Source organism: Watersipora subatra, chromosome 3 (genome assembly GCF_963576615.1).
Source record: "Watersipora subatra chromosome 3, tzWatSuba1.1, whole genome shotgun sequence".
Taxonomy (NCBI): domain Eukaryota; kingdom Metazoa; phylum Bryozoa; class Gymnolaemata; order Cheilostomatida; family Watersiporidae; genus Watersipora; species Watersipora subatra.
The window spans coordinates 74,917,494-75,039,389 of record NC_088710.1 but is presented as its reverse complement, the minus strand read 5'-3'; the positions used below and the strand labels follow the sequence as shown (position 1 = coordinate 75,039,389).

The window sequence follows — 121,896 nt, the reverse complement described above, 5'->3', positions numbered from 1 at the left end:
AATTAACCCAGAACATGTGTTTGTATTGGTCGGGCATTAGCACGATCGCGGGCATTGTTGATTATCTAGAATCTTAGTTTATTATTAGCGCTCTCTGGGTTTAACAGCACCGATTGTCACAGAAAAACGCAGCCTCAATGGCAGCGAAAGGGATCGACCACCTAAGGCTAAATGAGAATTATGACGCCACATTTTGTGTACCTGAACCAAGTGTTTTTTTTGCAGGACGTACTTTTGACACCCCATTTTTCATAGTTCTATTATTCTTTGTGTATTGAATATAGGCTCATTCGAAAGCCAAGACTGATGTATTGAAATATATAATAAAAAAATTATGTAATTTATGTGCTTTAAAGGTTGACTTGCAACAAAGTTCACATTACAGTTATTTGGTATCAAATGATTCACCATGTCTTCCTCTGTTGTGTTGTAGGTGCCAAATATGTGGTAATGTGATTACAAGCTCTTAAAAGCTCAAAAACGAAAAGCTGCCTTAGATTGGAATCCGTTTATTTTTCTGACGTAGCCATGACAATTTGGTTATTGTCTGGTCACGTGATGTTCTCATGTGAATTGAAGGGCCAATAAAAAGCTCAAATAAACTTATCGTAGCACTAGTTTATGACAAACACTTCGGGTTTTACCGAAGATACCGTATCAAATATAGATGCTCGCTAATTTACAGTTTTGTTTCGACTTGAACTAATCGTCAAGTCGTAATCTGATCACGTGACCCAATAGTTCGCAAATAATTTTTGCAGCACTTTTCAATTATCACAGGTGACCAACAGGCTCGTCATGATTATCAGACATTGATATGTACTCCTTCGAGGTAAGGTTAACAAATTAAATGAATTTTTACGGTAAGTTATAAGATATCACTGCTAAAAGTGACAGCATTACAATGACGATAAAATAGACGCGTAAGAACAATAGACATGGTTTTATTGAATGTGTGAAGTATATTTGTGAATATATTTCGACAAATTAGGTTGCATGAAAGTGTAAACAGAAACCATCTACCACAGCTACGTCATATTTGAGCCGTTTTGGAAAGAGAATTCAAACTACGGCGGTCTCGTGTGGCTGCGATTAACTGTTCGTTTTTTAGCTTTTAAGAACTTGTAATCACATTTTCACACATTTTGCACCTACAACACAACCGAGTAAGACATGGTGAATCTTTTCATATCAAATAACTGTAATGTGAATTTTGTTGCAAGTCAACCGTAAATTTTAAGTTGTCTGTACACTAGCAGATAATCAGACAGATTTTGCTAAAGTCTTAATTAGGCTATAAATTTTAAAAATTTATTTTCGGCCTATTGAAATGTGTTGTAAACTTGTCAAAACTTGAGATTGAATTTGTCACATTTTCAATCGATTGATCTGTCAACCAATTGAAGCAGATCAGTGCAGTTCCATGCTTTCTCCAGAACAAGTAATAATAATAGGAATAAGAACAAGCCCGCGTATGCTAATAACCAATAAGAATGGTGAACATAGTTCTGTAGGTAATATATAAGTTTGTGGATGCTCTTATTTGTGAGGTGAATATAGTCATTAGCAAGCATTGGCTAAAAGCTAATAACAAATTATCAACTAGTGTACATGCATCTGAACACTAAGCTTATGACCTCAAGCCATCAGAGAATACTAGTGCAGGTATTATGGCAGCCATAGTGATCCAGCAGTTAGCAGGTTATGTAGTCGAATTAAATAATTTGGCATGAATAGCAAAAGTATGCGGGCATTGTTTGTCAGCTATTCAGCAATTTACTCTTCATCTTCCCTCTCCTCCTTTTGGTTTCTCATAAACCATTCATGCTATTGTATTATGATCCTATGCTATTGTATTATGATCCTATTTCGTGGTTCCAGTTATTTACTCAATGCCATTACGTTTATATAGGCATTCAAGCTGCTATTGAGCTTCCACTAATAACTTTGTGGGACTTTCACCCGCACTAGCATTTAGGTCAGGGAGTAGCAGTAGGCACAAATCTTGTTGGACAAAATGGCTATGAGAAAAGTTTGGATCAAGAACACGGCCGTCATACTGGCTGTGTTTCTTTTTATATTTGGTGAGTGAGCACTCTGTGTAGTTTAGCTTCCAATAAGCGTTTCTGTTGATTGGGCTTACTAGGTATGCTTACTGGGTGTGCTCACTAGGTATGTTTACTGGGTGTACTTACTAGTGTTGTCTGCTCAGCGTGCCTGCTAGGTGTGTCTGCTTGGGGGTCTGCTAGATGTGTCTGCTGGGGTGCCTGCTAGGTGTGTCTGCTAGGTGCGTTTGTATTATATTAATACAAATAATCTCATGTCATGTGTATGATTGCATGAGTAGGGTGCTTCATGGTGTTTCCTACATAAATAAAACTGAAACATTTCTATTGCCTTCAATCATGTTATTACAAGTTGCATTTTCAGTGAAGAAATCACCTTCCTTCCTTGACAATCATCCATGTGTTCTATTAGGGTTAACAGATTGCTTTTGACGTAAGCTTGAGTTTTGCATTTGTAGTCAAACATGTCTTGTGTACGCTTTTAGTCATTGCCCAACTGTGTCTGACAGCCTTGGTCAATGTATGGATGGGAATATATGTGCAACTCAACTCGTCCATTGAGTTAGTATGCATAGCTCTGGTAAGTTGCCGTAATGGAGTTTTGCTCAAGGGATGCATGAATTGACAGCCTACATGCATGTAACAGCATATAACCAACATAACTGCAAATGTTTTAGACTCTCCTTGGCTGAATCACTCATTTATAAAGTAATCCATAAGATAGTTGGAGAATTGGACTTTGCTTGCTTCGACAGTTGCTTGCTGAAATTGTATAAAGCTCAAATGTATGTATGATGAAATTGTCTTACATTTCATCATCATGTGTGTTGCAGTTCATAACCCCTGCAATATGGGTTACCTTCGCCGCTGCAATGAGCCGGCACAGAGGAGTCGTAAGTATATTTACCACTAGTTTTCAGCTTTTTCAAGGTGCGGAAAAAGAGATAGGCTGGTGTTGGTCCAATGACTAACTTATCAAATGATGCAGCATAAGGTTACAAGATACCCGCTGTGGTGATTCAACAGGCGTGTTTAGTGAGTATAACCGACAACAAAGGTCAGAGGTCATGAAAAAATATCTTTAAACCCCACCCATGTCATATTAAATTTACACTTTGTTTGAATATAATTTAACTTATAATTTTAATATAATTTCAATATCAGCACAACTGGGATATATTGTAAGTGCCTTCCTACTAAATATTTAAGACCTTTTTGCGCTTTGCCTTTTGTTATGCTATCGCCAATTGCTATGGCAGGAAGAATTCGGGTGGTAGCCCAGAAATGGTAGACAGAAATGGTTTAAATATAGCATAAAGTAAAAGCATTTTTGAGTCAGCATTCAGCATTCAGCAGTCAGTACAATCAGCATTCATTCTGTCTTTAACTCTCATTTTTTCCTGTAAGCCAAAGCAACAAGTCAACACAAAGAATCTTTTTAACACTTCTTGACCTACTTCAATTGTTAGTTTGTATTTCAATAACAAACAATTTGTAAAACAGTCAATTTATGATTTCTATTTTAGTATGTAGCCATGACAGCCTTGGTGTCACTTTCATTCCTATCTTCCATGGCCTTCATAGTCTACGAAGGATATGTGTTTGGTAGAACTGGCTATTACACCAATCGTTACGAATGGTATGCAGGTCAAACTTACATAATCAGCATGGTGAAAGGGTTGAAGGCAGATCTAACCCTATACAACGCTATCTAATTTTTGTGCAAAAGGCTTAAATTCTTTGGTCAAGAGTAAAAAGCATTTGTAAAGAAAACATGGGATAATTTGGAGTAGAGCATTGCGATGCCTGTAGTTAGTAGCCAGTAACTAGCTACTGTTTATGTCGCTACAAATACTAGAGACTGTACAACGATTAGCCACTGTATGTGTTTTGGTTATATGCAGGTTGAGTGGCTTGATGATCGGCAAACTTGTCTGCTGGGCTATCTCTCTTATCATCATCATTGTGCTGCTTGGTGTTGCCATTGCTGCAACATGCTCTGTAAGTACTACTAGTGACATTTACTCTGTAAGTACTGTTAGTGATATTTACTCTGTAAGTATTACCAATGACATCTACTCTGTAGGTACTACTAGTGACCTTTACTATGCAAGTACTACTAATGACATTTACCCTGTAAATATATATACATTGCATATATATATAAGTACTAGCTGTGCCTTCCGGCGTTGCCTGGGTATTAAAAATCAGCTTATAAACAATGAGAAGTGATGAGATTTGCTTACCACTTGCTGGCAGGCAACTCTCCAGCAAGTAGCAGGCCATTGCCAAGTGGCCTGGCACATTGTCAATGGAAAATTCCACTAACCTAGTTAGTAAGCTTCTAATGATGGTACGCCATGACATTGCGTCAGCATTATTGTCCAGCTGCAGTTATTCTAATAATAGCTATAGCCGGAATGCAGACAGACATACGACACATGGACATACTTTGAGAAATATATATATAGATGTATATATATATATACATGTATAGATTTATATATATACAATGAAACATGGATAACTCGCCCTCGGATTAGCGAACACATGGTTAACTCGAGTGGATTTGCTTGGTCCGTTCCCACGTAATGATAAATGGCTCTATATAACTCGAACTCAACACTGTTAATTCGAACTGTTTTTTGCCCAACGGCTACCGAAACGGTTGCTATCGCTTTAGAAAATCACTTTATTCCAAACCATAGAGGTAAACCTCAACTTTTCGTAATTCATAAGCGTCGTTACTACCTCAATCGGCAAAATATTTTTGTCAACGACTGTTCTAAAGGTTTGGTGAAATTTGATTTATACTGCTATACGATGAATAGCACGGGCTAGCCGAGTCACGGGCGCAAGGATTTTCGCCACGCACATACAAAACAAAAACAGCATGTTGTTTTTGTTTTGTATTTGCGTGGCGAAAATCCTTGAGTGCGTGACCCGGCTAGCCCGTGATGAATAGTTTTCCGACGTGGATTCCGTGTTGAATCAATGTCGGAATGTTGAATGTTTAAAACGTCTTAAAAATTGTTGTAATTAAACGTATACGTTGTCTTAGCTAAAAAAACTATTCATCGTTTGACCTAAACACAGAATACGTGTGTACATTCAATAAGTATCCATTCAAAAAACGTTAGTGATATACAATGTACCGTAAAACCTCGTAAAACTTTTAATTGAACTGCCTCGGAGTGTTGCTCTTAACGAATGCCAGGTAAAGTAAGTTAATCTTTGCATAAACTTCAAGAAAAATCGTCAAAATTGATCGTGGGTAAAACGCTCAAAAGAAAAAGATGTCTTTTCTTTTGAGCATTTCAGCAACGATCAAGTTTTGCCAATGTCAATCTAAAAAACGTCCTGGCAATAACATCCCCTCAAAAAACGTTTAAAACTTATAAAAACGTTTTAAACTTTACATTAGAAGCATGTAATTTGAAACAAGCCATTTGTGCTTTTGATTTATATTATAGTTTGTATATGTTCATGTATCTACTAATAAATAAGTAAATACATGGACTTGTGACAGTGCTCTGATAACTTGAACACTTTGATAATTCGAACACTTTTGCTCGGTCCCTTGAAGTTTGAGTTATCCGAGTTTCACTGTATATAAATTGCTTCCTCACCCCGGTTAACCCTTATGGGTGGTACTTTCTGCTCTAACTCAGGTCTCCTACCAGAGACGTGGGAGTTTGAGCACTCGCCTCAAGATCTTAGCTGTTCCCAATAGCGCACTTTTCTGCAACTCACCTGAGTTCATTGCTGTCGGTATCTGGGCAAGCCACATTTTATGTGCCGGTGTTATTGCGCCCAGTGCCCCAATGACTACTGGAATTACAGTTGTTCTTACATCTCAGCATTTTTCAATCTATTCTCCAAGAGGGAAATATTTCTCTACTTTTTCTTTGCTGGCTATATTGTAGTCATTGGGTACTGCTATAATTATTAGAGTAGCTCTCTTGTTCTCCTTGTCCACCACAACTATATCTGGTTGGTTTGCTAGGACATGCTTGTCAGTCCGGATGTAGAAGTCCCAGAGGATCTTGGCGCATTCATTTTCATTGACCTTACCAGGAGCTTCCCACCAGTGTTGTGGTTTATTAAGGCCATATTCATCACATAGACTTCTATACACAACACCTGCGACATGATTATGCCGCTCAGTGTATTCGTTTCCTGCTAGCTGCTTGCATCCACTGATGATGTGTTGGATGGTCTCAGGCGCATCTTTGCACAATCTGCATCTAGGATCGTCACTAGTGTGATAGATTTTTGTTTGGAGTTGCCTTGTTGGGAGCACTTGCTCCTGGGCTGCCATGAGTAGCGACTCTGTATTGGCCGTTAGGTTTTCTTTGTTTTGCTACATATATGTCTGGTGAAGATCGCCAACCTCAGATACTTGTCGGTGGTAAGCACCATGAAGGGGTTTCATGTGCCAGTCAATTTCCTCATCATCAGGGCGAAGTTCCATTGTCAGAGCAGCCGACTGAAATTCAGCTAGCTACTTATCTGAAGTGGCCATGGAGGCTGCATAGGCTTTGATGCTATATACACTATATATATATAGTGTCAAAAAACAAACACTGAAATTTATAGAGATACATGTACGTACATGTATATACATATATATTTGTTTTTTTCATTTGAAACAATTTATATATAAATGTATATGTATATACATGTATGTAGATGTATGTACATGTATCTGTATAAATTTCAGTGTTTGTTTTTTGACCTTTTGCTAAACCCTGTGTCCAGTTATAGCAATTAAAATCCAGCAATGATAAATCCGTATCAAAGAGGATTTGCTATCGGAACCTCCCCTATCGGAACCTCTGTTCACAAGGCAAATGGCTAATCCATTAGGCTGCATAGGTTTCATTGGGCAGATAATCATTATCTGGGTTAAAATATACATACTGTGTTTCGCGTAACGTCACTAAAGCTTGCTCTTACGACTTTTGTTAGTAATTTTAGCAAAACTTATAAATACTAGCTTACAAAACTTATACTAGCTTACTCAAATTAGCCAATAGCAACTAAATTACCTTCCACTGTTTATAAGCTGTTTTTTAATACTTGTGCAATGCTGAGCATTTGGCTAGTACACATATTAAAACCTAAGTTTTTGTTTGTTAGTTGGATGTCAAGTTATAGCAATAAAGTTATAAAAGCAAAAAACCGCTTCGCTCTGAAACTTTAGCTATGCCCTGGTTTCGCAGACAGGCATGCTAACCACTACGCCCACGCAACCACTACTATGGAATAGTTGTGCACATACATACTACGCCCACGCAACCACTACTATGGAATAGTTGTGCACATACATACTACATCTGCCAATCTTTAATGGTGATTGGTTAAAATAGCACACTTCAGTTAGCACACTTGAACTACTAAAAGAAAAATACGCGCCCAGACTTTTCCAAAATGCTATAAATACAGGTATACTAGCGGAATTTCCAGCGTTGCACGAGTATTAAAAATCAGCTTATAAACAATGAGAGGTAATGTAGTTGCCTGCCACTTGCTATTAGCCTGGCACATTGCCAATGGTTAATTTGAGTAAGCTTACTAATAAGAGCTAACTACTTGCTCTCATGATTGAGCACACATAAAATTACGCTACCGCTCTCCATAACGTTGCGCCGTAATGGAGAGCGGTAGCGTATTTGCACTCATATAACGACATACAATCTAACTTGGATAACTCGCCCTCAGATAGCTCAAACATATCTTGAACTTGGAACTTGGTAACTTGAAAAGATTTGTTTGGTCCATTCCCAAGCAATGATAAATTGCTTTAGATAACTCGAACTTAACATCATTATTTCAAACAGTTTTTTGCCCAACGGCTACCGAGACGGTTGTTATCACTTTAGAATAACACTTTATTCCAAGCCATAGAGGTAAACATCAACTTTTAGTTTTTAGGCGACGTAATTACCATTATCAACAAAATATTTTCGTTAATGACTTTTCTAAAGGTTTGCAAAAACATCAAATTTTACCAAACATCCACTTTGCGATGACCTTTTGAAAGCAAGGAAAAGTGAGGTAACCTTCGAATAAACTTAGAGTGAAATTGGCAAAATTGATCTTTATATTGGTTATAATGCTCAGGAAAAGAAGATGTTTTTTTTTCTTAGCGTTTTAACTGCGATCAGGTTTTGCCAATTTTAACCGGAGAACGTCCTGGCAGCCACATCACCTAAAACAACAAACAAATCTAAAGTGATAAAAACATATCTATAATTTCTGATGAAATTTTTTAAAATTTTACATGAGGCTATTTAACTTGCAAAAAGCAATCTATGCTTTTGATTTAAATATAGTTTGTATATGTACATGTATCTAATGATAAATACATGCACTTGTGACAGTGCTCTGATAACTTGAACACTCTGATAACTCAAAGACTTTCGCTCGGTCTCGTTCAGTTTGAGTTATCCAAGTTCTCGAGCGACTCAATTGGTAAGGGATTAGTTGAACTGGGGAACGGAGGGCCCGAGATCAAATCTTCTGCGCTACGGATTCTTCATTTTAAGATTTTAATAGCTATAGCCGGACATACAGAAGGACATACACACAAACTTTAAGATATGTATAGATGTAGCACAGACTTATTAAACTCATAACACACATAGAAATAATAAACACATGCATTTAAAAGTTAGAGTGGTTAATGTTGTATCTGTTGATTAAAAATAAAATTTCTGTGCAAAAACCTTGTAATTACCTACGCAACGCGGGACACTCAACTAGTATATAAATATATACATATACACATGTATATATACACATATATGTACTACTGAATGCCCGGCGTTGCTCGGGTAATAAATAAGCCTTTGAACAGAAAATTTTTTTGTATTTAGCATATACACAACATTTATCATTCTAACTTTTAAACTTCATATCATGAGAAAAGTGTTTTATGCAGTTCAAATGAATTACGAGAAAAAATAAAACAACTGTAAAGGTTTTCAAACAACTGTTGCTGTTAAATTTAATAACATGAAAGAAGTATTTCGTTGAAATAAATTAGAAGGAAAAATAAAAATTTAAAGGTATTTAAAGGTAAATGGGAAATCATTAGAGAGTAATGGCTAAATATAGTCTGTTTTGCTACGATTACAATGAAAATTATTTTTTATGCAATCATAAGATTTTAGATTGTTTCAGTGTTGGCGTCATTAGGAGAAAATATTTTACATAGTATAGAAACCCATAGTAATTATCTAATGCAACGGCCTCCTGGTAAAATTCATCAAGATCACCATTACAAAATAGTGAAAAAACGGTATGTTAACCTAAGTAACTATAGTTACCTACAATAAATTTAGTGCATTTTGTGGTTATGATTTGCAGGAAAATGTAACATTACAAAGTATTGCGTGCAGAACGTACTGTGGAGAGTTTTTACCTTCAAGACAAGCGTTTAACATAAACGCTGAATCTAATTTAATGAATATAGCTTACTAAACACATACTTGAAGGAAGTTTTAGTCTGTATTTTAGTAAACTTCAAACTTTCAACTAAAATTTTATCACATTTTTTTATTTTACCATAATGGAAAACGCTGAACTGAGATGACAAGCAACGTATATCTCTTAATAACGTATATCATCAGTACAGCTTCATTATGACACATACTTGGAGGGCACATACTTGAAGGACACATACTTGAAGGACACATACTTGAAGGACACATACTTGAAGGACACATACTTAAAGGACACATACTTGAAGGACACATACTTGAAGGCTTTTTTGTGTACAAAAATATACATGTATTTGAAACGTGTTTACAGATGGATGGCAAGGGACCCAAGAAAGAATTTGAATACTATCAGAATCAGGGCTTCGCTAGGCCTGCCTACACCCTGCCACCAGAATATGCTCCTACTTCCTATCAAACAAGAGATTATCCGAGGATTGCCTCATCACGTTATTTCGGAAATAGGTCATCACCGCGTTCTCACTATCCAAAGTATTATTAAAAGGACATAAGACACTTTGCCTACAACATTTGCTGTCTCTGATCAGCTGCCTTCAAAATGCTCTTAAAAATGTGTTTTAGCACGCCGAATGCTATGCTATGGCCTTGCTAGCTTGCCTGCTTTCTGATAATATATATTTTTTCTTAGGAGTTTTTCAATGCCATGCTAGCACTTGCTCCCTACTGTTTTAAATTAGGTGTCCTGTTATATGAGATGCTGACATCACTTAATATAACCCCAGAAGTTTTAGCTAAAAGTAATAGGGCAGTGTAAGCCTCACTTCCTTATTACAACACAACAATTGGCACCGCAGAACACGCTGTTCTTGTCTTACTATTTACAGAGAGACTTGTTAGTGTCGACACCTGCCATGTAACTAGGTAGTGTCAGCAAGTTCTATCACCAGTACTACTGATACCTGCAATGTAACTAGGTTGTGTCAGCAAGTTCTATCACCAATAACACTGACACCTGCCATGTAACTAGGTTGTGTCAGCAAGTTCTATCACCAGTACCGCTGACACCTGCCATGTAACTAGGTTGTGTCAGCAAGTTCTATCAATAGTACCACTGACACCTGCCATGTAACTAGGTTGTGTCAGCAAGTTCTATCACCAGTACTACTGACACCTGCAATGTAACTAGGTTGTGTCAACAAGTTCTGTCACCAGTACTACTGACACCTGTAATGTAACTAAGTTGTGTCAGCAAGTTCTATCACCAGTACTACTGACACCTGCAACCGAGACGAACACTGAAACACACAGTTGTCCATGTTGTATATGTTCAGCTTGTGATGAATCTACCAGTTATTGACTCAGAACCGTTTTTTAATTTACCGAAAATAAAAATTTTGAATTTAGAAAAGCCGGATTTTTCAAGTAACTGCTACATATTACTTTTAAATATTGACCAAACTGAATATTAACACCCGTTACATTCTTATGACTGACCTCTGAGGATGTGTTATTACAAAACTTCCCTTCATGTTTATATTATGGTCTAATTTTTATGCTTTACAATGGCACCTCAGAAAAAATATAACTTTGAAGAGTTTTATAATAATAGTAAATTTTTCTAGCGATACAAAACTTCTATGGCAAAGTTATGCATACTACGGCAAAGCTGTATAAATACTACTGCAGATCTGTATATATACTATTACAGAGCTGTATATATGCTACTACAGAGCTGTATATATACTACTACAAAGCTGTATATATACTACTACAGAGCTGATTTTAGCAAGGATTATCCCTGGCAGCGCTACCCTCAATGCTGCCATCACCCTATTATTATCATCTTTGTCGTGATAATCATTTCTACCACCACCGTAAGTAGTACATGTAATGTGCTCTATAAAGTCACATGCTTATTCATTCTCTTCCCAGTATGTATGTAAATAACTAGGGCTACACGTGTGGTCTATACGCCGTGATGTACATTATCAATACCACTTACAACATCAGAAAACATGAATAAATCTCTATAAAAGCCAAAGAATGAAATGTATATGAAACACAGCTGTTTGCCAGACTGTTTAGTTTAGGTGTTGTCCCAGGTAAGCATATTACCATATAATATATTAATATATTAGTATTCAATAAAAACAGAAGTCAAGAGTTAATGATCAGTCGGATTACAGAGATTACGCCTACAAGAGGATTCGGCTACACGAGGTTTCGCCTACACTTCCTGGAGGTTACGTCTACACTTCCTGGAGGTTACGTCTACACTTCCCGGAGATTACGTCTACAGTTATGGATGTTATATCATTTAAGTAATAAGATGCATGTAAGTCCAGCTTTATTGGCATCAGACAAGTGACTCAAAAATAATATCAAGATGGCGACTCCCTGGCGGAAACCTAGCCTGGGAAACCAATAATAGATACATAAACAAGACTAACTAATATAACATCTCTCTTTCGTGAACATAAATTAAACCCAAAATGTTACCAATAAAAGCACAGGTGCTCAGGTTCACAAACAGCTACAAGTAATGTTGATTGTGAGTAGTCGCATAGTATATGTAGTAATGAGTATTATGAGAGCAAGCAAGAGAAGATAATAACGCATTACAATTGAAAAGGAAATGCTGTACCATGAGTGATAAAGCGATCTATAAAAAAACTATGAAACAATCTAGGAAAATGCCATGAAATTCTGGCAAATAAAACACAATCCATGTTTTTTTTTTTTTATGTCACTCATCTCTATACCTAACAGGAAGCCTTATTGTTCTGCCTAATCTGGTGCATCGCACTGGAGTCCGCACACTGGTAGTGGTCTGTTGCGGTGTGGGAGAGGTAGCATCACCAGGACTAGGCCCTCCAGCAACTGGAAGGGGAACAGGATTTTGTGAAATGTTTTGAGTTGGTATCACTTTTGGGCTAGTCTCTGTGGTCTGATTACCTACCTGACTAGGTTCTAATGAATTTGGCTGAACTAAAGTAACAGAGCTAGGCATTGAATTATCAGGCTTTAACTGTTCTCTATTACGTCTTATGACCATACCTGTTGCTGGATTCTTTATGGAGTATGACCTGTTGCTGTCATGGTGTCCTATCACCACTGCCTTCTCCCAGCTACCCTTTAAAGACTTAAATCTTACCTGCTGCCCTTCTGTTAGTATCTCACGTTCCGGCACTGTTTTCACATCATGATAGTTTTTCATTGCACATTGTCTCTGCACTAACTTTGCTCTAACCTGATTTCTATCATAGGCCCTAGGAAATAGGCAGTGCTTTTGTGCTGGAATGCCATCAAACAATGACCTACCCTGCAACAATTGTGCAGATGATGGCAGGTCTCCTGCTAGAGGGGTATTGCGCCAAAGCTGTAGGGAATTCCAAAAACATTTTCCATCTTCCTTTGCTTTAATCATCAACTGTTTAACAGTCTGAACTGACCGTTCGACCTGTCGGTTTGATCTAGGATATCCAGGTGAGGAAGTTACATGATCTATCGCATATCGCTTGACAAATTGTTGGAATTCACATGAACTGTACTGCGGTCCATTATCTGATCGGATGATGTTTGGCCTTCCATAATCTGCAAACTGTTTTTTGAATTCTTCTATTAGCACTTTACTTGACAACTCACCCAATTTTGTGACATTTACCCATTTGGAGTAGTAATCCACATTCAGCAAGTAGTGGCCACCATCAAACTGGAAAAGATCACTGCCTATGATTTGCCAAGGGTAATCTGGAATTTCACTGGGTATGAGAGGTGCACTAACCTGGGACTTCTCATGAGCTTTGCATATGCTACATGAAATGATCTTGTCTTCTATTCTTTGGTTCATGCCAGGCCAAAACACAGCTACTCTTGCACGCTGCTGCGTTTTTGTAATACCCAAATGACTAGCATGCAGCTGATCAAGTACCTCCTGTTGCTTTTCATAAGGGACCACAAGCCGGCTACCATAAAACAGCAAATCATTGCACTCACTGATTTCACTCTGAAATTTCCAGTAAGGTTTAGCCAATGCATGACACAATCGCTTCTGGTTTGGCCAGCCTGTCTTGGTATAGTGCATTACTATTTTCAATGTATCATCACTAGCAGTAGCTTCTTTGTAAGCATCAACAGCAGTTGCATCACGAACTCTGAGCGCACAGATTTGAGGCATAGGATCATCTAAATTCAAGTCTACTTCATGCGTTTTTGCCTTGCAAGACCTTGAGAGGTAATCTGATACAAACATTTGCTTGCCTGGTACATGTACTACTTGGTATTGGTAGTGCTGAATTTGCATGCGCATTCGTTGAAGTCTGGGTGTTAAGTCACTGAGGGGTTTCTTGCTAATTTTAACTAAAGGCTGATGATCAGGTTCAACAATCACTTCTCACTCATATACATACTGATGGAAACGTGTAAGCCCGAACTGAATGGCTAGCATTTCTTTTTTCACTTGAGCATACAAACATTGTGTCGAAGTTAGCGATTGTGCTGCAAATTCTATTGGCTGTCCCTTTTGCATGAGTACTGCACCTAAACTATGCGAGCTTGCATCTACATCCACAGTTACATCAACTTTAGGATCATAGAGTGCCAATACTGGTGCGTTTGTGACCAAACTTTTCACCTTTTGAAATGCTTGCTCCTGAGCAGACTCCCAACAAAAATCCACCCCATCTTTAACCAATTGTCGTAAGGGATTTGTGCACTGTGACAAATTTGGACAAAACTTAGCCAGGTACGTCACCAAACCAAGAAATGAACGAATTTTTGACTTATTGCTGGGCGTCTTAGCGTTCTGTATTGCTCGAACTTTGTCTGGAGATGGCCGGATGCCATCTTTGGACAAAATATTACCCAAGAATTTCACACTTTGAGCCCTAAACTGACATTTCTTTGCATTTAATTTCAAACCAGCTGCTCGGAATCGAGTGAGAACTTCTTTAAGTCTCTCATCATGCTCTTTTTCTGTAGTGCTATGTATCAATACATCATCAATGTATACTTCCACCCCTGGTATATCCCCTACTATGTCCACCATAGCCCTATGAAAGAACTCCGGTGCGGATGTGAGACCAAATGGCAAACATAGGTACCTAAAGCGACCAAAAGGTGTCATGAATGTTGTTAGTTTGGAGGAATGTTCATCAATTGGTATTTGGTGAAATCCTGATTGTGCGTCCAAAGTAGTATAAATTATGGAGCCAGATAACCTTGCGTATATGTCACTGATAGTTGGTAAAACATATCTGTCTCTGATAGTCACTGCATTGAGCTGTTGTGGGTCAAGACATATGCGGAGTGATCCATCAGGTTTTAGGACTGGCACTATTTGATTGACCCATTCACTTGGTTCTTTACATTCAGCAATGATTCCCAATGACACCAATCGCTCTAACTCAGATTTCAGTTTGGCTTTGAGTGCATGCGGTACCGACCTTGGTGGGCAAGAATATGGCTCTGCATTTGGTTTGAGTATAATACTATGTGTAATGTTCAACTTACTAAAGCTTTCAAAGACATCTGGGAACTGACCGGCTATCCTACACTTACCTTTACTACCTACAGTATCAGAATTTACTGAACCTACCACAGAGACACTGAGAAGGCCCAGTTGTTTTATGGACGGCAATCCAATCAAAGTATGTGCTGTTCGTTCCCCTTTCAGTATGTGAAAGCTAAGAGAATGCTTTTGTCCCTTGTATGATACCTCCATCTCACTCACACCTACAACAGGCAGAACATGTCCCGAGTAGGCAGTCAACCTCGTGCGACTAGGATTAATCACAGAATTTGGGGCAACCCGTTGAAGTTCATTAGATGTGATAACATTTGCCTGAGCACCAGTGTCTATTTTTGCTTTTAACACCTGACCATTCACAACAAGATCTTCCAACCATTCATTAGTGATACTAAAAGCATGAGTAATAATAGCAGAATCAAACCTATCAACATAAATGGTTTTAGTGTCATTGCTAACAGCATCGGCATGTAAGTTTGGTGTATGAATGAAGAAGTCCGAGTCTTCCCTTTTAGCTGTACCATTCGCGGTTACCTCGGCAGCCTGAGCTCTGCTCTGCTTACACACACGTTCGAAGTGATTAGCTTTGGAGCATTTGTTGCACTTCTTTCCAAAAGCTGGACATGAACGTGGCGGATGAGAACCTCCACAATATTTGCAGTCCCATATCATGCGTGTTTGTTTCTGATTACTCTTAGCAGTACCGGTTAATTTAACTGCAGCCACTTTTGTTTCGAGTTGCATTTGTTTCACTATTGCCTCCTTAGCGCGCATCTTAGATATAACAGCATCTAGTGTTACGTCTTCATCAAGCTGTAGCTCGAAACTAAGCGAAGTATCAGACATACCAGAGAGTAGTCGGTCCTTGACCATATCATTTTGTGTCAATCCTGCATCAAATCGACACTTAACTGCCAAAGTGTGAACGCTGCGAATGTACTCTTCAGCCGACTAATCAGCACTCTGCTTACGGTTGTAAAACTGCGTCCTGTAATTGAGAACATTTCTGCATGGCTGAAAGTAAGCAGTGAAGGCATCCACTACTGCTTTAAATGTTCTGTCCGCTTCATCTCCCGTAAATTGCAGCTGTGCATATACATCCTCACTTTCCGGACCCATTATATAAAGCAAAGAATCGATCTGCACTGCATTAGACTGTTCTGCTAAGCCACCAATGTTCCTAAACCGCTGAAACCTTTTTAACCACTCAGTCCACTGCGTGGAGGCATTAACAAAATCCAAATGTCCAGGAGTGTCAACTTTTATCCTCAACGGCGGGGGGCGTGCAGCATCGGCCTCCGTCATTCCGATATGATACTAGCCACAATCTTCTTTAATATTTCCGTCGAAATAAAGTCAATTCACAGTGCAGATAACAAAAACGGCAAATGCGTGGTTCAAAGTCCTGACACCATGTTATATCATTTAAGTAATAAGATGCATGTAAGTCCAGCTTTATTGGCATCAGACAAGTGACTCAAAAATAATATCAAGATGGCGACTCCCTGGCGGAAACCTAGCCTGGGAAACCAATAATAGATACATAAACAAGACTAACTAATATAACAATGGAGATGGTGCATTCCATTGATTGTTGAAGAAAAAATGTAAGAAAAATGGTAAAAAGTAATGCAATAATAGTGTTTTCACTTAACATTGATCGAAAAACATACTATTGATTAAAGTCATCTATCAATCAGAACGAAAATCGTGGAAGTGTAAAATAAAAACAATTTATTATCTCCTTTCCTTTCTTGGCTTTCTTAACGATTACTACCATTGCTACTATTACTACTGGTGGCTGTTCGGAGCCACAAGAACGCTAAGATGTGTGCTTAAAATCTCAAAGTTTTGGTAGATGCTTTGAGTCTAATAAAATCATCACCACCTTAGGGTGGTAGTACCATTCGTTGTACTACGAATTATTATTTATTGATAGTTTGTAATTAATTAATAGTCTGCAACTAACGGTGAACTAGTATTAATAATTCGATATATTGCGCATTGGTCGGTCTGCTTATAGTAATTTAATAGTCAAACGAGTGTGGGTAAATGAATGAGACAAAATAATATGATTATTTGCGAATAAATAACAAAGAAATAAATAGTTGTTTTATAACTAAATTGTTCCATTCTTCTGGTCACTTTTAATGTTTTACGCATTGCTTTGTTTTAGCTTGCTTTGTAAAACATTGTTTTAGCAATGTCTTATGCATTGCTAATATATACATAGTAGTAGTATAATTATATCTTTGGTATATTATACCATATACATAATATATATTACATATGATTATGTAGTGGTTTTATTATTTTGTGTTGCAAGCAAGGTTGATTGATCGAAAGGTTGAATCATGAGTTAAAACTGTTTGTCTTGGGATGGCTAATTGTGATAAGTAACATTACATTAAAAATTTCATCCTCTGAGCAGTAAAATTAGTCTAAAACTAAATTATGAAAAGCCAACACCGTGTAGCAGGCTGTACGCTATCATTTTTCATGTATGTAGCTTTGTATGCAACATCTAAATTACAAGTCCCAGGTAGCGAATGGGACCAATGTCAATATTGGTATATTGATATTGGTCCTGATCAATAAGTCAATATCACCACCCAGAATTTTACTAAAAACATTATGACAAAGTTTAACTCATCTGTCTTTCAAGGTTTCAAAATAATTAATTTCTCATAGTTGAAGAAAACTAACTCTGCTTTTTTGTCTATACAAAAATCTCAGTGCAGCGTTTTGAGTTCACTTTAGTAAAGTAATATCCTTTGTAAGGTAAAGGTCCCAAACCATGCAGCCATACTCAGGACCAGGTCTAACTCGTGAAGTATCAGCTATCTTTCTTGTCTTTTGATCTGCATCTTTCAGAACCATTGTAAGCATGCCGATTAATTGCTCTTCCTCGGATTCAATTTTAAAAATATGTTGATTAAGTTTCAGATCATTCTGCAACTCTACCACAAAATAAGGATTAGAAGTCACACTTTGAAGATGGTGATCATATAAGATGAAAAAGTTATTTGTATCCATCGGCAAAGATGACTTGCCAATAGAGAGATGGTAATACTTTTGTGGATTAAATTTCATGTGCCAAATTTTGGCTCAAGATTCAAGAGCATAAATCTTGTTGCAGCATGGGAGCTTTGTCTTGTGTAGCTGTTGAGGCTTTGTGTTATCATCTAAGTTGTCAGTTCATCTTCGGCCACTTTTTTGGCACTCGCATGGAGTCCCTTAATACCTCGTCTCTTAGCCTACCAAGCATCATTTTATGTAATATGTAGCAGGCACAAAAATAGCTCTAGACTCTCTCAACAAGCGGTTTGGGAGTTGTCTGTTAGAGTTTTGCTGTTGTTGAACACACGACTCCTTTCTTAAAGCTAGTCTAAACAGGTTAAACTAGCTCATACAATGATTAGCAGGGCTTTTGGCTCACAAAAATGAAGCAAAAGTTTAATCATTATATTACTGTTTGAACATTTTAGAATATTATACCTATAACCTAGCTTAAGTTGATTTGTTCTGTATCTTGCAAAATCTTGCATTTGTTCTCTGTGCAAATTTTCTTATCCGCTCAGTGTTGGGTTTCTGATGTATCGAGCTAGAGAAAGTAAATTGCATTATCATACTTTCTAATATTCTCAAAAAACATATTGCTTTTTCATGACCTTCTACTCTACTTTGTAGAACATTGAAAGTCGATTGAGAAAGAATGACAGTCAGAAGATAGGGTGATATGACGATACATACGTTATTGAACAAATACTAGTACAAGTACAGATACTACCATTTTAAGATGTATCACTGACATGATGGTGCTTATATGTGATGGATGAGAAAATGGAGCAAATAAATCTGTAACTGGATGTTTGTATTTTTTTGCAGAATAAATCCTAAACTTATAATCTATCTATTGATTCAATTGATGAAATAAGAAAACTTCAGCAAGTAAAAATACTGCAAGAATGTGTACTTAGCATATGAACTGTTGTGTGTACAAAAGTAGCCCAATTCCTTCAAATTATACAAAAGTGAGTAATTTTGTATAAGTCTAAATGATATTCACTTCGAAATAGTCTTTTAATGTATGCTTATTATATAGCAAAGCTAAAGAGAAGGAGCAGTTATAGTAGCCATGCAAGGAGATTGAGAAATGGGTTTTTACTTCATTTCAAAGATATTTATTACAGCATTACAATGTGGTTGAAGCTATGGCCACTTTAGCATAATTTTATCAAACGTGCTTAATTGTTTTGTGGTCTTTTTGTTAATTTAGAGTTGGCTCCTTTATATGTCATATTTTTTCTTGCTAAAACAATATTGTTTAGTAAATAATTTCTTTTGTATCAAAGTGAAATAACAGGTTATATGCAGAAAAATCAAATTTTTATGAGAGCCTTCTTTTGCTCATTTATGATGGATGACACTATTGTAAATCATATACATGTAACTTGTATTTGTAATTTACTCTGTATATATGCATATGTACCCAAGGGTGATCTCAACCGGCTGTGAGGGAGACTCCATGTAAAAGTGAAACATAATGGTATGCAATAGGAGATGAAAAACAACTCCAAAGTTATGAAATGATATATTGACAAACAACCATTAGTCACTTTTAGTGATGGGCTGCTGATAACATAGAAATACTCAGTTATTGACATGTGTCTGTATGTATAAGAGTAACAACTTCAAAAATACATACGCTTGTTTTTTGCTTAATAATTCAATAAAAATGTGGTTTTAACTTCAATAACACGGTTTGTTGCAAATAAACGACTGTTAAATCACCATGGTTCCCAATAATCAACTCGAATTAAATTGATATATTTGCAAGGATTTGATATATGGATGATTATAGGATTTGATATAAAAAATAATTTACATAATAAAATACATCAACACACGTTCATAACATGCATTCATCGTGCCATTCGTAATTTTCTGCATCACAATTCACAGAATTAAAGTAGGGGCAATATCCTAGATCGTAGGCATAGTCTATCAGCTTGTAGACGTAATCTCCTGTAGGCAAAATCACTTGTAGACGTAATCTCCTGTAGGCAAAATCACTTGTAGGCGTAATCTCCTGTAGGCAAAATCACTTGTAGGCGTAATCTCTGGCACCCGATCAGTCGACAATGATATCAATACCAATGATATGCAGCCCCCAGGTGCTGTATATCATTGGTATAACAAAAAATTTGAGCCTCACGAAGGCGCTTCAGCAACGCTAACCAGACTGCATACACCAAAGTTTTCAACTACACTTACAAGTTTCTTCATATCTTTTTTATTTTTTTGTATCATAACATTAGATACAAGCTGCTTAGTTGAAAAACTTCTACGGAGAAACTTATTACGAACAAGCATCTACAGAAGAGAAAATAATGTTTTAAACTAAAATTTGACATTAAATCCTATTTTAACTGCGATTCTACTAGTTCAGGGTAGAGCTGTTCGATGTCTACCTGCACTATGCATTCAATTTCAGAGTTGTTTTCTTCCGAAAACCGAATAAAACCGAATCTTCATTTGTTACTTCGGTTTATTTACTCATATGGGCATTATGAACCGCATCGAACCGAGATTTGTATATTTATTAATAAATAGTAAACTAACTACAGAGCTTCTGTAGTTCAAGTGAATGGTTATACATCACATAATTTTAGTATTAAATCAGGAGTACCTCAGGGCTCAGTGCTGGGACCCCTATTGTTTATTCTTTACATCGATGACTTGCCACTCTGTGTGAAAGACGCTGACTGTCGACTGTATGCCGATGATACTCTGCTGTGCATGGATTTGACAAACACCAGCCAGCTGGCTTTGCAGACTAACGTTACAGCATTACAGCATTGGGCCACACAGTGGGGCATGACATTTAATCCAGAAAAGTGTATCCACATGCAGGTGGGCAAATCGACACCAGATTTTAAACTTTTTATGAACGGAATTTTTATACCACAGGCGAATGGTCTGAAATATTTGGGGGTTTTTATACAAAGCGACATCAAGTGGCACGAGCATATTTTAAACATTACTAAGAAAAGTAATAAGGCACTCGGACTTATCCGACGCTGCCTTTTTAATGCAAGCATATCAACAAAAATTGTCGCCTATAACACAATTGTTCGACCATTACTCGAATATGCCTGTCAGGTATGGTCACCGCACGCAAAAGGCTTAACTGACAAATTAGAAACAATTCAAAGACGGGGGGTTCGATGGATTTTCAGACTCGGGCCTATGGATAGTGTCACAGAGTGCATGCGTGTAAATAACATCCAAGAACTAAAAGATAGAAGAGAAGATTTGGATTTGAAATTTTTAAAAAGAATTGAGTTTGGTCTATATGAACTAGACCTCAATAACTATATCTCTTTTAACCCATCCCACCAAACCCGTCATGGAGTAGTCCACCCACATTTTAGGATAGACCAATATAAGCACTCTTTTTATAATAGAATGGCACCGAATGTTGTGGGTCAGGGCGTTGATGACTCCCTCAGTTTTTAATACGATCTTAGTGTTGCAACAAATTAGGTTTTTGCGTTCTTATCAATCATTTTATCTCAAATTTTATGTTCATATAATGCCCTCGGGCGTATTGGACAGATTCGAATATATATATATATATATATATATATATATATATATATATATATATATATATATAATAATTAATATTTGCAAAAAATGTTCAAGTAATGGTGTCATTTTCAATTATAACAATATTAATTAACCAATACGATTTGAAAAATGTTATCGCCTTTAAAATTTAATGAATCAACATCAAATTAATTAATTTAAAAACAATTGAATAAATATAAATAAAAAAATTACAATATGCTCAGGACAAATACAATCAATGAAGATTAATACCATAATAAGACATTACAAATATGAGTCTCTTAACTACAAAACATCACATGAGTTAATTTGGCAAGAGTCAAGAGACTCAAGACTATTGCTACAATTTGGATGAAAAAAAACTCTAAACGCATTTGCTGACCGATCGACGCTGACACGAAACTACATGTATGTTTACGAAGCCTCTGCGTGGGCATGTGCAAACACTGAATCGAATCGTGATGTAAAATTTGGTTCATGCGCAGTTGTCTTCTTCTTTTGAATCAATTAACCGAGAGAGAATAACTATCAAAAAACCGAATGCTCTCGAATCGTTATCCAGCACTAGTTCAGGGTATTTTATCAAAGTTAGCGGTAGAAGTTAGAACTCTTTATGAGGCTACAGCTATGCGTGGCATATTTATTATAACATCGTATATTTCTATTGATGCTGGAAATTATCTAAATGCTATGTGAGGTGACTGACATAGCCATTAACGATATACACAGGGACACTAATTGGAGATTACACTTCTATTCCATCTGACAGCTTTAGCTTGCGGTATACGCATTTTGAAGTGATCATAAAATTACCCCCTACCGTTACAATCTTGTCTGCCCTCATTAAAGTCGGAGAATAGTTAGAAATAGTCTATTATCTGAACGACAATTAAACGTACTAACATGGCCACCATCTTTTTGATGCCTATCGAATATTTATTATTAGCGTAAAGTCCCAGAAATTAGTTGAATGCGTACAGCAACCAAACGCTTTTGATCAAACGGGTGCCTTCACGTAAGACTACCTATAATGAGTAGTATAGTAGAATGAGCGTTTAACTGGTTCAGAGCAAACCAAAAAATTGTGTTTCCTTGGTATTGGGTGATTTTATAAGTTGTAAAAACTAGCAAAGGCTAAATGTTTCAAAGCATGTCTGCCAGTTTTTTAAATAATTGCCATCACAAAACAAATATCAAATACAACAGAAATCATTTTTTATAGCAAAACATATATTATTTCGTTGATAAGTTTTCCGACGCATCAACTCATGAACTCAATCGAGTTGAAAAAATCGAATGTTAAAATTATTTAGATAATTTAATATGCAATTTGCATCGTAGTTGCCATAGACGGCGACAAAATTCCAGAAGATATTTATGAGCTTGTTAGACTTTAAAAATGGCTGTGGACAATGCAGTTATGTATGTTCTCAACATCATCTACAAGAGCAATTACCTCGTATTACCTCGTAGGATTCTTCACGCTAAACCACCTAGGGATGTAAGGGGCGTGCCTCAATTAGACCCAAATGGATTTTTTTTTTTGTAAAACAATGTTCCAGTAATTGGTTTCATAATTAGAATCTATGAATTAATGTTACATAGAGGTCTGCAATTTAAGGTCTCGTATTGTCTTTGGTAAAAAGCTATTGTGGAAGAGTGACCTGTTTGTTTGTAGAGTGATTGGAACTCCGTGTCTTTGAGATCTAGTTTGTATAAAGTTTGTTGGTATGGTAATGAGCTTGTCATAAGATTCTGTGAGTGCAGGATGTATATCTTCTTTGCTTAGTACTCTCATAAGTAGCCTCATTCTTTGTTGTTGTCTTCTTTGTTGTAGTGGGATCACTCCTAGCTTGTCCATAGCCTCGCTTATGCCTCTTGTACCTTTCAGGTTTGCAATAAACCTGATATTGCAATAATGCAATATAGGCCTACCTACGACTAATCATTGTTGAAATTGATTTTTATTGTAAGTAATCCTGAGTATTCTGCTATAACTAAGTTTGCGTTTATAAGGTCTTTTATAATGGAACCACTATGTCACAAGAAAAGTCAAGACTGTCTTTTATCTGAAGCTTAGGTGTAAAATGGCCATGAAAGACTAATATAGTTTTAAATCAAATATCAGAGTGCCATAGGCCGTTTGGTTCACAACACCCAATCATATTGATACGCTACTAACATAATTTTATGTTAAACGCCGTACCATACAATTCGATAGTGTAAGTGTTCTTGCATGTTGACCTTTAAATCTAATTGAAAGGCAGCATTATTTAAGCTTGCTTTTAGGCCTACTATGTAATAATTTCAACGATTGATGAATATCTGTTAAACAATGCAGTGCAAAAGCAACACAAAATCATTAGCACTGTGGTGTCAGAAATAAAAAACCAACTGCACATTGGTTATAAATTTATATATTATAAATTATTAACACTTGCTATGGAAAGCCTTTATAATGGCTCGCATATCTCATTCATTTGGCCGAAAAAGCCTTTATAACGGCTTACCTCGGCTCAACTTTACAAAAATGTTGATCACAGAGTTAACAGATTAACCCAAAGTTTTGCGCCATTCAATATAGGATATCGGGTTATCATTTTTCCAAAAACCAGGCCAGTTAGTTTTCTTTTCACTCAGTCTATGAAGCATAAAATTTCTTATAAATTCTCTCATTATAATCTCTTATGAATTTCTCATAAAATTTAAATTTCTGATTTAGGATGGATGAGAAACAAATTGTAAACAGCCACCTAAACATATTTCTACTGCTGAAATTCTTCAACAGCGGGGCTCAAATATTTTTGATAACTGTATTTTCACATGAGAGAATGATGGTCTGCGTTTTGATCAAATTGCAAAAATGAAAGTATTCTTTTTTTAGCATCCGGTTTCACTAAACTAAACAATGTTTTTCAAACTCAAGGATTATTATGCAGAATTGTCAGTTAATTCCAAAAAAACTTTAGATTAAAACTCTTACGACAAAAACCCTAGCGTTTACGGCAAAAATATCAAGTGTGTGTCCTCAAAAGTTTTTGTAACATCGGAATAATTGAAGAATACTGTAGTGAAAGCATTAGTTAGTGAGTAAATTAGTTTCAATGCACTAATAAAATTTAGGAAACACATTCCAACCACGTAAAGGTTAACGGTGTGCAGATGGCAAAAGTTGGCTAAAAGATCCATCTCAATTTCACCCATCACTTATGTTACTGATGAAAAAAATTAATAAACAATATATTGTTTATTAATTTTAATTGTTTATAAATATGGGTTGGACGCAAATCTGCTTAGCCATATAGAGCTGCATACAAAATTTTCTTAAATTTTATCAGAAAGTGTCGCTATTTTTCTAACATTGGCGATTGTTTTTGTGTTTGAAATGATCTAACTGGCAGGATATTTCAAGATTAAAATCGACAACTTTTGGTCACGGTTAAAACACTTATATAAATATCAAATATAAATATCAGCTTCATAATATCGTATTGTGACATGATGATGTATTTTCAAACATTCTAGTAATCAAACATATGTAGTCAAGCATTATTTTGCCAAATGTTGGAAGAATATATAGTTCATGGTTTATCACTGCCCCAAAAGGACAACTGTTTTATTTTGATTGTAGCAGTTTTATACCAATCTTTCTTGTAATCGAGACATTAGCCATCCTATTAACTACAACAGCAGTACAAGGATCTTTCCAAAACACCATGCTAGAACAAACAGAATACGCCCGCTATGAATTACTGTTATTATTTTAATGATTTCATGTTTGTAGGTTTTTGGTTGGAACATTGGATCGCAAAACTGACAATATATTGTCTGACACTGAAGATATCCTCCTAGGAGATGACAGTTGGAGTAATGGAGGCAAACACATCGTCAATGTACGAGTAACATTTCTTCATGCATAGTTAGGCCAACCCTGTTAGTCAGCGTTTTGTATTAATATTAGTTCATACTTCTAATTCAGAAGCTAAGCCCATGTAATCTTTGCTGTTTTTAACATTTTTTAGCTGAACATTACATACTTAATATTACAGAGATAATGCAGCGTGGATCACGGCCCAAGCTGCCCTCTCCGCTGTGCAGCAACCTTCTATTTCAACATCTGATGGCAATAGTACATACAGCAATGATTCACATAGCGCACAACAAATGATCACTGCGTCGCCTCCTTCGCAGACTTGGGTAGCGGCGAGCCCATATCAAGGGTATGATAGGATTTTAGGCTATATTATATTGCTGACCAGTTTTTTGAAAATGGATTCTTCTAAGAGTTTTTGAAAAAGCTAGATTACCTGCAGGTTAATACTCCATGCCGTATCTGTACATACAGCGAAGCATCGGTTCTCGAACATAATCCATATCAGAAGGTTGTTTGCAAACCAAGTTGTTCGATATCCAAAACAATTTTTCCCATTAGAATTAATGTATGTAAATTTTAATCTGTTTCAAGTCGAAAAAACAACTTCGGTAAAGTACTTTTTTAACATTTTACACCATAAATTACTGTGTACTGCATACTGTAAATAAAAATGGGTATATATTGATTGTGTTTAATTTTAATAAAATATTTTCTATTTATGATGAAAAACTAAACAATCGTATCTTCACTCAGAGTGTCCCCTGATTTCTGTTTCTCGTTCACTCAGAGTGTCTCCTGATATCTGTTTCTTGTTCACTCAGAGTGTCCCCTGATATCTGTTTCTCGTTTACGAAAATAAGCAAAAGTTTTTCCGCTGCTTCCAATACCTGCGGCTTTTGTTTGCTAAAAATACTAGATCCTTAAGCGACATCACTTGCTTTAAGCTGGTCTCAGTTTAAAAAAAATTGTATTTATGGTCGATTTCGCCTTGCCAAACTCCTTAGCCAACACAGATACATGCGGACGAGGTTCATATTTAGCTATCAATTCCTTTTTAAATTCAATATTTTTACAAACATATTTATGATAATTGCAATAATAATACAGTTTTATAAATATGCTATTTTATTTGAAAGCAATAAAATATGCTATAATATTTGATATAGATTATAAGTGATCCCTGCAGGTAATAACAGTATGATAGAGATTATGATAGGTGATCCCTGCAGGTAATAACAGTATGATAGAGATTATGTCAGGTGATCCCTGCAGGTAATAATAGTACATGTATGATAGAGATTATAATAGGTGATCCCTGCAGGTAATGGCAGTATGATAGAGATTATAATAGGTGATCCCTGCAGGTAATGGCAGTATGATAGAGATTATAATAGGTGATCCCTGCAGGTAATGACAGTATGATAGAGATTATAATAGGTGATCCCTGCAGGTAATAACAGTATGATAGAGATTATGATAGGTGATCCCTGCAGGTAATGACAGTAGGATAGAGATTATGATAGGTGATCCCTGCAGGTAATAACAGTATTATAGAGACTAGAAATTCCACTGTCATACAGCCCACGACCAAAGTAATAATGGAAAAAAGAAAGGGTGCTGTTGGTTGTTGAAAAAGTAGTTCTCAGCAGGAATTGACAGAGTATAATGTAAATGAGACTTGTTTGAGATGATATAAAATTAATTTGAGGGAGCACGACTCTAAAAAGGCGACGACGTAATGTTATGGGAGGTTGTATGTCCATAGTAGTTGTCAAATAGTTTTGAAATGAAATTCAAAAGGTCAATTATGCAAAACAAAAGGTTGTATAAAAATCAGTCCTAATCTACTATTATCTCAAACTCATGTTTTACAACAATAGAATAAATATTAATTCAAGCTGTAGGCCTAAACTACTGTACATAATTTAAATAACAACAGCAATAATGAAATGTTTATTATATCTCTGAAATGCAATATTAAAAGTAAAATATATTGTAATATACAGTTTGAAAGTTGGTTGTGTTGAATGTAGAACGGTTTTGACAGCGATATGTAACAGAAATAAATATTAATAAAATAAATAATTAACTATCTCAAACTTATGTTTTACAATAATAAAATAAATATTAATTCAAGCTGTAGACCTAACCTACTATACGTAATTTAACTAACAACAGCAATAATGAAATATGTTTATTATATCTCTTATTATATTGAAATGCAATATTAAAAGTAAAATGGCAAGCTGCCGTGTAATATACAATTTGAAAGTTGGTTGTTGGTTAAAATAAATATTAATTCAAGCTGTAGACCTAAACTACTGTAAGTAATTAAACTAACAACAGCAATAATGAAATATGTTTATTATATCTCTGAAATGCAATATTAAAAATAAAATATATTGTAATATACAGTTTGAAAGTTGGTTGTGTTGAATGCAGAACGGTTTTGACAATGATATGTAACAGAAAGCAAGTGTTGGCATTTACGCGTCTGGAAGTTTTATGTAAACTGGAGTGAAATAAAGAAATATTCTTGTCATAAAAGAGCGTTGTAGTAACGCCCTATCTTGTAGATAAGATGTAAAGAAATCTGGCTGATGTTCTAGATAATTTGAAAAACCTTCAGTAATTGGACAAAAACGTAGGCTGATAAACTGTGTACCACATTTTCGTACCTGTAAATCGATCTACGCCTCAAACAGTACACAAACCTTCTTGGCAATTAAACAATGCCATAGACTGGTGAAATGAGCACGTTTTTCTCATGCTGAATTGCGCACTGCTAAATAGTTCTACTATCTGTCGCACGGCTTTATTGGCGTTCCGTAGGTCGGTCGAAACTATTAATAAACCAAGCTTTTCAAGCCTTTTGTGGCGATTTTCGTCCAAATTAATCTGTCTATTTGTGTATAATCCGATCAGATGGGTTAGTTTTAGGAATTTGCTGTAACCTTTCAAAGGCTTGGTGACATATTTAAATAGGTTTATATGCGTTTTGTGTCATTATTATACTTAAACGACTTTACTGAAAAATAGTTAAATTTGTTGATAGGATTTCGTTGCAAGGGTTTGGTGACGGCCGTTAACGGATAATTTTTTGGGAGTTGTGTGCACATGTGCATTTATCATAAATCTCCCAATCAATCGCTTCGTTCTTGTTTGGTCGAGGGATTATGATAGGTGAGCCCTGCAGGTAATAACAGTATTATAGAGATTATGATAGGTGACCCCTGCAGGTAATAACAGTATGATAGAGATTATGATAGGTGATCCCTGGAGGTAATGACAGTATGATAGAGATTATGATAGGTGAGCCCTGCAGTTAATGACAGTATGATAGAGATTATGATAGGTGATCCCTGCAGGTAATGACAGTATGATAGAGATTATGATAGGTGACCTCTGCAGGTAATAACAGTATGATAGAGGTTATGATAGGTGAGCCCTGCAGTATGTCTAGGAAGTGAATGCGTGAAGCTAAAGTGAAAGGATAGGAGGATGATTATCACTGTGGAATCCTGTTTTAAATGTTTTCCATGGTATTCATGTATTGTTGCGAGAAAAAATGAGTTGTAATGTAAAAGAAAACAGGGTCAACTCTTGCTAGCCTTGAAGCAAAACAAATGAATCTGATAAGGCTTGACCGGAGGTGTTTTTCACTTCCACTCTATGACCGTTTTTTTTTCACTTTGAGACTTATTTGTTTGGTCATGCAATGGAACTGTCAATAAGCTATGTTTTTTTCTAATTCCAGCTTTTTGTGATGTCTGAAGGTTATGCAGACTCGCGCAATCAGTCTAGACTACACTGATGCATTCTGCTTGAACTTAGTAGTGTACAAAACCTTTATTGTAAGTTTGTAACTATTTCTGTGTACATGGGAATAGCTACAATGAAGGTTTTGTACACTACAGATTTTGCCATGGCATGTACATGTCACTTCAAAATTGTTGACCATGTGCGCAGTTAGTCCTTGAAAGTGTTAGAATTGCCTATAACATATGTTGACAACATTGAAAGTGTTAGAATTGCCTATAACATATGTCGACAACAGTTTAGAACAGTTGTAATGAGCAGTTTAGTAACATTTTCCTCTAAGTTTCATAAGAGTCTTTAATAATAATAATGAAAACTTCATATTTATCTTAAGTACAAATAGTGGTTTAAAAGTGAAAACCTGGTGGCAAGCTGGCTGGCAGAAGTTCCGAATTGATTGAAATGGCAAACATTTAGCGCAGTCGCTTTGATTGAGCCGGAGTAAGACATTGTTAATGTTTGCTTTGTTGGTATTACAAGTACTCAGGCACATGTAGCTATTACAAGTACTCAGGCACATGTAGCTATTACAAGTACTCAGGCACATGTAGCTATTACAAGTACTCAGGCACATGTAGCTATTACAAGTACTCAGGCACACAATATCTTTACATCAGTACCTGCTAATATAGGATTTGGAACCTCAACAATATTTTTATATGAATTAAAAATGTTTTAGCTCTGTAGTCTGTAAAAGTCTAGCTGTGTAGTCTGTAAAAGTTTTGGTAAGCGGTTGTGACTTTTCTAATCTATTTTTTGTATTTAATAAAATAGTGTCAAAAATACCCAAACACAAGGGTTTCCGTCTGAACTTGGAATGAAATCGCCAGGGGGTACATTTTTGAAGTGACAGCAGTTATGGCATCGCAGGTTGCATAACTTTGCTTAGGGGTTTAAAGGTTGACTTGCAACAAAATTCACATTACAGTTATTTGATATGAAAAGATTCACCATGTCTTACTCTGCTGTGTTGTAGGTGCAAAATATGTGAAAATGTGATTACAAGCTCTTAAAAGCTCAAAAACGAAAAGCCGCCGTAGATTGGAATCATTTTATTTCTCTGACTTTGTCATTACATTTGGTTATGACAATTGTAATGACAATTAGAGACTCATTAGAGACTCGTTTGTCTCCCTAATGAGTAAAAAGTGTAAACATACTCAAAGGGAACAAAGCATGTGTGCAAGTTACTCTTGTTGAACAATGATAGAAATGTGAGAGTAAACGCTGCTTCTAGGATGTAGGACACTTGGAAAACCCTATGCGTACCTCCAAAACCTTTATACCTTGTACCCTCCCTTGAACATCCGTACTCCTGCATGTGTCTACCCTTGAAAGTCTCTAACTCATAAAACTACTACCTTATGAAATTCTTACGCCTACCCTATCTTAAAAACGTCTACCAGATTTCAAAACTTCTCCTTCAAGCCACGGAGCTTTTTTAACAGCATTGTAAAATATGCATAGCTTTCACCCAAATACTTTGCTTCAATAACCTTTCAAGCCTTCTATAAAGAATGCTTGAAAAAAGTGCTCTGAGTTATTGATCTGACTGTAAATAGCTGCACTATTGAATTGCATTATGCTTGTTAAGCCATTGAGACATTTTAGAGTCTATCTGCTATTACTACAATCGCTACAAAATGCATTCAATAAGGAGTTGTTGTTCCTTTAGGTCTGATAACTTCAGATACATTTTACCACTAAAGTTATTTACTCATTCAACCTCAAGTTGGATCAATGTTTACTCGAGTAGGAATAATCTCAAGTAGTTGTGGAAATATGGACTAGCTGAATCTCTAAAGGAGTTTTCTGCAATTGCCATAGCTGGTAAAATTGACAGGGTTTGGCCTTGGTTCGACGAAGGTTTTGGAGGAATTTGATGTCAGTTATAACTGCTGTGTTTACTCATTCGCACCCAATGCGAGTTTTATAACGTTGCTAGGCACCCAACGCAAGTTTTATATTGTTGCTAGGCACCCAACGCGAGTTATCTCTCTTCTGAACTTTACCTACTCTTTGTATCATAATTTTTAAATTATAAAAGCCGATTTTTGATTGGTTAAGAAGAAAAATTTCTGGCTACCCTAGGACACTTATGTATTCGCGGCATCTAACTTTCGCGTTTTCGCGGCAACATCCTCTCGCGAAAATTTCATGAGCGAAACTAAACTATCATAACGAACGAGCGAAAACGCGAAATTAAATGGCTTTCTTCATTGATATTCACAATAAAATCATCATATTAGAAATGCAGGCAAGTTTCGTGTGTGGTTGGCTCATTGGGCAATTTTTGCTAAACTCATTATAGCTAATACACCGACTGAGCAGCATGGCAAAACAAATTAAGATAATAAGTTTTTTTGGAAAAGCCTAGACAAATGAGGAAGATGATGATATTAGTTTAGTCATTGAATTTGTAACTGATGAGGATGACAGTCTAGTAGGGAAAGTCATAAAATTGAATAATAATTATTGTGGTGATGAATTTTATTACCAACCAAAAGCAATAACAACCCGGGGCCATGGCCACCGCGGCACCGCCGTGCTATAAATACTTGAATTCTAATATTGGTACCACATCAGTCACTGCAGCAGGGACCTTGACGTCATTGATAGTCCAGGAGACAAACTGCAGCAAGCGATCAAATTGCATTATTGATCTCGCCTACACATTTCTACCTGCGGTTCACAAATACAAACTACCATACTTTTCGGACTATTAGCCGCTACTTTCTTCTGATGATTTGAGCCATGCGTCTTATGCGGTAGGTAGGCCTACAAGGGTGCGGCTAATCACTGTGGCTTATTCTGTGGCTTTTTCTTTCACCGCTAGGGCGCACTAACGGGAATCTCCAATTAGTGCGCTTCTAGCGGTGAAAGAAAATACGAAACAATGCCTCACGGTACTGTCCCGTTAGGCACTAAGTTAAAAAGCGTCGGATAATACGAAACTGTGCTGTTCTGCACTGTTCCGTTTTAAATGGCAAAGTTGCTGCCACGTTAAAAAGCACAGTCCTTAGTTCTGCGGCCTATAGTAAGGTGCGGCTTATGTATTGTTTTATTATCGTTTTTTGGAAAATAAAGCAGATGCAGCTTATATAGAGGTGCGGTTTATAGTCCGAACAGTACGGTAGTCCCAAATTGAAAAATATTTCGTACCAGTGAACTGGACCTGAGGAATCTAATGATGTTTGTTCCACTGCATTTATTTTCACATCACTATATTTTCGCACTCATCAGAGCTGCGAAATTAAGTTGCAGCGAAATTTTACTCTGTATGCTACTCACGAAACTAAACACTAGCGAAATATAAGTGTCCTAGGGTATTCAGAAAAATCTACAAATATGCCTTATTGATATCTCTGGCAAAAGTTATAACTAAAATCCTAGACCCATATCGAGGTCTACCTAAACCGGAAATGATATTAAAATTTTAGTGTTTGCGTTCAATTTTTTCAACTCTAGAAGTCAATAAGCACATTCAAAAGTTGAATGTGAAAGGCAGTGAAAGGCAGTGAAAGGCGTAAATCAAATTGAAACATTATTTTTAATGTTTTCAAGTTTTCATTAATTTTTAGTTTTGTCAATTTGAGTCGTTATGCTCGAATAAAAATGCACTTTGTAGGCAGTCAGCCGGAGTCAGCCTGAAGTTATCATTCACTTTCGATAGGATCATATTGATTCTTAGAGCTGTCTATGAAGTTTGAAAAGTCAAGAACACAGTTATTGAACATATTTTTATTAGTTGAAACATGTTTATGACAGTTTATTTGAGTTATATTAGCATGTAGATTAGCTATGTTTTGGTTTGAAGGATGATACTCGTGAGGAAAATTTGGAAATTAGAGTTTCGTGATTTTTATGTTCATGACTAACTGTATATGTGTAAATAGTATTCATAACTGTGTATTGTATGTAATAAATAGGTAATTTTAGTCAAACTTTGTATATTTTGCAATTTTTATGGTGCAAGTCTAACTTTGTTTCAGCAAATAACAATTTTTTTGAAATCGAACATTTTCTGAAACTACCATTGAGACAGATCTATATGAAAGTGATATGAGTTTTCTATAGGAATGTAATATCATTTGAAAGAGGAGACTTGGCTGGTTCTTGTGAAACTTGAATGAGTAAATTGTCTCAAGCCTACATTTCTTGTAGTAGTAATTTGATTTATGGCAACTTTCTGAAAAATGAGCGGTATTTGGGGCTAATCGCCTAGAAATTAGTCGGGTGGGGAATGAGCTTTTGTCTGTCCAACATAATGGTTGGTGTCACTAAAATATAGTGCCATTCATAAATGCTAGCGTTAGGGCTAATTATTAAAGTGTTATGTACCAACAAGTGGTAATGGAGGCACTCTAGTTGACATACTTTTATGGCCATCGTACCATATTGGTGTGCTTTATCGTGATAGGTATCAGGTGTTAATTTACGGTGTATTACAGATATGCACCACCAGCAGCTACTCCCTATGGCAGTTACACTGGCTCCTATACTCCACGTAACAGTCTAGCTACTTCCTCACATCCTCCACGTTATCAACAACCCGCTGGTCAGTTTTTGTACTGTTTGTACTGTTAGAGATTTACTTCACACATTCAGTACCATTCACTGTGATGATGAACTTATGCTGTTTTAACCATTTTAGGTGTACGTTTTACCTTGAGCAACCAGAGCAGGTTACAGAACAACCAGCTGAGATACAGACCTCCTCTCACTAGACCGCCCCATGGACAGTCAATAGGACCTTGGAGATTTGTGGGGGCAGCTACACCTCCCCCACCTCCTCCTCCCACAAACAGGTACTTGGATCAACCAGATAAAACTGATAATAGAATTGTACTTTATTCATTTAATTATGTGCAGCATGTTCAATCATTGAATCTCTAGTGAGATTTTCATCTGGCTCTTCTCATCTTGCTTCGGCTTCTTCTGCATGTCAGAGGGCCCTCTGAGTAGTTATTTACTATGCAGTTGTCTTTGCCCTGTGCAACACAACATACAGAAAGTACAGAATGCAAGACAACCTGCTTATTGTAGTGGACATGTTGAATATGAGAGGCAGAGCCAGACAGCGCCACAGTCAACACCACAGTCAACACCACAGACAGCACCACAGTCAACACCACAGACAGCGCCACAGACAGCACCACAGCAACCAGCTAGCGCCACCGCTCTCATGCCATTACAGCAAAATCATGTAACGGCAAACATTCAGGCAAGACCACAACAAGCTCAGGGGGCAGCACAAATGTCTGACTGGCCTCCTAGTATGAAGTAAGTTAAGTTATAGCTTGGTTAGGTAACAGAGCAGGTAACGTCCTTGGCAATAGTGTTGGCTGTGCGTTAGCCCTGTGAAATATAGCTAATAACATAACGTAAAAAATAGTCCAAATAAAAGGTTTTCTTTAAATTGGTTTTATGATTATTGTTGTTAACCTTAAGAGCAGTGCTGCCAGGTCTTCCTTTAAAGTAATTATTGAGGTCGAGATCTGATCGGGCTTTTAGCGCCGAGGCTTCTCAAAGATCTTGCACTCTTTGCTGGTCTTTTTCTCGGAGACTCGCGGCTTCTTGACCTCACAGCTCTTCTGCAGCGGTAGTCTGCGGAGGGCAGTGTGCTATCCTCTCGCTCTGCTCCTTGGCAGTTACGATTGCAATCATTATCGATCAATGCTAGTTCTGTCCTGTCTTCGGGACAAGGAAGGGGCCGTGCTTGACGGACTCTTTTGTAGCGTCGCACATCTTTGGTCTCTTCATCGCTCTCCTCATCTCTTGTTGGCTCGTTATGACCCTTGGGTGTCTGGTTACAAATCTCGTGTACCTTCTCTTTACATACGAATACATCCCTGAGCATACCAAGTAGACTCGGGCAGTTGGAGCCTCCTGCGCTATGCGCCGCTTGTCTCATAAAGGGCATCATATTAAGTATGAGGAAGACAGCAATGACAAGGGCCGCCTGTAGCCAATAGTTACTAGCATTGAAGAGTGTAAAGAAGGGTTTGGCTGGCTGGAAAGGGGGAGCTCGATATGTTGAATCTAGGAATAGTTTATGGTAGTTAGTCATGCTGAAACATCAGTCGATGGAGGGTTGAAGGAGGTGTAGGTGAGTCGTCGAGGATGGTGCACTCTCCTACCCACTTCTTTCTAACGTATTGCCAACCTAGAAGCGGGGGCGTCTGGCTCTGCTCTTTCTTAGTTGATAGACCTGCAACAAGTGTTTGCGCTCATAGATATATGCTTAAATATTTACCGCTACTTGCAAGCCACAAGCGACCAGTCTTCTCAATGTAGGCCAGATCTTCTGGTAGAAAATGTAGGCAAAGACAATAATGAGCACTGTGTAGGTTAATACATTGGGGCTGGTTGACTTGTAGACAAAGTTATTATGCACCAGGTAGCCATCAAAACCCATGTCTACAACAGAAAGACAAGACCAACGTCTACCAGCCGTCTACCAGCCGTCTACCAGCCACCCATGCTTAACCTCTGTGACCCACCCATCATCACCACAAGAGTGACGATGTTGTGGGCGATCACTCGCCATGCTTGTTACTAATGGGCACATGATCTGTTGATTTTTTGATAAGGAAAATGCCACACTTGGTCACGGACAAACTTTAAAGCAGTCATTTTTTGTTTTTGTGGCAAATTGAGAATGTATATGCATTAGCTGTCCTCACTGCAAATACAACCACTAAGAAGTAAAACGCTTGCTTTTTTGAGAGTTTGATATAATTTACACGATATATAGATAAATAGCATTTTTCTCTAGAGACTGGGTGACCAAGTGCTTTGCCGCTGCGCATACTGATGAAGACAAAGATAAGATGGAGCAAAAATTAAAAGAGGTTATTACAGATGCATTCGCTCGCTCTAGAGTGGACACCACCGATTGGGCAACCTACCCTATCCCACAGCTGATGATGTCAAGGTTGGATATACTACTACTAGCGCTTCCCTACCATTCTTACTGTCCACCGTGTGTTCTAGCAAATATGGCTTGCTTCTACTTACCAAATATTCTGCCCGATGATATTTTTTCTCAATTTTCAGAGCTTTAAGTAAGTGCGACGGTTGTTTTCTGATACTTGATTCACTTGGCTGAGCCTGCCAGCTATCTTCTATTGCTAGTGATGATGTCATCAAAACTTGCATTTGGCACAAGATTGACTAAGCTTCATGCTTAGGCTTTCCTTCATTACATGTCATAACTAAATTGAAACGCTATTCCTTCAGCCAAATTGGAGATTCTGCGGCTCCTTTTGGAGTCGGCTAAATTCTTCTGCTAATCAACTAACTGTTAATTTGGTATAATGTTTAATAATGATATAATGTTTAATGGAGGTTTTTGCCTTATTTCACTCTTTGAAAAATAAACCTGCTCTTAAAATGATATCTAGGTAACTATTACTACTCTTCAGGCTGGTTGTGTCAGCATATGTATCACACAACTACCTGTAGCATGACAACTAACATATCACACAACTACCTGTAGCATGACAACTAACATATCACACAACTACCTGTAGCATGACAACTAATATATCACACAACTACCTGTAGCATGACAACTAATATATCACACAACTACCTGTAGCATGACAACTAATATATCATACAACTACCTGTAGCATGACAACTAATATATCACACAACTACCTGTAGCATGACAACTAATATATCACACAACTACCTGTAGCATGACAACTAATATATCATACAACTACCTGTAGCATGACAACTAATATATCACACAACTACCTGTAGCATGACAACTAATATATCACACAACTACCTGTAGCATGACAACTAATATATCATACAACTACCTGTAGCATGACAACTAATATATCATACAACTACCTGTAGCATGACAACTAATATATCATACAACTACCTGTAGCATGACAACTAATATATCACACAACTACCTGTAGCATGACAACTAATATATCACACAACTACCTGTAGCATGACAACTAATATATCACACAACTACCTGTAGCATGACAACTAATATATCACACAACTACCTGTAGCATGACAACTAATATATCATACAACTACCTGTAGCATGACAACTAACATATCACACAACTACCTGTAGCATGACAACTAATATATCATACAACTACCTGTAGCATGACAACTAATATATCACACAACTACCTGTAGCATGACAACTAATATATCATACAACTACCTGTAGCATGACAACTAATATATCATACAACTACCTGTAGCATGACAACTAATATATCACACAACTACCTGTAGCATGACAACTAATATATCATACAACTACCTGTAGCATGACAACTAATATATCACACAACTACCTGTAGCATGACAACTAATATATCACACAACTACCTGTAGCATGACAACTAATATATCATACAACTACCTGTAGCATGACAACTAATATATCACACAACTACCTGTAGCATGACAACTAATATATCACACAACTACCTGTAGCATGACAACTAATATATCACACAACTACCTGTAGCATGACAACTAATATATCATACAACTACCTGTAGCATGACAACTAATATATCATACAACTACCTGTAGCATGACAACTAATATATCACACAACTACCTGTAGCATGACAACTAATATATCACACAACTACCTGTAGCATGACAACTAACATATCACACAACTACCTGTAGCATGACAACTAATATATCATACAACTACCTGTAGCATGACAACTAACATATCACACAACTACCTGTAGCATGACAACTAATATATCATACAACTACCTGTAGCATGACAACTAATATATCACACAACTACCTGTAGCATGACAACTAATATATCACACAACTACCTGTAGCATGACAACTAATATATCACACAACTACCTGTAGCATGACAACTAATATATCATACAACTACCTGTAGCATGACAACTAATATATCATACAACTACCTGTAGCATGACAACTAATATATCACACAACTACCTGTAGCATGACAACTAACATATCACACAACTACCTGTAGCATGACAACTAATATATCACACAACTACCTGTAGCATGACAACTAATATATCATACAACTACCTGTAGCATGACAACTAACATATCACACAACTACCTGTAGCATGACAACTAATATATCATACAACTACCTGTAGCATGACAACTAATATATCACACAACTACCTGTAGCATGACAACTAATATATCATACAACTACCTGTAGCATGACAACTAATATATCATACAACTACCTGTAGCATGACAACTAATATATCATACAACTACCTGTAGCATGACAACTAACATATCATACAACTACCTGTAGCATGACAACTAACATATCACACAACTACCTGTAGCATGACAACTAATATATCACACAACTACCTGTAGCATGACAACTAATATATCACACAACTACCTGTAGCATGACAACTAATATATCACACAACTACCTGTAGCATGACAACTAATATATCATACAACTACCTGTAGCATGACAACTAATATATCACACAACTACCTGTAGCATGACAACTAATATATCACACAACTACCTGTAGCATGACAACTAATATATCACACAACTACCTGTAGCATGACAACTAATATATCATACAACTACCTGTAGCATGACAACTAATATATCACACAACTACCTGTAGCATGACAACTAATATATCACACAACTACCTGTAGCATGACAACTAATATATCATACAACTACCTGTAGCATGACAACTAATATATCACACAACTACCTGTAGCATGACAACTAATATATCATACAACTACCTGTAGCATGACAACTAATATATCACACAACTACCTGTAGCATGACAACTAATATATCATACAACTACCTGTAGCATGACAACTAATATATCATACAACTACCTGTAGCATGACAACTAATATATCATACAACTACCTGTAGCATGACAACTAATATATCACACAACTACCTGTAGCATGACAACTAATATATCACACAACTACCTGTAGCATGACAACTAATATATCATACAACTACCTGTAGCATGACAACTAATATATCACACAACTACCTGTAGCATGACAACTAATATATCATACAACTACCTGTAGCATGACAACTAATATATCACACAACTACCTGTAGCATGACAACTAATATATCACACAACTACCTGTAGCATGACAACTAATATATCATACAACTACCTGTAGCATGACAACTAATATATCATACAACTACCTGTAGCATGACAACTAATATATCACACAACTACCTGTAGCATGACAACTAATATATCACACAACTACCTGTAGCATGACAACTAATATATCATACAACTACCTGTAGCATGACAACTAATATATCATACAACTACCTGTAGCATGACAACTAATATATCACACAACTACCTGTAGCATGACAACTAATATATCACACAACTACCTGTAGCATGACAACTAATATATCACACAACTACCTGTAGCATGACAACTAATATATCACACAACTACCTGTAGCATGACAACTAATATATCACACAACTACCTGTAGCATGACAACTAATATATCATACAACTACCTGTAGCATGACAACTAATATATCATACAACTACCTGTAGCATGACAACTAATATATCACACAACTACCTGTAGCATGACAACTAATATATCATACAACTACCTGTAGCATGACAACTAATATATCATACAACTACCTGTAGCATGACAACTAATATATCACACAACTACCTGTAGCATGACAACTAATATATCATACAACTACCTGTAGCATGACAACTAATATATCACACAACTACCTGTAGCATGACAACTAATATATCATACAACTACCTGTAGCATGACAACTAATATATCATACAACTACCTGTAGCATGACAACTAATATATCATACAACTACCTGTAGCATGACAACTAATATATCACACAACTACCTGTAGCATGACAACTAATATATCATACAACTACCTGTAGCATGACAACTAATATATCACACAACTACCTGTAGCATGACAACTAATATATCATACAACTACCTGTAGCATGACAACTAACATATCACACAACTACCTGTAGCATGACAACTAATATATCATACAACTACCTGTAGCATGACAACTAATATATCACACAACTACCTGTAGCATGACAACTAATATATCACACAACTACCTGTAGCATGACAACTAACATATCACACAACTACCTGTAGCATGACAACTAATATATCATACAACTACCTGTAGCATGACAACTAACATATCACACAACTACCTGTAGCATGACAACTAATATATCATACAACTACCTGTAGCATGACAACTAATATATCACACAACTACCTGTAGCATGACAACTAATATATCACACAACTACCTGTAGCATGACAACTAACATATCACACAACTACCTGTAGCATGACAACTAACATATCACACAACTACCTGTAGCATGACAACTAATATATCACACAACTACCTGTAGCATGACAACTAATATATCATACAACTACCTGTAGCATGACAACTAATATATCATACAACTACCTGTAGCATGACAACTAACATATCATACAACTACCTGTAGCATGACAACTAACATATCACACAACTACCTGTAGCATGACAACTAATATATCACACAACTACCTGTAGCATGACAACTAATATATCATACAACTACCTGTAGCATGACAACTAACATATCACACAACTACCTGTAGCATGACAACTAATATATCACACAACTACCTGTAGCATGACAACTAATATATCATACAACTACCTGTAGCATGACAACTAATATATCATACAACTACCTGTAGCATGACAACTAATATATCATACAACTACCTGTAGCATGACAACTAACATATCATACAACTACCTGTAGCATGACAACTAACATATCACACAACTACCTGTAGCATGACAACTAATATATCACACAACTACCTGTAGCATGACAACTAATATATCATACAACTACCTGTAGCATGACAACTAACATATCACACAACTACCTGTAGCATGACAACTAATATATCACACAACTACCTGTAGCATGACAACTAATATATCATACAACTACCTGTAGCATGACAACTAATATATCATACAACTACCTGTAGCATGACAACTAATATATCATACAACTACCTGTAGCATGACAACTAATATATCATACAACTACCTGTAGCATGACAACTAATATATCACACAACTACCTGTAGCATGACAACTAATATATCATACAACTACCTGTAGCATGACAACTAATATATCATACAACTACCTGTAGCATGACAACTAATATATCATACAACTACCTGTAGCATGACAACTAACATATCATACAACTACCTGTAGCATGACAACTAACATATCACACAACTACCTGTAGCATGACAACTAATATATCACACAACTACCTGTAGCATGACAACTAATATATCATACAACTACCTGTAGCATGACAACTAACATATCACACAACTACCTGTAGCATGACAACTAATATATCACACAACTACCTGTAGCATGACAACTAATATATCATACAACTACCTGTAGCATGACAACTAATATATCACACAACTACCTGTAGCATGACAACTAATATATCATACAACTACCTGTAGCATGACAACTAACATATCACACAACTACCTGTAGCATGACAACTAATATATCATACAACTACCTGTAGCATGACAACTAATATATCACACAACTACCTGTAGCATGACAACTAACATATCACACAACTACCTGTAGCATGACAACTAATATATCATACAACTACCTGTAGCATGACAACTAATATATCACACAACTACCTGTAGCATGACAACTAATATATCATACAACTACCTGTAGCATGACAACTAATATATCACACAACTACCTGTAGCATGACAACTAATATATCACACAACTACCTGTAGCATGACAACTAATATATCATACAACTACCTGTAGCATGACAACTAATATATCACACAACTACCTGTAGCATGACAACTAACATATCACACAACTACCTGTAGCATGACAACTAATATATCATACAACTACCTGTAGCATGACAACTAATATATCATACAACTACCTGTAGCATGACAACTAATATATCATACAACTACCTGTAGCATGACAACTAATATATCACACAACTACCTGTAGCATGACAACTAACATATCATACAACTACCTGTAGCATGACAACTAATATATCACACAACTACCTGTAGCATGACAACTAATATATCATACAACTACCTGTAGCATGACAACTAATATATCACACAACTACCTGTAGCATGACAACTAATATATCATACAACTACCTGTAGCATGACAACTAATATATCATACAACTACCTGTAGCATGACAACTAATATATCATACAACTACCTGTAGCATGACAACTAATATATCACACAACTACCTGTAGCATGACAACTAATATATCATACAACTACCTGTAGCATGACAACTAATATATCACACAACTACCTGTAGCATGACAACTAATATATCATACAACTACCTGTAGCATGACAACTAACATATCACACAACTACCTGTAGCATGACAACTAATATATCACACAACTACCTGTAGCATGACAACTAACATATCATACAACTACCTGTAGCATGACAACTAATATATCATACAACTACCTGTAGCATGACAACTAATATATCATACAACTACCTGTAGCATGACAACTAATATATCATACAACTACCTGTAGCATGACAACTAATATATCACACAACTACCTGTAGCATGACAACTAATATATCACACAACTACCTGTAGCATGACAACTAATATATCATACAACTACCTGTAGCATGACAACTAATATATCATACAACTACCTGTAGCATGACAACTAATATATCATACAACTACCTGTAGCATGACAACTAATATATCACACAACTACCTGTAGCATGACAACTAATATATCATACAACTACCTGTAGCATGACAACTAATATATCATACAACTACCTGTAGCATGACAACTAATATATCACACAACTACCTGTAGCATGACAACTAATATATCACACAACTACCTGTAGCATGACAACTAATATATCATACAACTACCTGTAGCATGACAACTAATATATCATACAACTACCTGTAGCATGACAACTAATATATCACACAACTACCTGTAGCATGACAACTAATATATCATACAACTACCTGTAGCATGACAACTAATATATCATACAACTACCTGTAGCATGACAACTAATATATCATACAACTACCTGTAGCATGACAACTAATATATCACACAACTACCTGTAGCATGACAACTAATATATCATACAACTACCTGTAGCATGACAACTAATATATCATACAACTACCTGTAGCATGACAACTAATATATCACACAACTACCTGTAGCATGACAACTAATATATCATACAACTACCTGTAGCATGACAACTAATATATCATACAACTACCTGTAGCATGACAACTAATATATCATACAACTACCTGTAGCATGACAACTAATATATCACACAACTACCTGTAGCATGACAACTAATATATCATACAACTACCTGTAGCATGACAACTAATATATCATACAACTACCTGTAGCATGACAACTAATATATCATACAACTACCTGTAGCATGACAACTAATATATCATACAACTACCTGTAGCATGACAACTAATATATCATACAACTACCTGTAGCATGACAACTAATATATCATACAACTACCTGTAGCATGACAACTAATATATCATACAACTACCTGTAGCATGACAACTAATATATCATACAACTACCTGTAGCATGACAACTAATATATCACACAACTACCTGTAGCATGACAACTAATATATCACACAACTACCTGTAGCATGACAACTAATATATCATACAACTACCTGTAGCATGACAACTAATATATCACACAACTACCTGTAGCATGACAACTAATATATCACACAACTACCTGTAGCATGACAACTAATATATCACACAACTACCTGTAGCATGACAACTAATATATCATACAACTACCTGTAGCATGACAACTAATATATCACACAACTACCTGTAGCATGACAACTAATATATCACACAACTACCTGTAGCATGACAACTAATATATCACACAACTACCTGTAGCATGACAACTAATATATCACACAACTACCTGTAGCATGACAACTAATATATCACACAACTACCTGTAGCATGACAACTAATATATCACACAACTACCTGTAGCATGACAACTAATATATCACACAACTACCTGTAGCATGACAACTAATATATCATACAACTACCTGTAGCATGACAACTAATATATCATACAACTACCTGTAGCATGACAACTAATATATCATACAACTACCTGTAGCATGACAACTAATATATCACACAACTACCTGTAGCATGACAACTAATATATCATACAACTACCTGTAGCATGACAACTAATATATCACACAACTACCTGTAGCATGACAACTAACATATCATACAACTACCTGTAGCATGACAACTAATATATCACACAACTACCTGTAGCATGACAACTAATATATCACACAACTACCTGTAGCATGACAACTAATATATCACACAACTACCTGTAGCATGACAACTAATATATCACACAACTACCTGTAGCATGACAACTAATATATCATACAACTACCTGTAGCATGACAACTAATATATCATACAACTACCTGTAGCATGACAACTAATATATCACACAACTACCTGTAGCATGACAACTAATATATCACACAACTACCTGTAGCATGACAACTAATATATCACACAACTACCTGTAGCATGACAACTAACATATCATACAACTACCTGTAGCATGACAACTAATATATCATACAACTACCTGTAGCATGACAACTAATATATCATACAACTACCTGTAGCATGACAACTAATATATCACACAACTACCTGTAGCATGACAACTAATATATCATACAACTACCTGTAGCATGACAACTAATGTATCATACAACTACCTGTAGCATGACAACTAATATATCATACAACTACCTGTAGCATGACAACTAATATATCATACAACTACCTGTAGCATGACAACTAACATATCACACAACTACCTGTAGCATGACAACTAATATATCATACAACTACCTGTAGCATGACAACTAATATATCATACAACTACCTGTAGCATGACAACTAATATATCACACAACTACCTGTAGCATGACAACTAACATATCACACAACTACCTGTAGCATGACAACTAATATATCACACAACTACCTGTAGCATGACAACTAATATATCACACAACTACCTGTAGCATGACAACTAATATATCATACAACTACCTGTAGCATGACAACTAATATATCATACAACTACCTGTAGCATGACAACTAATATATCACACAACTACCTGTAGCATGACAACTAATATATCACACAACTACCTGTAGCATGACAACTAATATATCACACAACTACCTGTAGCATGACAACTAATATATCACACAACTACCTGTAGCATGACAACTAATATATCATACAACTACCTGTAGCATGACAACTAATATATCACACAACTACCTGTAGCATGACAACTAATATATCACACAACTACCTGTAGCATGACAACTAATATATCATACAACTACCTGTAGCATGACAACTAATATATCACACAACTACCTGTAGCATGACAACTAATATATCACACAACTACCTGTAGCATGACAACTAATATATCACACAACTACCTGTAGCATGACAACTAATATATCATACAACTACCTGTAGCATGACAACTAATATATCACACAACTACCTGTAGCATGACAACTAATATATCACACAACTACCTGTAGCATGACAACTAATATATCACACAACTACCTGTAGCATGACAACTAATATATCATACAACTACCTGTAGCATGACAACTAACATATCACACAACTACCTGTAGCATGACAACTAATATATCACACAACTACCTGTAGCATGACAACTAATATATCATACAACTACCTGTAGCATGACAACTATCCATTAGTCCGCAGCTAGGGTTAGAAGTTCAAATAAAACATCGCTTTCAACGCGACTTCAACTCGTGGCATTTAGCTTGGTAAACCAACATTCTAACACCTGCGTAAATCGACTGCCTTAAGGTATTTTTGAATAGTTGTGCAGCTACTTATTATCTGGGCATGTCAGCACACCATACGATCTCTCACGGCACGCCTGACGATCTCTCATGGCACACCTGACGATCTCTCATGGCACACCTGACGATTTCTCACGGCGCACCTGACGATCTCTCACAGCACACCTGACGATCTCTCACGGCACACCTGACGATCTCTCACGGCACACTAGACGATCTCTCTCGGCACATCAGACGATCTCTCTCGGCACACCAGACTACCAGGGTGCTAGTCTTTCTCTACTAAGTTCGGCAAGAGAGAAAACAATATTTTTAAGGCTAGCTATGAAATTTTTGTCATTTACATCGAATTTCAATGTTTTAACTGCACCGACTCAACGTTATATAGAATGTTTTACATAATTTGAAGCAAAAACCTATGTAAACTCTTTACGTTTAGCGGAATATATTTTAAAGGCGGTTTACTTTACAGGAGCGTCTACTGTACTCTAAAGGAGTAGTTTCCTTGTTAAACGATTCACAACCATTTAGCATACTTGCACACACCCAGTCAATGATGTTACTGCTTATGCACAAGAAGTAACAGCGAGTCAATAAACAACAGTAACCATGAGGTCAATAAACAACAGTAACCATGAGGTCAATAAGAAAGACAAGGTTTTGTCATCTATATATAAATGTCAAAGTTTGTCATCTGTCATTACCTGTCTGTCCAGCTTTTGCTATTAAAATCTAGGAATGAAAGAATCGCTTTGTGCTGGATTTAAACTCACGAAAATGTCACCCGCAACTTTGTAAAAATGGGCATCTAACCGCAATGGTACCGCTGTTACCATTCCATCGCTTTTACCATTGCATCGCTTTTACCATTCCATCGCTTTTGCCATATACTGTATACCCTCATCCCGATTGCACACACTAAATTACGTACTATTTAATATAGCGTGCCCACTGGTTACGATGCCCCTGTGATGCCCCTCTTAATTCAGGAAACACAATGCGTTCTCATCCTCGTCATACTAGGGCGATTTTGTTTTCCGCCATTTGATTCACTTGTACTTCACAAAGAGCACTTTTCCCATGATATGAAGTTCGAAAGTTAGAACAGTAGCTGTGTTATTTGTTGAATAAAAATTAATTTTCTGTTCAAAGACTTTTTTATTACCCGGATAACGCCGGGCATTCAGTAGTTATAATTATAATTGCCATTTATCTACTCGACTAACTTCCAAAGTTCAATACTTTAGACAGCTTGTTGCTATTACGGCATTTTTGTTGCCTGATACTTTCAAAGAACTTTATAGAAGACAGCCTAATGTTCGTCACAAAAAATAATGGGTGTGTGGGCATGTCTCCCTAATTTATTTGAAGTATCTAGCTAAAAACTTCAAGTCTATCCGTATACAGCTGTTTATTAATGCCAGCATTAATGTCTCATGTCTCCCTAATTTATTTGAAGTATCTAGTTAAAAACTTCAAGTCTATCCGTATACTGCTGTTTATTAATGCCACCATTGATATGTTGAAAATTTGAAAATAAATATGAGCAAACATTAAAAAGTAAGCTGTTATATATTTTTTGAATATTTTGCTATACATTATATGCAGCAATAAAAATCTCATCGTACTAAGCTAGGCAATTCTATAACTGGTTTTGGCATAAATTCATAACCTATGAAGATGCTATTACTGTATGTAGTTACTAAAGTCTTGCTTCACACCTCCTTAAATATAAGAAGTGTTGTAGCATTTCACCTTCTCGTATTAACCCAGGTACCGACCACAAAAATTTCTCGAATCAAAAAGTTGTCAATTAAACCTGGACAACAGCATACATTTTCTGAAAGCTAATAAAGTGAAGAATCCAACTACACCATAATCTAAGTTGTAAATTTTCATTAGATACTCTATCTTTGACCATACATCATGGGGAGACAATTTCGTAAAAATGTTCTTATGTTTTGGAGTTGTAGGCAAAGGTAGTGTCCTTCTGTTGAAGGTGTTTTTTTTAAAATCCAGCAAGATTGAGTGTGAAGAACGTCTGCACAAAATTTCTAAGGATTATCTTCAATATCTTTCATTTTAATGCAGTTCTATTCAAAACCGACAAATTTAAAATAAGGAGAGAAAACAAATTAATCATATTCGAGTGTACAGGCTGCACTAGATGAATGCAAACAGAGAATTACAGTAAATTAATCAACCTGTATTGAGAACATTTTTGTTGTATATTTCATTTTGCCAGCATATTAATAAATAGTGCTATGCAACAAAATCAATGTATATATATACTTTGTTCATTGCTAAAGCTATGTGAAGCTACGATTGCTACAAAGCTAAAACGATCTTCTACAATGTTCCTTATTCTTATAAAACTATTACTTTCACCACTATCAGAGTCTGTGCTGCTACTTTAATTATCTGTGTGATCACAAAAATCTGAATCGGCTTTAATGTCATCAACATAAGTAGTTCTCTGTTTTCTAACTCACAAAAGCCATAACAACACCAAATAGTTCGAACGTCAGAAAGACAAATTGTTCATTTTTATGTTGGAAATTCCCAAACAAAATTTTAAAATTGCTTCGTGATTTTAGGCTTATTTTATAGATAAATCTTTGGACAACATTGTCAATACCATAAAAGTCTTAAAGATCATCGGTTATGTTGTCAACGAATTGTTGCCAATACTACGCAATTGCTGGGAAAGTCGCAAAAATAAAAAGCTAAATAATTTTATTTACATTCTTGATCGTCTGATTCATGAGAGTTTTCTAAGTAATCATCATCAATCTAGTCGGCCTCAAAATTACTGCCATCAGAATATAAACGACCTAAAACATCTTCCCCGTCCATATTCAGAGTGGCAGTTACGTTTTCTTGAAAATAATTTTTATTTGCAAAACAAGTAAAACGGAAAATATCACAACGACTCCAACTGAAATCGTATCTCTGTTTTGTTTCCTTGACTATTATTCAGGAAACTAACAAAGATGAGCTAACCATCTTTAAAGTTATCTCCTCATCTAGTCGCCGCTTTACCCAACATGGCAGAAAATCATAACGCAAGGTCGAAGCTGGTTCCACAAATCTTGAAAAAGCCTGCACAGTATTGATACATCCCACATCAACTTTTTAGCAGGGGCTGTAGAATTACACCAATTAGCTTATGTTTACATCTTGTGGAGCAGGGGCTATAGAGTTACACCAATTGGCTTATGTTTACATCTTGTGGAGCAGGGGCTATAGATTAACACCAATTGGCTTATGTTTACATATTGTGGAGCAGGGGCTATAGAGTTACACCAATTGGCTTATGTTTACATCTTGTGGAGCAGGGGCTATAGATTAACACCAATTGGCTTATGTTTACATCTTGTGGAGCAGGGGCTATAGAATTACACTAATTGGCTTATGTTTACATCTTGTGGAGCAGGGGCTATAGAATTACACTAATTGGTTATGTTTACATCTTGTGGAGCAGCGGCTATAGAATTATACCAATTGGCTTATGCTTACATCTTGCGGAGCAGGGGCTATAGACTTACCCTAATTGGCTTATGTGTACATCTTGTGGAGCAAGGGCTATAGAATTACACCAATTGACCCATGTTTGCATCTTGTGGAGAGTGCCAGCAATAAATTCTCCCTTCGAACAGATTAGTCCGGAAAAATTAGCTATTATTGGAAATAGTCTTTTTAAAATCTGTCAACGCATACACCACTTTCGTGAATAAGAATTCTAAACTGATAATTTTTTAATTATTTAGTTGAAAACAGTGATTTATTTGTAATTATATAGTGTTGCAGCTGTTCCGGTCACTATTTTGCAAAGATCACTAGGCCTTCTGTCCATTTTAACAAATTGCAAAACGTTGACAAAACCTGGTATTTGGTCAAAATTGCACAATCATATTGTGTTACTTCAATCTGTGATGCTATTCACTTTTATTAATGTAATAAAATTTGTGCTGTCAGTTAGTTAACCTTTAACATTTTAAATGGTATTACAGTTAGCTGTATAAATATTTGAATGTAAGATATAGCAAGTTGAACAAATACTCCAAATTATTAAAAATTATTTTTTATATATGTTAGTAATATTACTGCACTTGTTATCACTTTTGTCAAAAGTTTACCTTTAAATAGATTATTATTTCACTAATGTAAACAGCATAGTTGTTGATAATGAAGATGGTTGGAATTGCCTAGTATATAGTCAGCAAGTCCTCACACATAAGCTCAAGATATTGCTTGTGGCACTTGCAGATCGGTCTCGGATATAAACAGCAGGCTAGGAGCTTTAGCCAAGACATCTTCTGGCATGCCAATGTCAAACTATGGGCATAGCCCAAATAGAGGAAGAGGAAGAAGAGGGCGCGGTGGCAGATTCAGTGAATCGCAGGAGACTAGCCCTCGTAATTCCAGGTATTCGCGTGTGACTTTCATTTTCCAGCTAACAATGTTATCTTTAAAGTTTAACATTATACCGTTTTGCCCCACTGCCAAACGTTTTTAAGCGCAAAGTATTGCTTTTTCTAAATATTCAACTTTGAAATTTTTATTGTTATACGCCTCAATTGTATTTGGCAGCATCTTGCTAGATTCATAAAAAGTAAAGACCAACAATAGGCTTGAGTGTTAAAAGTATTGTTAGAATATAAGTTTTATTCACCGTAAAACATGCAGGCCGTTACGAAGACATTCTCATACCATGAAAGAGCTGCAAACAAAAGTTGAATCTTTGAAAATAACGAAGATGCCAATATGCTATTCGCCGAAATCTCTCCCACAACACCTGAAAGAGATACGATGCTTGCTCTCTCTCAGTTCAGCATTATTCGTTATAAGTTATAGTGAAAATGAAACTGGAAACATACAGATAGTAAAATTTTGCTGATGACAAAGTTGAAGTTTAGTTTAGCTAAATACATACCAAAACTTAGCTTCAAGTATGTATTTAGTAAACTAAATTTCTTCAAGTTATATTCAACATTTATGCTATGCGTCTGTCTCGAAGGTAAGAACTTCTACGCTACTTATAGTAACTAGGTTTAACATATGATTTTGGTACTGGTTTTTAATACGTACAGTAGGTGTATAGAGTTTTGATGATATTTACCAGGGGGTGTTTGCATTAGATAATTATTATGGTTTTCTATACCACTCAATGGGGTATTTTTGCCTTACGATGCCAACAGTGGAATGAATTGAAGTCACATGGCAAGGGTCCACTGTCTAGATCTCAGTCAAATGACTGCTAAATAGATGTGCACTAGCTGTACAACTCGGCGTTGTTTGGGTAATAAAAAAGTCTGGACAGAAAATTTATTTGTATTTAACATGTAACAACATTTACCATTCTAACTTTCAAACTATGTATCATGAGAAAAGTGTTTTGTGTAGTTGAAATAAATTAATAGAGAAAATAAAAACAACTGTAAAGGTTTTCAAACTTTGTCAAACAACTTTTAAACTTCATATCATGAGGAAAATGTTTTGTGCAGTTCCAGTGAATTAAAGAAAATAAAACAACTATAAAAAGGTTTAGATGTAAAGGTGAAATAACTAGCAAGTAATAGTTAAATTAAATCGGTTTTGTTACGATTACAATGAAAGATGATTCGGTAATGATACAATTAATACGAACTGAGAAAACAAAATAAAAATCTTGAATATGACAATAGGAGACAATATAATTGTCTGCATGAGAAGAATTGGCCTTGACCCCAGATATAGTAATTGAACCTTACAAAAAATATTTCTTAACAGGGGTGTCGCAACGTGTGAGCGCATTGGTAAAATAATCAGCGTGCGCTATAGCCGGAGCGACACATATCCACACAGAAACTGCTTGCGCTATAGCCGGAGCGACACATATCCACACACAAACTGCTTGCGCTATAGCCGGAGCGACACATATCCACACACAAACTGCTTGCGCTATAGCCGGAGCGACACATATCCACACACAAACTGCTTGCGCTATAGCCGGAGCGACACATATCCACACACAAACTGCTTGCGCTATAGCCGGAGCGGCACATATCTACACACAAACTGCGTGCGCTATAGCCGGAGCGACACATATCCACACACAAACTGCTTGCGCTATAGCCGGAGCGACACATATCCACACACAAACTGCTTGCGCTATAGCCGGAGCGGCACATATCCACACACAAACTGCGTGCGCTATAGCCGGAGTGACACATATCCACACACAAACTGCGTGCGCTCTAGCCGGAGCGACACATATCTACACACAAACTGCTTGCGCTATAGCCGGAGCGGCACATATCTACACACAAACTGCGTGCGCTCTAGCCGGAGCGACACATATCCACACACAATCTTTGAGAAATATACATAGATAAAGCTTAAATTTTACTTGAAGAGGAATCTGCAAAGGAGTTGTCCTATCCATAACACTTAAACCATCTGTATATAATGATTTACAAAACTTACTAGCTACCTCTATTAATTGTATAACATTGATAAGCAGTGTTATACATCCGTGTTTAGTAATGCAGCAAATTTCGGTGCATTTTTGGACAAATTTGATCGATACATTTCTAGATTTATGTTTAGGAAGTTTTACTGTATTACAAGTTTATTTGATAGTTCCTTTGTAAATAAATAAAACTTTATTACAAGTTTATTTGATAGTTCCTTTGTAAATAAATAAAACTTTATTACATGTTTATTTGATAGTTCCTTTGTAAATAAATAAAACTTTATTACAAGTTTATTTGATAGTTCCTTTGTAAATAAATAAAACTTTATTACAAGTTTATTTGATAGTTCCTTTGTGAATAAATAAAACTTTATTACATGTTTATTTGATAGTTCCTTTGTAAATAAATAAAACTTTATTACAAGTTTATTTGATAGTTCCTTTGTAAATAAATAAAACTTTATTACAAGTTTATTTGATAGTTCCTTTGTAAATAAATAAAACTTTATTACATGTTTATTTGATAGTTCCTTTGTAAATAAATAAAACTTTATTACAAGTTTATTTGATAGTTCCTTTGTGAATAAATAAAACTTTATTACATGTTTATTTGATAGTTCCTTTGTAAATAAATAAAACTTTATTACAAGTTTATTTGATAGTTCCTTTGTAAATAAATAAAACTTTATTACATGTTTATTTGATAGTTCCTTTGTAAATAAATAAAACTTTATTACATGTTTATTTGATAGTTCCTTTGTAAATAAATAAAACTTTATTACATGTTTATTTGATAGTTCCTTTGTAAATAAATAAAACTTTATTACAAGTTTATTTGATAGTTCCTTTGTAAATAAATAAAACTTTATTACAAGTTTATTTGATAGTTCCTTTGTAAATAAATAAAACTTTATTACAAGTTTATTTGATAGTTCCTTTGTAAATAAATAAAACTTTATTACAAGTTTATTTGATAGTTCCTTTGTAAATAAATAAAACTTTATTACAAGTTTATTTGATAGTTCCTTTGTAAATAAATAAAACTTTATTACAAGTTTATTTGATAGTTCCTTTGTAAATAAATAAAACTTTTAAAGTAATTTTATACTGAATATTTATTTGTTTGCTGATTTAAGCAATATGAGAGCAGTGTTGCTGTGACTGCTTTATGATATCCTACAAGTAACTTAAAAAATAAAATACTTTCAAATGTTCATTCGTATATCACTATCAAGTTGTGGTAAGCCATTAGTTCCCGACTTGCTGTCAGGATTGGTTTTTTCTCACCCAGGTATAACAAGTCTAGCAGATCGAGATCGCGGTCAAGAGAAAGGTCAAGGGAAAGGCACCATGACAGACATCGGAAGGCCAGTCCACGTCACTCGAAAGCTCGCTCGGACTCTACAAGGTGCTCTCTTTTGCTCTCATCACTCTCCTAAGAACCGATTAATTTCTCTAGTCGATGATTTATTCGCCGAGTCTCACCTTTTCGGTTGCCTTTGATTTTTAGTAGTTCAAGTGTGACCTCGTCATCATCCGAGTCGGATTTCATTCCTCTGCACAGTAAAGTCAGCAAGAAGGTGTGGAAAAAGAACAAGCAGACAAGCAAGAAGCCAGGAAAGGGAACAGATGTGGCTAAACGACTCGGAGTTAAACAGCATAAAAAGTATACCATATAGCATACCATATAGTATACCATATAGTATACCGTATAGTATACCGTATAGTATACCATATAGTATACCGTATAGCATACCATATAGTATACCATATAGTTTACTGTATAGCATACCATATAGTATACCATATAGTATACCATATAGTATACCGTATAGTATACCGTATAGTATACCATATAGCATACCATATAGCATACCATATAGCATACCATATAGTATACCGTATAGCATACCATATAGTATACCATATAGTATACCATATAGCATACCATATAGCATACCATATAGTATACCATATAGCATACCATATAGTATACCATATAGCATACCATGTAGTATACCATATAGTATACTGTATAGCATACCATATAGTATACCATATAGTATACCGTATAGTATACCGTATAGTATACCATATAGTATACCATATAGTATACCGTATAGCATACCATATAGTATACCATATAGTGTACTATATAGTATACCATATAGTGTATTCTAGAGTAAACTGTATAGCGTACACTATAGTATTCCACTTTACGCAGTGTTATGTAGTATTGCTGTATAGTGGATTCTATAGCATGCTTCATGCCCTATCTCATACATATTATTATACGGTATATTGTATTCCATAATATACCATGTAGCTTATGCTGCAGTAGATTGTATAGCATATCCTGGGGTATAGCATATGCTTAAGTATATATTTTAGTCTTATTTATATCGCTGTTTAATACAGGTGGCTTGTCATCGTGTTCAGCTAATTTATTACTCACCGTTTTAAATTGGAGTTGTTTGCACCACAAAATTGTCCCCAAGCAAACATTAGCAGTGATTGACAAATGTAATTTACAGCTTGATGCAAGTCTTTATTCATACATTATTAATACATAATTGGTTGCTTAACTTGTTCATTTTACATGTCTCATTAATTTTGTTTGCCCACACACACTCCCCACACACTCCCCCACTCCTGTTATGTTCCTGCTTGCTCCTCTTTTTACCTGAATACACATATTGAATTGGTAAGATATTGCAAAAGGGTTAAATTTAGACTATGAGGGTGTCTTATGGTACAAACTTTGACTGTTTCTTGCTATTAGATGGACCAAAGCTAAACCAACGGCTCGAGAGCGACTGAACATAGAAAAAAGAATGGCTAGATTTGGCGACCAACTTCAGGCAAGGGCTGAGCCCCTTCAACTCACTATCAACACTTATGCAGTGAGTACTCACCTAGTCCTCCCTGTCTACTCTGTCTACTCTGCAGGCGTGCGTTCTGCACAGCACTTGCTTCTGACAATTCTCAACAATATTTTCCGATTCATCTCTGGGTTTTTTGTCAAATCATTTTGTAATGGTGTCTTAATGTTTGAAAGGTTTCATATTTATATAGCCTTTGAACCATATTAGTAGCCTTTGAACCTCATTAGCATGGAAAAGAAACTGAAGATTTGAGTACGCTATAGTTCGGACGCCATGAATTGGGTCATCAGTCACCTCTGGTTTTGCTTTGCACGCTGCTCATCTAGCAGGCGAGATAAAATCCTGACCGTCATGTTTTGTTATGTAAGGCATGAGCAGCGCTCCCTGAATAGTTGTTTTCTTGGTAAATAGTTTGATTGCCCAGGGTAGAGGGTAGATATTGCATGGCTGTTCGCTATTGCCTGGCTGATTTGTTTGAGCTCATAGCTCTTAGCTTTCGTGGAACAATTAGCGGTAGCTTTAAGCAATTAGCAACAATGGCCCCCTGATTATTATTGTCCAATACCAATATCAATCCTATACCTCTATACATCTCATATATATATATATATTCCTCATCAACTGTATTCCTCTCAACTGTCGCTCTTTCCCTGCTTTCGTGACAAGCCTCGGACTGGTCGTGTTACATAATGCTTAAACCATTTTTAATGCGCTAACTGCTTGAATTGCTCGGCTAATTTTCTGTAGATGCCGGCGCTGTTCTCCAAGTTAATAATTGAATTATCAGATCCATATTCGAGAGACCCTAGTGGCTAAAAAATTGCCTATTGCCATTTTCATAAATAATGCTATTGTTCTTCAATCCGTTTAATAACCTATTCATTTATAGATAACACAATACAGATTCTACCTTACTTACAAACATTGGCGCTACAAAGAACAGTAGATACGAATGGTGTTGTGCGTATGTCAAAAATTGTTTGTAAAGAAAAATGGTAGATACAAAGGTGACAGTGAAAGTGTAAAAAGAGGCAAGTCATTTTATTTGAAACGAAAGTGACAATAATAAAGAAGTTTGATGCTGATGAAAAGATGGTGAGTGTTGCACCCGCGTATAACATGAATTGTTTGACTGTCGGTACAATTTACAAACAGAAAGACCATATCATAGAGCATGTAAAAGGTGCATTGCCGATGCAATCCACGAGCATTAGCAAGAAAAGAGGGAAAGTTTGGAAGACATGGAGAAACTTCTTTGAAGAATTGTTCTTTAAATGCAGTACAAACCAATATAGGTTACGTATACAAGCCTTAAACATACTTATACATTCCTAAACATACGTTCTGTACAAAATAAGGCACTGAGACGACATATGAACAAATCCGCTTAACGTTCATCCGTTTGGAATGTATCTCGTTCGTAAGTTGGGGGGCCATCTGTACACGGTCTCACTTTTGGCCATAATCGCATGCAATCTCACCCATTTTTTAGTTTAATGTGCTATATTTGTTTTTTCAATGCAGTTGATGAGCTAATTAAATATATTTGCAAAATTAAGTTCTGCTGTTGGGAGTATTATGCATGAGTAGGTATACTTTGTAGTCATATTACTTGCATGTAGACAAAATATGTAATCATACTACAGTAGACACTCCTATGACGTTAATATTTAATAATCCGTTAATAGGTAATAATCCATTGCGTCAGGATAGCTTTCGACGAGGCTCAAACTTGTCAAGTTTAACTTGGTAGACCGACACTCCACCATCTGCAACATTTGATCACCTTTAAGTATTTCTGAATAATTGTGCAGCTGCTTATTCTTTGTACATGATGGACCCACCTGATGATCTCTCGTGTGGAACTAGGCTGTAGGGTACTAGTAGAGATTACAGAGATAACTTTATACTGCAGGGTACCAGTATAGATTACAGAGATAACTTTATACTGCGGGGTACTAGTATAGATTACAGAGATAACTTTATACTGCAGGGTACTAGTATAGGTTACAGAGATAACTTTATACAGCAGGGTACCAGTATAGATTACAGAGATAACTTTATACTGCAGGGTACTAGTATAGGTTACAGAGATAACTTTATACTGCAGGATACTAGTATAGGTTACAGAGATAACTTTATACAGCAGGGTACCAGTATAGATTACAGAGATAACTTTATACTGCAGGGTACTAGTATAGATTACAGAGATAACTTTATACTGCAGGGTACTAGTATAGGTTACAGAGATAACTTTATACTGCAGGGTACCAGTATAGATTACAGAGAACTTTATACATCATTTTCTCTTCCCAGTGTGACAGAGAGAAAATGATATTGTTAAGACTAACTACAAGATTCTTGTTACATGTACTTAAATCGAATTCAAGAACTTGCACTAACTTGTTACGTTGCATGGAATCTTTTACATATTACGAAGCAAAAACTACATAAATTCTTTACGTTATGTGGAATTTACGTTATAGGAGGTATATATTATAGGAGTATATAATAATATACCTATATTACATTATATAGGTACAGTCAAACATGGATAACTCAAACTTCACGGGACCGAGCGAAAGTGTTTGAGTTATCAGAGCGTTCAAGTTATCAGAGCACTGTCACAAGTGCATGCATTTAACAGAAGATACATGTACATATACAAACTATGTATAAAGCAAAATCATAGATTGCTTGTTACAAGTTATAGGGCCCCTCATGTAAAGTTTCAAAAGTATTTATCAGGAAGTAAAGATGTTTTTCTATTACTTAAGATTTGTTTGTTGTTTTAGGTGATGTACTGCCATGAGGTTTTCAGATTAAAATTGGCAAAACTTGATCGTCGTCGGAACACTCAGAAAAAAAATGTATCTTTTTCTTCTGAGCGTTTTAACAGGAACCAATTTTGCCAATTTTAATCTTAAAACATCTTGGCAGTCACATCACCTAAAACTACAAACAAATCTTAGCTGACAGAAAAATATCTAAATTTTCGGATAATTTTTAAAACTTCACACGAGTACACATTTACGACCAATCCAAAAACGCATGCTTCACATCTGAGTAGTTGTTTCATTTAAAAAACCTATCGAGTGTAGTCTGTGAAAAGGTGTGTTATCCTTATATATCCACATATAATCACTCTTACAATATGCATTTTGCATGTTGTGTCGATCTTTATTAAATTTTTATCGCTAATACTTTTTAACGTTTTAGTTTGGCCGTAACTTAGCTGACGTGTTAGCGACCCCATTAATCAGGTTTTATACGCTCTCCTAATCGGTTCCATTATATGGTACAGGGGAAATATATGTACACTATATACCTATAGGGAGCGCTTTACTCGCTAGGAAGGCGGAGTAGTCGTAGCTCCGCGATTAATGTAAATTCCTTCGGATTAAAACAAACCAAAGTTTGTTCCTTCGGCATTAAACTGTTTGAGTTAACCGTGTTAAGTTCGAGTTATCTAAAGCAATTTATCATTGCGTAGGAACGGACCAAAGAATCCGTTCGAGTTAACAATGTGTTCAAAATATCCGTGGCCGAGTTATCCATGTTTGACTGTATATAATTATATATTATAGGTATATATTCTACTCTATATATGTAGGTGTACTACATGTGTCCGGACATTCCATGCAGGCATGCTACACGGGTGTACATTGTATTAGTACTAAGAAGGCAGGTGGGCTTGGTATGCCTACATGGTATGCCTAGCTAGTACAGTAAGCATACAGGATGTGCTTACATGGTAAGGCATGTTATTTAGGCATACTATCTTTTAATGTGTGTTGCTAAGGATGAAGACAATGATGATATGATGTGGGATGAAAACCGGAAGATAGTAGGTGCCTGCAAAAATGTTGAGAAAGAGTACCTGAGGCTTACCAGTGTAAGTACATGACACAAGTTCACACTAGTATCAGTAATTAATTGTACCTCTTCTCCGCTAAGCTAACTCGCGGACAGGAGCTAACTCGTGGACGTTATTCAGATGACAGCTTTATTTTATCGTAGATGCAAAGGGCCAGCTTTACAATTCATCAAGTTCTTTTTGCTCTAATATCTTGTGCTATATGTTCAAGTAGTTGTATCAGCTGTATGTAGTATCAGTGCTTTCTAATATCGATAAGCATGTACATGTGCTCGGGATAACAATTTTTCTATAGATTCGGAAATGTTCAATCTATTTTCGTTACCCATTTGTTTCCGTAATTTATGTTTACAGGCATACCATAGCATAACTTAGCATAGCTTAGCAAACATGCTTATTTCGAATACTCTGACATTTGTTCTCATGCAAGTCAATGTTTCTACAAACCACTGCTTGCTGTTTAACATCTTCTTTCTTCGTGTTTAAAATAGAGCGGTAAAGAATTCTATCAATAATTTTTACATTAGTTGAACTAGAAAATATGAAAACCACTTTGAGTGATAAAGATTTTTTTAGCACTCAATTAAAAATTAATTGTATCTCAACTTTGAGATGATAACCATGATAATGATACCATGATGCACCATGATAATTCGTATGTACAATCTAATAATTTAATCATCATTGGCAGTTTTCAAAGCTCTGTTGGCGTCTTTAACCATAATTGCTGTTGTTGTCTCTTGATGGAGGTAGGTAAGTAAAAACTGTCCTGTTTGACAATGATTTACTTGATGGCTATTGATTTGGAAGGACGTTAATGGTGACCTCCCCTAATAGACCTCTGCAGACCGCATGAAATCGTACTAGTCCATGGTCCCCTCAGCGCTCATTCTCTGGCCTGTCTAATCAAGCTTAGCAAGCAGTACTCGCAAGATCCTTGATACCCGTCGTCGTGACCATCCTGTCCTTATCGCCGGCTGGCAGCGTATTGCTATTAATTCACGTTGGTGGACAGGCTGCCTCTAATTGCAATATAGCCTAGAATGGTCTAGAGTGCACTAATGCTACATGAAGGTTACTAAACACATACATGCTACTGATTAGTAAACCCAGATCGATTGACCCTAACAGTTAACACATGAAAGGCTTCAATGAGTATCTGAAGCTTCCAATTCAGTAAGGTCTTTTCTACACGTATATGTTGCAAATTCAGTAACGGATTGAAGGCTGTAACCAGACCATGAACACATTGTGTAGTGTCGTCTTCTGCTTTGTTTCATGCGTTAAGTAACAGAAATGGTTGCTGGCCTTCGTGACGTTAAATTTATCAGTTGTCAGTTCTCCACTTTGGTCTAGACATGAGCTTGGTCTCCGTTCTCCCTTTTTGCTTACGTATATTGTTGGAGTTATTAGGCTTGGGTTTGATTATAGGAAATTCTAGTCATTGCATGCTATACATAATTATAGACGCACAGCTATATTTAGCTCATTGTTGTGATATGCTTGGTCTTGGTCTAAGCTTGATCTATATAAAGTCACAGGCCAGCACGTGTCACACTCCTTATCATTCATTTGTGTTAGTCCCATGTACAAAGCACAAATTAACAATTTGTGACTTGATTTTTTCTAAATTGTAATTTAGTACATTGTTTTCGGTGGTGTAATGGAGTGTCTCGTCTATCTACGATATAATTGTTTAAGCAATGAGGCTATGCTCATCCTGCACTGTCATTAACTAGGTCTATTGATGCTGTTGATCACTTGGGAAATCGTAACTCATCACGAGAAGTTGTGTTTCCATCAATCATACTATAACACGCTTTATTGTTTGTATTGGTGGGAGGCCGGGCGGAGGTAAGCAATGGCCTCTGCAATACTTCCCTTTCATCCCTTTTCTTTAAAAATTATGCAAGACCATTGAATTGCTGTTGCCATGTTTTACCCTTTTGCTTCCGACAGAAAGCTGTGGGAGACGGAATGTCTCTTTACTCTGGGGGTAATGTCGAGATTTCTAAAGGTTGTATTATTTGTTAAAATAACCCACTCATCTTCGTGGAAGAAACAATGCATCCCTCATCTTTGCATTATGCAGTAGCATATGATAATACATACTGGTTTTAAATAGCACGCTTACAACATCTTCGCTTGCCTTAATGAGGGGCGTGGTATCAGTCAGCTGGCTTCTCAAGACTCCCTATAGCTCGCGGAAGCCAAGTCAGCATGCATCAACAGCATGAGTGCTGTAGCGTAAACGCAAAGAGCCCCCTGTTGTCATACAGCAGCCTATGGCAACCAATTTTGTTTTCTTTCTTGGTCTTTTGTTATCCAGCCATTGTGTTGTTATAATATATGATGTCTTGATATAATATATCATGGTGTCCAAAAATATGTCTTACATAATCTTTGGACGCCATGCATTTGTAATTTGTCTGTTTTTAATGTTATGCAAGCAGTATTGTCCAATGACTATTCTTTTGATATTCTGATATACTGTATTTAAAATTGTTTTTACAAGCAGCTGTGTTTTTTACAACATATACTTTTAAACACTCTATAAAATAACGACATGATTAAAAAATTACAAACAATATTATTTTGCTAGCGATATTTCACTTATAACATATTTAATGTGTGTATTAGAGGTGTCCTGATTCTAAATTCACCAGCCAATTCAGATACCGATCCGATATACCGGTTCTTATTGAAAAATAATCCGATTCAAATACCGATTCAGATATTTTATGTTGCATACATAATTGTTCATCTTATTATAAAAAATATAAATATTAATGTATTTATTTGTTTGTATTTATTGTTGTTGTCAACAAAAACAACTACGTTAGCAGCACCTGCAAAAAACAGCATTTTTTAAATTTATAGTAAGACCTGCAATGGTTTTCTCACAAGAACTAGTACATCAAATGATCTGTAGGACCATAATTATTTAGACAAACTTCAAAGTTTGATATGTAAATAAATATAATATAAGAGAGAAGCAAATTACATTCACAACCAAACGAATCGAGAACAACCCAACAAACAAGCTATGTATCGTCCCGATAAAGAGAGAGATATATAACTTTATGGATCGCCTGCTTAAATTTATTCGTAATGCTAGTAAATAGAAGTATTACTCTGCATTCTTGTTTCCTTTCTTAGTTATCTTGTTCGTGATTTGCCGCAATAAATCCACTTAACACCCATATTGGCACCGATACCGATTTTGATACCAAAATCGGGCAACTTTAGTGTGTTTAGTCTTCTAATCTTTTTACTGCTAGAAGGTATGCTGCCACTTTCGCTCCGCCCTCATATGAACTTTTGAACCTTTGGTACCGTATCACAAATGAGCACTAATTACTATTCCTAAAATATTGTTCTGGTATCTTGATATACCGTAAATGCCACCTTTATGTGAATACCACCTCTATTTGACTACCGCTATTAATAGAAGGGTTAAAAAATAGTGCACCACTCTTTAATTGAACGCCACCTCTATTTGACCGTCACTGACATTCTTCGTTCCTTACGAACTCATAATAGCGAGTGATCAGTAGAAAAGTGTCCACAAAATGGTATTAATAATGACTCGGTTACATCAATAACAATTAATTCTTTCGTGGTTGCTGTTCATATCGAAGTCCAATTTCTAACGCCAAAAGCTTTATGGTTTCTTGTTTAAAATTTTGACGGCAACACTATAGAAGTAATTAATAATGGTATGAGGCTAATAATAGCTCTCTGTTTCAAGCGGTCTTGATACTTCGACCTATGCGAAAAACGGTTTAGCATCTTTTGATAGAATCTGTACTAATATTTTCAGGGTAAATCTTGTGCTCAGCACACTTAGTGAGCTAACATTTTTCCGTTATTTTTGGGAAAAGTATTGTAAATAGTGACTCAAAAGTTTTGCTCTGCTATAAACATTGTTTAAACTCTAATATCGGCTAGTTCAGCAGCTCCAAAGAAGAGTTGAGGCCAGCAAACACTGGAAAGTATTGAATAGCCAGGAGATGAAAAGGGTCCGAACGAAATAACAATCACAACGCAATTGGCTGAGCAAACGATGCAAATATTTTTGTTTCACTAATGTTAATTTTTGCTTTTGTATGTATTATAAATATAGTTTGTGTATGTCACTTGTTATTGAATATATATTTGTAGCATTTGCTAGATTATTATAGAACATGAAAAATTGCAGATTTATAGCATATTATTTGATAGCATCATTGCCGTATGTAAACTTGGCTTTTGATAGATCGACGCTCATAACTCCTTTTTTATTAGACATAAAATGCCACTTCTGGCTGCAAACTGTAGCAAGCATCCATTAGTGCAGTGAGCTTTTATGCAACATTTTTATATTTAGTCATAAAATAAAAGTATGTTTTCAGATTAGGAATGGAAAAAAATCCAAAGCGTCAACAAGTTGTAACGCAGGTTATAAGATCATCGTACATTAATTGCCAGCTTTATTAATCAACCGGTAGAGATATTTCTCAGCTTACCAATGCATGTTTGTTTAGAGAGCTATGACAAAAAGGTAAATTATAGCAGATTTCTTACATTTAAAAAGGTCGCTCCTTCCAAAGTAAAGTGCAAAATATAGGCGACATTCACTTCGCCAGTAAAAGGGTTAAATTTATCTTTACAAAATTCTGCCCAACTATTTGAAAAATACTACGCCACCATCTATTTGAACGTGACCTCAAATAAAATGCCACAATGAAAGAAGGGTTTAAAAATAGAGCGCCGTGGCGTTCAAATAAAGGTTTTACAGTAATTATACTCAATAAATGAATAAAATTTGCATTCAAGTTAAATAAAGTGGTACCTTAATTATAAGACTCAAATGTATTTTACCATCATGAAATATTTATCATTGTTATTACAGACATGGTAATATTTAGGTACATAAACAATTTCCTAGTTATTACTGACATGATGGTAATATTAAAGGTACATAAACAATATCATTTTAATTACTGACATGATAATATTTAGGTACATAAACAATATCATTGTTATTACTGACATGGTAATATTTAGGTATATGAACCATATAACCAAAATAACGTAATTCAAACGGGTATCATGTAACTAAAGTAATTTATTAGCGATATCATGGCCCTTGGGGTAGTTCCTTATCATGTGAGCACATGCCCCATGGGCTTGTTTGTTTCCTTGTACCTGCTCCATCAGTTTGTTTTCTTGTTATGTGGGCACCAGCCCCATCAACTTTCTTTATCTTGTGGGCTCCGCTCCATGGACTTGTTTCCTCACTTAGTGAGTACCTGCCCTGTTGACTTGTTTCCTTATTTTGCAAGCGCCTGCCCCAGCGACTTATTTTTCAAAATGCGATTACCTGCTGTTCTCATCTTGCAAACACCCGCCCTATCATTTTGATTTCTAATCTCGTGAGCTCCCGTTCATTCGATTCATTTACCTATCTTGCGATACCTACTCTATTGACTCGTTTCCTCATCTTGCAGGCACCTGCTCTGTTAACTGGCTTCCTTATGTCGCAGGCACCCGCTCTGTTAACTGGCTTCCTTATGTTGCAGGCACCTGCTCTGTTAACTGGCTTCCTTATGTTGCAGGCACCTGCTCTGTTAACTGGCTTCCTTATGTTGCAGGCACCTGCTCTGTTAACTGGCTTCCTTATGTCGCAGGCACCCGCTCTGGTAACTGGCTTCCTTATCTTGCAGGCACCGGCTCCATCGGATGTCCGTCCAGTTTCTGTCCTACAGCTCTCCCTTGAGAATGTAAAAGAGAAATGGAAAGCAAAGAGTGACTATCGTTGGACTTGTGAACAATTCAAATCAATACGTCAAGATTTAACGGTAAGACAGTTGTTTAGGAAATTAACATTTGGTTACCATAGAGTTCTCGAGGGTTAAGGTTGCCATATACTTGTGGGCCGTAAGAGTAGAGTATGTGCCAGTCAACTTATACTGTATGGATGTAAGGAAATCTCTTTTCATGGCTCCCTGCTTGTTTTAGCTAGTCCTAGCTAGGGTTTATCTCCTACACTTGTCATGGTTCCCTGCTTGTTTTAGTTAGTCCTAGCTAGGGTTTATCTCCTACACTTGTCATGGTTCCCTGCTTGTTTTAGTTAGTCCTAGCCAGGGTTTATCTCCTACACTTGTCATGGCTCCCTGCTTGTTTTAGCTAGTCCTAGCTAGGGTTTATTTCCTACACTTGCCATGGTTCCCTGCTTGTTTTAGTTAGTCCTAGCTAGGGTTTATCTCCTACACTTGTCATGACGCCCTGCTTGTTTTAGCTAGTCCTAGCTAGGGTTTATCTCCTACACTTGTCATGGCGCCCTGCTTGTTTTAGCTAGTCCTAGCCAGGGTTTATCTCCTACACTTGTCATGGCTCCCTGCTTGTTTTAGCTAGTCCTAGCTAGGGTTTATCTCCTACACTTGTCATGGCTCCCTGCTTGTTTTAGTTAGTCCTAGCTAAGGTTTATCTCCTACACTTGTCACGGCACCCTGCTTTTTACAGCTATGCATCATACTGTAAATCCAGCTGATCTCACTTTTGGCAAAAGTGTGTCTTTAGAAAGCATAGCTTTCTTATTTGTGATTGATACATAATGTTTGGTCAAAGCAATCTGGTTCAACTTGATGAAACTGGCCATACTGGCTATTTACTCTTTTTCTTCATAGTAATGGGTTAGTACAATGTCTCAGTGGCTGGCCCTTCGGGTGCGTTTGTACTAGCGTGTACTCGTAAAATGCTTAAGATTTGAGACACCGGAGTTTTTAGACAACATGAGCATAGCAAGCCCTCATTGTGAACAGCAACATTCTATATTAGCAACATGAGTGGCAGTCTTTGCATCTAAACACATGAAATAAATCAGTTTCACATTTGGAGTGTCTAAACCTTGCTTTGTGGCCAATCATAGCTTGCATAGGTAAAATGTTGATGGCGACTCCAGTAAAATCACTTCTCCTGCGTTCTCTTTTTAACACGGGTTTTGTCGCACGCATGTATTTGTTTTAAACATTTTTTCATGTCTGAAATTTATATAGAACTATGCTAAAGATAAACCTAATATTACATAAAAAATCCAACTACTGATATAGCTAATTCCTACTCTATTAACTCTTTCGCTACCAAATTAATTTCATTACCAGGACATAGTTACGTATTCGGTAAAACTTAATATTTGACAAAGGTGTGTTATAAATCGGCATAACTTTTGAACCACGCAATCTATAAAAAATATTTTGTTACCCAATTAATTGGCGTAAATTTTTATATCAGCTGATGCCATGAAAAAATAGCCTACCACAAACGCTTTGCAGAATGAGAATGAACACATTTTCACAGTCTTCCAAAAGACCGTGCGTATGTCCGAGTCGGACGATTTAGCAATATTATCACAGTTTACGGCATTACTATTACTGATATTAATATACATTGTAAATAATGGTAAATATTGTATATTGTAAATATAAATTGTAAATAATCGCTCTCGGTAGTACTATTGTTCAATAAAAATCACCCAAAGTCCATAGATTTGAAGTTAGTGAAAATTCGTAGCTGTAATGCATCTAGCATGATTGATCACTGCTAAGAAGAAATAGCGAGAAAAAATTAAAAGTTTTTGCAAAGCGAAACTACGCTCAGGATGTGTTGTTAACATAGTTTTTATTGGCTCAACGCATGCATATGGTTGTTTCCTTTCATGTAAATACAAATACGATAGGGTAATTTATTAACTACTTACTAATCAAAGACAATTTTCATGAAGCCATGCGGCTCTTGACCATACGGACACGCTTACAGAAGTTACAGGATTCTCTACTATGTTTTCACTACCAACACTATAGATATGCATGGCAAATATTTGTAGATACATATTACATAGCTGCCATCATTACTACCCTCTGTTTTGTCTGACGTCCTTCATGTCATCGAGACCTGGTAAGAGTGACTCGCCGAGCCGTACTTCGCATCTCGTCGTACGTAAAGAGTAGCTTAGAAATGCCTGAAATAAAACTCACATTTTGAGGGTCTGAATGTATTTTGGTGGCCAATCATAGCTTGCCTAGCTAAAATGTTGATAGCGACTCCAATAAAATTACTTCTAACTCATTAATTTTAAATATTTTCTACATATGATGTAAGTGAAGAATCAAGAACATACTTATTAAGGAAATGTTCAAAAGAGAGTCTGTTAGGACCATAAACATAGCACCTTCCTCGGATGAGTTAGGTTAATATAGCACTAGCCCTTGGCTGACAAAAGAGAGTCTGTTAGGGACCATAAACATAGCACCTTCCTCGGATGAGTTAGGTTAATATAGCACTAGCCCTTGGCTGATAAAAAAAGCTACGTATGGTTGAGCTTTACTGTTGTGGTAACTGAAGCTCTAGAACCGCACTGAATATCAACTGCTTGGCTATTGGCTCATGCGCAAGCAATAAATTCGACACGCTAACATTAAAAGCATTTTGCATTAGCATTTGTTTAGCTTTTTTAGCGTATTTTCATTAGAGTACACCCGATAGGAGTCTGGGGGCTCGAAGGTTGAGGAATAACAATTTCATAGGATGAAGGGGGAATTTCCGTTTGCCAGCTGTTTTGTCTAACAGTGCTACAAAAGTGAAAAATAAAGGCTTAGTCTAGACAAAATGACGCTCTGTTTATCTTGTGACTTACGTTCATTATTTGTTCTCTTTTTTCTTGTCTGTCACCTCATGATTTGTGCACTTTTGTTGGGCTGGAAGGTAGCCCAATGTTAACTGCGTTAGACCTGCCATAACTGGATTACAGGCACGATTCTTGTTCTAAATATACACACGGCGTAGTCTTCCTTCGTCTCTCTTCCATAATCACCTCTCAATGCCTAGTCAGATTTATGGAATTCGTCTTGCTTTTGCGAGTGGCTCATCGTGAGACAATGTCATTAGACGTATAGTCGCCCTTATCTAATCCGATTGTCTCTTCACTTTTATGCATTCAGTTGAGCAAACTTTCCGGATACAAGTATAGCTTTGATATCATATTTTATGGTTTACTCTAACTTGCAGGTGCAGTGTGTGCGGGATGCATTTACTGTCAAAGTATATGAAACTCATGCCCGGGTTGCTTTAGAGGCTGTGAGTATATCAATACATACTTTTGCATCCCAAAAACTTAACAATATAGTAGAAGCTCCTACAATGTAAGTAATCCATTCTGAAAAAGTTAATGTTATAAGGATTGTACATCATAAGAACAGTAAAATACATGTAAAAATTCACCCCCTTTTGCCCTTCAAAAAGGAAAAATTCGACCCATCTTTTTAATTTAATGACTGTAAAGTAACCCTAGTATTATTGGTTTAGATTAGCAACTTTTCTTGTTTTTCTTTTCACGTGATTGTGGTAATTTTACGCTACGGGTAACATACACTTTCCATGTCAATTTAAATTGATTTTTTCACTTTTTTTACACATATCTATGATATGCTGCAAAGACAAAATTGTATATTTAAAATAAAATAAAGCAAAAAGATGTCTTCACTATAATAAAAGCGGTGTCTGTCTGTCCGTCTCCCCATTTGTCTGAAGCCAGGGTTAAAGATTAGGATAAAACATCTTTTTCAACGAGACCCCAACTCGTGCCAATCAACTGCACCAATCGATGACCTCTAAGTATTTCAGAATATTTGTGCAGCTACTTATTACTTGCCCTTTATAAGTACACGACATTATCGGCACTAAACTACTGGGGTACTATTACATTGGTATATAATAGAGATACCCCTGTACGCTTTTCTCTCATGTGCGGCAAGGGGAAAATACTTTTAAGGCTAACTATGAGATTCTTATTATTCAAATTGAATTTGAGAACATTCATCGACTCGACCTTTTACGTTATATGAAAAACTTTCCGCTAAGCTAAGTGGAATCGACCTTAAAGAAGGTATATGTTATAGGAGCGTTTATTGTATGTATTTTGTTAGTACTATCAAATACAAATGTCCCTATGTGTATATTGACTAGACCCTGCTATTACTGTTATTGCTGTTAGTACTATCAAATACAAATGTTCCTATGTGTATATTGACTAGACCCTGCTATTACTGTTATTGCTGTTAGTACTATCAAATACAAATGTCCCTATGTGTATATTGACTAGACCCTGTTATTACTGCTATTACTGCTATTACTGCTATTAATGTTATTACAAGGCACACTCGGCACACCAACAACCAGATTTCTGCTCAAGCCACTAATTAGGAAAATGTCACAAGGTGTGGGCCAGTAATAAAATTTCAGGCGCTTTGGTATGAACCTAGGTGCGTCTAGGTTACCTACCGCACCTAGGTGCGGTAGGTAACATAGACGCTATGATTATGAACCTTAGGTGCTGCAGGTGTAGACACTAGCTTGTTTTTCATCCATTCTCCCTTTGTCAGCAATTGAAAGTTTGGTTGGTCTTCTGCTAGTGATCGCAAATTAAACTGACACGCAATTGTCAGCAATTCTAGCTCATATACTAAAGTATCTAAGATAATTTAGGATGGGTATCACTTGTAGAATAATAGTCAAGAGTATTTAAGACCTAACAAGGGATCCCAAACGGACTCGCTACTTTTCTTACTTTTGCACACGTACATCGTAGCTTGTATTTTACTTTCAGTAGTTAGCCCTGTGGATGTATTTCACACAAACCTTCATTTGTACTGTCCAGGTACTTTGTTAGAATATCGTTTTTTCTGGTATGAACACTTACATCAACAATGGTTTGAGTAAATTGAAAACAAATCAATTTAATACTTAAAGTTACTTGACTATAAAATTAATTTTCAGATAGAAACAATTTGTTGTAGTGCAATGCTTCAGAATTCTCAATTTTATGAAGAATGAATATACATTTGCTGATAATCGGAGTTGTCATAGGCAGCGCTAGTGGCAGCGCTAGTGCTTTCCTATTTGTATTGCACTCTTTACTGGTTGCAATAGCTATAGATAAGTACTAGCCTATTGTTGGGTGACTTTAGGGGCTAAAGCTTGCACTTAGTCGCTAGTATGAACATGCGATGCGTTTGAATAATACTGCCACCTTTGTTTGTGGCAGACCATTCTTTGGCCTAAACGCAATAGTACACACAGCCGATTACTATCGGGTCAATTTTACTATCAGATGCGTGATTCTCGGTGCAAAAGGAAGGAGTATCATCAAATTCGTGTGGCCTGATTGATGGCCACGAGTAGGTTTTAAATGAGGACTATGGACTCAGGAAATAGAGATATGCATGTAACAGGGTGCTAGCTGGCTGTTTGTCTTGCTTAGAATCGACTGCCTTCTTACTTGCAGCAAGACCACTGTGAGTTTAATCAATGTCAGACCCAGCTGAAGGCCCTCTATTCGGAAGGTGTGCCTGGTTCTCAATTGGAGTTCACAAGCTACAGGATTCTCTACTATGTTTTCACTACCAACACTATAGGTATGCATGACAAATATTTGTAGATGTACATATTACATTGCCATCATTACTACCCTCTCTTCTGTCTTGCGTCCATTATGTCATTGAGACATGGGGTACCTACGTAAAGAGTTAGCATACAAATGCATGAAATATAACTCACATTTGAGGGTCTGAATGTATCTTGGTGGCCAATCATAGCTTGCCTAGCTAATGGCATGTCAAATAGCGACAACGATAGCATTGTTCTTTGGAGGCCAGTTTTACTAAACTGTAAAAAAATAGTAAACATGGCTTCTACACTTCGAATAGTAAACATGGCTTCTACACTTCGAATAGTAAACATGGCTTCTACACTTCGAATAGTAAACATGGCTTCTACACTTCGAATAGTAAACATGGCTTCTACACTTCGAATAGTAAACATGGCTTCTACACTTCGAATAGTAAACATGGCTTCTACGCTTCGAATAGTAAACATGGCTTCTACGCTTCGAATAGTAAACATGGCTTCTACACTTCGAATAGTAAACATGGCTTCTACACTTCGAATAGTAAACATGGCTTCTACACTTCGAATAGTAAACATGGCTTCTACACTTCGAATTGTAAACATGGCTTCTACACTTCGAATAGTAAACTTGGCTTCTACACTTCGAATGCATTTGTTCTTGTGCAAAATTTTCTGCTGATTTCAAACAATTTTAGATTAAAGCTCTAAGACAAAACCTTGCTTTTACAGCAAAAATACAGAGTGTATGTCAGCCGAAATTCATTTGCTAAAAACTCTTCCATGAGAACAAGCAAAGAGTTTTATTGTGGAAAAGTTAATGTAGTCGCTACACAGGCTGGTGTTTAGAGCGCAATTCTTTGTCAGGGATCATCTGGCATGCTTGTCGCATATGCCCATGTTTCCTTCTTGATGCTTTAAACGTACCCCATATGAAATAATTTTCAACATACAACGCCGGAATACTTTTACAAAACTAAATTCTTAAAGAAATAGAGGTTAAAATTGAAACAAAACTAATTTAAAATGTAATATAAGAAAATTTAAACACTATTGCAATTAGGAGTAATTTACTCGAGGTATTTATTTCTATTACTTTACGACTGAACCTACAGATTACCGAACCTACACTTGAGTTTATTTATCTCCAGAGTAAACTAACAATACAAACCTCTTCTTACTGGTTATTACTTCATTAAGTCTGTTGAATATACTTTGGGTTTTTACATCTTGTCTTTTGCATAATTTAAAAAAATGCATTTTTAAAGCTGTAAGTGGTGACTTACATTTGTCGTCATTTTGTGGTTCTCAAATGAATTAAACTATAAAAAGTTTTGCTCCCTCCTACAAAGCAAACATCAGAATAAATTAGTTTGGTACATACAGGTTTAACTGTATTTTTGTTGATGACATTGACATTTGCCTGCATTTGTGTTGGCAATATTTAGGTTTGGCTGCATTTGTGTTGATGATATCAAGGTTTGACTGTATTTGTGCTGATGATATCAAGGTTTGAAAGAATTTGTGTTGGTGATATCAAGGTTTGACTGTATTTGTGCTGATGATATCAAGGTTTGACTGTATTTGTGCTGATGATATCAAGGTTTGACTGTATTTGTGCTGATGATATCAAGGTTTGACTGTATTTGTGTTGGTGATATCAAGGTTTGACTGTATTTGTGCTGATGATATCAAGGTTTGACTGTATTTGTGTTGGTGATATCAAGGTTTGACTGTATTTGTGTTGGTGATATCAAGGTTTGAAAGTATTTGTGTTGGTGATATCAAGGTTTGACTGTATTTGTGCTGATGATATCAAGGTTTGACTGTATTTGTGTTGGTGATATCAAGGTTTGACTGTATTTGTGCTGATGATATCAAGGTTTGACTGTATTTGTGCTGATGATATCAAGGTTTGACTGTATTTGTGCTGATGATATCAAGGTTTGACTGTATTTGTGCTGATGATATCAAGGTTTGACTGTATTTGTGCTGATGATATCAAGGTTTGACTGTATTTGTGTTGGTGATATCAAGGTTTGACTGTATTTGTGTTGGTGATATCAAGGTTTGAAAGTATTTGTGTTGGTGATATCAAGGTTTGACTGTATTTGTGCTGATGATATCAAGGTTTGACTGTATTTGTGTTGGTGATATCAAGGTTTGACTGTATTTGTGCTGATGATATCAAGGTTTGACTGTATTTGTGCTGATGATATCAAGGTTTGACTGTATTTGTGTTGGTGATATCAAGGTTTGACTGTATTTGTGCTGATGATATCAAGGTTTGACTGTATTTGTGTTGGTGATATCAAGGTTTGACTGTATTTGTGCTGATGATATCAAGGTTTGACTGTATTTGTGCTGATGATGTTGAGGTTTTCTTGTACAGTAGACGCTCTAACGTATACTTCCCATAACGTAAATTCCAGATAACATTAAAAATTTATGCAAAGTTTTTGTTCTGTACTACGTAAAAAAATTCCATATAAAAAGTGTCAATTATGGGATAACTTCTCAAATTCGATTTGAATGGTAACATATCTCGCCGCACTTGTGAGAAAGAGATCCGTACGTATAGTGTTATAAATGTTGTATATCTCAAAGTTTGTCTGTCTGTTGTTCATCTGTCCAGTTATAGCGAAAAAGTATTAGTAATGAAAAATCACCTTCGTACTGGATTTGAACTCACAACATTCAAACATCAAGTCTGCTTACAAACGTGCGTAACCACCAGGCCAAGTCGTTCTTATCACACCCATTTTCTCTTACCATGTACTGTATATCCTTTTCTCTTACCATGTACTGTATATCCTTTTCTCTTACCATGTACTGTATATCCTTTTCTCTTACCATGTACTGTATATCCTTTTCTCTTACCATGTACTGTATATCCTTTTCTCTTACCATGTACTGTATATCCTTTTCTCTTACCATGTACTGTATATCCTTTTCTCTTACCATGTACTGTATATCCTTTTCTCTTACCATGTACTGTATATCCTTTTCTCTTACCATGTACTGTATATCCTTTTCTCTTACCATGTACTGTATATCCTTTTCTCTTACCATGTACTGTATATCCTTTTCTCTTACCATGTACTGTATATCCTTTTCTCTTACCATGTACTGTATATCCTTGTCTCTTACCATGTACTGTATATCCTTTTCTCTTACCATGTACTGTATATCCTTTTCTCTTACCATGTACCGTATATCCTTGTCTCTTACCATGTACTGTATATCCTTGTCTCTTACCATGTACTGTATATCCTTTTTGCGATTGCACATGATAAATTATTAATTAATCCAGTGCACTGCAATAATAATTTAATTAATCCACTGCACTCCGGTTACAATTCTTCTGTTATAAGATCTTTTTCGTCTTACCATACCCTAGGACACTTAAGTATTCGCGGCATCTAACTTTCGCGTTTTCGCGGAGTCATCATCACGCGAAAAATTCATGCGCGAAACTTAACTATCATAACGAACTAGCGAAAATTCGAAATTAAATAGCTATGTTCTACACAGGCCTGTATTCACTGGTTGCAAGTTGGGGGGCTAATGTTAGACGACTAGTTATGAACATCTGGGGTGTGGAGAAGGAGGGGGGGGGGTGCTGTAAGCTCCCAACAGGTTTCTCTTATGTAGGGCCTCAGCCGGGCCTCTCACGTGAAGTTTTAAAAAATTTTATTGGCAAGTATCAACATTTTTCTATTTTTTGAGATTTGCTTTGTTTTAGCTGATGTGACTGACAAAACATTTTAAAATTAAAACAGGCAAAACTTGTATGCAGTTAAAAAGCTCAGAAAGAAGACATCTTTTTTTTTTAAGCGTTTTAACAAAGATCATTTTTGCCCATTTTATTTCAAGTTCATTAAGTAGGATATGGGCAAGCAGATGTTTGCTAAAACTTGATATTTTGCAAACCTTTATAAAAGTCGTTAACAAGAATATTTTGCCGCTGATGAAGATAATAATGACGCCTAAGAACTACTAAAAGTTGATGTTTGTATCTATGGCTTCGAATAAAGTGATATTCTACAGCGATAAAAAGCCTTTCTATAGCCGTTGGACTATGAAATTCCTAAAAAGTTGGGGCGTCTTAGCCGGCTAGCTGTCCAAGGGAATACGGCCCTGTAGTTCATTGATATCCACAACAAAATCGTGATATTAGAAATGCAGATAATTTTGTGTGTGATTGAGCTCATTGGGAAATTTCTAGTAAATTCGTTAATACACCGAATGAGCAGCATGGCAAAGCAAATTAAGATAACAAGTTTTTTTGGAAAAGCCAAGACAAACGAAGAAGATGATGATATCAGTTTAGTCACCGAATTTGTAACTGATGAGGATGAAAGTCTGGTAGGTGAAGTCATACAATTAAATAATACTTATTGTAGTGATGAATTTTACTGCCAACCAAAAACGATAACAACCCTCACCAGGTCTAACCATGTTATACAGTTCTGGTTGTGAAGTTGGTTGTTATCTATTTTTTTTATGAGACATGTACTGTATTTGATTTTTTGTTAAATTTGAAATATTGTGAACTCAAAACGTGCCATGGCCATCGCTTGCTATAAATACTTGAGATCTAATATCGGTACCATATCGGTCACGACGGAAGGGACCGAGACGTCATTGATAGTCCAAGAAACAAATGGCAGCAAGCGATCACGTTGAATTATCGATTTCTGCCATACATTTATACCTGCGGGTTACAAATACAAACTAGTCGCAAATACAAAAACTTTTTTTACTGGAGGACCGGACCTGAGGAATCTAATTTGTTTGTTCCACTGTATTTATTTTCACATCACTATATTTTCGCACTCATCAGAGCTGCGAAATTAAGTTGCAGCGAAATTTTACTCTGTGTGCTACTCACGAAACTAAATACTAGCGAAATATAAGTGTCCTAGGGTATAAAACACGATGCTTTTTCGTCAAATGTCAACATAAAGTTCTCTCAAAATGAAAATTGGACAGACGGTGTACTGATTACGACAAAATAACCAAAAGGCCGATATGTTATTTGCCGAAATCCTTCTCACAATGTTAAAAGAGATATTATGCTCGCTATTTCAGTTCAGCGTTATTTTTTATAAGTTATAGTAAATGTTACACGGTACTTACTGCACATAGTACATCGTAATGTTACATTTTATTGCAGATCATGACCACTAAATATGCTAAAGTTGCTGTAGGTCAATATAGTTACTAAGGTTAATATATTGTTTTGTTAATAAAATTTTGATTATTTTTACCAAGGGGCGTTTGCATGAGATAATTACTATGAGTTTCTATACCCCTCTATATGACATTTTCGACTTACGATGCCAACACTGAAACGAATTAAAATCATATAATTGTATACCAAATAATTGTAATCATAACAAAGCAGACTATATTTAGCCATTACTCTCTAATGAGTTCACACTTATACATTTAAACACCTTTACACCTGTTTTATTCACTCTCTTAATTTATTTCAACTGCACAAATCACTTTTTTCATTTGAAAATTACAATTTGAAAAAGTTTGAAAACCTTCACAGTTTTGTTTTTATCTTATTTGTTTAACCCTTTCACTGCCATAGACGCATTTATGCGTTTTCTATGGGTCGACTGTCGTAGACACATTTTTGCGACTTTCCCAGCAATTGCGTAGTAACTTAATTTATTATTCGTTGACAACATAACCAACAGTCTTTAGGACTTTTATGGTATTGACAGTGTTGTTCGGAGATTTCTCTATAAAATTAGCCTATAATAATGAAGTAATTTTAAATTTTTGTTTAGGAGTTTCCAACTTGAAAACTAACATTTTTTGTGTAAGTTTTGTTAGTACCTCCCGAGTTAGAAAACAGAAAATTACTTATGTTGATGACATTATAGCCAATTCAGATTCTGAGTTTTGTGATTACACAGAGAATTGAAGTAGCAGCACTGGCTCTGATGATGATAAAAGTAATAGTTTTGTAAGAGTAAGGAACATTGTAGAGCATCGTTTTAGCTTCGTAGCGATCATAGGTTCACATAACTTTAGCAATGCACAAAGTATAGATATATTGAATTTTTGCCATAGCACTATTTGTTTAACATGTTAACAAAATAAAATATCTAACAACAATATTCTAGATAGAGTTTGATTCTAGAGTTTGAAGTTGAAAAAATTGTTTACGTATCATGAAGCATAATCAGCAATCTTCGGTAAAATAGCTGGCAGCTAGCCAATAGCTGGCAGTTAGCCAATAGCTGGCAGTTAGCCGATAGCTGGCAGTAGGCCGATAGATAAATTTGTACATGGACGGCAGGGAGACTGTTAAACCACACAAAACACTTTTCTCATGATATGAAGTTTTAAAGTTGGAATGGTAACTGCTGTTCTATGTTAAATACAAATAAATTTTCAGTGCAAAGACATTTATATGAATTGGGCATCACCTAGTCTATTATATATATATATATACAACTTTCATGACATTTTAGTTCGCCATGATAGATCGTCAGATGTGTCAACAAAACAATGGTTAATAAATACTTAAAGATGTGATTGCATCAAATTTTAGTTAATTTTAACAGAACGTATTGATTTTTTCTATCAGTTGATATGTTGTTTGTTGTTTTAGGCGATCTCATTGTAAAAATATTTGAAGATTAAAATCGACAAAAATTGATCGCGGTAAAATGCTCAGAAAAAAAGATGTGCCCTGACTTGCCCGAAATGATGTATATAGTGAAACAATCTGTCTTGATCTCTTGTATTCACATCGACTATTGCGATAAAAGTCTAGTCCAATGTGGCTCTATTGGCATATATTTCATTTTGTATTTGTATAAAATTTTTAATCTAGCTACAGATACAATATTATAAATGTCTCAAACGTCTAAATGAGGGAAATTAAAAATTTGTCATATTATTTCTAAATGCTGTGTAAACATTTGAGTACCGACTACAATTCTGCCGGTCTACGGTAATTATGTCGTCCAATTAATTTATTTCATCCGCAGCCTTTGTATCAGCGAAGTTCTCAGTTGCTACCCACACCGGAAACTAGTTACGAGATAAAATAAGTAAGCCGCATCTTTAAAAAGAGTATGTTTGAATATATGGCGAAACCAACTTCATCCCTAAAAAAGTCATGTATAGTCAACGTTATCTAGTCATTATTAGTATCTATTTGTAGAAAAAAATTAACTGGTCACATTTGATTAGTTGATTCAAGCACAAAACAAATGGTTTTATGAGTTCACAGAAATAGTGAACGCAAGACATCAATTTCTTTGAAACCAATCAACCCACCGATTCTGGCAAAGGGTTAATAAAGCCATTCTTGCAACTGGTTGGTAGTTTGCAGCGTAGACTTACCTGTTTTTACTTAGTAGTGTGAAGCATATAATTTTTTAAGTTCTTATTATTTGGTTCGTTAGAATTGAGTCGAGATATTCAAAGGTATCTGTTAATACAGCTCTGATTACACTTCATAAATCCATCTATCAGACAAGATTTCAGTACAGGTGGCAAGAGGGCTATGATGTGTTTAGTATGTTCTGCAAATCATGTTTTGCATTATCTTCAACAATATTATTTTATTATATAATTTTTACAAGCTAAAAAATTTTCATCTTGGCATAAAGTTTTTATTAAAAACATCCATCGTGGCCACTCACAGGTCTCTCTTTCCCATTTATGGTAGTTTCCAGACTAACACAGCTGCTCTGCTGGTGGCATCACATAAACATCCTGTAATCAATATAACAAATGTAAAAAATATATGTCATTCATAGATATGTTGTTCTAACGCGTATCTACTGAAAGCTCTCATATTGGGCGTTGGATAGATTGCGAGTGTAATTTAAAAATGAATAAATGTTTAACCGAAGCATAAGTACGCCAAGCCAACAATTCGAAGCTTTGTTTCTGGAAGTTAAAGATGAGCATTGATCAATCGATTTTCTTCACTTTCTACAAGTGAGAAGTAAACATATATTCTAATCATGAATCTTATTTACCAGCTAAACCTGCCAAGGAAAATTTTAAGCAAATATTATAGCTAGGTGGAACGATAAAAAATTTATGAAACGATGATTGGTGATAGCAAAAAGTTATAATTGTATTAATTAGTAAATGTATTCATGAGTACTAAAATTATTACCTTTAGCGTATTTAACACTTGTTCATCAATTTAAGCCATTATATTGCTAGACGCTATTGATTAATTAAGAAGCAGTCAATTTAACAACCGACATCGTTAATTTTGTAGCAAGAACTAACTCACTGTGCATCTGAATCACCACGCATGCACAGGAAGTTACATTATAGTCTCAAACGAGGAAATATAATCTGAATGTAAACACAACAGTATATATATAGCAGACTCAAAGTTAAAGATATATTTACCTCCATTCCCTTATCATCCCCTGCAGCATAACGCTGTTGACGCCTGTCAGCTCTAACCATAAGCTGTCTATCCCAAACTTTAACCACTTGATGCTCAGAAAACTCTGAGTCACCTTCGCAGGAGCTGGAAGCTTTAAAGACGATCGATTTCTGCAGGTGTTACAGCGTCACTCTACCAACCTCAATGTCACGAGTTGGGAGTATCGTCGAAAGCTATCTTATTTCCTAACCTTGACCCCTGAATACAGATAAAAAGATGAACATGTAGACACCATTCTTTTTATAGTAAAAATATATTTTTGTTTTACTTTATTGTAGACGTATAAAATATTTTTATTAGTTTTACTTTGCAGAATAGACTTTGCTGTCTAGAAAAATAAACAAATCGTTGTAAATGAATGTCGGATATGCGTGTTCCTCGTAAACATATTATAAAATCGCCGGAATCATGGATCATGAACTGAGTGGAAGTGATAAGAAAAAAATAGAAAAGTTGTCGATATAAACCAAGAATACTACAGTTACGTTACAGTCATTAAATTGAAAACTTAAGTCTCGTCCCAAACTCACGCCTTCAGTATTTCATAAAGGAAAAAGACTAGACTTACGTCTTTAATTTAACGACTACCATAACTGTAGTATTCTTGGTTTATATCCACAACTTTTTTCCTTTTTCTTATCACTGCCACTTAGCTCATGGTTGATGATTGCGGTAGTTTTACAATGAGTTGAGGAGAACGCACACCTTTAATGTCAATTTACCTCGAGTTTTTTTTCAAGTCTCGACAGCAAGGTTTATTTTGCAAAAGGAAAACAATAACAATGTTTTGTGTTTAAAATAAAGTAAAACAAAAATATGACATTACTATGTACAATAGGAGCGGTGTTTATCTGTCCATTCAGCTATTTGTTGGAAAGGTTTAAGGTTATGATAAAGGATAGCTTTAGATGATAACCCAACCTGTGACATTCAAATCTAATCGGTCGGCCTACATTCTAACACTGACACCGAATAGTTGCGCAGCTACTTGTTAGCTGTGCTTTATCGACACACTTGACGATTTTTTACGGTGAACCAGACTGCCAGGGTAGTAGTATGTATAATAAAGATAACCCTGCACATCGGTTTCTCTCAAGTGCGTCAAGAGGGAAAGCGATATTTTGATGGCTAACCATAGGATGCGTGTTAAACGAGTTTTAGAACTTACTTCAACTTCGCTCTCATATTCATTCAAAGCTCACCCGTCGGAACTATACGGCCAGGTCTGGTACATACTCCGTGAAAGTGAGACATTATTATTGTGCACAAGTATAGTGAGACAAAAATGTTAAAGGCCAGTTCCGATAGCTATTTTCGGTCCATAAATTTTGAAATGCTGGCTTTTTTACTACAAACAAATAAAGAAACGGATATCTCAACAACATAATTACCACATAATTACTATCATTATTGATTTATTGTTATGTACATATAACAAATGATGGTGGAGCTAAAAAGAGGATGCGAAAAGAGTTAGCCAATAAGGAGGAAATGGTAGTCGCCTCATCCAACCTTTCATGGCTTTCATGTATCAGTGTTTTGTCTTGAGCCTTCTGTTGCCCTAAGCTATATTTTGTAAATAACTCTGAGCGGTGAAAATAATAGTATGAAGTAATCAGTCGTTGTTGAGCTTGGCCGAAGATGGCTCAGCTGTAGGTCTGCAATATGCTGTTTTTGTTGCTTCTAGAGTCTAGACAATGACTGCTATTAATAACTTCTAGCAATGTTTTGGCTTCAATATTCTAACTAAAAAAAGGTGTGATGACATTATTGTGAAGATTTCCTATCATTTTGAAGTTTCATATAAATGCATTGAAATATCTTTTGTTTAAAAGCACTGATGGGTGTCACCTTAACCAACGCATTCATTAATATTGCTTCTGCGCTCCAGCGTGTATGCGGTGGAAGCGTTGCTATGAAAATTACCAGGAAATGTAAGCACGCTCTTTAGTTATTTGCGTGTAGGTGATTCTAAAAATAGATACAAGCCACTACTAGCATTCAAGTTTGGGCCCACCTTCAAAAATGTTTATATCCGTTTTTAGCTTTGTAATCCCGTGTGCTAAAGAAATGTTCCTAACTGACCATCAATTTTGCAATAGCTAATCGTGCACACCTACGAGCCTTGGAGACAGTATGTCTCTTGTCCGCATCGTAAGCTTTGCCACAGACGAATTGAATGTGAATTAACTGTGAAGATGCCTTGTCCCAGGAGTGCCCTTATGAGCAGACGTAGACATGTACTAATTGAATGTACTCAACAGTTATGCCTTATGCATTCTCCCTCGCTCTCCCTTGCTCTTGCTATTGTTTATAATGAAATTGGAATCCTTTGTCCAATGGCTTGCATTGGTCTTCTCCCTATGACACAAACTCATGGTTACCTTTCCAGGCATGCCTCGTTCTGCCTGACTATTGCCTTTTTTTACTTTAGACATGATCTCCGCACTTGCCAGCCTGACAGCCGAAGAAAAGTTGAATTCATGTGTTGCTTTTGCCCTTGCGTTTCGCTCTGCTTGGTCTCTCAGCAACTACCACCAAATGCTGAAGCTCTACAGTAAAGCTCCTAAAATGTCGGGCTATGTCATAGATATGTTTCTAACCCGCGAAAGGATGAAAGCTTTAAAGATAATGGTTAAAGTGTATGTATCTCACCCTCGGAACTTAATAGCCACTTCCCAGTTGAAACGGTGGACCTCTGTAAACTCTGCATACAGTCATGAGTATAGTAATATCATACCGATTACTTTTCAAATAAAAATATGGAAACGGATAGGTTAAACAATATTTCCATATAAGTAAACTAAATCATCCCGTCACCTAACAGTAGTATACTGTATTAGATAGTATTAATATGAGTTTAGTTCCTGACATTATACTGTATTAAATAGTATTAATATGAGTTTAGTTCCTGACAGTTTACTGTATTAGATAGTATTAATATGAGTTTAGTTCCTGACATTATACTGTATTAGATAGTATTAATATGAGTTTAGTTCCTGACAGTTTACTGTATTAGATAGTATTAACATGAGTTTAGTTCCTGACATTATACTGTATTAGATAGTATTAATATGAGTTTAGTTCCTGACAGTTTACTGTATTAGATAGTATTAACATGAGTTTAGTTCCTGACATTATACTGTATTAGATAGTATTAATATGAGTTTAGTTCCTGACAGTTTACTGTATTAGATATTAATGTGAGTTTAGTTCCTGACATTATACTGTATTAGATAGTATTAATATGAGTTTAGTTCCTGACAGTTTACTGTATTAGATAGTATTAACATGAGTTTAGTTCCTGACATTATACTGTATTAGATAGTATTAATATGAGTTTAGTTCCTGACAGTTTACTGTATTAGATATTAATGTGAGTTTAGTTCCTGACATTATACTGTATTAGATAGTATTAATATGAGTTTAGTTCCTGACAGTTTACTGTATTAGATAGTATTAACATGAGTTTAGTTCCTGACATTATACTGTATTAGATAGTATTAACATGAGTTTAGTTCCTGACATTATACTGTATTAGATAGTATTAATATGAGTTTAGTTCCTGACAGTTTACTGTATTAGATATTAATGTGAGTTTAGTTCCTGACAGTATACTATATTAGATAGTATTAATATGAGTTTAGTTCCTGACAGTTTACTGTATTAGATAGTATTAACATGAGTTTAGTTCCTGACATTATACTGTATTAGATAGTATTAATATGAGTTTAGTTCCTGACAGTATACTGTATGAGATATTAATGTGAGTTTAGTTCCTAACAGTTTACTGTATTAGATAGTATTAATATGAGTTTAGTTCCTGACATTATACTGTATTAGATAGTATTAATATGAGTTTAGTTCCTGACAGTTTACTGTATTAGATATTAATGTGAGTTTAGTTCCTGACAGTATACTATATTAGATAGTATTAATATGAGTTTAGTTCCTGACAGTATACTGTATTAGATAGTATTAATGTGAGTTTAGTTCCTGACAGTATACTATATTAGATAGTATTAATATGAGTTTAGTTCCTGACAGTTTACTGTATTAAATAGTATTAATATGAGTTTAGTTCCTGACAGTATACTGTATTAGATAGTATTAATATGAGTTTAGTTCCTGACATTATACTGTATTAGATAGTATTAATATGAGTTTAGTTTCTGACAGTTTACTGTATTAGATAGTATTAACATGAGTTTAGTTCCTGACAGTATACTGTATTAGATAGTATTAACGTGAGTTTAGTTCCTAACAGTATACTGTATTAGATAGTATTAACGTGAGTTTAGTTCCTAACAGTTTACTGTATTAGATAGTATTAATATGAGTTTAGTTCCTGACAGTTTACTGTATTAGATATTAATGTGAGTTTAGTTCCTGACAGTATACTATATTAGATAGTATTAATATGAGTTTAGTTCCTGACAGTTTACTGTATTAAATAGTATTAATATGAGTTTAGTTCCTGACAGTATACTGTATTAGATAGTATTAATGTGAGTTTAGTTCCTGACAGTATACTATATTAGATAGTATTAATATGAGTTTAGTTCCTGACAGTTTACTGTATTAAATAGTATTAATATGAGTTTAGTTCCTGACAGTATACTGTATTAGATAGTATTAATATGAGTTTAGTTCCTGACAGTTTACTGTATTAGGTAGTATTAACATGAGTTTAGTTCCTAACAGTATACTATATTAGGTAGTATTAACATGAGTTTAGTTCCTAACAGTATACTGTATTAGGTAGTATTAACATGAGTTTAGTTCCTGACAGTATACTGTATTAGATAGTATTAACGTGAGTTTAGTTCCTAACAGTTTACTGTATTAGATAGTATTAATATGAGTTTAATCATGTAATTTGTATGCAAAAACTTTTTTTTACAGTCAGCCAACGGAGTCGATAGTAAACTTGTTTGCAATAAATGTGAGTCTTTTGCTCGCTCGCCAAACCTTGGTTAATACTGAAATGTATACTTTTTTATGCCTAGTTGTCACTATGTAACTTATTGCACGCTGATTCTTTGCAGGACTGCTGCATTTCACAGTGATGCCACAGGTCTTCACTCATTAAAATATGCCATAGGTCTTTGCTGTTGTCATTTGTAATCCATGTCTTATATATATGTGTTGTTCAGATACCGGCCCACGCTAACTGTAGAATTTGTACAGACTGAATTGGGGTATGATGACTCCAACGAAGCTAGGAACTCGTTTCACAAGTTCTTGTTGGAACAAGGAGCTAGTCTTACTTCTGATGGCTGCAAAATTGAATGCAAAAATGGACTCAATCCCCCCTCTGCCCAAAGTTAGCCTCAATATGCATTTCTCCCCCTTCATAATGTATGTGCAGCAATTTTTTCTGTTGTCATCATGGAGTCTCGCCAGTTCTGGTGTTATTGTCATCGACGGCGGAATGCTCGAGATAAAATCTGACAGTTTTATGTTATTGATAAAAAAGGACTCTCACCAATCAAGATGAAGTCAGATTTAATGCTGTTCTTAAAATATTTTTCAATTCCTAGAATATGTGGCGCAAAGGGATGTTAAAGTCCCTAAGGGTTTGGAGAGATGATCATTTGCAATATCTGCTAGAGTGGCTGCAAAAAGATCTGCTAAGGAAAGCTGCTGTGAAAGCATCTGCTGAAGGAAAAGTTTCTTGAAAGCAATGAAAAGCGAAATTGCTGCAAAGAAGATGCAAAGAATATAAAAGCTTTTTATGGGTAATGTTCTTGATAAAATATTACTAGAGTTTGAGCAGAATACACCTGCTGTCTCCGGTATTCTGTAGTCTTTCTCAAGTATCTATTCAAAGGCTAGATGTCAAAGATAATTCAAGGCCCTTTCAAAGATAAATCAAGGCCGGTGATGGAGACTTTAAAGTTCAGCAAGCTCTCTGTTATTCTTTTATCGAAGGCTAATTGCTCGCTGCACCAGTATGCTGAATCATCAAGTTGGTTAGGTTTGTAATTTGCTCCACGCATGCTCAGCAGTGAACCGAAGACAGATGTGAAACCCAACTGATCAACAAAAGCAGCACATTGGACAATCAAACATTTATTGTATTATTTCAATAGCACATCATTTGTAGCTATTGTTTTAGGTTGTTGTGTGTTTTATGTTGGAAGCATCATCTTCACCACCAAGAATGTAAAGATTTATAATCTAGTATCGACCAGCAAAGTCCTTGTTCATCTCTCCACAGGCACCATGTTTTCTTTAAAGGTGAATAGAAAACACGGCTTGTGGCAGCCGCCTTACAGAGTCATCTTTTCCATTTGATCAGAAGTCGCCAAGTATTAATTATATATTTCCAGGTATTGCTCAAGAGGATCCTTCTCGCCCACAGTCATAAATATTAAATATTGAGGGCTTGTTTAATTTAAAAACCATGTTTTGATTTAATGTACAGCTGTATGTCTAGAATAAAAATGTTTTCTATCATGTCTTATGTATACTGCATTAAATTGGCTGTGATGGTTTTGTTCATTCTATTTTGTTGTGATATTGATATGTAGTCATTTCCATCAAACATATTTTATTTAATGATGGTCTATATTATTGCGTAATGATTTTCTTTTTTCTAAGTACTATTGACAACTGAAAAATATGAATGCAATGTATTGAATACTCATTTTATTATTGATAGACTTGCTATTAGTGAGTGTGAAAATGCATGAAGCTGGCACCAATTGAATTGCAGCAAAATAAACCATCATTATTTGTCACTGAACTGTTCCGTAGATTTATTGACCGTTGATGTTCTTTCGGGGTCTGCCTCATTCTTTTTCTCAGTATCCGAGATGGAATATTCAGAATGATTGATGATATCATTTGCTATTTTCAGCACTTGACTTAGTCTGTATTGTTCTTCCTTTGTCCTACTCACCAGTTGGCCAACTATTGCGGCTATGTAATTTGGTATCTTCTTATAGATTATGTTTGAGTTCGTTGAACGCTTCCCCATCCTCATAGCTCCCATGCTCTTTTTACTAGTCCTGCTGCCATCTAACTTTTGCATTATTCCACGTATCTGTTCCGCATTTGATTTCGCAGTTGAACCTAACGTATATGAATTAGCAGACTGTTCTTCAGCGTTGTACAAATTAATTATTCCATTTGCAGAATGTAGCATGGCGGCATGGGCTTCCTCTTCCTCACTCAAAGTAGTTATCAATTCTTGTGTGGCTGCCTTCCAGCTATATGAGTTTTCCTTTGTGCTTTGTAGTCGCTTTCCCATCCGCATCGGTCCAAGGCTACGTGCTTGACGCGTTGGCGTGCCTAAGACTTGTGTAAAAGCTAGAATGAACAAAAACAAATTGTCAAGTTTGGTTTTCAAAAAAAATTGTTACAATTTCAAGAAAAAAAAGACCAAGGAATTAATGTTAGCACAAACTTACCGTTAATCACACAATAGCTGATAAAAATTTGTTGGAGTGATAGTGGCACCATCCTAAGCGCTCGTCTGTATCTTTAATAGTCAAGAGTCACTTATGTAGCATCAATGAAGCTCCTGATGCTTAATAATTACCTTGTCGGTCTATTTCCCTTTAAATATGATCAAGATATTGTCCGCTTGACCATTCATTGCATAATTATCTTTAACTCATCCAAGCTTAATTAGTTCGTGGTTAATGATATTATAATGATAAAATTCATAGTAAATCCCACAAGACATCCTTTCTACCAAGCTAATTATCCATTAGTTGACAGAATTACAACCATTCTATTGCCTGAGGTGGGCAGAGGACACAAATCTCAACCAATATATTACAATAGCAATGCCGGATACAGACTGAAAACAGGTTGCTTCCTGCTGACGTATGCAACTTGATGATGGCTATGATGGGAGTTTATGCTGCAAACATTGCATTGCTACCTGGGTTGCCTTCAAAATATTTACACAGCGATTGCAAACTTCATATCCTAAAGCTCTTGTTTAATAAATTATAAAGAATTAACTAGAATAACATGAGTTGGCTGTTTGACTTGAACCGCATTTAACAGTGCTACTAGCAGCTTAAATGTATTAAGTAATTGCACAAATGATATCTCGCCAACATTAAAGTATTTGGCTCAAATGTATCAATCATAAAATTTTCCTGTTTATGCAGCACTGTTGGAGGTCATCAAATGGACTAGATTAATATCCACCTCTCCTCGGTTAGCAAGTTGTCCATTTTACAAACTAAGGTGTAGGCCTAATACTGTTTTTTAACATTATATTTACAAATTTAAATGAAATCGCCAAACAATCAGATTTTTAACAGCCAATTTGCGCGTTGAGAGTTAAAACTGCCAGTTTAAGTACACAAAACAAAGCAGTCATTGTAACAAACTTGCACTGTTTCATAGAATGACTTCCGGCTCATAAATGCTTTTTTACAAACTTGCTTCATTCTTGTGCCCTTTTGAGAAATGTATTTTGAATTCTAGTTGAAAAAAATTACCAGCGAATTAAAACAAGGTTATAAAATGGAGTGAAACAGTAATGGCAAGTGTATTGTTTCATAGATCTCCTAGCAGCTGGTCGTTAGGGTAAGCCAATAAACTAGATTTCATGGAGATCACGCTTGTCTCGCTCAACATGACAGGGTAGTATGCAGGCTGGTAGATAGTGATTGTTGCTATGGCTCTATATATATAACGCACTAGCAATCACAGGTTCACAAAGCCTACAATGCTTTAGGCCTATAGCGCTTTTCTGGCAAGTTTACCCAGCAAACTTCTGTTTACTGTTTCTGACAGTTTATTTACTATGAAAAATTAGAGCAGCTCATTGCTATACAAGCCTGTTAGAAAATGCGTCGATTTCACACCGAAGACACAACCTGTAGGTGTTTTGGTGAGTTTTTATATCGTAATGTAAAGCAGAAAACTTGTGGACAGTACAAAATGATTATTCAGGAACGGCTCAGATGCCAAATACATGAAGACTGAGCAAAACTGACTTTTCAATTTGCTCTAGCCTTTTGCATGTTGGTAATAATCATGCAATCTGCTTTGTAAATAGACGTATAATACGCATATCCTAAAATAATAACAATAATAAATAGCAAATTAATTGATAGTAAAGGCTTGTTCTTATTACAGTTGTATGAAACATAAATGAACTTGGTGATAACGTTTCCCTCAGCACTGTTCCTCCTTTTCACCACCTCAACATCAATCATGAACCAAATGAAAGCTTCGTGTAAGGATGTGAAGAGTTCAATGGAAATACTGCCAGTCTCAGCGTAATTAGGCGATGTAGTGATTAACTTGAAATTGTGTTGATTTTAGTAACGAAAAATATATCAGCATTATCTGTAAGTAGGCTCTTATCAAAATGAAAGGCTACTATAATGCTTATGATCTCAAGATTGACAACGGAAAAAGCTTGATTTATCAACTTGGTTGTAATGGAATAATATGCTTGGTAAATTCACCTGATATTTTGCCATGATACCTAGGCATTTGACATAAAGGATGAATTCAATCATTATAGACTTACATCAAAGAGGTAAAGAGTTGAGAGAAATACTGCTAGAGTTAAGCTGAGAAAGTTGATAAAAAAACAATGGGCCATTAGCCCCTCAGAAACTGTATGAGCAAAGATTGTTCAATAGTAATAGACACAGGAAAGCCACTCCAAGAGCTGAATGAACCTGAGTGAATATTATACTGCCCGACTAATGAATTGACAATGTGAATCTCTGTAGGATTATAAGTGTCAACAAATAAAGGTTTGCCTATAATTAATAGTGAGAAAAGCTGACAAAACACAGTCTGAAGAATTGTATACCATTTAAGGCGGCTGACTGAAACAATCAAGCTATCCTACTTGGAGTCATGTGGCCAGACATGTAATTTGTATACAATTACATGAATTAAGGAACTAATTTGTATACAATGAATATCTTTTATCATTAATAATAAACTGACATGTTGTTATAACTGACATGGCTAAGGTAAAGTTACACTCACACTATGACCCCTGTATGCAGTTATAACTGACATGGCTAAGGTAAGATTACACTCACACTATGACCTCTGTATGCAGCTATAACTGACATGGCTAAGGTAAGATTACATCACACTATGACCCCTGTATGCAGTTATAACTGACATGGCTAAGGTAAGATTACACTCACACTATGACCTCTGTATGCAGCTATAACTGACATGGCTAAGGTAAGATTACATCACACTATGACCCCTGTATGCAGTTATAACTGACATGGCTAAGGTAAGATTACACTCACACTATGACCTCTGTATGCAGTTATAACAGACATGGCTAAGGTAAGATTACACTCACACTATGACCCCTGTATGCAGTTATAACTGACATGGCTAAGGTAAGATTACACTCACACTATGACCCCTGTATGCAGTTATAACTGACATGGCTAAGGTAAGATTACACTCACACTATGAACCCTGTATGCAGTTATAATTGACATGGCTAAGGTAAGATTACACTCACACTATGACCTCTGTATGCAGCTATAACTGACATGGCTAAGGTAAGATTACACTCACACTATGACCTCTGTATGCAGTTATAACTTAACCAATGAATACGGTATCATGTTAAACTTCAGGCAAGCAGTCAGACATGCGGGCAGTCAGGACAGGTGGACAGTTAGACAGGTGAGTAGTCAGACAAGAGGGCAGTTTGACAGGAGGGCAGTTTGACAGGAGGGCAGATTGACAGGAGGGCAGTTAAAAAAGAAAACAGATAGACAAGTGCACAGTCACACAGACATGCGATTAGACAGGCAGATCGGCAGATGGACAAGCCGATGCAGAGCAATCCAGACAGGCAAACAGACAAGCATTCAGACGGGTGGACAGTCATACAGACAGACATTCAGCGAGACACACTGAGGAATAAGCAGTACTGACGTAGAGTGTTTCTGAACTATACTAGCCTCTGTTAGATAAACAAGTCACTGCAGAAGACTAGCAGTAATGAGATATGGAAGAAGTACATGTATATTATTTACAATACAGCAATGAATATAATATAAGTCACTACGACATATAGCTCTACTGTTCGGCTCCAGTAGATTGGTTCTTTGCTAAACTGATAAAGGCAAGATGACCTTTAGGGCATCTATTGGCGAAGTGTCCATTGTCACCACACTACAATACATAGACACGGAGAAGTGGTCGAGGTCTCACAAGATATGAGCATAAATACAGAAGCTAATCTAAGAGAGCTTGTGTAACAAGAAGGTACAAATATACAAGAAAAAGATGTGTAGAATTCAAATTGCAAGTAAAATTATATGAAGTTAGCTACACTTGAGATAGACAACTTGATCTAGGAAAGATGAATCCCAGTATTGTTTGTGTATATGCTTGCAGAAGAGGCATACCTATGTCATTCCTAAGTTACTAATGCCAATACGTAAAAGCAGATCAATTTACAAATTATGGTTTATGACATTATAGTAAAACTTGTGGTATACCTTGTGTTACAATGTAATATTTTGTGTTACACTGTTATATCTTGTGTTACACTGTTAGATCTTGTGTTACAATGTTATATCTTGTGCTACACTGTTATATCTTTTGTTACACTGTTAGATCTTGTGTTACACTGTTATATCTTGTGTTACACTGTTATACCTTGTGTTACACTGTTATATCTTGTGTTACACTGTTATATCTTGTGTTACACTGTTATGTTTTGTGTTACAATGTTATATCTTGTGTTACACTGTTATATCTTGTGTTACAATGTTATATCTTGTGTTACAATGTTATATCTTGTGTTACACTGTTATATTTTGTGTTACAATGTTATATCTTGTGTTACACTGTTATATCTTGTGTTACAATGTTATACCTTGTGTTACACTGTAATATTTTGTGTTACACTGTTATATCTTGTGTTACACTGTTATATCTTGTGTTTAACTGTTATATCTTGTGTTACACTGTTATACCTTGTGTTACACTGTTATATCTTGTGTTACACTGTAATAGCTTGTGTTACACTGTTATACCTTGTGTCACACTGTTATATCTAGTGTTACAATGTTATACCTTGTGTTACAGAGTTATACCTTGTGTTACAGGGTTATGCCTTGTGTTACACTGTTATATCTTGTTACAATGTTACATCTAGTGTTACAATGTTTTATCTTGTGTTACAGGGTTATATAATGTTTTACATGTGATTATGCTTGTTAACATATACATGTTGGGCAACTGCTGCCTGCAAATAAGTCAGCACTATACCTCACCACTTCATAACCTAGAAGACGGAAAGTATTAGGAATGCTTGAGATGCCACCAGCATCTTTGGTTATGATAAGGAATTGCCACAAAACTTCACTCAATGCTGGTAAACTAATAAAATGACATCCAAATTTACTAAGGTTGTACTGGTATTATAGCAGGGTTGTGTTATTCTCAACAGCTAAACAATGAATATCTACTACATATCCCTATTGTGTAATTCTCAACAGTTAAACAACGGATATCTAGTACATATCCCTATTGCGTTATTCTCAACAGCTAAACAATGAATATCTACTACATATCCCTATTGCGTTATTCTCAACAACTAAACAATGGATATCTAGTACATATCCCTATTGAAGAGCACATATATCATACTTTAGATATTTTAAAGATAACATATAAATATAATTCCAACTCAAAAACCTTTATAAAAAATATACACAAATATATCTCATGACTAGCCAACCCTGAAATTAAAAGTCTTTAAAAATTTTGGCAGCGCCGAGTAATTGTTGTCTAGCTAAAGATTATCAGCAATATATATGACGGTGACAGCGTTGGGGCGAATACACTGTGTCAATAAACAGTCAAAAATAAATGTATTTATATGTTGTATTTACTTATTGCCCTGAATCAACTTCGTGCTGACTGCAGCCTTTGTTAACTCAATATAAATGCTGAGAGGAAGAACTTTGAATATGTAGATTATAAGGCCTTCAGTATAGAGCTAATATACAAGCAACACGGTCTGTGATAAAATGAGAGGGACAGAGCTACAGGTTAAAAATTACGTTAGCCTAAGAGCCATGCTGTGAAATGTGGAACATGAGCATACAAATCCTGGCTGCCGGTTAATAAATTGCACAAAGAAAAACAATTACCTTGAAACATACAACCTCATTCAGTGGAATCTTTTCTTTAGCTTTATCTCTATCAGGCATCTCAGGTGTTTGGGCAGAGTGATCGTTGCCCTCCTGTGGTAGTGCAAAGACATAATGGCAGGCACATACGAACACTAACCAACTAATATGAAAAGTAGGCATGCATTCATGACTCCTAATTGCAGTAAATAGTACATATAGTAACATATGTACATGTATACACAACTCCAAGTTCTAGATAATGATACACATGTATTCATAATTTCTAATGATTAACTGTTCGTTTTTGAGCTTTTAAGAGCTTGTAATCACATTTCCACATATTTGGCACCTACAACACAACAGAGTAAGACATGGTGAATCTTTTGATACCAAATAACTGTAATGTGAGTTTTGTTGCAAGTCAAAATTAAGAAAATCAATGCGCTGACACCAGAGTGCTCAAAGCACAAAAGTGATGAGCTTTGCAGCTTTGCAGCTTTATATATATATATTTCTCAAAGTTTGTCGGATGTTTGTAGGATTGATTGTCTGGCTATAGATATTAAAATCTTGGTGAAAATATTCCGTACCGAAGAAGATTCGATCTCGGACCCTGCCTTTCACCAGTCTGACGTCTTACCCACTAGACTACAGAAATTGAATTGCTATGAATATCTTCAAAGCTAATAAACTGAAAATCACAGCGGATGCCAACCTAAAAGTGGTCAATTTCCTAAACGTTACCATGGACCTCAACAATGGCAGGTACCAACCTTATATGAAGCCAAACGACAAGCCACTATACATCCACCAGAAATCGAACCATCCTCCGCATATTCTGCGCAACATACCACGTTCTATTAACCTAAGGCTATCAAACATATCCTCTGATCAGAAAGCGTTTGAAGAGGCAACTCCAGTATATCAGGCAGCCCTCAATGAAAATCAATATCAATACCAACTGAACTTTCAACCTACAACTAACCGACAGAAAACCACAGCCCGACATCGCAACATTACTTGGTTTAATCCTCCTTACAGCAATAATCTCACCACCAACCTCGGCAAACAATTCTTCAAAATTTTAGACTGAGAATTCAACCAACAATCTGCTCTAAATAAGATTTTTAACCCTAACACCATCAAATTGAGCCATAGCTGTATGCCCAACGTGGAGTCTATCATCAACAGCCAAAACAGCAAATTATTAAATCTGCCACCAACACCTAGCCAAGACGCACTTACTAGGAAATGCAATTGTTGAAATAAAACACAATGTCCACTGAAGGGAGAATGTATGGCTAACAATATCATCTATCAGGCCACTGTTCGAACAACAAGCTCTACAGAAACCTACATTGGTTTAACATCAACCGAGTTTAAAACAAGGTTCGGAAACCACACCGCATCTTTCCGCTACCGCGAAAAAAGTTTGGTGACCGAACTTAGCAAGTATGTCTGGAATTTGAAAGACCAGGATATCGACTACAACAGCGATTGGCGTATTATTATTAGAGCCGCAGTCACAACGACAAACATATGTGTAATCTTTGTATTGTTGAAAGATACTATATTTTATGTAAACCTGAATGGGCGAGCTTAAACAACAAACGAAGTCTCGATTCCTCATGCCGCCATTTAGGTAATTTTGTGCTTTCCAAATTCAAACCATCCTAAAGTTTTAATGTTTTAATATTTTAGCTTTTATTTGATTGTATTGTATTCCTTTATAAGATCCGCAAGACACAAATTACCATTAGTGTCTGATGAGTGCTAAATATTTTAACATCTTTTTAGCATGAAACTCTAAGTTATACAGTTTTTATTAAATTTTACACTGCTCTTTTATTATCTATTTTATAGGTAAGAAAACTTTGCATAGTATGTTTTCATTCTTCTGTATCTGACGATTGCCTTTGCATGAAACTTTGAGTAATACAGTTTTTATCAAATTTTACACTGCTATTTTAGTATCTATTTTATATATACATTGTATATATATATATATATATATGATCCTCACATCCTCACATGGTACCATCCTCCATTCTTAGACCATCACAGATGGTCTAAGAATGTCAAATGGTACCATCAAAGATATAGAAGAAGGGTACAAATACTTGGGAATTATGCAAAGCAACATCAACCACGAAGCCGAGGTACGTCACAAAGCCATTACCGAATACAAGAAACGCCTTCGGCAGGTCTTACGGAGTCAGCTTAATGCCAGGAATCAAGTCATGGCAATAAATACCTACGCACTGCCAGTAATAAGATATCCAGCAGGCATAATAAAGTGGACTGAGAAAGCCATCAAAGAAACAGATATAGCAACTCGCAAACTGCTGACCATGCATGGAGCACTCCACCCAAAATCTGATACTACTAGATTGTATCTTGATAGGAAAGTTGGCGGTAGGGGACTCAAAAGTGTACAGCAGACAGTGAAAGAAGAGGAGCAAAGCATCAAAGCATATGCAGCCTCCATGGCCATTTCAGATAAGTTGCTAGCTGAATTTCAATCGGCTGCTCTTACAACGGACCTACGCCCTGATGATGAGGAAATTGACTGGCACACGAAACCTCTTCATGGTGCTTACCACCAACAAATATCTAAGGTTGGCGATCTTAACCAGACATATATATGGCTGAACAAAGGAAACCTAATGGCCAATACAGAGTCGCTAATCATGGCAGCCCAGGAGCAAGTGCTCCCAACAAGGCAACTCCAAACGAAAATCTATCACACTAGAGACGATCCTAGATGCAGACTGTGCAAAGATGCACCTGAGACCATCCAACACATCATCAGTGGATGCAAACAGTTAGCAGGAAACGCATACACTGAGCGGCATAATCATGTCGCAGATGTTGTGTATAGAAGTCTATGTGATGAGTATGGCCTTAATAAACCACAACACTGGTGGGAAGCTCCTGGTAAGGTCAATGAAAATGACCGCGCTAAGATCCTCTGGGACTTCTACATCCAAACTGACAAGCATGTCCTAGCAAACCGACCTGATATAGTGGTGGTAGACAAGGAAAACAAGAGGGCTACTATAATAGATATAGCAGTACCTAATGACTACAATATAGCCAGCAAAGAAAAAGAAAAGGTAGAGAAATATCTCCCTCTTGGGGAAGAGATTGAAAAATGCTGGAATGTAAGAACAACTGTAATCCCAGTAGTCATTGGGGCACTGGGCGCAATAACACCAGCGCATAAAATGTGGCTTGCCCAAATACCAACAACAATCAACTCAAGTGAGTTGCAAAAAAGTGCGCTATTGGGAACAGCTAAGATCTTGAGGCGAGTGCTCAAACTCCCAGGTCTCTGGTAGGAGACCCGAGTTAGAGCAGAATTTACCACCCATACGGGGTATCCGGGGTGAGGAAACAGTTTTATATATATATATATTTATATAGATTTATTGATAACTCAGAACTTTAGTTGATCATTCACGGGTATTTATAACTTCAGCTAATCATACATATACATGTGGTTATAACTCTCTATTCACATACAGGTAATCACAACTCCAAATCCTAGCTATTCATCCGTTAGTTTAAGCTTCAACAGAACAACCAGCATACATTAGAGCAGAACTTTCACCATTAACCCTAACTAACTGCTAACTATGAAAAGACGCTGCTCACCCCTTGTAGGCCTCCTGCATGGTGGTATGGATCTTTTCTCCTGTATTGCTCTGCATATTTCGCTCGTGCTTCCTCAGACAGCTGTTCAATTAAAAGACAATCTTGTAATGGCAACAGATTGCTTAGCATATACAGCATACTATTGCTTTAAAGCAAAACAAGGACAGACTACCTTGAAACACTTGTAGACGACATGACCAACTTCTCCGCAATGATGACAGGTCGGAATGCTTCTCTGCACACCCTCATTCCTGTTTGTGAGTGGAAGATTCCAAGAGGGGCTAAACAGAAATATCACAGAGCTCATACACTAAGCGCTGCATTTGTTGTTATAACTGTTCCAAATTGCATTCGATATTTGCCCAGCTAGTGCACGGTAAGAGTACTTACTGGGCAAACTTGCATGTCGGGCCCTTTGGACAGAAGCCAATAAGATAATTCTGACACATGACTCTTCTAACATGCCTGTTTTTACACGAAGAACCTGCATCACAACACAAAAGGATATTTGTAGAGCAAGTGTTAAAATATTGTAATAACCTAGAACAACAATATGAACAAGAATAAGAATAACAATGACTCAGCCTAAAGATGACTTGAAACAAAAAGAGACTAAAATGTATCAGTGCAGAGATAGAAGGTGACTGAAGAACACAACCTTCTAAGGGATGCACAGAATAAGGGATGCACAGAATAAGGGATCCACAGAAATAGTTACCAAAGGAAAACAGTAAATTTAATATATAAAACAATATTTCAAGTGATTTAATAGTATTCGTTCAAAACTAAAAATAGTAATGTGTGTGATTCCAATGTCAGATTTGATAGTTGGGTAAATGCATAGCAATTTTTGAGTAAGCCTAGTGAAATGTCATCGAGTAGCTGTAATTTTTCATTGTTGGCAATAGGCCAGTGATTGGTCGAGTGTACATGAATACTTCGACAAGATAGGTTTAATAATCTACTCTAGTTGAGATAAGCTAAGCTGAGCTGGCCTGTGTCTTACCATGGTAGCAGAATCCTCTGTCATACCAGGCACAGTCTCGTCTCTTCATCTCAGGATCGATGTGAAGGAATGGACATTCTTTGTTCCCACACTGCCCTTAAAATCCTCAAATTAGTAATATGAGCTGCTCTTAACAAATAACAATAATACTACAATAGACGCTGCCACTATCAACTGTGACTATCAATGGTGACTAACAACTGTCGCTATCAACTGTCACTGTCAACTGTGACTATCCACCACAGCTATCAACTGTCACTATCAACTGTGACTAACAACTGTCGCTATCAACTGTCACTGTCAGCTGTCACTATCCACTACAACTATCAACTGTCACTATCAACTGTGACAAACAACTGTCTCTAACAACTGTCACTATCAGTTGTCACTGTCAACTGTCACTATCAACTATAGCTATCAACCACAACTATCAACTGCCTCTAGCAACCAAAGCTATCAACCATAACTATCAACTGTCACTATCAACCATAACTATCAACTGTCACTATCAACCATAACTATCAACTGTCACTATCAACCACAGCTAGCTATCAACTGTCACTATCAACTGTCACTGTCAACCACAGCTATCAACTGTCACTATCAACCATAACTATTAACTGTCACTATCAACCCCAACTATCAACTGTCACTATCAACCATAACTATCAACTGTCACTATCAACCACAACTATCAACTGTCACTATCAACCCTAACTATCAACTGTCACTATCAACCGTAACTATTAACTGACACTATCAACCACAACTATCAACTGTCACTATCAACCATAACTACTAACTATCACTATCAACCACAGCTATCAACCACAATCTTTGACTGTCACTATCAACTGACACTGACTGAAGGCACTAATGTGTGAAAACCCGTTTTTGCGAGATCATTTTTATTCAAATGTAATTGCTACTTACCAAATCTCTGAAAAAAATAGCACTCAGGCATCTTGGACATGTCATACTCATGTAAAAATTCGCATTCATCTCCCTTTTTACAAAGACCTCTCAGCCAATGCTTGCAGACGACTGATCGGTCTGCTCGAACATGTCGGAAGGGGCACTTGTTTCCAATGTCACATATGCTCTTTAGATGAAATGTGCAAATGCCTGACCCAGATTCTGCAACACAAAACGTTATGGTTGTCTATTAATTATACATATTACAGTATATACTCTCGCTATTAACTCACGTTTCATTATATACTTACAGTATACTCTCTATATTAACTTATGTTTGTTCATAAACACACTATATACTCTCTATTAACTCATGTTTGTTTATATTCACACTATATACTGTCTCTATTAACTCATGTTTGTTTATATTCACAGTATATACTGTCTCTATTAACTCATGTTTGTTTATATTCACACTATGTATTGTCTCTATTAACTTATGTTTGTTTATATACACACTATATATTGTCTCTATCAACTCATGTTTGTTTATATTCACACTATATACTGTCTCTATTAACTTATGTTTGTTTATATTCACACTATATACTGTCTCTATTAACTCATGTTTGTTTATATACACACTATATATTGTCTCTATCAACTCATGTTTGTTTATACTCACACTATATACTGTCTCTGTTAACTTATGTTTGTTTATATTCACACTATATACTGTCTCTATTAACTCATGTTTGTTTATATTCACACTATATATTGTCTCTATTAACTCATGTTTGTTTATATTCACACTATATACTGTCTTTATTAACTCATGTTTGTTTATATTCACACTATATATACTCTTTATTAACTCATGTTTGTTTATATTCAAACTATATATTCTCTTTATTAACTCATGTTTGTTTATATTCACACTATATATACTCTTTATTAACTCATCTTTGTTTATATTCACACTACATATTCTCTTTATTAACTCATGTTTGTTTATATTCACACTATATATTGTCTTTATTAACTCATCTTTGTTTATACATGTATATACATTATATAATCTCTCTATTTACAAATGCTTGTTTATATATATACAATAACTGAATGCCAGGTGTTGTACGGGTAATAAAAAAAGTTTTGCAAAGAAAAATTATTTTTAATCAACATATACAACATTTACCATTCTAACGTTTAAATGAAGGTATCTATTTCTGAATGTCCAGCTAATGCATAATATTTTACAGCTAATGCATAATATTTTACAGCTAATGCATAAATATTTTACAGCCAATGCATAATACTTTACAGCTAATGTATAATATTTTACAGCTAATGCATAATATTTTACAGCTAATGCATAATATTTTACAGCTAATGCATAATATTTTAAAGCTCAAATCATAAATATTTCAAAGCTAAGGGCAAAGCTTAAGTAGATTGTTGAAGAACACCCCTTACTTTTTAGGCGACACATTCGTACAAGATTTAAAACAGCTTATAAACAGTGACAAATAACATAGCTGCCATTGGCAAAGTCTCTTTAACCAATGAATTTTAGTAACGTAAGCTAGTCTACATCTTTACCATAATAAGAGTTGTTATTATAACTTCAGCCGGCATTAGGAAAAAAAACTGCGTCATGATCTCTCATGCAAAAATGATCTTCAATAGTGCTAGCTGCAGCGTGCTAACCGAACCGTGAAGCCATTAAAGATTGGCAGGTGCATAAGTACATGTATGTGCGCAACTATTCATTAGTATGGCCAGTTTGATATGTAGTGTAATGGATAGTGCGTCTTTCCGCAGAACTGAAGGTTCAATTCCATTTCAAGGAGTTCAATTCCAGCGTGAAGCGCATTTTCCATTCCTGTTACTATATTGCTATAATAGGACAGACACTCACATTTATATATGCCCGGTGTTGCCCGGCAATTACAAATCGGCCTATGAACAATGAGGAGTAATGTAGTTGCCTGGCACATTGCCAATGGATAATTTGAGTAAGTTTACTAATAAGAGCTAACTACTTGCTCTCACGATTGAGCAAGCATTAAATTACACTACCGTCCTCCAGGACATTGCGCCATCACCGCCATCACCGTAAGTCAAAACGGAGAGTGGTAGTGTATTTGCACCCATGTAATGACATGTATTGCCTAACAAATCCATCAAGCTCATGTGGCTCAACTGGTAAGGCTTTGAACTGGTGAATGAGAGAGTCCAAGGTCAAATCTTTTGTACTACTGATTCTTTATTAGAAGATATGAATAGCTGTAGCTGAACATACTTGGAGACAGATACACGAATACATCGATTATATACTCGCTCTATTAACTTATGTTTGTTTATACGTATACTATACAATTCCTTTGTTAACTCATTCTTGTTTATACGTATACTATACAATTCCTTTGTTAACTCATTCTTGTTTACACCTAAAGTGTCACCCGGACATTTAAAATGAAATGTTCACCCATTTTGTGCCTAAACATCTCAGAATTGTTATGAAAAAAATCTCAAAGTTATGGAAGGAAAATACATTATCATGACTAATTTAAGACGTATCACTCACAAAGTGGTCCATTGCACAAGATATAAGATATTGACCAAACGCAGAAAGATGATTACAACATCATCATAAAAAGGTTCTCAGATACCCTTACCTAAATTGCTCACACTCTACATACCATACATGTATTGCTCACACTCTACATACCGTATATAAATTGCTCACACTACATCGCGTATATGTAGGGGTAAGTGGGGTAATATGGGCCACTGGGTAATATGGGCCACCTCAGAATGCACTATTTTTAGAACACATAGAGAATAATGCTAAAGTCACATGACAGGATATGAGGTCATGAGACAACCATATTGATTTCAGTCACATGTGTTTCATGCTGCGAAAGAGGTGAGTGATATTGTATTTATACATGTATTTTTCTTCTCCTCTACATTTTACTATCTACAAATTAGGGTAAGGGAGTGCCTTAGCTTATGCTGTTGATACAATTCTGCATCTGTGAATCAATGTATGTGTACACATTAGTATGAAAAAGAAAATAGTGAAATTATCTATATAGTCTTTGATAAATTAGAAAAAGGTTTGAGAAATTAAGAAAAGGGTAATATGGGCCACCAGATTCGGGGTAAAATGGGGCTGGTCCATATTACCCCATACAAATTAAATCATAAGTATATCAAAGTTTGTTGGATTCAAAACAGTATGAGCAATCATATATAATTTTTTGTAGGTTAATACAGCTACAATGCTTAGATGTTACAAAAAAAAAACTGAGCCCAACTCTCCTGCCATGGTAGAAGCAGTGAAATGCATCATAGAAAAAGGCATTCCACTGAGACAGGTCAGCCGCGACTTGAAAATACCTAGAACTACATTACAGCGCTATCTAGAAGCTACAAAATGTAACATTCAAAATGGTGTTATAACAAATTATAATGCTGGCTCCACCAAAAATAAAGTATTTACTGAAAATATGGAAGACGATCTTCAGCTGTATTTACTAAAAGCTTCACAACAGTTACATGGTCTCACCAAGTCCAATCTCAGAGACTTGGCTTACGAGTATGCTAAGCAAAATAACTGTAAATACCCTGAGTCATGGAATAAGTGTAAAAAAGCTGGTATAGACTGGGTTGAAGGTTTTATGGAAAGACATCAAAAGCTTACTATACGTAAGCCTCAGGGAACCAGTCTTGGTAGAGCTACCAGTTTTAATCGTCATAATTTGAACATGTTTTACGATAACCTAGAAGCTGTATATGGCAAATACAACTTTAATCCTAATGCTATCTGGAACATGGATGAAACTGCCATAACCACATCTCACCGTCCACCAAAAGTCATCGCCGACAGATAAATGAAGCAAGTAAGACAAATTACTTCAGCAGAAAGAGACCAGATGTGTACAATGATTGGTTCAGTAAACGCTCAAGGAAACTTTATGCCACCTATGATAATTTTCCCACGGGTGCATTTTAAAGATTACATGCTTCAAGGTGCCTCTTCTGGCACCACTGGTGCAGCAAGCCCATCAGGATGGACTTTTCGAAAGATCTTCATTAAACGGCTTCGACAATTTATTAGTTACACCGGAGCCACTAAAGAAAATCGAGTGCTTTTGCTGTTAGACAACCATGACAGCCATGTCAGCATTGAGGCTATAGAGGTTGCTAGAGAGCATGGAGTTGTCATGGTTAGCTTTCCACCTCACAGCAACCGGTTGCATCGTCTGCAACCTCTTGATGTTGCCATCTACTCTCCATTCAAAAGAGCATTTTTTGATGCATGCAATAGTTGGCAATTAACTCATCCAGGCCGAATTCTGACAATTTACAACATGGCAGAGCTGACTAACATTGCTTTCCCAGCATCATTTACTCCGAGCAACATCCAGTCAGGGTTTCGAGCTTCAGGCATATATCCATTTAACCGCAACATCTTCAGCGATGATGACCTAGCATCAAGCTTTGTAACCGATCGTCCTTTTCAAGCAGCTACCGCACCTAGCTCATCAAAAGTCATGTTGGATGCCTCACAAAGCACCACCACTGCCAAAGTTACCAAAATATCTATCTCATCTGCAGCAACCACTTTTCATCTACCTGCAGCTAGCCATACAATCACACCAGAGCAGATTAGGCCTCATCCTAAAGCTGGTCAAAGGAAAAGATCTACTAGAGGTGTAACCAGAAAAACTGAGATTCTTACTGTGACTCCTCAGAAACAAACGAGCTCTAATAATTCTGTAATACTTAAAACAGTGAAACGTAAGAGAGCTGTTCCTACACCAGAGAGTGACAGCAAGTCTAATGATGAACCCATTCCTTTAGATGATGCGTCGGATGACATACTGGATGATAAGGAGCGTGACGATACCGAAGATATCAACGCCGATGATTATGTTGTAGTCAAATTTGCTACAATGAAGTGTGTCAAACATTTTGTAGGGCTTGTCTTGTCAAAAGATGAGCAGGAGGCTCAGGTTACATTCTTCAAACACAGTGATCAGCATTTTCTGTCTCCTGACCAGTCAGATACCAGCTTCGTTGAGATGCGTGATATTGTCATGAAGTTACCAGAACCAGCACTCATCGGCCAAGGGTCAAGAATTGGTGACAGACTCTCATTTGGTTTAGATCTTTCATTGTTTTCTTTGTAAACATGTAATTTGATATTTTTATCACAGAGTTTTTGTGGCAAATTTCTTTTTATATAAATAGAGTAATAAAATTTATTTCATTATAAACAATGTTTTTCAGTGGAACATCTTTGGCTATGGTCATTTTTTTTAATTAACTGTATTGTATGTTTCTAAGCTACAAATCTGCTTGAACGGTGTAGTAACATTTTATATTATATACAAATGTATTCCCTATCTACTCAACACAATTCTCATTATCAATTAAGTCATTGCTTCTTCATTTTTGTAAATGGCCCATATTACCCTGTAGTTGGAGTAATACGGGCCACATTTCGGATTGGAAAGTTTTGCTGATAAGTCTCAAGGATGAATAGCTAGGAGGTTGTCTTTTTGGTGTTTCATACACTTAAGTCTACCACATGATGAGACATAATTTTGTTTAGATCCCACCAATCTCTACTTTTCTAAATTCTTTTTTAAGTGAGGTGACCCATATTACCCCACTTTCCCCTACTGCTCACACTCTACATACCATATATGAATTGCTCACACTCTACATACCGTATATGTATTGCTCACACTCTACATACCGTATATGTATTGCTCACACTCGACATACCGTATATGTATTGCCCAAGATAAGCATATTATATATACAAACAGCAAGATGCCCAAAGACATCAAAAATCTAATAATTAGAAAACGTCAAAAGCAAATTAAAAACTTCAAAATTGGATGATTATTATCATAAAAATTGCGTCAACACCAGATAGAGAACACACAAAAGTGATGTCGAAGCAATTATACTTACATACCTTGATCACCAGAAAACCACCAAAAAAACAGAAACAAATCAAATGCGTACCGATATACAGATCTGCCGCTCCTGTCAAACACGACCTAGATACCAGGAGCAAGTCACAAGCTCCACCCTACATATGTACATCACATACACCAGCTGAAGACTTACGCAAACAAGATATTTTCACATGCCTGACAAAGCATTGAACCTTAACACTCAACCTACTGCCACAGGCCGTCCCACATGCCAGACATCTATAAAAGAGAACAGCTCCGATGACGCAGCCTCTTTCTTTCCATTCTGCCTGCTGAGGAGCCTCTCGTTCCCCCGCCTATTGAACCTCATTCTACGTCACTATCTCAACTGCCAAAACTCTCTACTTATGAGCTGTCACGACTCTCATTGACTGTCGAAACTCGCAGCCGTACAGGACTGAGCAAACAAGCATGTTTGACTGTCCGAGTAAGGATGTACATGTAACTTTCATTAGCTATTTTAACCTTTTGTCATTAATATTATTGTTTTACAATTTTGTTAGTTGTGTATTTTAATTGTTGGACTTATAGAAAAAAGAAGCAACTTTTACTGGTAAATAACAGTAATGCTTACAACAGCTCAACACTTTCACTAGAACTAAATTAGTTCCCACAAGTTAAGCAAAAGTGCAAATTGCAAAAACTAGACATAGTCAAAATAGAATAAAATGACAAAGCAATTTCAACACTGATGTTGTGGGTGGATTCGAAATACTTATGCATAACATATTTTCTCCACATCCAGCTATAACAATGCACTTTAAATTACAAAATATTGTTGAGAAAAGTTTTATGAAGTTAATCTTGTGACTGGTTTTTATTGTGAGAGTTAGTTACGTGACATGTGTAGGCGTTAGCCATCGATGAGACCACTAATAATTGTGACAGGCGCAGGCAAATTAATAGTACTTTGAAGTATTATTTTTACTTACTATCCATTCCTGGAAATGGTAAAGGTTTAGCTCCCAACTGCATTTCTAATGCAGTTTCAATATCAAATTTTACATCTTGAACTGGAGCAACCAGGGCTTGCATTTTGAGTAATCCTTAATCAGACTGCTTTGGAAAAATGCAAATGTTTTAGTCTCGAATAAAAATAAGAATACTAGAAAAATATTGAGTCGCTACAGTGTAGCTGTTGAACTTCAAAAGTGTTTACTTCAGTCCCGTATCTTTAAGCTTCGGGCCGTCTAGTGTTGACTGTTCATTCAACAGTCTATTCTTAATCATTGGCGCTACCATTTGTTCTACGCTTACATAAATCAAACGGCTTTAAAAGTCCTGATGTCTATTACCACTGAGCTTTGCGTTCTTGCTTTTCGTGAGCGGATAACTCTTTGCACGCTTTGAACTGCTATACATTAGGTAGTAGTTATTTTGGTCCTTCCAAGGCACAGACTATGTAATGTACTATCATTACAATGACGCAAGAAATCTTCAAAAAGATGTTTTATCACGAATTTCAAATTGTCGATTTTTGTCTAATAACTTCTATTAATTAACAAATAATAGTTGTTTTCCCATTGCCTACACACAGCTGGCACAGCTCTATTAGTACCACAAGATTTGTCTACTTGAAGACAAATTCTCTCAGGCGAATGTTTTAAATTGAGATTTTATGGTATCAGCTTTGCTGTGCTCATGATTGCATGCAGCTTTTACTTATATGCATGCAGCTTATAAGTATAGGCTAAAATATACAAAGGTATATTTTAACCTATATTTATGTTTGCCTTAAGCTTATTGTTTATGACTTGTGTTATCAAGCAGGAGATCTTTATAATTATGAGCTCAGCGATTGTAATGATCCAGCCTTGAGAGAATATATCATCTATAAACTGAAAATTCAATGAAGTTGATTATCACTTTTTGTTCACTATCACTATCTTGTGAACTGTAATTGCATACAATAATATATATTACTTTATATGCCACAAGAATAAAGCACTTAGTAAAAATAAAGTAACACGGTGATTATGTTTTTGATTTCTAAGTAAATGTCGCTCTATGGCAAAAATTTATTTTCGGAATGTGTAATATAATAATATCTAAATATTGAACACGTTAGATTTATAAACAATGATCAACAAACTCCCATAAATAATTGTAACAATAAAGGTATCAGTTGTAATATTTACAAAAAATGAAAATTGCAATGTCTACTGTTATCACCAGTGCATTTATGAGATTAATCTGAACATTAGCTCCTCCGTTTCTTACTATCCCTCTTTTTGCTAGTACGAGACCTTCTTGTACGAGCTGCAGTCACTTGAATATTCCCATTTCGCCCCACCTCCAGACTAAATATTGAAGTATCGTATGGAATACCGTTCTCATCACGAAGGGTATGAAAGATTTCGGTCGACATAATGTCAATCTCTTTTTTTGTTCGCGTGTGCTTATTTAAAATAGCGGCGTGCTTTAGAGCTAAACTCTCCCTTGTTGATCGCAGCTTCTCTACTTCAACTTCTAGCTCTGAATACTCTCCAACCCTCTTCTGTCGGCAATTCTGAGCAGCAACCTGTGAAAAATGACGAACAATCTTGCTGCCATATTTTAGAACTAGTTTAAAGACTGACTTGCAACAAAATTCACATTACAGTTATTTGGTATCAAAAGATTCACCATGTCTTACTCTGCTGTGTTGTAGGTGCCAAATATGTGGAAATGTGATTACAAGCTCTTAAAAGCTCAAAAACGAAAAGCCGCCGTAGATTGGAATCAGTTTATTTCTCTGACGTGGTCATCACATTTGGTTATTGTTTTGTCACGTGATGTTCTCACGTGAAGTGAAAGGCCAATAAAAGGCTCAATATAAAACTTCTCGTAGCACTAGTTTATGATAAACACTTCGGGTTTTACCGAAGACCCCGTATCAAATATAGATGCTCACTACTTTACAGTTTTGTTTCGGCTTGGTCTAATCGTCCAGTCGTAATCTGATTATGTGACCCACACTTTGTGAATAATTTCTGCAGCATTTTTCGATTATCACAGGTGACCAATAGGCTCGTCATGATTATCAGAGAATGATATGTACTCCTTCGAGCTACGGTTAAAATATAAAACGAATTTTCACAGTAGGTTATAAGATATCAGCGCTGAAAGTGACAGCATTACAATGATGATAAAATAGACGCATAAGAACAATAGACATAGTTTTATTGAATGCGTGAAATATATTTGTGAAAATATTTCGACGAATGAGGTTGCGTGAAAGTGTAAACAAAAGCCATCTTGTACAACTATGCCCCATTTGAGCCGTTTTGAAAAGAGATTCTAATCTATGGCAGTCTCGTGATGGCGGCGATTAACTGTTCATTTTTTTTTAGCTTTTAAGAGCTTGTAATCACATTTCCACATATTTTGCACCTACAACACAGCAGAGTAAGACATGGTGAATCTTTTGATACCAAATAACTGTGATGTGAATTTTGCTGCAAGTCAACCTTTAACACTATTAATCATAAGAGAAATAATCAATACCAAAAACAATGCAAAGCAAACACACCACTATCTGATGCCATAATTAATTTCCACAAATACTTTCAAAATTTACAAACTGCTGCTGTAGCAGAATACACGCACACACGAAAATACACACATATTGGCCAATGAATTTAAATTGTTATTCCAGCAAACATAGTTACAAGAAAGAATGTTCGAAACAGATGAACATATTAGCCCATTAGCAAGTCCTGATATCATGCCCAACGCATTCTTCTGCAAAACTGTCAACCTTGAGATTAGACAAAATCTTCCTTACTTTATTCTTTCCACGTCTGCGAATATCCCTGACTAGTGAGATCTGCTTGGCAGAAAGTTTGTGTTCTTGGAGAAGAGAGTTGAATGCTTCGACCGGGCTGTCTATGATGGTTTCAACATTGAAAGGTATACTGAACTTGTTGCAGAGCATCTGATCATGCGCCAATCCACGACTGGGCTCCTTTCTTGTCTGTGTAAATAGCAGAAAAAGGACAGTTTACTTAGTTATTGACTAACATACAATTATCTAAAAAAAAATACAACACACGAAATTAATGCTAGTCATACTGGATAGCACCAAGTATCTCACAGCAATAATCAGCGTTTACTGAATAACAAAATGTTGAAGGTCCTACTGACAAGTGATGAATCTAGTCTATTAAGCCATGAAATGCGTTAAATAATAACTCTATGTATTGATATACTATACGCTAAAGAATAACTCTATGTATTGATATACTATATGCTAAAGAATAACTCTATGTATTGATATACTATACGCTAAAGAGCAACTATGTATTGATATACCATAGGAAAGCATTGGCAGGATGCAACAGTGAAATGTTCCAGTGAGTGAAACGTTCCAGAAGTTCCTAATTAGTTTATAAATGACGGTCACCAGGTATAAACACACACCTTGATCACTTTTACAACATATGGTTATGCAAATGTGCAAAAAAATGCCAGATTTTCTTTAATGTAAATTTATGTCATGTGTCACAGCAAAACCCTGCATATTTCTAACATATTAATTAACAGGATATATAAACAGTGTATCTAAATATATAAAAAAAAAACGCTGTATATACTTATTTTAGCCATCTTGCATTTAAACTGAAAACACTAACAGGACCTCTTCATTGGACATTAGAGCTGAACAATTTTTAGAATATCGGGTAAAACAAACATTGAAAAAAAATTGATGAAAAGTACAACTCAATTAATCAGGTGGATGGTTGTTCTATAAATTTAGGAGTTGGTAATTGTGAAAGAGGAAACAAATCCTAAATTTATAGACAGCGATATGTATGGCGACGATTTACATCGGCTAGCTAGAAAGACACTCACTGACTGTTAAATGAACACGTCATGAATCTTATTATTTACCTTCATATCCATCTTGCGGACATGAGGAACGCCGCCAGGAGGTGCCCCATATGTGTGATCGTGGGACACAACAGAGGTATCATGCGTTGGAAAGTGTTTCCGTTCAGGCTCATAATAATCATCATATGGCTCAGTTTTGGTATACCCGACAGCACCATACTCCAACTCTAATGGCTCAGCAGAGGAAATAGAATGTCGCTCACTTCTTGAAGAACTTTCATTATACCAGCTCTGAAAAGTGTAAACTAACAATATTAAGAAGCAATATGGCCGCTGTATAAGAAGCAATATGGCCGCTGTATAGGGAAGCAATATGGCCGCTGTATAAGAAGCAATATGGCCGCTGTATAAGAAGCAATATGACCGCTGTATAAGGAAGCAATATGGCCGCTGTATAAGGAAGCAATATGGCCGCTGTATAAGGAAGCAATATGGCCGCTGTATAAGAAGCAATATGGCCGCTGTATAAGGAAGCAATATGGCCGCTGTATAAGGAAGCAATATGGCCGCTGTATAAGAAGCAATATGGCCGCTGTATAAGGAAGCAATATGGCCGCTGTATAAGCCGAAAACATGGTATTCAACCAACAGCTAGATTTTTCGCCATTTAATCCAAAGGTTTTGCCCGATGGTAAGTACAAAAATAATCAGTACATTTAATTTTCCTCGCCAAATATGGGTAGGCCTACATTTGCCGCTGTGGGTTGATAACAGAAAAAAGCAAATAAGGCAGTATGTTCCCTGAAACCATAGCTAATCGTAAAAAAACAATCATAACCATCTAACAATTCACAAAAAACAGACACTTTTTAAATGCATAGGATTAAAACCAGGCCTGAAGATCTTTGACAAGCATATCTAATGATAGCTGCCAACCAGCAAACAAAACCAACAATGAAACCCAAAACCCACCCTGGGAGGGCTGCTCCCTACAGCGGAGTCAATGCTTATGTCATCCTGGTCTTCAGCATTGCCGAGGTAAGACAGCATATTATTTGTATCTAGATCAAAGTCCATTTCTGGAAGGTAATCCATATCATCTATTGCCTCAAGTTGAGACAGGAGCATGTCATTCTCGTCTGCCGTGATGTTTTCAATGTTGCCAGAATCTAATTGGGACTGGAGGCTTAGTCCTTGGTTAGCCCAGAAAAGACCTGTTACGCAACAACATTGAAATTTGATGATTACATGTAAAATCTTACATATTAGAGTGTAAATCACGTTAGAATTAGATGACTGTGTAATAGAGAAGACACTCAAGGATAAACAGGGAAATAACTAATAAAAACTTCGAATGGTAAGTTTGTTTGTTACTTTTGGCATTGTCCATCTAAAGGAAACTAAGAGAAGACCGCCAAGAGAGAGTGGGAGGACGGTGGTCAAAAGAGATGGTCGATGCTGCATCGGTGTCTTGGTTTTTTTTGCTCGGAATAAATGCTTTTAAGAATGCAAGTGGAATGATTTATTTACATTGGTACGACCTGAAAAACTACTTCATCATGCAGAAAACACAGAACTTGAATTGCTAAATACAAAAGTTGGCCTACTTTGTAAATAACAGATGACAACATCAAATTATAAAACTAACAAATACAAAATTTGTGTCGTTTACTGATTTTGACTAGCAAATTTCACTAGAAACTGAGTGAGATGCTTTGTACATTGTAGCACCAGGAAAGCCAATGGGACTAGAAACTGAGTGAGATGCGTAGTACATTGTAGCACCAGGAAAGCCAATGGGACTAGAAACTGAGTTAGATGCTTAGTACATTGTAGCACCAGGAAAGCCAATGGGACTAGAAACTGAGTGAGATGCGTAGTACATTGTAGCACCAGGAAAGCCAATGGGACTAGAAACTGAGTGAGATGCGTTGTACATTGTAGCACCAGGAAAGCCAATGGGACTAGAAACTGAGTGAGATGCGTTGTACATTGTAGCACCAGGAAAGCCAATGGGACTAGAAACTGAGTGAGATGCTTTGTACATTGTAGCACCAGGAAAGCCAATGGACAAAAGAAGATGAAACAAAGAAATGAGCCAAAATAAGAAAGGTCTTTCTACCTCTCGTATCTAGAAACATATTTCGTAAATTGAAGCAAAATTTTTACCAAAAGATGTTTCGCAACTTGAAATGTTTGTACGTAGAGTCTTTTGTAATTAGAGGATCCACTGTACACGTAGATGTTATAGTCCAATGGCTGCTTCGCAAACATGAATTAAATCTGAATTATACGCTGAATTAACCTTAAAACAACATAAAAAAATTAACTAGCTAAAAGTTACTTTGATTGATTTTCAACGAATGTTGATACCATTTTGCAACCAACGTACCAGAATTATTCATCTCATTGCGGGGGTAATCGAAGTCAGGAGTAAGAGCTGGGTATCCATCCGGGTAAAGGAATGAAGAGTTAGTGGCTCGAGTATCAGGCATAGCATTCTCAGACACACTGTCTTCGAGTAGTGGCATACTGTCCTCAAGCACAGTATCCTCTGGCATATGATCATCATTACCAGGCAAAAGGTCCTGCAAGGCTGTCTCAAGCGAACTTTGGGTGTTGTACGTAGGACGAGATTCCACATTCAAGTACCCTATATCACACTGTTAACCATGAAGCTACCTTTAAAGCATTTATGCAGTGATAATGAAAATTAATAATTTAGTAAGTTTCGAGATTTAGCACTAGATTCAGCATGCACCAACACTTGGCTGCTCAAGCCAGCACAGCATTTAATCATTCATGGTTGACCAGGATAGTTGACTTTACATCACACTGTGAAGAATGCATGGAGCAATAAAACTAATAGCTGTTTGAGTGAAGTTCTAGTCTAATACTGACAACCGTGTCTGAGCAATCCAGTTAAAATAATACTGGTTTTTGTAATTTAACCCTTTGACCGGGTATAAGCCCCCAAAAACAACCGAAACTCGTGTAATTTATTTTCGAAAATTCAATAAAATCGATATTTTATGAACATGCATAGCTCAAATATTAAATTTATTTCTATGAGCAAAAATTTTTTGTACAGAAACATTCATTTATACATCTACTACTAAAAAAAGCAACCATGTGCAATTGTCCCTGTATGAAATGCTTGAAAGCATTTTTTTCGTAGAGTCCAACGCTATAACGTAGCCGCGCGAGCCACCATAACGATCGTTTTCTCTGTATATTCCAAGTATATTAAAAGTCCAAAAGGTTTACATCACTTCTATCATTTGAATTTTTTTATTCTGATCAGACAAAAAATCACTAACGATCGCAGGATCAAATTATCTTTTATTTTACCGTTTCGAAAGTCGAGCAGATGTTGACTGGTTTTTCCAACTTTTATTCTTTTCCAAGGAGGCACGGTTTGTTTAGCTTTTAGCACAAAGCAACGCCTCTCAGATAATCGTTTCATATTGTAAATCATCGATCGATATCTTGTTGAGGATATTTAAAACTTACTAGAGTTCATATCCTTTGTTTAATGTTACTAGGCGACAGCTTTATAAACGTCTACCAAAAGGGACATAAATGTCGTTTCCCCACGCAACCGGTAAACGACATTTTGGTCGTTTCCCCAGCCAAAGAGTTAATACAACGAGCGCTTATGGATTCCTTAGGTCAAACGTACTCTAGCGTAGCACGAGTGACAAAATATAGAAAAACTTGGACTGCCCTTTACATGGTGCCTTGAGCGCTATATGACCAACACAGAAATCGCTCTATCGATGTCCCGCAACCAAATCCAATATTTTTTGGCATACTTCAAATGCGTTGCCATAAAGTGAATCTTCAGTTAATGTGAAAACAATAAAATATTTATATAATAAATCACTGCACGTGCGTTTACCCATTATCAGTGGAATTGATAACTGCAAGTTGCTACACGGGAATTGTCATTATTAATACTGATTACTAATGACAGCCGAATAAAATATAACCAAATGTAAAAATGATTTGATCAAACACCTGTTGCACATACGAAGGAGTTATGTAACACTTACTAACAAACTGATGTACCAGTGCAGGAATAAATACATTCAAATAGATCATGTATTTTGCGATTGTTTCAGACTGTTAATGGAAACAAAAAATTGATGGCTTTGAGATTACATACTCCATATACACCATTGTCTCAATGCTTATTATTTGTCTAAGCAAAAAGCGTATCAAGAGATGTGGCCGCAAGATATTTCATACTTAAAAAATATACAAGTAGCAAGATAGAAATTTTGTTGCACCAAATGAAGGGATTACTTACGAATGTTTTAAGTCAACAATGGTACATATGCAGTTCGATTGCTACAGAGCAAAAGGAAGTCGTCACCAGGCAACTGAATTTTTGTATGTAGTTATAGAGGTGAGCCAATTTAATCAAAGCGGAGAAGTTTGCAACTTCACAAGATCCATCTTGCTCAATTGTTGATCCACGGCACATCTGAATCTAATATTTGATTGGACAACTGACTAGGAAACTCAAAACTTGCCAGAAGTTGGTTATAGCGGTGAATCTATACGTAACAAATGGAATCGCATGGCAATAGATAAAAGATAGCTGAGCCAACATTAATTTGCCCAGTCCATTTCATGATCAACCACATTGGAAACTCCAATGGAGTTGATCAAAATAGACCCCTTAGAAAGAAACCCACTTCTAAAAAGTGGCTACATGATCCGCTAGTTTCCTTTCCGCGTCTTTATTTGGGCGAAAGAGTTCATTCCCAAAAAATATATTCTTGACTCTTTTTACTAATTTTTAATGCAAGCTGGTTTCAATTGGGTGTTTTTTAAGGATGACATGAAGGTTTCACAAAATCACTCTTTACATTTTTGACAAAGATACCCTCACTTGTAACAAAGTTGTGAAGTTAGCTGGTGTTTTTTGAAACTGCCCATTCAACCTTTCAGTTTATTCTGATTAAATCTATTGAAAAACAATGTTTTTCTCTAGTTTTATTCATTGAAAATGCGCCCAATGTATTTTTGTAATGGGTTAATTATTCCCACTGCTCTTCCACATAGCAGATATTTAGCGATGTAAATAATGGCAAAATGCTATTGCGACAACAAACTATTTACCATTATATATGGGAAATAATATGATTATACTTCAATATTGACTGATCTTAGCATAAACTACAGTACCACTAATAATAACCAGCAAGGACGATGTAGCTTTCATACTACTGAGGTCAATGCTCACTGTTTAATCTATTTGCCAACAGGGCATTTTGGTTAGTATCGATGGTATTTAGCAACAACATATATATACCTTTGCTAGCTATCAGCTAAATATTCCATAGGTGTGTACAACGAGGTCTTAAATGATGAAACAAACTCACCATTTCTAGCACTTGTAGTCCAAGGGAGAAAACTTGATGAAGGGGAGTCTTCTAGAGAAGCCAAATTGATACTATCTTGTATACTCCCAACTGACTCAGTAGCAGATGTTGAATTTTCCTATAACCAAAAAACATAGCAACCATCATAATCAGGTCTAACTTGCGAATCAAACTAAACTTTTGTAGTGTAAATAGAACTAACCTGCTCCTTATTGTTGAAAATGAATTGAGGTCTTTCGACTAGTGACTCTACATCCTGTTTCCAAAGAGCTTCTATCAGTTCAACATCCTGAAACATAGAAGAGTTATGGAGCCTTCCTACATGAGTACAGCTACAAAAAAGAAGTGAAGCTATTCCAACATGCTAACTCATTCACAAATAGGATATACGATTTATCGGAGGCGTCAACAAAGTTTCAACCCAACTGGCTAAAGTGTTAATATTATATTTATTCTAGTCATCTGTTGTTGATAATTGGTTATTGTTGATAATCAGATACAGTTTAGAAGTTAGTCATAAAGCAGACCTGTGTACTCAACTCTTGTTGAGGTCTGGCAGAGGTAGCGGCAAAAGTAGAAGTTGGAAGTGAAGACGTATTATTAGTCACCAACCATGTAGTTACAGAATCTGCTATACTTCTATAAAACTGTCCAGTTGTTCCCACGAGTCTCTGTAGCTCATTAAATACCAAATAATTGTCATCGATAGTATATTTTGATGAAGGAAGAGGCAACTGGTCATTGCTATGGTAGGTGTCTACCAAACGGAGACCCACAGACTGTCCAAGTAATGCTTGCTGTACTTCAGGATAAGCAGAGTATTGTCGCAAGTAAATTCTAAGATCTGTCCGCAGCAAGCTAAGTATAACAGCTAGTTGCACAAAACCATCAGACAATCTTGATTTCCATCTTGCCCTCATTCTGTTGATCACTAGTGAAAGCGCTGAAAGATACTATATGCACCTTGATAGACCACCTGCAAATACAAACACCCTCATGCACTAGATGACCTGTGATATAAGCAAACCAGCATGTGGTGTGAACAAAGCCTGTTGCCTATCACACACTGAATGACTTTTGTCCTTTTTATAAAACTAACTTAGTTTATTATTGTGAAAAAGTAAACAATGTGCATTATCTAATGAAGCCTTCTAAACAGTGCACGTGTCTTTGAAAATATAGAACAATGTCATTGCTAAGAACGTTTTAATGGACGCGACTACATTAACAGAACCATTAATTTATTCTTCTGTGTCGCCCTCAAGTGTTTTTTAATTCCACATTAAAACTGAATTTTATATTGGCCACAAAACTTTCAGTGTACAAACATTCCAGTTGAGAATGATTATATATACAGTCAAAACTCTACTATTGGTCACCTCTATATAAAAACATTTCAACGTATGACAAAATTTAACAAACATTTCTTTCAACGTCTGAAGTAATTTCCAATACGGATGTCCATTTTTTTAAAAATATTATAGTTTTGTAAATCAAACTAAAACTGGTAAAAATTAAAGATGTAAAGTAATAACAATTAAAAAAATTAGTTAATTCAAACTATACTTAGTGTAAGTTACGCTGTACAATTTATCACTCGTTTTACCACTGAACTTACACTGGTCTGGGCCTACACCGGTGTGTATGTGTCAGCAACGTAAATAAACAATAAAAACCACCGTACCTTCATTACTAATGACCCCTTTCCTAATGTAGTTTTTACATATACAGTGGGACCTCAGTTGTCGAACATAATCCGTTCCAAAAGGTTGTTCGAAAACCGAGCTGTTCGAGATCCGAAACAATTTTTCCCAATTAGAATAAATTTATGTAAATTTTAACTCATTCTAAGACGAGAAAACAACTTCGGTAAAGTATTTTTTCAACATTTTACACCATAAACTGTACTGTATACTGCATTCTATAAATAAAAACAGGTATATATAGATAGTGTTCAATTTTAATAAGAGGTTTTCTATTTATGATGACGGAAAAAGAAAACAAAAGTAAACATTTGGTATGTTTTGCTCTTAAAACATCAAAAACATAAAAGGATAAGATACAACACCAAAAGTTGCAGAAATTGATAACGAAACAGCAAAAAATGCAACAAATCAGTTACATCAAAAATCGTGAGAAAAAGAAAATATAAACAGCAATGGCACATTTACTTCACATCTTTGAAGGAGAATTCTCCTCCAAAACAATTTAGGATAACTCGACTAGAGGGGTCATCTCCCTAGCAAATCTTTTCAGTAGAGACGTCGTCCCAGATGGTTCCTACCTTTTTGTGAAGAATTTTTGAAGCGTAAATTGCTTCTCCGTTTGTTAAAGGTTGACTTGCAACAAAATTCACATTGCAGTTATTTGGTATTAAAAGATTCACCATGTCTTACTCTGTTGTGTTGTAGGTGCAAAATATGTGGAAAAGTGATTACAAGCTCTTAAAAGCTCAAAAACGAACAGAAAATCGCAGCCGCACGAGACCGCCGTAGTTTGGACTCCCTTTCCAAAACGGCTCAAATGTGATGTAGTTGTAAAAGATGGTTTCTGTTTACACTTTCTTGCAACCTTATTCGTCGAAATATTTTCACAAATATACTTCACGCATTCAATAAAACTATGTCTATCTTTGTGAATCTTTTCATATCAAATAACGGTAATGTAAATTTTGTTGCAAGTCAACCTTTAACGAATGTTTCCATGTTGTTTCCGGAACTGTTCCAATTCCAATGCGCATGCACCGGTTTGGTCGAAAACTGAATTTATGTTCGAGATCCGAGACAAAAAAATCTCAAAATCTTTGGCCGAAAACTGAGTTGGTCGAGAATCAAAGCGCTCGAGAACTGAGGTTCCACTGTAATTTTGGTTTGGAGATTCACTTTTTTTACATTGTTTTACATAATGAGATTGTTTCAATGCTATATGTAACAATTTGATACAATTATTGTTGTTTTTGGGCTGTGAAACAAATTGAACAGAATGCAATGCATTTTTGGAAGAAGATTTTCTTCATATGACAACTTCGACATACAAAGCAGATATTGAAACGGATTACCTTCACTCTTGACTGCACTTTTTAAACCGTTGTATAGGCCTACTATATTTAATTCAATTACAACCAAATTTTCTTACAGCAATATATACATGCTCTATTGCAATCTGACCTTACCTAACTAAAACAAATATCAAAATCACAGGTGTCCTTTAGTGTGATAGTGCCGAAGCCGAGCGGTAGGCTACTGACACATAAAAACAACAAAGGTCAACGTAGTAATGAGCAAAAACAAAAGTATGCATCCAAATATCTCACCAATCCGATGAGCAGCACACACAAAAACTAAACCAATCGACAGGACCAACGATCATGTCAAAAGATTCCAAGTTTCAAGTCATGTCTTGCACAACTCACCTTATGATTTCTTAAAACTTGTCCCTAAGTCCCTATTAATTTGAGACTGTCCGATTGCTGTTTTTGAAATGGTTGCTACTAATGAGAATTATTTATATTGATAACTAATAATATTGATATTTAATAAACTTGAAACATAATTTCATTATGCAGCTTAGAATTAACTTGACTAAAAAACTAACTATAGCATCTAGTTGTTCCCTCTCAAGACCCATTGCTAGAATAATACTTACTTGTTCGTAGTGCGCAAATTGATACTTTCAGTTCATGAAGTATTGCGTGAATAGTTCGGAAACACTGCAATAATGGTGACGGTACGTCCGAAACGTTACAAACAGCTAGTATTAAGTTAAAACATAAGACAATTGATGCTATGGAAAAAAAACTACAAAGGAAAACTCAGCCAGGGCTGAATCATCAAATTTGAAATGACGCAGATGTGCATAGATGTGGGGGGGGGGTCGTGGTTCGTCTCATGTAAGTGTAGAATTAACCTCTGAGGCTATACCATGGTATTATCCAACAGGTCTAGTTCTCGAACATTCTTTGTCGCGCCGCAGAGACCGAGAGCGACGGTTTTGTTGATAGCGACTCCGTTTTTGCAAACAAAATCTTTTCAAAATAATACCGGAGGAGATGATTTAGAGCATAAACGAAAGGTTGTAGTAGCCAACCACCGGTTCGTTGTTTTTAGATGATTTTTAAGCTTTCATAATTGAGTTTTCATCAAGTCAGGCTAAAAATACGAATGAGGTTGCAATAGGTTGACGCGCCATTAGGTCGCTCAATTTTCAATATTTCATGTTATGAGTTACCCAGGTTACGTCAACTCGTCCAAAATTATGAAGGATCTAGATTATAACCGCACAGAGAACAGAGCTTTTCATCAGACTTCTTTAGTTTCTCAATATTGACAAGTGTTTAGAAGTTATGTGATTATACTTTGCAGATTTTGCCTTATAACGGAACCTTTAGACAACTATTTGTGGCATCTCAGGTATCAAGGCAAAACTTTTGTGTTATTTCTTTCATATCTTAAGGGAAGCACCTATGCACTTATGACAAACAGTACATGTGTAACAACACGTTGTTGTTTAGAGTTGTTTACTTACTGTTTAGTATTCTTCTCAGATCAGGGATGGTATTAGGCCGAAAGCCTTGATGAGATATCTCTTTGTTTGTGGCTCCAGAGCCGGACTTTCTTCTCCCGTTGCTCTGATGCCTATTGTTCCATGTTATTTGTCTTGAGTCATTTCATCATAAGCTCTAAAGACGGTATGATGCCAATCTTCATTTTCAAGGATCTTGATAGTACTGACAGCCAATAACCTCTCATTTTCTGAGGCTTGTTTATGCATTCAATTTAAAGCTTATCTAGGTGTTTATATTTATGAAACGTTTAATTTTTTTTCAAGTGTTTTATTTACCTTGACTCATTTCTCATTGATTTGATGATTAAACTGAGGTCTATTCTGTTTACTTGTACATTTCAATTACACCTTATGTAGTAACACATTTGTAAATTTAGACGCAATTACTAAGCACAATGCATTTGTTATTAAAGAAGTAGATTGCATCCAACTTGAACTCATGACTTGCATTAATTGAACTCTAATAGGTCATAGTTAGTTGATCAAATTGATCCACATATTATTTTACTTCAGACTGTACAGTGAGTGTTGAATTTTGATATGCTTGGAATAAGATTTTTCATGATAAATCTTTGGTTGGGTTTCTCTGCATTTCACAATTAGTTAGCAATGGGTATGAAATTATATATGCAGTAGTTAGTTTGCTAAAGGTTTTTTTGAAAAGAGAATCTTTGATAATGTCGGTAATGACAGTCTTTCAAACAGACTCAGATATACTTTACAAGTAGGCAAAGAGATGGAATGAGATGTACATTGCTTTGGTTTAGAACTGATTACTGGCAATAATTGTGAGTTAACTGGTAACACAGGACAAAATGACAGGATCACTGAATACTTGAGCATCTAAAGTATTGTAACTATTGTAAGCATTCTAAAATGGCTGCAGTGTTGCACTCAAGTTGTAGCACATACAATATAATGGACCTACTCAAAGCTGTGTTATACATGTAGTTTATGGGTCGAGATAATGTTGAGTAAGAGAAAATCACAGTTTAGAGTCAAGGCTGTTTAGGCTATCAAGTGGATTATTCTAGGGATATTTCTTGTCTGGAACCTTTGTTAGCATAATACAATGAGGCTTTGGTAACCTGGACCAACCAGATTTGTCAGGGTATGTAGTTCCTACCTTGTCATTGCAGCATCTATTTGCTTTATATTTGTAGTCTAAGTAGAACATGTATGTGATTTGTCAATGTTAAAGCAAAGTTGATTGCCTCCAAGTTAATATAGTTTGCTGTCTGTCAACTTATGCAAATTTGCTAAATAGTTTATCTTATGTCTTAATTTCAGCTGCGCCTGTTCATTAAAAAAACTTGATAAATAACACCCATATTCTCTTTACATATTTTGTAAGTTTTTATTAATATTTACCCACAACACTTGTTCTTACCTTAGATTCATTGTACAACATGTGGTCAGGTTTCATTTGGTTGAAACAAATCTATGGTAATGATCATAAAAATTATGATACAATACATATCTTAACAATACAGTTAGTAATAATTCATAACAAAGATCATAATACATATCTTTACAAAGATCATAATACATATCTTTACAAAGATCATAATACATATCTTTGATGTATGCCACATATTGCCACAACTCTGGTTTCTTACATCAGATATTTAGCATTATTGCTTATGGAAACCTTTGCTTTTGAGAAGTACATACAGTGAAACTCGGATAACTCAAACTTCAAGGGACCGAGCAAAAGTGTTCGAATTATCAGAGTGTTCAAGTTATCAGAGCACTGTCACAAGTCCATGTATTTACTTATTTATTAGTAGATACATGAACATATACAAACTATAATATAAATCAAAAGCACAAATGGCTTGTTTCAAATTAAATGCTTCTAATGTAAAGTTTAAAACGTTTTTATCAAAAAGTATAGAGATTTTTCTATCGCTTGAGATTGGTTTGTTGTTTGAGGTGATGTTATTGCCAGGACGTTTTTTAGATTGACATTGGCAAAACTTGATCGTTGCTGAAATGCTCAAAGAAAAGACATCTTTTTCTTTTGAGAGTTTTACCCACGATCAATTTTGCCGATCTTTCTTGAAGTTTTTGCAAAGATTACCTTACTTTACCTGGGATTCGTTAAGAGCAACACTCCGAGGCAGTTCAATTAAGTTTTACGAGGTTTTACGGTACATTGTATATCACTCACGCTTTTTGAATGGATACTTATTGAACGCACTCAAGGATTTTCGCCACGCAAATACAAAACAAAAACAACATGCTGTTTTTGTTTTGTATGTGCGTGGCGAAAATCCTTGCGCCCGTGACCCGGCTAGCCCGTGCTATTCATCGTATAGAAGTATAAATCAAATTTCACCAAACCTTTAGAACAGTCGTTGACAAAAATATTTTGCCGATGGAGGTAATAACGACGCTTATGAATTACGAAAAGTTGAGGTTTACCTCTATGGCTTGGAATAAAGTGATTTTCTAAAGCGATAGCAACTGTTTCGGTAGCCGTTGGGCAAAAAACAGTTCGTTATAACAGTGTTGAATCCGAGTTATATAGAGCCATTTATCATTGCGTGGGAACGGACCAAGCAAATCCAGTCGAGTTAACCATGTGTTTGCTATATCCGAGGGCGAGTTATCCATGTTTCACTGTACATCACATCACAATGTATATGCTAT

The 121,896-nt window shown here is 36.0% G+C and overlaps 4 protein-coding genes across 5 annotated transcripts; 2 read left to right on the top strand and 2 right to left on the bottom strand.

Annotated features, from left to right (window-relative positions):
• Positions 1 to 1,945: 1,945 nt before the first annotated feature.
• On the top strand, positions 1,946 to 10,222 carry LOC137391240 (uncharacterized). Its single transcript, XM_068077654.1, has 6 exons — positions 1,946 to 2,084; positions 2,552 to 2,646; positions 2,900 to 2,959; positions 3,593 to 3,705; positions 3,971 to 4,067; positions 9,885 to 10,222. Exons 1-6 carry the CDS (start codon positions 2,018 to 2,020, stop codon positions 10,071 to 10,073), a joined length of 621 nt encoding a protein of 206 aa, XP_067933755.1. The 5' UTR covers positions 1,946 to 2,017; the 3' UTR covers positions 10,074 to 10,222.
• Positions 10,223 to 25,481: 15,259 nt separating this feature from the next.
• On the top strand, positions 25,482 to 86,502 carry LOC137389865 (leukocyte receptor cluster member 8-like). 2 transcript variants are annotated; one of them, XM_068076013.1, is made up of 16 exons: positions 25,482 to 25,588; positions 25,745 to 25,915; positions 33,840 to 33,946; positions 34,043 to 34,196; positions 34,435 to 34,671; positions 36,167 to 36,325; positions 50,911 to 51,069; positions 54,390 to 54,506; positions 54,609 to 54,764; positions 55,881 to 56,001; positions 59,786 to 59,878; positions 65,569 to 65,703; positions 68,909 to 68,977; positions 71,184 to 71,313; positions 82,186 to 82,393; positions 85,873 to 86,502. In XM_068076013.1, exons 1-16 carry the CDS (start codon positions 25,551 to 25,553, stop codon positions 85,931 to 85,933), a joined length of 2,115 nt encoding a protein of 704 aa, XP_067932114.1. In that variant the 5' UTR covers positions 25,482 to 25,550; the 3' UTR covers positions 85,934 to 86,502. The 2 variants fall into 2 exon arrangements, with proteins under 2 accessions (XP_067932114.1, XP_067932113.1); XM_068076012.1 differs by having other exon boundaries at positions 84,908 to 86,502.
• Positions 86,503 to 90,731: 4,229 nt separating this feature from the next.
• Positions 90,732 to 105,556, bottom strand: LOC137391040 (cleavage and polyadenylation specificity factor subunit 4-like). The gene is made up of 8 exons (XM_068077380.1): positions 105,406 to 105,556; positions 98,469 to 98,672; positions 97,536 to 97,631; positions 96,920 to 97,013; positions 96,702 to 96,810; positions 96,530 to 96,610; positions 92,891 to 92,983; positions 90,732 to 90,899 (listed from the first exon to the last, which is right to left on the bottom strand). Exons 1-8 carry the CDS (start codon positions 105,506 to 105,508, stop codon positions 90,804 to 90,806), a joined length of 876 nt encoding a protein of 291 aa, XP_067933481.1. The 5' UTR covers positions 105,509 to 105,556; the 3' UTR covers positions 90,732 to 90,803.
• A 917-nt stretch (positions 105,557 to 106,473) lies between these two features.
• Positions 106,474 to 118,487, bottom strand: LOC137389866 (endoplasmic reticulum membrane sensor NFE2L1-like). The gene is made up of 9 exons (XM_068076014.1): positions 118,324 to 118,487; positions 115,206 to 115,654; positions 114,881 to 114,967; positions 114,679 to 114,796; positions 111,678 to 111,938; positions 110,258 to 110,499; positions 109,346 to 109,576; positions 108,240 to 108,428; positions 106,474 to 106,994 (listed from the first exon to the last, which is right to left on the bottom strand). Exons 2-9 carry the CDS (start codon positions 115,596 to 115,598, stop codon positions 106,674 to 106,676), a joined length of 1,842 nt encoding a protein of 613 aa, XP_067932115.1. The 5' UTR covers positions 115,599 to 115,654; positions 118,324 to 118,487; the 3' UTR covers positions 106,474 to 106,673.
• Positions 118,488 to 121,896: the final 3,409 nt, after the last annotated feature.

Coding starts and splice junctions, on each gene's coding strand:
- LOC137391240 (XM_068077654.1), top strand. CDS start 2,018: ATGGCTATGAGAAAAGTTTGGATCAAGAACACGGCCGTCATACTGGCT. Junction 2,085..2,551: donor TGTGTTTCTTTTTATATTTG/GTGAGTGAGCAC, acceptor GTACGCTTTTAG/TCATTGCCCAACTGTGTCTG. Junction 3,706..3,970: donor TACACCAATCGTTACGAATG/GTATGCAGGTCA, acceptor GGTTATATGCAG/GTTGAGTGGCTTGATGATCG.
- LOC137389865 (XM_068076012.1), top strand. CDS start 25,551: ATGACAGTTGGAGTAATGGAGGCAAACACATCGTCAAT. Junction 34,197..34,434: donor CCTCCTCCTCCCACAAACAG/GTACTTGGATCA, acceptor TGCTTATTGTAG/TGGACATGTTGAATATGAGA. Junction 51,070..54,389: donor ACTAGCCCTCGTAATTCCAG/GTATTCGCGTGT, acceptor TTTCTCACCCAG/GTATAACAAGTCTAGCAGAT.
- LOC137391040 (XM_068077380.1), bottom strand. CDS start 105,508: ATGCAAGCCCTGGTTGCTCCAGTTCAAGATGTAAAATTTGATATTGAA. Junction 98,673..105,405: donor ACCATTTCCAGGAATGGATA/GTAAGTAAAAAT, acceptor TTTGTGTTGCAG/AATCTGGGTCAGGCATTTGC. Junction 90,900..92,890: donor ATGAGGTTGTATGTTTCAAG/GTAATTGTTTTT, acceptor TATGTATTGTAG/TGTGGTGACAATGGACACTT.
- LOC137389866 (XM_068076014.1), bottom strand. CDS start 115,598: ATGAGGGCAAGATGGAAATCAAGATTGTCTGATGGTTTTGTGCAACTA. Junction 110,500..111,677: donor CAATGAGATGAATAATTCTG/GTACGTTGGTTG, acceptor GTTGCGTAACAG/GTCTTTTCTGGGCTAACCAA. Junction 109,577..110,257: donor TAGGGAGCAGCCCTCCCAGG/GTGGGTTTTGGG, acceptor TACACTTTTCAG/AGCTGGTATAATGAAAGTTC.